Raw genomic sequence first — 143365 nt, forward strand, 5'->3', positions numbered from 1 at the left:
GTGAGAGGGAGGACCCAAGCGAGAGCTGCCACCTCCTAGTCTTCTGGAAGACGGGAGTTTGGGCTTCAGTGCCGAAGTCTAGTTACACTTTTTCCAGAGCCAATAGCGTTTTTCTTTCTTAAATACACACCCACACAGAGTGGGGGGAGCACTAACATTAGAACTCAAAAAGAGGGCAAGACTACAATTTTGATATATCCTTGAAAGAAAAGTGTATTGCATTTTGTATTTGCTAAATTTCATTTAATTTACATTAATTAATTAAATTTAATTAATTGCAGCGATTTCTGAAAGAATGGAAATAACACCAAAGCTGAACGGCAGCCCTGTTCTACAGAAGGCGACAACTGAATTTCCCTGACCTCGCTCTACTCCAGTTGTCACTCTGACCACACCCTGTCCTCATTGGCTGTGGCCACGCCCAGGCAGCTGTCACTCTGACCACACCCAGTCCTCATTGGTTGTGACCACGCCCCAAGGCAGCTGTCACTCTGATCACGCCCAGTCCTCATTGGCTGTGGCCACGCCCAGGCAGCTGTCACTCTGACCACGCCTCGTCCTCATTGGTTGTGACAGCGCCCAAGGCAGCTGTCACTCTGACCACGCCCAGTCCTCGAGGGCCCCGGCCACGCCCCTGCTTCCTTCTTTCCCAACAAATACACAGGCCTGCCATTTTGCTGACTGGCAAGGACTGCTTGGTTCCTGGCCTTGGGCTCCCCTGTGACACAACAGGGGTGTAGCCCAGATAAGTGTGCACATTAGCATGCTGGTTGACCTCCAGGGAGAACAGGCCTCCAGGAACCCCTGCTGCTCCCTCTCTGACCCACTCCTGGCCCTTAAGTCGCCTGAGCAGAAAGGCCTCCTCCATCTAGGAGCCAGCCTGGGTGTCCCTAGACATGGAGGTCGTGTAGACGTGCTTATGGGTCAACCTCTGGGCTGGAGTGCACACGTGTTTATCTCTGCACCCTTCTCACGTCCCACCAAAGTGGCAGAAAAGGCAGGAGAACCAAGAAGTGTCTCCCAAGGACAAAAAGGTCAGGAGAAGAAGCTTCAGAAGAGAAGAATTCATGAGGTGAATACTGACTGGACAGTTGGTACCTGACTTAGCAGGAGGGAGAAAGAGGGACCCTACCCGCAGGAGGGAGGTGGGGGGAGGGTCGTCGTAAGAGACAAAATGATCCCTGCAGAGCTGTGGATAGGCTCAGGACTTGGGGGAGGCAGTTACTTAGAAGGCGAGGGTGCCGTGCCACGCTGGAAACCCGAGGACTGGTTGAAATACTGTGCCGGAGTGGTGGGGCCGCAGGCCCTCTCCTCCAGTGCATGTTTGTGGTTCTGCACCCGAATGGCCCACTACCCAGCCTGTCTCAGAATGTCTGCTCTCTGCCCACCCCTTCAGGATACTATAAGTTTCCTCTGTGGCTGGTTGAACCAGAGACTCAGAGCACCAGACTCAGTGGAGGGCTAGCACATTCACCCCACCTAATGGCATCACAAAGTGTGGGGTAGCCCTGAGGGGAAGTCCTTCCTGAACTGGTAGGGTGGCATCCACAGTTTGGTCCCTTTCAAAACTGGTGAGCTGGGATTTCCCTGGCAGTCCAGCTGTTAAGACTCCAAGCTTCCATTGAATAATGTGCAGGTTCCATCCCTGGTCAGAAACTAAGATCCCACATGTCATGGGGTGCAGCCAAAAAAAAAGACAAAAATAAAACAAAATTGCTGAGCTGACTGCTTTCTCACCTGGATCCCCACATGTTAACATGCATGAGAACTTTTAGCCTCTGGGAGTGGAGGAGTTTTGTGTAGGGGTTTTCAGGAGAGAGGAACACAAGAAGGGTGAGAAAAGTGGAGGATCCAGCTGAGAACTACCTCTCCCTGTCTTCTGAGCTGATGTGTGTGTCAGCAGAGAGTTGTGTTGAGACCCAGCCTGGGTAACGTGGCTTCAAAGCCCCATTGTGGGGCTTCCCTAGTGTTCTAGTGGCTAAGAATACACCTGCCAAGGCAGGGAACATAGGTTCAATCCCTGACCCAGGAAGATACCATGTAGTTAAAGGCAGCTAAGCACAGGCTTCTCATTGTGGTGGCTTCTCTTGTTGCAGAGCACAGGCTCTAGGGCACTCGGGCTTCAGTAGTTGTGGTTCCCAGGCTCTAGATCACAGGCTCAATAGTTGTGGCACATAAGCTAAGTTGCCCTGTGGCATGTAGGATCTTCTTGGGCCATGGATGGAGTCCATGTCTCCTGCATTTGCAGGCAGACTCTTTACCACTAAGCCACCAGGGAAGCCCATGGCCAAATTTTTTTGCCCAGAATTACCAGATTGGCTAAAATTTAAAGGACTGACAGTGTCGAGTGTTGCCAAAGAATGGAGCAACTAGAACTCTCACATCGCTAGTGGGAGATATAAAATGTTACAACCATGTTGGAAAACGTGTGGCAGTATTTACTAAACTAAACCTACAGGCTCTATGTCCCAGCAGATCCACTCTTGGACATATACCCAAGGATGCAGGTACTTGGGTTCACAAAACATGCACAAAAAGGTTCATAGCAGCTTTATTCACAATAGCCCAAGGCAGGAAACAATCCAAATGCCACTTAGAGTTGAAATGAATTTTTTATTTATCTGATATTTATACAACAGAATGCTGGGAAAAATTGAAGGCAAAAGGAGAAAAGGGCAGCAGGGGATGAGATGGTTAGATATCATTACTGACTCCTTGGACATGAATTTGAGCAAACTCCAGAAGATAGTGAAGGACAGGGAAGCCTGGCGTGCTACAGTCCACAGGGTCACAAAGAGTCAGACCCAACTTAGCAACCGAACAACAAAAACTAGCAAACTATTTCTAAAGGCAGAAAATCTCACAAGCATAATGTTGAACAAAAGAAGTCATACCCTAAAGAGTACACAGTGTGAGACTCCATCTATGTGAAATTTAAGGACGGGCAAAGCAGATCTACAGTGAGAAGAGCAGTTACTTTTCAGGATGGTTTGAGAATGGCATGGGTGAGTGAGCCTGCTGGGGAGTTAGGTATGCTCTATAGTTTGATCTGAGTGGTGTTTACAGATAGATATACAAATAGAGATAGTGGTCAAGTTGTTTGCTTAACATTAGTGTACTTTATGTAATTTAAACCTCAATAAAAAATGGAGGGGAGATTGCTCAGGCATCTCTTGTCTGGTTTGGGTTCTTCTGGAGGCAGATCCTGAGACTGAGATTGGAAGCATGTGGCTTATTATTTCAGAGGTAGAAGAACAGTTGTGAGATAGTAGAAAATATGTGTATTGGTCTCTCCCCTCCATTCCTGGCCCAGAGCTCCTGAAACCCTTGTAATTTCCTGGGTGATGGGAATGTCTTTTGTTCTAAGTGGGTGGACTCCTGGATGAGGGCTGGTTACAGAAAGAACAAATCATGGTTAGAAGCTTGGGATGGTCAGCCCTGCCCCCAGTCTCTTGAGAAGGGAGAAGGGCTATAAATGGAGTTAAAGATTGATCATGCCCATATGATGACGACTCCATAAAGATCCCCAAATCCCAAAAGTACAGGGTTTGGAGAGCTTCCAGGCTGATGAACACGTGACGTGAAAGCTCTGCCCCTTCCCACTTGCCTCAAGCCTGCGTATCTCTTCATCTGGCTGTTCATCTGTATCCTTCATCATGTCTTTTAACACACTGGCAAATTTAAGTTAGTGTTTCCCTGAGTTCTATGAGTCACTCTAGCAGATTAATCAGACTGGCACGGGGGTGTCATGGGTACCTCTGATCTGTAGCCAAATCAGACAGCAGTTGTAGGTAACCTGGGGTCCCACCACTTACAACTGGTCTCTGATGTAGCATGGGAGCAGTCTCGTGGGACTGAGCCTTAGCCTGTGGAATCTGATATTATCTAGGCAGATAGTTGGAGAAGAAAATGGCAACCCACTCCAGTACTCTTGCCTGGACAATCCCATGGACAGAGGAGCCTGGTGGGCTACAGTCCATGGGGTTGCAAAGAGTCGGACACGACTGAGCACACAGCACAGGCAGATAGTGTTAGAATAGGTTGTAGGACATCCAGCTGGGTTAGCAGAGAATTGCTTGGTGGTGAGGAAACTACCTCCCTGACACTGTGTAACTGACTCTTAGAATCATTTTAGCACAGGTAGCAAGTAAAGGAGTTACAGGAATGATACAAGGTGAACTGTGGAACCAGCTCTCATGGTTGGTAATTGGGCTTCCTCAAAGAAACTTGGAGGAACTTGCAGAACAGACACAGAATTATCCCACCTAAGCGGGGAGGGAGCTGGGGTATTTATACACCTACTCCATAGAGTTAGAACTTAAGGGCAACCAGGGACAGGTGCAATGTCCTGGCACTTCTGGCCTGAAGGCTGGTGGGGCGGGTGAGCCCTCAGGCCGAAGGAAGTCAGACAGAGCACAAAGAGGGACAAAGATGAGGCCCTGACAGCATCTGTCACACTCTCATGTGATACAAGTCATGCTAATAGTGCCCGAAGAGAATTTATATGTGTGTGTGTGTGTGTGTGTGTGTGCGCTCAGTTGTGTTTGACCCTTTGTGACCCCTGGACTGTAGTCTACCAGGCTTTTCTGTCCATGGGATTCTCCAGACAAGAACACTGGAGTGTGCTCCCATTTCCTACTCCAGAGGATCTTCCCAACCCAGGGATCGAACCTGCGTCTCCTGCATTGACAAGCGGATTCTTTACCATTGTGCCACCTGGGAAGAGAATTTACCATGACAAAAAATAAACTCTGAATTCCCAGAGGATCTTGAAATAAATGTGTATGTAAGTCCACCACATTTGCAACATTGCAAAGGCAGAGGTACTAATGTGTTTGTGAGACACATCATTCTTGAAATCTCAGGGCCTCCTGGAGGGTCTCAGGCCCCCAGTAGTCAATGTATCAGCCAACCAGTGCTCTTTCTGTTATGAAATAAGCCAATTGCCCCCCTCCAGGCCAGAGGTGTTAGGGCCAGGGAATTGGGAAGGGAGGCATCTTGATGGCTTGATGACTTGAAGATAAAGTCACATTTTGGTATTAACAAAGTCTGAATTAAATGGGTACCCCCCCCAAAAAATGGGTACCCCAAATGATTATTGGAGCTTTCCTGGTGACTCAAGACAGTAAAGAATCTGCCTGCAATGCAGGAGACCCAGGTTCAATCCCTGGGTTGGGAAGATCCCCTGGAGAAGGGAATGGCTACCCACTCTAGTATTCTTGTCTAGAGAATCCCACAAACAGAGGAGCCTGGTGGGCTACAATCCATGGGGTTGCAAAGGGTCGGACACCACTGAGGTAGTCGCCATTTAAAACACAGTCATGGGCTTCCCTGGTGGTTGAGTTGTGAAGAATCCTCCCGCCAAGGCAGAGGACACAGGTTCGATCTCTGGTCCAGGAAGATCTCACATGCTGCGGGGCAACTAAGCCTGTGCACCACAACTGCTGAGCTCGTGAGCCCTAGAGCCTGGGCTCTGCAACCAGAGAAGCCACCAAAACGAGAAGCCGGCACACCACAAGGGGAGAGGAGTCCCTGCTCGCCACAACTAGAGAAAGCCCACTCACTGCAATGAAGACCCAGTGCAGTCAAAAATAAACTAATTAAAAAAAAAAAAAAACACAGTTCACTTTGAAGAATCTCCTCAGATAAGTCAGGGTTGGTCCTCAGGTCAATTCCACACTTGAGTCTTAGATGGCCCCAGGGGCTTCTGCTCCCTGTCTGCCCACTCTGGTTGCTCCTTTTCCCGGTGTAAGTGAAGCCTTGGCAACGATTCCACCACTGTTCCATCCAGTCTGGTTCCCAGTCCTGTGACCTCCATCTACACAGTCGCCTCCCCATAGGGACCGGTGCCCAGCACTGAACAACACCCCCCCACTCCAACAGACACAGAAATATTCACCCCTCACCCATTCCCCATTGGGCTGCAAGAGGGGACGTCTAGGGCTCCCTCCGGGGCTGGGTGCACGGTCACCTTCTCTCTTCCCACCCCCACATGCTACAGGCTTCAGTGTTTTGTCTACACAAAGAAGCCATTCTCTCCCATCTGGGTTGTGGACCAAATTCGAGACCCCAGGAGGGGCCCCACTGCTTGACTATACATGTGGGTTACATACACGCATGACCTCGATCCATTCCTCTTCCAGCAAAATTCGATTTGACAACAGCCCAAGGTCTCTTCTCTCTAATGAGTCTTTTCTTCCGCTGGTCACGTCCAAAGAGAGCAGCATCCCCCGGTGCCTGTTTTGTTTGTTAAAGAATCTTTTTCTCCTTCCCAATTCTCTATTAATGCACTGCAAACCTAAAGGGAATTTCTCTTTATGATGTCTAATCAAATGCAGAAATAGAAGAGAAATCGTGAACCTGCAGAGAGCAGGGTTGGATACGCAATGAAACAGGATGGGAGAGACCATCTATGCAGACAAAGGGACAAGAGGAAAACAGAAAAAGGATGAGCACTCAGGGGTGACAAGCCGAGGAGGCAAAGCAAGAATGACGTGAGTGGGACACTGATGGTAACCATCTAAGTAGCATCCCCGGCGCCCGAGTTGTAGCAGCAGGGACCTGGGCAGGGTGCATATAAGCGTTTCAGTTCAGTCGCTCAGTCGTGTCCAACTCTGCGACCCCATGGACTGCAGCACGCCAGGCCTCCCTGTCCATCACCAACTCCTGGAGTTTACCCAAACTCATGTCCATTGAGTAGGTGATGCCATCCAACCACCTCATCCTCTATCATCCCCTTCTCCTCCCGCCTTCAATCTTTCCCAGCATCAGGGTCTTTTCCAATGAGTCGGTTCTTCGCAGCAGGTGTCCAAAGTATTGGAGTTTCAGCTTCAACATCAGTCCTTCCAGTGAATATTCAGGGTATTTAGCTGTCCCCTGCCATTTCTGAAAGTCCATAAAGCAAGAGGACTCTGACGCTGGACACCAGCCCAGAACCTCTGTGATGCCTGACTCAGTTTATGTGGCCCCCTGATCTGCCCAGCCCTGCCAGCCTCTTGGACCGCACTCCCAGCTGGAATGGCCCTGGAGAGGTCTCATACCACTCCCACCATCAAGTTCTCTTAGCAGTGCCACCCGCCCCCCACCAGCGGTGAGACCTTAGCACAGCCTCCATCGTGCCTCCCCAGGGAGGAGCTGCAGCAGCTGTGGCACCCAGGTCTGGCCTGACCCATCCCACGAAGTTGGTATCAATTACTGAGAACTGCCATCTAGAAGCATGCAGAGGCAGTGGAAGGAACCAGTGGATAAATCGCTTGCCCTTCCTAGTCCCTCCCACTGCCCCATCCCCAACTACCCTGTTTGTTCCAAGTTGTTTCACTGTTGTTTAGTCGCTAAGGTGTGTCCAACCCTTTGCGACCCTGTGGACCTATTGCCCGCCAGGCTCCTCTGTCCCTGGGGATTCTCCAGGCAAGAGAACTGGAGTGGGTTGCCATTCCCTTTCCAGGGGATCTTCCCGAGCCAGGGATCAAACCCAGGTCTCCTGAGTTGGCAGGCAGATTCTTTACCATCTGAGCCACCAGGGAAGCCCTTGTTCCCAGGAGCAGTGGTTAAATACAACTTCAAGCTGTGGCCAGCTGGGTAATGACCCACCTGTGCTTCTCCTCTCCCTTTTGGCCTCACTCCCCTTCTCCTTCACTATGGCTTCCCTGGGATTGTACTACCATCCCTACTTCCCCAGAAAAGTATTCACACACAAGCTTTGCTGCAGGCTCTGTTTTCTAGGGCACCAGGACAAGGCTTGCCCCAGCAAACCAGCACCCCTCAGCACAGCGGTGAGGAGCTGTACCCTGGGATATAAACTACACCAACCCAGTTTGACCTGGGTTTGATCCCTGGCTGGGGAAGATCCCCAGAGGAGGAAATGGCAACCCACTCCAGTTCTCTTGCCTGGAGAATCCCCAGGGACAGAGGAGCCTGGCGGGCTACATTCCATGGGGTAGCAAAGATTGGGACACGACTTAGCGACCAAACAACAATGAAAACAACTTGGAACAAACTGGGTAGATGTTTGTTTATATCCTGATCTCATCCGTTTCCGGAACTGGGTGTTTGAGGCATAGTTATCTATATCCGTTTCCTAGGATGTGACAAATTGTAACAAAGGACCACACACTGAATGGCTTCAAACAACCAAAATTTATTCGCTCACAGTTCTGGAGACCAGAGGTCAGAGGTCAAGGCCCTGGCAGGGTTGTGCTCCCTCCCAGGATCCCCAGGGAGAAGCTCTCCTCCTCTTCAAGCCTCCAGTGAGGACTGGCCCTCCTCGGCCTCCTTGGCTGTGGACGCATCCCTCTGTCTATGCCCCCATCTTCCCATCATCGCTCCCTCTGTGCATATGCCTGCCCCCTCTGCCTCTATCCCATAAGGACCCTCGTGATGGCATTTAGGGGCCACCTGGATGATCACTGCAGATGGTGACTGCAGCCGTGAAATTAAAAGATGCTTACTCCTTGGAAGGAAAGTTATGACCAACCTAGTCAGCATATTAAAAAGCAGAGACATTACTTTGCCAACAAAGGCTTGTCTAGTCAAGGCTATGGTCTTTCCATTGGTCATTTATGGATGTGAGATTTGGACCATAAAGAAAGCTGAGTGCAGAAGAATTGATGCTTTTGAACTGTGGTGTTGGAGAAGACTCTTGAGAGTCCCTTGGACTGCAAGGAGATCCAACCAGTCCATCCTAAAGGAGATCAGTTCTGGATGTTCATTGGAAGGACTGATGCTGAAACTAAGGCTCCAATACTCTGGTCGCCTAATGCAAAGAGTCGACTCATTTGAAAAGACCCTGACGCTGGGAAAGATTGAAGACAGGAGGAGAAAGGGATGATTTGTCCCAGAGGATGAGGTGGGTGGATGGCATCACCGACTCAATGGACATGAGTTTGAGTAAACTCTGGGAGTTGGTGATGGACAGGGAGGCCTGGCGTGCTGCAGTCCATGGGGTCACAAAGAGTTGGGCACGACTGAGGGACTGAACTGAACTGAACTGAACTGGATGATCCAGGATGATGGTCTCCTCTCAAGATGCTCAACTTACACCTGCAAAGTCCTTTTACCAAACACGGTCTCATTCACAGGTTCAAGGGACTAAGATGTCAACATATCTTGAGGCGGGTGGCATTTTCCAATCGCCCGAAGAATTGATGCTTTTGAACTGTGGCGTTGGAGAAGACTCTTGAGAGTCCCTTGGACTGCAAGGAGATCCAACCAGTCCATCCTAAAGGGAATCAGCATCCTACCGCTGCTGGCTGGAATACACAATAAAGAGAAAGAAATTTTAAAAATCCAATGAAATGCTAACCTTATCACCAAACAGTTCTAGGGAGAAGAAGCGTAAGCAGGAAAGAAGTGTGAATGTTTCCATTTCTGGGGCCATCTGGGGCACAGGAGAGACCCCACTTTCAATCTTCATGTCAACATGTGTTATTTCTTCCTCGAGAGAAACAAAATGGAATAATCCAGCATCGCCGGGTAGAAGAGCTCACCAAGCGCAAGAGCCAGGGCTGGCTGCCTGCCCCTGGCCCTTGGTGATGGGATCCGCCCACCTACCCCCCCTTCCCCTGCCTCCCACCAGCTCATTTCAGCTCCTCTGGGCCTGAAATACCCCAGCCCTGCCATAGCTGGAGTGGAACTGTCAGTCCCCCCATTTAAAACCCATCTGTGAAAGGCTCATAAATCACACCCTCGGAAAACTCACTCCTCATTATAACTCAGCAGAGAACAGCTCTGTTCAGAGATTTAAATAAATATGAGCACATAGTAAGTTGGTTGTTTTTTCAGCGGGAGGTTCTACGTAAGGGGATTTTTGCATCATATTCTTTCAGCTGTTCATGTTAATAGAGCCAGGAATAATGACAGGCCTGTCTCCACATGCAGCCATCCCTATTGTCAGATTAAGCAAATGGCCATTGAATATTTAATGCAATTTCAGGGGAGCCAAAAAGGTTCCCCAATAACTCTCCCTTCTGACCTTGCAAAACAACTCTGTCAATGTCCCAGATTCTATAGTCAGAGCTTCCTTACTTTGGGCTTCCCTTGTGGCTCAACTGGTAAAGAATCCGCCTGCAGTGTGCGAGACCTGGGTTCCATCCCTGGGTTGGGAAGATCCCCCGGAGAAGGGAAAGGCTACCCACTCCAGTATTCTGGCCTGGAGAATTCCATGGACTGTATAGACCATGGGGTCGCAAAGAGCCAGACACGACTGAGCAACTTTCACTTTCACTTTTCTTTGGACCCGCCCCTGGTCAAAACTGATACCACAGGACTTCCCTGATGGTCCAGGGGTTAAGATTCTGCCCCTCCAACGCAGTGGCTGCAGATTTGATCCCTGGTTGGGAAACTAAGGTCGTGTGGCATGAACAAATTAAAAAAAAAAAAACAAAAAACACTGGTATGACTAGAAGGGGCCATATGCTTTTTATTTGGCTGCACCAGCTATTAATTGCAGCATGTGGGCTCTAGTTCCCTGACCAAGCATTGAACCTAGGCTCCCTGCATTAGGAGCTCAGAGTCTTAGCCACTGGACCACCAGGGGAATCCCCGGGGCCACCTTATTTAGCAGGGTTCACATACACATTTATCCTAGCATTTTCTCAGAGCAAGGGTTATGGTGGCCATGCAGGATAATCCACTGGGTGGACAGGGAGCCACGATGGAGGGGAAGGTGAAGAATTAAATGCAAGGCTGAATCCCGGAGGAGGTCCCTGTGATTCTAATTTCATACTTGAATGTATGAAGTACCTACCTTTTGTCCAGGGAGATGTTCCATCCTCATGACCACCTGTGGGGTAGAGACCAAGGCTCTTCCATTTATGAGAAGCGTGGGGTGTAAGTCCATGCTTTCCCACCTAAAGTGACACCCAACAAGTTACCAAGGTGTATATTCCTTGGTAAGGTAAGTTCTACAACAGTCTCCACACCCTGAGCAAGTAGGTGCTTTGGGGCTGACCTGCTTCACAAGATCTATTCATAAAACAGACAGATGCACACACAAAGGAACGCTGAATCTAAGAGGGGGCAGGGAAGAAAAGAGGGAACTGGGGGTCTCCAGTTTTCCGTGACCAGAAGCTGAGCAGGAATCACCAAGAACGAGGACAGGATTGGGCAGGAGCTGGCTGGAAGTCCAGGAGGGAGACAGGGCTGGTGTAACCAGGAGTCTGAGTGGTGGAAACTGGCCTGAACCACGGCAACAGGGAGTGGGTGGGGCTGTCCTGAGGTAGGGGTGTGTGTGTGTGTGTGTGTGTGTGTGTGTGTGTGTGTGTGTGTGTGTGTGTGTGTGTGTGTGTATGTGTGTGTGTGTGTGTGTGTGTGTGTGTGTTCAGTCAGGTCCAACTCTTTGCGACCCCATGAACAGTAGCCCACCAGGCTCCTCCGTCCATGGGATCTTCCAGGTAAGAATACTGAAGCAGGTTGCCATCTCCTTCTCCAGGGGATCTTCCCAACCCAAGGATCAAACCAGCATCTCCTGCATTGGCAGGCAGATTCTTTACCACTCAACCACCTGGGAAGCCCCAGAGAGGGACCCAAATCTGAGATTCTCACCCCCAAAAAACTTAATAATCCCAAGGTGAACTGTATGGACAAGTGGGGGCTTCCCCATCTATTGGTAAAAGCAGGTGTAGATCCTCTTTGGAGGGAAGGCTTCTCAGGTTAGTTTACAGGAATCCTACAAATTAAAATTCAGCACAAACAAAATCACAAATATTTGCAAAGGCAAGTCACTATGAACAAAAGCTAACAGAAACAAGAAACAACAGCTGTAGGTCCCCAAGGACTACAGATGTTTCTATTGTAGCAACAGCATGCAGAATTGTGAAATACAAAACATCTAAAGAAAGGATACACTTATAATTTATGAATAAACAGGAAAACATTAGATATCAACTGATAGAATAGGAGAAAAACACACAGTACTTTTCAAATTAATAACATAACTGCTGGATAAAAAACTAAACTCAGTGGGTGTGTTAAATGGTAGATCACACTGTTAAAGAGAGAATTCATGAATTGGATAATATATCTGAATAAAATTTCTAGAATACAGCAGAGACAAAGGGATAAAGATATGAAAAAGTATAAAAGAGATAGAAAAAGAACAAGATCTAGCACAGAGCTTGGCACACTATGGCCTGTGTGTCAAATCCAGCTGGCCACCTGTTTTTGTTTTTGTTTTTTTGGCCACCTGTTTTTAATAAATAAAGTTTTAATGGCACCACCACACTCATTTGATTGTGTGTTGCCTATGGCTTTTTTCACAATACAATAGAGCTGTGTATTGGAGACAAAGATCATATGGCCTCCAAAGCCTAAAATATTTACTCAATGGCCTTTTACAGAAAAAAATTTACCCCTGGACTAGTACATACATGACTGGGAACCCAGGAGGAAAATATAAAGAAGAAGGAAGAGAGGTAAAATTTTTAAATATAATGACTACATTTTCCAGAACTGTTTAAAACATGTAGCCACATCACCAGAAAGTACAATATATTCCAAGTAGGATAATTAAAAAAGACTCATGTTAGCAGGATGGATTGAACTGTGTCCCTCAAAGATTCATCCAAGTCTTCAACCTCAATACCTGTGAACGTGACCTTATTTGGAAACGGGGTCTCTGCAAATGCAGTCAAGTTAAGGATCTTGAATGACATCATCCTGAATTTGAGATGGGTGCTAAATTCAATTGCTAAGTGTCCTTTTACAAGGAAAAAGGAGAAAGAGAGAGAAGGGAAGGGTACCAGGTGGCTCAGTGGTAAAGAGTCCATCTGGAATACAGGAGATGCAGGAGATGTGAGTTCGATCCCTGGGTTGAGGAGATCCCCTGGGGGAGGAAATGGCAACCCACTCCAGTATTCTTGCCTGGAAAATCCCATGGACAGAGGAGCCTGGTGGGTTACAGCCCATGGAATCACAGAGTCAGACACAACTGAACACACAGACACACACACACACACACAAGCACTGATACAGATGCCGGGAAGGCCGTGTGAAGACAGAGGCAGAGACTAGAATGATGCAGCCACAAGCCAAGGGATGCCTGGAGCCATCTGAAGCTGGACAGAACAAGGGAAGATCCCTCTCTAGAGCCTTTGGAGGGAGTGCAGCTCTGCCCACACCTTGATTTTGGATTCCGTCCTTCAGAACTATGAGAAAATAAATTTTTGTTGTTTCAAGCCACCAAGTTTCTGGTCATTTGTTACGGCAGTCCCTGGCAACTTACACAGATTTTGTTTAGTGTGGAAGAATAAAGATGACTCCAAGTTGTTTGGCATTCTCCACACCAAGAGATATTTATTTCCCCTCTTCTTGAATCTGTGCATTGGCCTGTGACTATCTTAACCAAAAGACTATGGCAGGAGACTTCAGAAACCCTGACAGATTTTGCTTTTATGCTTCTGGGAGCCTTGAGCTGCGTCATGAGAAGTGCAGCCACCTGCTGAGAAGAGCCCATGAAGAAGCCAGAGGAGAGAGAAGGGGACCCTGGGACTTGACAGAGAAAGAAAGAAAGGCCCTGCTCTCCAGCATTCCAGCCAGCCCAGCTGTCTAGACGTCCCTGCCACCCAACACTTTGGAGATGGCTTCTTGCTTTCCCTCCCTCCTGTCCCCTTCCACAAGCCTGGTTCTCAGACTGAGAGCCTCTCATGCCTTCTCAACCCCAAGGAACTTCCCCAGAGAAAGTCCTGCCCAGGGGATCCTGTCACAGGTAAATGAGACGTCTCGGTTGTCCCAGCGCAGTCGAGCCCCAAGAGGACTGCAGTCCTGGACAGCAGAAGAACCACCCAGCTGATCCCAGTCACTTCGCAGAGTCACAAGCAGATGAGGCATTGACAAACTTGAGAAAGAGATGTCCCTACAGATACAGGCACTGCAGGCAAAACAAAGCAGAGATGAATGGCTGGTTCTTCATTCCTATTCTCAGTAGATGAACTTATAATAATAAACTCTTAGACATGCATGAGTAGGAAATTTACAGGCAAAGCTAACTCTTGGGTCTTAGGATCGTATGATTCTAGTCTTGTTAACCATACACAAGGAGTGTTTTATTATCATTCACCTCTTTTTTACCTATGTAGATAAAACTACTAATTAAATAAAACTAAACCAACCCAGACAGCATATTAAAAAGCAGAGACATTACTTTGTCAACAAAGGTCCATCTAGTCAAGGCTATGGTTTTTCCAGTGGTCATGTATGGATGTGAAAGTTAGATTATAAAGAAAACTGAGTGCCGAAGAATTGATGCTTTTGAACTGTGGTGTTGGGAAGACTCTTGAGAGTCCCTTGGACTGCAAGGAGATCAAACCAGTCCATCCTAAGGGAGATCAGCCCTGGGTGTTCATTGGAAGGACTGAAGCTGAAGCTGAAGCTCCAATACTTTGGCCACCTGATGCGAAGAACTGACTCATTGGAAAAGACCCTGATGCTGGAAAAGACTGAAGGCGGGAGAAGGGGATGACAGAGGATGAGATGTTTGGATGGCATCACTGGCTCAATGGACATGACTGTGAGCAAGCTCTGGGAGTTGGTGATGGATAGGGAAGCCCAGCATGCTTCAGTCCATGGAGTCGCAAAGAGTTGGATGCAACTGAACTAAATGAAACACCAAATGAATAAATACTGAATTTAAAAAAATTAGTAAAACAAACTCACGTGGTTAAGTATGTGCCTCAGGGCCAGAAACCTGACCACCAGGTGGAACTGTAGAAGCAAAATGGCATCTCACTTTGGGTAATCATACACACTTCATCTCATAGTCAGAAAGGAAAAAACACATTGTACCTGTGACAAACAAACAAAACAGGATCAGGAAAATAAAAGAAATCTTGAGCCTTTCCTGTAAGTTACTAGCTCCCTAGCAAAAGCAACTTTCTCCCAGACTTCTGCAATCCTGCTGCTTGGAGATTTGTCAGGACCTTTGTGAATATGACAACCATGTGATAAATTTGCTATTTTTCTGCCATGCACAGACCAACTGTAATCTCAGTAACCTTGGTAATTTTGAGAATTTTTTTACCTTTAGATACCTGTATTCTTTTTTTTTTTTTGATGATCTAATCCTTCTAGCCCATGAAGATTCTTAACAGATTTTTTTCAAGTACACTTCTTTTCTAAATACTTTTGTCTCCAAATCTTCCATTTGTGGAGTCCCCAGACTCAGGCAAAGCAGGCAGAGCAGAAGGTGAGAGCAGAAACCTGGATGGAAAATAGAAGAATTAAGTGAACTTCTCTATGTTGAACAGCTGTCTCTCCCACTTAAGTTCCCAGAATACTGGAATGAGGTGTATTTTCCCCAGGTAAGAAATGGGAGGATTTGACCAAAAAAGAAACTAAATGGCCCCAGTTAGAACAATTTGGGGCCTTCCCTGGTAGCTCAGCTGGTAAAGAATCCGCCTGCAATGCAGGAGACCCCGGTTTGATTCCTGAGTTGGGAAGACCCCCTGGAGAAGGGTTAGGCTACCCACTCCAGTATTCTTGGGCTTCCCTGGTAGCTCAGCTGGTAAAGAATCTGCCCACAGTGCAGGAGACCTGGGTTCAATCCCTGGGTTGGGAAGATCCCCTGGAGGAGGGAATGGCAACCTAGTCCAGTGTTCTTGCCTGGAGAATCCCATGGACAGGGCAGCCTGGTGGGCTACAGTCTGTGGGGTCACACAGAGTCAAACACAACTGCACGACTAATGCACATGCACACAAAACAATTATAGATTCTCATAGCTTGGGCCCCGCAGTGAAAAAACTGAATAGCTTCTCAATCACCCCACATGGAAGCCCAGCTGCCCACATGTCCTTCCAAACAGCTTAGAACTTTCAATCAGACCCGTTATCTGATCTGGCCAAGATCTCTTCCTTTTCTTTGTTTGTTTGCTTTCTGTTTTTGTTGTATGTTCCATCTTTGTTTTATCATTGACACTGTCCACTAACATCATGTTACAGAATTTTTTTTTCTAGCATTCTAACGTGACATAGCCTCTAACGTGATAGGTAGAAAACAAATGAACCGGGGTGGGGGTGGGGGGAAGAGATATATGTGGGCAGCACACTCAGAGCAGTAAGCAGTGTACCCCCAAATTCCAAGAACTTCAGTGAGTGACCTTACCTGGACATGTAAATAGTTAGTTTATCTTGAGATGAAATTATCCTGATTCAGTGTTAGTGTTAGTCACTCAGTTGTGTGTGACTCTTTGTGACTCCGCGGACTGTAGCCCACCAGGCTCCTCTGTCCACAGGATTCCCCAGGCAAGAATACTGGAGTGGGTAGCCATTCCCTTCTCCAGGGGATCTTCCCGACCCAGGGATCGAACCCAGGTCTCCGGCACTGCAAGCAGATTCTTTACTTCCTGAGCTACCAGGGAAGCCCATTCTGATTCAGAGTGGGCCCTAAATTCCATGATTGGCCTCCTTATAGGAAGAGAGGAGGACACAGAGACACACAGGAAGAGACCCTGTGAGAATGGAACCAGAGATCAGAGTGTTGCAGCTACAAACCCAGGAATGCTCGGGGCCACCAGAAGATGGAAGAGGCATGGAAGGATTCTTCCTGAGAGCTTTCAGAGGGAGCATGGCCCTCATGACACCTTGATTCCTGATCTCCAGAACTGTGGGGGAACACATTTCTATCGTTTTTAAGCCACCAAGTTTGTGGTAATTTGTTACAGCAATGCTAGGAAACTAATGCAAACCATGCTACTAGAGATGCAAAAAATTAGAATCCCAGGCCTGCCAGAGAGGAGGAGCCTTGAGGCTTTCTGAGGCTCAGGATTGATAAAAGCTTTCAACAGAGACCTCAGGTCTATACCCTGAGAGAAAGGGAAATCAGATTTAATCTGAACACTGGACCAAATCGCAAGCATGAACAATGCAAAAAAAGGTGCATATGAAACATGTGGAGCTCACTGTAAAGATCTAACATAGGTATAACTGGAGTGGGGACAAGATGATGGAGAGGATAAAGAGAAGTGATATTTGAAGATAGACTACTGAGAATTTTCTAAAATGACAAGAGACATCAAACCACAGAGTCAAGCACGATAAATAACTACAACAAAAAAAGTATTTCTAGGCAAATCAGTAAAATGAATGGAAACCAAAGACAATGCCTTCTATTAGCCGTTGATGATGAGGTGACCTTTGATGAAATCCATAATTTCATCAGAGGTTTACCACATGACGTATCCTAATTCTATCCTGCCTTCTTTTATAGACAGTATAGTCAAATACTTTTACAGAGAGACAGATGTCCCCCTGTTACCTGTTTGCTTACCTCAGATGTATTTATATTGTTGTATTTCGGCACCTCATCCGTGTCCTTTATTATCATTTTTTTCCTTCACGATTGGGTCCACAGTTGGGCAGTTTGATTTCTTGGAGTATCTGGTTGAATCTAAAGACCCACACTTTCACAGCATCTAATGATTCCTTTCTAATACATTGCATTCATGAAGTCTATGATTCTCTTTCTCCATTTTCTGCTGACTTTCCAAAATTAATTAGGGAGGGATGTAATAAAATACTCAAAGAATTCGACAAAGCCCACTGAACAAGCAAGGAACACAACCCGCTGAAGCTATTCTGCGGATCAGCAGGGACCACCACCAGGCAAAAGCTCAGAAAGCTCTTTCATCAGCTGATGCACCTGAGGCCCGGTATGACGGGTTACATACAGTGTGGAAGTAGACGGTGCACAAAGTCAAATGCATGAATCTGTGCTCAGCTAGAGAGTCCTATCCCCAGTGACCCCAGGACCGCTGCAATTGGGAGCTGAGATATTATTTCTCCAGAAGCACAAGCCTCTCTCCTCAATATGAAAGTCCTCATTTCCCACCAGGACTCAAGTAGTAAAATGGGGCAGACACAGAAACCCCTGCGGATATTCACTTCCTCGTTCCAAGTAATTGACATTCAACCTATGTATCTTTCAACTCAGAGTATGTAGGGACATGCGAGCATTTTATTTTATGGTTATATCTATAGCCTTTTAGCATCTGACACTGTGAGTTGAACTCATGTTTAATGCACAAACTCAAGGAAGATCTAATTGATAGGATAGATTGCTAATAGATTTAAGGAATCGTTTATAGTTATCAGGCTAGACTCAAAAGAGCGGAAACTCTCTCCAAATAAATGAATAAGTAGCAAGTCCTTTACAAACTGAATAACTCAGCAAGTACTCGACAGGAAAGGAAAGCTCTCCGAGTGAGTAATCTTGGCTTTCGCTCATGCTCCTCCTGACCCATTAAATTATACAAGGGCATCAGTCATTGAAAGCTAAAATTAACACCTACGGGTCCTGCCAGAGAGCTCTGATATCTCCAGTGGGAACTTTCCATGCGCTTGTGACAGACCAACAGCCATTGGTGTTGCCATGGGGAAAAAAATAAGAATTGAGTTTCCTGCCTTGGTTTTTCCAGCAACTGCCAAGTGGGCAGTCTGCTTGGCCTTCGGCAATAACTCTGCTCCGGTAACACTGACTCAACAGGTATTTACTGGCCGTCTACTGCAAAACCAGTACAACACTGGGGGCCAGGGTTAAAGAGGGGCGCAGGACGGACAGAGCATTCACCCCAGGTCCAGGAGACCTGAGCCCCTCGACCAGCCCCAGTACTCATTCGCCACACAGTTCAGGCAGATCCTAGGCACTGGAAGAGTTCCCAGTGAAAGTCACACTCCACACCGAGTGAGTAAGAGCTGGACTAAACCCCAGCTCTGTCCCTGACCAGCTGTGTGGCCTGTCTCTGTGGTCATTTAGAAACAGCCAGAAAGGCAGAAGTAGTTAGGATGGCTGAGTTAAAAGGGTGATCTGATTATAATTTCTGCCTGCTTATAATTTCTCTTCTTCTTTAAACAGAGAGTAATTTTCATATAGCTAAATATTATATGCAAGTTTTAAGTACACAGCTTGATGAATTTTTCACATGAATCTCATGTAACCACCACCCAGATCAAGATACAGAGCCTTCCCAATGCCCAGGAGATAAAATTTCTAAAGGGAAAATGCCAAAAGTCAAATCTCAGGACCTCTGTTACATCACCACAATCAGTGCTACCAACCACAGGGCTGTTTTCTGACTAGTTGTTGTTTGGCCACTCAGTCAAGTCCAATTCTTTTGCAGTCCCACGGACTGTAGCCTGACTATGGGATTTCCCAGGCAAGAACAGAGATGAGCTTATAGTCTTATCTTCCTGGTGACCAAGAGCACGAATTATAAACTAGTCTGCTGGACATAAGGGTACAGATGAAACCTATAAATGTGTCTTGGAACAGTTTGAATGTGTACTGACCTAACTGGCCAATACAAGGATGAAATCTGTAATCTTGCCTTTTCCTTAAAACCAAACTCAAATGTAGCAGTTACCCAGGCCAGATTCTCCTTGCTATAAAATTTACAAAATATTGCTTCCCTCACAGCTCAGTTGGTAAAGAATCCACCTGCAATGCAGAAGACCCCAGTTCAATTCCTGAGTCGAGAAGATCCACTGGAGAAGGGACAGGCTACCCACTCCAGTATTCTTGGACTTCCCTTGTGGCTCAGTTGGTAAAGAATCCTTCTGCAATGTGGGAGGCCTGGGTTGGATCCATGGGTTGGGAAGATCCCCTGGAGAAGGGAAAGCTACCCACTCCAGTATTCTGCCCTGGAAAATTCCATGGACTCTATAGTTCACCGCATCACAAAGAGTCAGACACGACTGAGCAGCTTTCACTTTCAAAATTGTTACAGGAACAAAGTAAAAGTTGGAGGGATATTATTCATCATGGCCAAAAGGTGGAAACAAAACACATGATCATCAACAAGCAGATAAAGAAAATGTGGACTTCCCGGGCAGTCCAGTGGCTAAGACTCCATGCTCCCATGCAGGGGGCCTGAGTTTGATCCCTGGTCAGGGAACTAGATCCCATGTGCTGCAACTAAGAGTTCGGATGCTGCAACTAATAGAGTCTGCATGCCACAACTTCAGATCCCACATGCTGCAACAAAGACTGAAGATTCCAAGGGCCGAAAATAAGACCTGGTACAGTCAAATAAATAAAATATTTTTAAAAAAGAAAATGTGTTCCCCATCCATGGCTGATTCATGTCAATGTATGGCAAAAACCACTACAATATTATAAAGTAATTAGCCTCCAACTAATAAAAATAAATGGAAAAAACAAATTTTAAAAAATAAATTAAAAAAAAAAGAAAATGTGGTATATCCACACAATGGAATATTATTTGGCCATAAAAAAGGAATGAAGTCCTGATACATGCTACAACATAGATGACCTGTGAAAACATCATGCTAAGTGGAAGAAGCCGAACACATAAGACCACATACTGTAGAATTCTATTCATGTGGAAGTCTAGAATAGGGAAATGCAGAGACAGAAAGTAGATTAGTGGTTGCTTTGGGCTAGTGGTATGGGTGGGAGGATTGGGAGTTAATAGCTAGGGAGGTTTCTTTTGGAGGTGATAAAAATGTTCTAAAACTGACTTCTGAGGATGATTGCACATATATGTGGATATATACTAGAAAACATTGAATTGTACACTTCAAATGGGTGAATCATATGGTTTTGCTGTTGTTCAGTCACTAAGTCAAGTCGTGTCCAGTTCTTTGTGACTCCAAGGACTGCAGCACACCAGTCTCCTCTGTCCTCCACTCTCTCCCAGAGTTTGCTCAAATTCATGTCCATTGAGTTGGTGATGCTAACTAACCATCTCATCCTCGGTCACCCCCTTCTCCTTTTGCCTTCGCTCTTTCCCAGCATCAGGGTCTTTTCCAATAAGTTGGCTTTTCCTATCGGGTGGCCAAAGCATTGGAGCTTCAGCTTCAGCATCAGTCCTTCCAATTCAAGGTTGAGATGGGCTTCCCTGTTGGCTCAGATGGAAAAGAATCTGCCTGTAATGCAGGAGACCTAGGTTTAATACCTGGGTTGGGAAGATCCCCCAGAGAAGGAAATGGCAACCCACTCTAGTATACTTGCCTGGAGAATCCCATGGGCAGAGGAGCCTGGCAGGCTACAGTCCAAGGGGTCACAAAGAGTCAGACATGACTGAGTGACTACACGTTCACTTTCTTTTTCCTTTAGGGTTGACTGGTTTGAATTATATGGTACCAGATTTTAGTTAAAAATCACAACCCTCTTAAGAGGTAGCTATTATCCCCATTGTACAGATCACAAAACCAAGGCTTAGACAGAAACCAAACTAGATGTGACACCAAAGCTTGCATTCTTAACCATTATGCAAGAACTCATTTAAAGAAAAACTTTATAAGAAAGGCTTTTGTCATATTGGAAATCATTTCCATTCGACAAATGACGAGAAACAGAAGTACTAGCTCAAAAGCTGTGAACATTTCCAAGGCCCTTGATACACATTAGCAGGCCAGATTCTCGCAGGCAGGCAGGATGGACTGACTCCACAGCAGGGACACTTATCACGAGAATGCGTGGCTGGGTGCCTGGCACACTGTGGCCCCCCAGGAATGTCTCCCAAATGAGTAACAGCCTGTTTGCAAGCAGGAGAGAGGGAGAACTCCCCAATTCAAAGAACTACATTCCTTCTGAAACATAATGTACAAGCTACTCCTAAGTGAGGCCAGCTCTAGACTACATATGAATAACCAGTGCCTGGAATATGCAGCCAACCTATCTGTTGTAGCCACCTTCACACACCAGGTGACTCATCACATAGGCTCCTGGTTTAGCTGACTGCAAAGAGGTAAAAAATGACCTAATAAAGTATGCCACGGTGCATCTGGGTGACCACGAACAGGCTTGCCAACTGCACCCATTCTTTTAGGGAGTAGTTCAGGGAGCAGTTTTTAGTGAGTGCAAGGGCTTCTGTCTGGATTATTTCATAAGTCCACTGCCCTAGTAAATGCTGCTTCTCCACATAAATATTAGCAGCTGACATACTGTCACAGTCCACTAGAGCCCAAGATAAGTCAGACTGTAAATCCGATGCCTTCGGAAGCTACATTAGCCAGTGTAGGCTGCTACACAGCTTGACAAGCCCTGCCCTACAAACCTTGGGACCTCAATGAACTGCTCTTTCCTGCAGAGCCAAGTTTGGTAGCAACAGAGTCTGTCTTGAGAATTTCACCACCAAGATACCAACCTGTGGCACATCATCTGACTGTGGGTCTATGCTCCAAAGGGTTCATTCAATCTTTCAGACTCTATCACATGGGATTTTTCACCATCTTTATTCCCCCTTTAAAAAAAAAGAAAAAGCCCAAACCCTACGGGTATTAAAGATGCCCCCTTTTAGTGCTACTTTATGCACCTCTTGGATTACACTTTGGAGGAGTCTTAAAAGGATGGAAATATAATTTATATTTTCAATACAGGAAATATCTAGGGAAAACGGAGGTCCCCTTCAGCTCATACTCCACAGGTTGCTCTCACATCCATGAAGCTCTATCAGATCCTCCTGGCATGGTCAAAGGAAGGCAGGGAGGCAGTCTTACCCAACCAGACCTTAATGATTTTATTTATTCCACATGGTCGAAAAACATGTTTGAACATAACTTGCCATAATTTTTCTGGTGATTTCTATGCATCATTTTTTAATTATGAATAATGTTTTCAGAGACACTCCTGAGAAATTTTACCCAAGGTTCCCTTGACAACCACCTCATAAAGTATCGAAAGTGAAGCTGCTTCCATGACCAACACGGAACATCAACTTTAAAGCATGGATTCCTCAAAGATCCATTACTCATCTTTGCTGTGAGTGAATCTCAGATTCACACGTGCAAAGGGTCTCAGAGAAATTCAGATCCACCCACATAACTAACAAAATACATTTACTGTCAAAAAAGGTTCAAAAGATTTTTGTACAAAAATAAATTTCCTAACTTTTACTTGGAGCATTTTTTTCTTTTTTTTTCTAGCAAGGGATTTTCTCTGTGTGTCTAAATTATTGCCTTTCTATCCTCCACTGAAAGTTGTCAGTTTTTACAGGATCTGCTGTGGCTATGGCAGGAAGAATCCTTTCCTCTTGACTCAATCCAGGCCACTCAGAAATTTAAATGTTTGTGCATGTTAATGAGCACGAATTTCCCTTTCTGGGTTTTACTTAGGAAAACCCAAGTAACTGCTGGATTTCAAACGACTAAGTAAGAAAGGTCCAAGTACAGGTAAAGGACAGTGAGGTGGGGCTGGACTGAGAATTCCAGCACTTTCTGCAGGTGCAGCTTCCCTGGCTTCCACTTTCCTTCCTTTGTCAGAGTTGACAGCTTTTGCAAAAAGAACGATGTAGACATCAAGCTAAACTGAAACATAAATAGGTCAATTAGCTTTCAATGGAGCACTCTTTATGTGGCTTAGACAGGGAGGTATTTTCTGGTCAATTACTTTAAGTAGATATCAATAAACACTAAAATTATTTGTGCACCGGGAGTCACGGCGCTGGGCTTTTTCCTCCCCGGTCCTCAACTCTCCAGGAAGTAAAGCAGATTCGTATAGGAGCTTTGCAGTGCTCACTGCCGATATTTAAGGCGTTCAACAAGTGTTTTCGGCTATCACTTTTGGTCTAGACCGTGCAGAGAGCCCCCCGAAAGACGTGGAACCTGGCGCCTGTTGTCTCGCCAGGTCGCCAGACGACGCTCCAACGACGGCGTTCACCACCGCGCATTTCTCTCCCCACGCCTGCTCGTATTTATTCAAAAGTTAGATTTCGCAATAAACTTTCCTCGCCCCTCCCCACCCCATGCCAGCCCGTGGCTTAGTAATTGGTGGGAACTCTCCAAAATGAAATGCAAGATTGAAACTAAGTCTCACACCACTGGAAGAAAAGTGTAATTAGCTTCGATCTTTGGAGCGGAGTAGCATTTGCACAACTCCACGAAGCCACTGCGCACACTCACACCCTGATCGCCCCTGCTGTCAGGGGGAAAGCGACAACAAAGTACCCTTGAACTTGAAAATCCGCCGGGTGCCGGAGGGCTCACCTGGTTCAAAAGCTTCTCGGAGATAAAAACTGAGAATTTCGTAGTCAGATTAAATAATGTCTTTGCACCCGTTCGTCGAAAAGAACGTTGGTGCTGTAACCAAGGTGTTTTTTTGTTTCTGCCCTCTAAAAAATGAAGACGGTGCTGGAGTTGGGGCCAAAAATAGTCCTAAACCGCACAGTTTGAATTCACCCTGGAGTTTATCAGCTAACCGATACTTTTGCCAGGGAAAATACTCTTGAACTGAGAAAAAGTGTTATACGAAAAAGTCCCCATTTACGCGAAAACGTGCTCCTCCTCCTGGGTATTTGTTCTGGCAACTAAAAGGAATTCTGTCTTGGGGCAGTTAAGAGGGGGCGAGGGACGGCGTAGGGGAATCGCACCTCCCTCCTCAATCAGGGTACCACGCCGGATCTCCCTCCCAGAAGGCGGAACCACCAGCCTGAGAACCCGACTCCGGATCCGGGCTGCGGGCAAGCGCGCGAGCTGGGGACGGCTCAGGGATCTTTGGCGAAGCCGAGATGAAAGTACGGGTCTCTCCTTTTCCACCAGACTTCCATCCATCAACACGCGCCGGCTCTCACCCTCTCCCCAGACCTCTCGCGGACCCCAGGCCCCTCCTTTCCACGACGAAAGGATCTGGGGAGGGGGCAGACCGCGTACCGGGAGGATGAGAGACGGGCACGCGCGGGACAACGCCCGCACCCCTCACAAACGCCTGCGAGCGTCCCGCACACCTCCCAGCGCGCACAGCCTCACGCGCTCCAGCTCCGCGCAGGCTTCTCTCCTTGCAAACGCGGGCCCTGCCGGGGTGTACTCTGCGCCCCCGCGGTGAGCGCAGCGCGCACGCTTGCTCCAGAGCTTCCTTCCCCGTGCACTGCGCCCCCAGCCCCCTGCCCAAGTGTACTGACACCCCCTCCCCGTGCGCGCGGGTCTGCCACTGTTCCGAGAGCCCTGTACCCTCCGCGTAGACTCAGCCTCTCCTGCGGCCGTGCGCATTGCGCCCCCTTCTGCCAACCTGCCCACTCCCGGGTTTCTAACCACGCGGGCGGTCCCGAGGCTCTGAGCCCGCAAACGGCGGGAACCCCATCGCAAAGTCCGGCCGCAAGGATCTCTTTCTGGGCCCGCACCCAGAGTAGAAGTCCCGAGTCCCTTCTGCGGAATTCAGATGACCTCTGGCCACAGGCATGCCTGAAGCTCGGCCCGTGGCTTGAAGGGGAACAGCAACTTCCAAAACCAGATTTCCTCCCAGGAAAGAGAAGGCCTACCAGGGGGCTCCCGCCGCCGCCTGCGTGCCCTGCGAGATGGGGTGCGGTACCCAACCGGGTGCCCACCACCCAGCCTTTCTGAAGTCCGGCTTTAGCGTCCGAAAGCTCAGACGCGGGATGGCTCTCTGCTTTGGGCGTCGCCACCTTCTCCTCCTGGGATGGAAGAGTGTGTTCCTGGACACACACACCTCTCAGAAAACCCGCCTTCCATGCTAGCCCTTAAAACGAAAGAAAAAAAATAAAAATCTTCGCGAAGCAGGAAGACGATCACGCCCCGGGTTGGGGCGGCCGCGCGCGCCCAGGCCAGGCTGCAGGGAGCGGGTTCTGCCTGCCCGGCCGCCCGCTGGCCCTGTGTAACTACTAAACCACGAATGAATGAGCGTACCTCTTCCTACAGATTTGTTTAGGCCAGGGCGGTTTCCCTCCATGTTCGCTTCGCTGTGCATATAGTCCCTTATGTTACTTAAATATTAATAAAACGAGTTTGTGTCCTCAAAGTATTTTAAGAGCCCTATATTATAGTCAGGCTTACGTTAAAGGTTGGCGATTACTATTACTACCCGTGAGGAAAAAAAAAAACAAAACTGTGCTTTCTTCGATATGCAAAAATTGTCTCTGGTGGGGAGATTCGGGTTTGCTTTTGGTTTTTTGTTAAGGAAAAGTTTTGGTTGATGTTTTTGAAAGGAGGTTTCAGCGCCCTCGTCAATAAACTGGTTTTCAGATTTCAAGGAGGTCTGTAACTGGTATAACCACTGAGGAATTTCAGCTTACACCGGACTGGTAAGACTCCTCCAGCACAAGGGTTTCCAGACGCGATCGCGGGCTCGCTGGAGGCAAAAAGCGACGTTTTGCCCGGGAGTCGATGGGCCGCCTCTCCCCGAACCAGAGTTTTGAGGCGACGTTTCTGTTAAGCCGGGGCGAGAGCACGCTGGGAGTGTGTTTCAGAGGCTTCCGTGACGCTGGGCCGTGGAAGGCTGGGAGGAGGCCAGGGCCGGACACTCAGCGCCCCTCTTCTTCGGCCGGGATGCCTGGCGGGTGGCTGAGCGCCGCGTGCGCTCCCACAGGACCCTCGCGCTCTCCCGAGGACACTGGATGTCTGTGTGCACTGTGAGGGTGCCAAAGCGCCGGGCACCTTCTCAGAGATGGGGCAGAAATCGGGGCTAGGTCTGGGATACAGGGAAGGAATGCAGAAGCAAGGGCTGCCCCTCACCATCCCACCCCCACCCCCAGGTAAAACTAGAAGCCTGTGTCTCCAAACCTGGCCGCGGCTTCCGTGGCTCTCCGCGGCCCTCGCTGGGGACTGTGCTAATCACTATAATTACCAGAGGCACTGATTTTGATCCCTAAATGTCTTCGCCTTGAGGGAGGGAGAGAAAACAGGCGGCAGCTACTCTCTTCCTTGGATAGGTGGTCCCCTCTAGCATGGAATCCCAGAACCAAGTCCAAGAAGGACCGCGCTCTTTTCGGAATTCCAGGACGCAGAGTAAGCCTTGAGCAGGCGGGGATAGGCGACTGGGAGGTGGGAATAATCCCCCGCTGGGTGGTGCCTCCTTCCCTCCCCCTCCCACCCAGGAGAGCCACTTGGGACACTCTGCGGGGGACTCAAGCATCAAGGGACCCCAGGACCCCGTGCAGGAGGGCGGATCTGTCCTGGTTACTGCGACTCCTAATCAGATAATCAGAAAGAAGCCTACCAACCCCAAAGCAAACACTTTCTCCTACGGGGTAGCTACCAGTGACATAAGGTATTAAAAGCAAAACAAAACAAAAAAGAAACTTCTCTCCTTTCACTACTTGGGAGTGAGTGAGCAGAGAGAGTTACTGTCTGGGCTTCTCGAAGAATGGATACCATTAGGAAATTGCTCTGGATACCTCTTATTACTTTTATACGAAGGGGAATAACATTGTAATGGTTGTCCGATCCTCTCTGGGAGGAGCAATGAGCCCAGGAAAAGTTGGTGACATCTCCATTGGTCTTCCACCGAGAAAGGAGTGAAAAATCGAAGTACTTTTTTTGGATAGCTCAGGCCAAAAACACCTGGCAGCCATGAAATAGTTGGATATGTGAGGGCGAACCCGAGCTGGATTTTCTGGAGTAACAGCATCGTACTAATCGCCTGTGTAGACAAAGGCTTTATAAACCGAAGAGGTTCACACCTCAGTCGTCCCGGGTTTTCTGCTGGCTAAGCTTGTTGAGCGGTTGGCGTTCTCCCTAAACACCTCTTCAGAGATTTCAACTCCCTCCAAATCGAGTGCGAGGCCTGCGAGAAGTCCTCTCCTCCCCGCCTCCTTAAGGACAAAGTCTTTGATCCCCTTCTGCCCCCGCAGCAGCCCATCCCTGGTGGAAAGTCTGCGCGTTTCCGCCTTGATCTCACGCGAAAGTCGGTTTCCGCGGGGGATGGGCCTCAGGTAGGCGCCGGGCGCGGCCTGGAGGAGAAACAGTTGCGGAGCATCTGAAGCGGAAAATCCAAGCAGATGTGGGTCGGCGGGGCCCCTCCCCCTTCCTCTCCGGGCCTCAATTTCTTCCAGATCAGTTTCCTAATGGAAAATTTCTAAGAGGTGTTGCGGGGGGGCGGGGGGGGGCGGGGGGGGTGCGGCGCGTGCATAGGCGTGCTGGTGCGCCTCAAGCTCTGGAAGCAGGACGGGTGGAGGCTGATGGCGCCCCACAAGCAGGCCCCCCGCAAGCGCGGAGAAGCTTTTTGGACTTGAGGTGTCCCACCTGCCCTCTTCCGGGCCCCCAGCCTCCACGCATTCCAGATTCTGCCCACTCCTTCCGGGCCAGGAGGACTGTTTCTGGGTGATGCCCGCGACGGTGGGGTCTTTCTTTGCTCCCTGCGAGCCCGTCTCTGTGCTCTGGACGACGCGATCGGCTCTCAAAACAGACTAGGAGGGAATCCCTGCCCCTCAGGAACCGTGGAGCAGGGAATACACACGAGTTGTCCCCGCCGGCGGCCGCTGGCTAACATTTCAGTTAATGCTTTTCCCGATTTACACAGAGCTTCTATCCTGTGGGTGCTGTCCCAAGTGTCCCCTGGGCCCCAGGTTTTTCCCTTCGGTGGGGAGTGCCTGGGGACCACCTCAGCTAGGCTCAGGGGTCCCTCCTTCGCCATTCCATGCAGACAGCTCTAGGCTTCCCTCCTGGGGAAACCCGGAGGTCGCGCCCAGGTACTTTCAGTTATTTCGGGGCTGCTGTGTCCAGGCTCGTCACCGCGCATTGTGTGTGTGTGTTGAACGAATATATTGCGGGTGGGGTGGGGGTGATAGAATGCCCTCTTGGACGTTTGCTGGGGCAGACTGTGGTCCCGGACAGGACCCCATGTGCGAATCTTGGGTTGTGACCCCCCCATGTGCGAATCTTCAGACGCCCCAGAATGCTACGTCTGATACCACACGATGCGAACTGTCTCACCGGCGCCCACTGTGCAGACCGGGTATCGACATCTCGAGTCCCGTTTCCCGTAAAATCCGGGAACGTTTTTCAGGAACGTTTCTGTTCCTGTTAACTTGTCGACTTTCTCCCACTTCCACTTAGCCATGTTTCTGCGATCCGGGTAATCCCTTTCAAGCTCAGGAGGAATTCTCCCGGGTCCTTAATTGAGGATCGGAAATCGTGGGGGTGATGCGAAGCCTTAAATCTCCCCCCGAAGCCAGGAAGGTGCCTGAGCGCACTCGGGGGCAGGCCTGTGAGAGGGCGGCGGGGCCCAGCGGGCAGTCCGTCCCCTCCTGGAGCCCCTTCTCCCGGAAGGCGGGAGACCACCGCTGTCCGCGCAGCCGGGTGCGGGCTTCCCGGCCCAGAAGCGGGCCCGGAGGTGCCTTGCGTTTGGGCACTGCCTAGCCGCGCCGCTCGCGCGCCGGCCCGACCCTCTGCGCGCACGGCTGGGAACAGGAAAGCGCTCCTGGATCCGAGACTCCAAGGAACAGGGCTAGTTCCTTCGTGCGCTGGGCATTTATTTGGTAGGGGGCCACCAACTCCGAAGCTCCCTAGGCTCGATGGTTTCGAGTAAGACCGCGGCTGTGGGTTCCGCGGGACGCTGGGGCAGGCGGGGGCCACGACAGGGTCTGCGCACCCTGTCCCGCCCACCGAGGGAGCTACGACGCCTCCAACGCCATCGAACTTCTGACCTTCAAAGGGGTCCCTGGAAAAGGTCAGGGGCGCCTGCAGCCGACGAGGTGGCCGAAGGCCCTGTCCTCCAGACGCCGGGGAGGGAGGCGAGTTCCAGGTCACTGTACGGCAGTGGGCGCGCTGAGTAGCAGGCTCCTCCCGGGCCAGGGGAGAGGAGCCACCTAGGACGGAGATCCTAGAGCCTGGCCCCGCGGCTCCGGAGCTGACCTCTAGATGTCCATCTAGATCTAGATGACCTCTAGATCGGAGGGCCCCTTACAGCCCCAAGCCCACAGCCTCAGCACGTGGCCGAGGGACCCCTGGATCCGTTGCCCTGCGTCCACTGCGGCTGCCCTCTGACCCCGCGCGCCGGGAAGAGTCCTCCCAGTGCCTGCGTCCACACCACGTCCAGAAGATTCAAGCTTCTGGAAGGGATGGGGGGGGGGGTGTGCGACCTTCGCGACCGGGGTACTTAGGAGGACCCCCGGGGTTGCAGGCAGGGGGTTGGGATGGGAGGGGATACGAGAGGAGGTCCAGGCTGGCCCTGAGGGAAAGCGCCCAGAAGTCCTACGCCCTGCGGCCGGCCGCGTCTCCAAGGGCGCCTCCCTACTCCGCCTGCCTCTTGCCCGCATCACCTCGGTCCCAGCAACGCTCGTCCGATGCGCCTCCCTCGGAGCCCGTCGCCCCCGCAGCACCGGCTCCAGCCGCGCTTCCCTGAAACTCCTGCTGCCCTGGGTCGGGCTTCGGGAGCGGGTACCGGTGAACCCCGTTCTCTCCGCCACCCAGAGCAAGGCCTCAGCGGTAGGTTCGACTCCCCCCCCCCCCCCCCCCCCCCCCCCCCCCCCCCCCCCCCGCCACCCAACCCCCGGCCCCTCTCTCCGTGCGATCCGCGCGTCCCCGCGGCCTCTAACTCCTCTAGGGCAGGCGCTAATCTTTGGCTCTCGCGTTTCGAGGAGAGAAAGGGCAGAAGGGTCACTTCCGAGCCTCATTCGTGCCGTTTCCTGAGACGGGGGGCGCTGGGGGGGGCGCTTTTCTTCCCTCACTGGCCTCCCCGCCGTACTTTCGGCTCTCCCTGCCAACTGGGGAGAAGCGGGGGTCCCGCGCGGGCTCGGGGACTCATCCTCCACCGCGGGGCACTCGGGCCGCGCCGCCCTTTAGCTGCCCGGGAGCCATCGAGAAGGTCCCGGCACCCCTTCCCCCCTCCTTCGCCCTCCAGCGCCCCCCCAACCCCCCGCCCCGCGCCCAGGTCCCGCAACCAGCTCGCCCGAGCCCGTCCCCGCCGCGCGCCCCGGGCACTCACCGCCACTTCCTCGAGGCCCGGAGCGCGCGGGTCTCTCCCGGGAGAGTCCCTGGAGGCGGAGGCGCGCCTGTGACTCCGGGGCCGCGGCGGGGTCTGGAGGCGAGGTTGGCCGCCCCCGCCCCCGCCGCGGTCCCTCCTCCCCGCCTCTTTCCGCCCCCCCTCCCCACTTCCCCGGGCCGCGGCGCCCGAGCGCTCCGCCCGAAGGCGGGTCCGCCATAAACAAACGCGTCTCGGCCGCACGTGGACCGCGGAACTTCTGCGCCTGGCGGCAGATCGCGGGCTCCGGGCGCCGCAGCTGCGGGCACAGGGCACCGCCAGGGAGAGCAGGCGAGCGCTCCCGGGCCGGGCCCAGCCGCCTCCGCTCCCCCTCCGCCCCATGGCTCCTCGGCCGCCGCCGCCCGTGCCGCCCTCCAGAACGGAGGGGCCTCGCGGCAGCGGGTACGAACACTCGGTCAAGGACTAAAAACACAGCACCGCCGCCTCCTCGCCGGCCACTCTCCAGCCCTGGAAGGGAAGCCCGCGGCCCGGGGAGACGAGAAGGAAGGAAGGCAGAGTGCGGCCGAAGCGAGCGGGGAGCCGGGGCTCCAGTTCGCCGCGGGACAGTTCGGCCCGGGGGAGGCTGTGCCCCGGGGCAGCAGCGGCGGCGGGCGGAGCGCAGGGCGGCGCCGCCGGGTTGCCCCGACCTCCCGGCCCGCGCGGCTGCAGAGAGGCACCCCGGTGTCCCCCGGTCGGCCCCCGCGCACCTGCTCGCGCGGGCGGCGCCCCACACCCCCCGACCCCCACCGCCAGGTATCCCGCGCCCCTTTCCCCATCGCCGCCGCTGCAGCCGGAGCGCGGCTCAGGGGGCCTGGAGCACCGCCGGGTCTAATATGCCCGGAGCCGAGGCGCGATGAAGGAGAAGTCCAAGAATGCGGCCAAGACCAGGAGGGAGAAGGAAAATGGCGAGTTTTATGAGCTGGCCAAGCTGCTCCCGCTGCCCTCGGCCATCACCTCGCAGCTGGACAAGGCGTCCATCATCCGACTCACCACGAGCTACCTGAAGATGCGCGCCGTCTTTCCCGAAGGTGAGAGGCCCGCAGGTGGGCGGCCGGGAGCGCTGGGAGGCCCAAGCCGGAGCCAGAGCTCTCCCGGAGGGGCGGCTTGAGCCTTTCGGGCCGCTGCCGGAACATCTGGCGGAGGTCGCCGCGGAGAACTTCGGCTCCTCCTGGAGTTGAGGGGCCAGGGGCCTGGTGCCCAGACGATCAGACCATCCTCTGGGCCAAGGCTGGAGAGGGACGAACCAGAAATCGTTGCATGAGTGTGCGAGTCCAGCCTGGCCTTTCCTTTCCTCTTTCCTTTCTTCATTTCTTTAACTCCCCTTTTATTCTTTCCTTCTTACATCTCTTTGCATGAAGGAGTAGGGCAGTGTTCCTCGGCGGGAACTGAAGGGTGCTTGCTGGTCGCAGCTGGGAGAGGCTGGAGTACACACTGGGAGGCTCGGGCCCTGCAGGCCGAGCTCCCAGCAGAGCACCTGGGGAGCCTGGGCCTCAGACTGGGGCCTCCCGGTTGTCTGCTCTCTGCTCAGCTTTCTCGGGGCTGGGATTCCAGAGATCAGGGTGGGAAGAGACCCAGGTCAGGGTGGGAGAGACTCGGCTCAAGGAGGTGAAGCCAGATGAGGCAGGAGAGGCAGAGGGAGGCGGTTCGTTTGGAAGTGGCAGGCAGGCCTGAGCAGAGTCACCTTTTCTAGATTGGAATTACAAGCCTGGGAGGGGCAGATGCCCTGGTGGTCAAGGGTCACCAGGACCCTCCGAGGTCCTGGCAGTCTCTCCGTGATCAGAAATGGTGGCCGACTGGGCACGGCACTCCCTGCCCCGACCCGGCCTGTGGGTGCCTCGCGGGCACCTCTGGGCTGCAAGAGGCCTGATCACCGCAGCGGTCCTTTTGGCATCCCTGGGACTCTGAACCGATGCCTTTCCGGTGTCTCTGCACCCAGTCACAGGGGCTGCGGCCTGGCAGGAGGGATTAGGACCCTTCTCTGAGACGCTCTGCTCTGGGCCTGAGGGGCACAACCCCACGGAGACCTGCAGGCGACAGAGTCCCAAGAGCTGCGCCGGGACTAGGGAGATGCCTTCGGCCACAGGGCAGAGGGAAGGGTCGCCGCAGCGTCATGACAGGTGTCCCTGCAGCAAAGAGCACCTCCGTTAAGGCGGTTCCAAGCCGGGCGATCGACCTGAAGTCCGTAAACCCGACCTTTGTATGGTGGGCGCCCCTGAACCTGGTGTTTGGCATCATCTCTGGGTCTTAAGCCGACTTTCACACCGCCTCCCAGATGGAGTGTGGAGGGCCTGTCCTCCCGCTCCGCAGCGGGCAGCTTGGAGCCCAGCACCGCGCAGGACGCAGAGCCCAGAGGACTGGAAGCGGTGGCCTGTCCCCGCCGGTGCCCTGCGCCTTCCAGCTGCGCCGTGCAGCCGGCTGTAGCGTTTCCCCCGCGAGCAGGAGCCCGTGACCTGACCGCCAGAGCCCCGAGTTCTTAGAAGGGAAAGTTCTTTTCCTTTCCCACCCCCCATCTGGTGCCCCCAACTCGACTGGACTCCTCCCGTTGGGAGCTGCGGTGGCGGGAGGGCGGTAGTGACTTATCTTGTCGACCTTCCACCGAAGTAGAGATGATTCCTCTCCTGCTGAAGTGTCAGTGAAAGTTAGGGGAGAATTAGGTTTTGTAAAAGCTGAGTCTCTTTCCAACCCAGGGAGGAGGGATGGCAACTGGTTTGCCATAGTGAGCCGGTCAGTAATCGGCATGCTACAAAGCAGGTGCGGAGTCCAGATGGGACGGAAGCCTCCTTTCCCGTCCCAAGGTTAAATGATTTTTAAGCAAGTCAGAACTGAGTTAGAAGTCTGGAGAAAGGGGCTAACTTGCAGGCCATTCGTTGTTTGGCGATTTCCAGGAAAGCAGCTTACAAATTGGGAACTGGTGGGTGGACTGCTGCTGCAAGTACTTCAGCTGAGGCTGCAGGTTCCAGCTCTGGGAAGCGAGTCTCCAGGCCTTGAGGCCCAGAATTTCTTGGCCCTGAGGCTCAGCGAGATAAAGAACCCACCTGCCAATGCAGGAGACTGGGGTTTGATCCCTTAGGTTGGGAAGATCCCCTGGAGGAGAGCATGGAAACCCACTCCAGCATTCTTGCCGGGGAAAATCCTATGGACAGAGGAGCCTGGCGGGCTGCAGTCCATAGGGTCACAGAAGAGTCGGACAGGACTGTGATGACTGGCTGCAGGGGTGGGCGGGCTGCGGTCTGCAGCCTGAGCACCGGCCCGGTGTTTCGCTCCTAGCGATCTGTCCGTCTCCTGTGGGGGCGACCATCCAGATTGGAACTCCAGGAGGGGTCGGGGATTGCAGTTTGGTCCTAGAGTTTGGTAAATAGTCCTGGACCTATGGGGTCCCAGTTCATCCAAAATGGGGAGCAGAAGGTGGTCTACCCCAGTGCTCCAGCGGTGCTGATGCCGGGGGTCCTGGTGAGCTGCAGCCTGGGGGACTCCTCCCTGGGCTCAGGGACCTGGGCCCTGCTGCTCTGGTGGCGACACTACCCCCCATTCCAACCCCAAGTGAGTCTGGGACTGGAGAGGTGCCCGGGGCAGAGAAAAGGATGAGTTTAGAAAGACCTCAATTGTGCAAAATGAGTAGTTCCCTTCTCTGGTAGCTCAGAAGGGCTGGGAGTTCGGAAGTAGCACCCGAAATCAATTTAACCTGTTCGGGAGGGACCACCGGGAGGTGGTACGGGGTTGGGGTGGAGGCTGGTGGAACCGCGAGGGGTCTCTCGAGGCGGGCTTCAGTGAGGTTTCAGGACCACCCCAGTCCTGCGACGCGGTGAGAGCTCCAGGATCTGCTCCAGGTCTCAGGGCAAAAGGAAAGATAAGGAAACACCCTCGCCGTTGGGTGGCCCAGGAGCCGGCGGGACCCCTGGGTGAAGAAGAATCTAGAGGCCACATTAGGACCAAGGGAGTTAACACATGAATAGTACAGGCTGAAGAAACCACGGGGATCCTCAGACTAACGCTTTGCATTTGAGGAAATTGAGGCCAGAGCGGGGCGGGCCGTTCCCCAGGTCCCCTCTCACCTGGCGAGGACCAGGCAGGCAGTGCCGCCGCGGGCAGGGAGGCCAGTGCTGGAGAGGCCGCCGGGCCTCACCTCTGTTCATCCTGAGACCGCCGGGAGGAAGGAGAGGAGGAGGAGACACCCCAGCGTGGGGACAGGGAGAGGCGACTGGAGCCAGGTGGACACTCCAGGCGGAGGCCAGTCTTCAAGCTGGACGGCGCTGGCAGCCCAGACAGCCGGTCCAAGGCTCGGCACTGGCAGGCTGGCCCGCTGGGCCTTGGTCTTCTTGTCTGTAAAATGGGCCCATTAGCAGCTCCATGGCTGCGCAAGGTTCCTGGGATGGGGTGTGAGGAGGCAGGCCAGAGCAGGTGGATATCGACCTCCTCCAGTCTGCGTCCTTCCCGTGAGCTCGCTGCTTTCCCCCCGCCCCGGCCAGGTGCAGCTTGAATGCTGCCGGCCCCACTGGGCAGACTTCTGGGACCCACCATCTGGAGTTGGAAGACGAGCTGTTTTCGGGGTCCCCACCAGTTCTTCCCCTTTAACTTCGAGCTGAGAAGTCGAGAGGTAGATGGGCAGTCAAGAGGGCAAGGGAGCCAGGCCAGCTTTGTCAGGGACTCAGAATCGAAAGCTTAGTGGGTTAACGTGGGTGGGAAGGCCGGGTGTTCCCAGGGCGCAGGGTCTACCTGACCTCTTGGCACTGTGGCCTTCTCTTCAGGGGAAGGGAGGCGGCTTTGGAAACCCAGAAAGCGCCTAGGGTGGGCCATCGCTGCGTGTGACCACGCCAGGCAGGACGTAGCGCAAAATTATTCCGCCATCTGATGATCTGTGCTGGGCCTGGGGAGGCTGGGGTCGGAGCTGGGAGAGCTCAGGGTGGCCAGTCACTGGGGTTAGGCCCCCTTCCTAGGAGTCGGGGTTCCCAGAAGGTGGCCTCCTTCTAGACACTTGTCCAGAAAGCTCTTGCGGAAGAGACTGGCTTCACGTCCCCAGCTGAGGAGCAGGAGCAGAGAGAGGAAATAGGCTGGTTATGGGGAGAGAACAAAGCCCCTCCTTTCTACCACCCGCCCCCCCCCCCCCCGCCAAGACCCCAGACAGGTGTGGGCATGCAAGAGAGGCAGGGACCACAACACACGTGACAACCTTTTACTCCAGAGAAGCGAGCTTGTCACACACACAGTTACGTGGGGTTGGAGGCCTGCGTAATTCCAGTGGCCGGATTTGTCTGGGTTTGGGTTCAGGCAGAACCTTTCCCGCCCGCCCCGCCCCAACACACCTGAGTGCCAGGAGGAGGGCTGGGGTGGGGGCCGCCCTAGAAACAGTCGCTGGGGATGGAAATGCTTTGATTTAGAGTAAGGAGATTTAGAGTAAGTAAGGAGAAATGCGCCCTAAACCGACTTGGGGTCACAGATCCAAGGCCTTTCTCTACTGCAGCCCGAAATAATGTAGGCTGTTTTTTTTTTTAAGTAGACATATTTTTTTAGACGAAAGTGGGTTTTTACAATCCTCTCTCTCGATCTCTACTTGGAAGTCTGCCAGGCTGTGCGCCAGGTCTGGGGGAGGACGCTCACAGAGGCAGAGCAGGAGACTCCGGCGGGCAGCCGTGATGGGAACTCCAGATCTGCGGGGCCCTGGTGGTTGGGGGCGCTCAGATTCACCTCTGGGGGGTTGACCAGCGCTCTAGACCGGCTGGGAGTGCTTGGGGGCGCACACCCGGAAGCCTGGCGGGGCACTTGCTGGCCATGAGGCCTCACCCCCATCCTTCAAGGTGAAAGCGTCAGACAACAAGGTCCAAGGTCGCTGGTCGCTTCCAGTTGCCTGTAGTCTGAACGTGGTACCACACTGACTCTTGGCCAAGTAGGACAGGCTGGAACCTCCCCCCCTTCCCCTGCCCCTACCCAGAGCCAGGCTCCCTTGGGACGCGTCTACCAATCACTCCCCTCAATACCCATTCTCCGGGCTGTGCAGCTGTTGGTTTGGAAGAGAGTTCTAGGGCCAGGATTTTCAGGGAGCCCAGTGATAACGAACCACTCCAAGGCTGGGAAAGGACTGAATTACCCCCATTTTCCGTACCCAAGCTTGCACTGGGGGAACTGTGAGAATCACCGTCAGTCCAGGAAGTTCTTATCCAAGTCTAGACCCATTCATTGGTCACTGGATACAGTGGGTTCAGCTCCTGGGTCCAGAGGAGCAAACCCAACTGCCTCCTTTGGGTCTCCACGTGTGTGTTGCTTCATCTGAGAGGGTGAGACCCGATCTCACAGCAAGGGAACCCCTCCAGTTTCCCGCCTCACTGAAGAACAGACTTATTTATGTGATCTGATGTTTATGGCCTGTGACCTGCACCCAGGCACAGCCGGTGCTCTTTCAAAAGCTGTATATTGACCGACTACCTGAGCACCCAGAAAGGAGAGACTATATTTAGGTAGCATCTGCAGCGGGCTTCCCAAGTGGCTCAGATGGTGTAAAAAAAAAAAAAAATCTGCCTGCAATGCAGAAGACCCGGGTTCGACCCCTGGATCGGGAAGATCCCGGGAGAAGGAAATAGCAACCCACTTTAGTATTCTTGCCTGGGAAATCCCATGGACAGAGAAGCCTGGCGGGCTGCAGTCCATGGGGTCACAAAGAGTCACAGAAGACTGAGCGACTAATGACTAACACTGGCAGGCTGGGCCTGGCAGGGTTGAAACCAAATAGCCCGCTGAGTGCGTGTACAAGGTCACCCACAAACCCTTGGAGGCAGGGGGAGAAAGGGGATACCTGTCTCCCTTTCCCTGTGACCTCGTGGCTGACCCCCGCAAATGGCCTAGCCATCTAGATTCCCAGCATCAGACACTGCACCCCGCTGCTGACACATGTAGGTCATGCAGGACCCCAGACCCTGGCTGGAAACCACAGGCCAGGTTGGGAACCCCATTTGCTCCATCCAGTCATTGGTATGGTGCAGGAGTTTCCCAGAATCAGGCAATACAGACCCGTCAACGACATAATCCTGGAGGAGCTCAACCCAGCCTTTTCTTACACTCTTCCCTCATTTTTCTAACAAATGAAGCTTTTTGTCAGGCCCAAATAAGGACCGTGTATCCAGCACCTCACTTTTTCAGGAGTATATATGGCTTTATGGTAACAAGATGGTTTTTTTTTTTTTTTTGGTTACAAACCTTACCTTCTTTAGTCTCTGCATCCAGCCCAAAGTAGATTTTTATGGGCCCAGGGAAAAGGCCTTGCGCACAGCGGTTTCTAATGGAAGAGCTGGCAGCCCCATCACCCTGTGAGGGGGCCTGGGGGCAGGGAAGTTCGAGGAGAGCCTCCCACCACCCATCCCCGTCACGCCAGGTCCAAATCTCCGCTGGCAGAGCGGAGGCGTGGAGAAACCGTCATGTCAGATCTTTATAATAAGAGGACAGGCCCTCTTGATGTATCCCGCTATTTGAATTACACAGAAAGCTGGCCTGTGTAGCCCAGTGCACTTTGGTGTGTGAGGCTGGAAGGCTTTGGGGAGACCCGGAGAGTCTGGTGTCGGGGAGAGGTCATTCCCAAAGATGCCAATTTCCCCAGGTCTCTAAGACCCAGGCCTTAGGAGGAGTGAGGGCCACGGGCTGTGCCCACTGTCCAGAGAAAGCCAGGCAAAGGTGGCCTGGCCCGGACCAGGGGACGGGACCAGGAGTAGGCTGAAGGACCGTTAACCAGCTGCGTTTGTCCACTGACGGACATCAGAATTCCTGGACCCTTATTACACTTTTTCTTCATTCACGCCCCCGAGGACTTTAAATGTTGGTTCTTTCCATTCTGGTTAAGTGGAGTAAATGCCAACACCAGCCGGCTCTCGGGTGCTGGGAAGGAAGGACCTTCCGATGGCCCTGTACCGTGGTCATCCTTGGGGGTGCGGGTGAACGGTGGTTTCCTGAGGTTAAAGAGACACCTCCGTTCCATTCTGAGGTGGGGTCTGGGGAGTGGGGTGGGAGTTGTGATGGTATTTGGGAAATCAGGCTATGTGGAAATTAGCCAATTCCTTATGGGGAGACCAGGATAAACCTCTAGGGAGACATAAAGGCCACCCCTTTCTTAGTTGCTTAGTAGAATTGGCCGGTAGAGGGGTCTCCAAGGTCTCTGGGGGGCCCTGGGCCTGGAGGTGCTCTGGGCCCTGTGGCTCCCTGGCACGGGGGTGGTGGGGGATGCATTTTCTGCCTGCCTGCGGGGATTGAAAATTCCAGAAGCCGTGGTGCTCCAGTAGCCCCGCAGGGAGAGTGGGGAGACCCAGGTGCCTGCACGCCACTCGGGGGGACTGTCCTGGGAGCGGTCCTCGGATTCGCTCTGGCCCCGGGTCGGGCCCCACACTCCCAGGAGCTTCGGCCAGGGGGCCGGTCTGCCCTAGAGGAGGGGGATGCCAACTGGGAGGCAAGACTCTCAGCTCACCCTGTACGTAGGGTTGCAGCCCGGATGGGAGGGAGCAGGGTGCTAAGACAGCAGCGACCTGCCTTTGCCACGTCGCACCGGCCTCGGTGCTCGCTGGAGGGTTTCGGGCCAGGCTGCTGACAGGAAGGACTCCAGAGTGCGGGCTGGGGGTCCCTCTGAGCTGGTGTTTAGCACTGCAATCTCACCGGGCATTCCTGCTTCCTGCAGAGAAAGCCTGGGCGCCCCTGGGGTCTCAGCGGCTGAGCTGAGGGCACTTGAGAGGGATATTCTGCTGAGCAGGGCTACCTTTGCCCTGGTGCACTTTCTGCAACACCAGTGGCCTTCCTGGAGGTGGTGGGGAGCCACCAGAGGCTTTGGGGGACGGTTAAGAAGCAGAGGGGCTGCAAGACCCCGATTGTGTGATAACAAACACTTCCCAGTTACCATCTAGTATATACACTGCTCTCCCAGCCCACGGTCCATCCCCCTGCCTGCTGTTGCTAAGTTAGGAGTTCACCTTGGGGAAACCCCCAGGGAACCCCTTTCCAGGTTGGGGCTCCTGAATTGGAAGAAGGTCGGTGCTTCTGGGGTGCATGAGGAGGGTGCTGAAAAGTCAGGGAGTTGGGAGGATTCCAGGAGGTTGAAAAAGGTTTTTTAAAAAAAGCCAGAAAAGCTGCCTCTAAGATGGCCAGGACTCTTAAGTTTGGGCCGCTCTGTCTTTGAGAAAATACATAGGTGCCAGCTTCGCAGGGTAGGGAGAGAGGAGGTACCTTTGGGGGGAATGTTACTGGTCTAATCCGTATTCCCGTTTGGATACGAGGATGGCCGATTTCAAAGCAGATTAGATTACCTTGTGGCATGTCAAATGAAACGGCAATTTCAGAGCGGTGAGCCCGTGGGCGACCCAGAGGAGCTACCTACGGGGCCAGGCGGCCTTCGACCTGGAGGCCTCCGTGGGAATTTCTCCTCTGCCTTTTTTTTTTATTTTGCCAAGGAAGGCCAAGGAAGGGGTGATGCGGGTGGGCCGTGGGGGCGGAGGTCGCTGGCTGGGTGCTGCCGTTTACCGGTTTGCTTTGGTTCCCGTCCAGGTTTAGGAGACGCGTGGGGACAGCCCAGCCGCGCGGGGCCCCTGGACACTGTCGCCAAGGAGCTGGGATCACACTTGCTGCAGGTAGTGGGGTTGCCACGCAAGGGGCGGGGGAGGAGAAGCGCTGTGCCACCCAAGGCCCTGGCCTGTGCCCCCCAAGGCCCTGGCCTGTGCCCCATGGGGCCTCCCTTCCGACCTGCCACGCCAGTCTTCAGGGGAGGCCCCTTCTCACGGAGCCTCTGGAGGGTCCATTGACCAACCCCCAGGCTGCAAAGGTCAACAGCGATCAGACTTCGGGCCAACAGACTCCCCACAACTCCTCTTCTTGGGGGGGCAGTGCTGGGGCCCCATGTGGATTCTGCACAACCAGTACAACCTCGGTCAGCCCCCCACGAACCCAACACCTAGCCTCCTTTCAACTCCTGCCCCCAGGACTCTCTAGCCCTTGAGACCTAGGGGAAGGGCGAAGTCCTCTCCAATCTGACTTTCCTCAGCACACTGTTTCGGAGCGCTTGCTCTGTGCCTGACACCGTGCCAGGTGCTGGAGCCAGAGAAGGAAGGCCCAAGGACACTCCAAGCCAGAGAGAGGGAGCAATCAAGTGCTTGATGCTTGGGTGTGTGTTTGGAGAAGTTGCAGTCGAGACAGCATCCATAACTGAATCTCAGCAGTTGAGGTGGACGGCGGGTTCAGTGCCGGCCAGATTCTATTCTAAATCTACTATATCATCTCTTCGCTTAGAAGTGTGTTCTATTTTTAGCTGCATTTTTTTCAGAGGAAGAAGTCGAGGCACAGAAAGGTTAAGCCGCACGCCTGAGGTCACAGCACGCGGGGCGGAGCCTTGGTCCACCGGAGTGGTCCAGCTCTTACCTGGGGGCAGCACGGGACATGGTGTGCGCTCCTGGCTCACCGAGGAAGCCCTGGCTTGGTCTGTGGTCCGCCGCTTAGCGCCCCCAGCCCGCAGCCATTCAGCCCGGTGCTGTTAAACCGCCCTGACCTCGGGTTCCCCCCCCCGCGGTGTCTGGGGCCGGGGCAGAGTGAACGGGCGCACGACCGGCCACTTCCAAGTACGGGGCTGGCGCTAGGTGGGGACAGCAAGTCCCGGTGTCTCGGAGTCTTTCAAATGCCCTTTACAGAGCCTCATCAACGACCCGATTCATTCCCCCCTCCCTTCATTTGTCTCTGCCACCGAAAAATGCCTACCGAGAGTTATTTTGCATTTCCTCTATTTTGTGTTTTCTTTTAAAAAAAAAAAAAGTTGGCTTCGAAACTCGGGGACTTGGGTCCGCGCTACGAAAAAGCAGATCTGTTCAAAACTCTTTTGCCCCCAGATGCCCGAGTGTGATTTTTTTTTTTTTTTTTTTTTTTTTTTACTGCACGCGCTGGGGAAGAGAAGCTCCGGGGATGTTTGAAACCCGAGGCTTTTCCAGCAGAGCGAGCGGTGCGCTAGTCGGCCCGGGAATGGCGCTGTTGGAGCCCTTCCCGCGCCCCGCGCGCTGCCCCCAAGCTCACGTCCAGCGCCGCGCGCGGTATTTTGCATGCCTGATGCGCCTTCATATTACAAGTGACACTAATATCACAGACAACTCAGTGCCAAGGAGCGCCACTGAAAACCTGGAGGCAAAGTCAACGCCCCCAAGTCTCTCCACTGTACGTTTATTTAATTCCGGAGTGTCTGTGGATGGGCGGCTTTGCAGTTAATATACATGCAAGCGCATTAGGTCATTTGCAGCTCTGAAGGCAGAACCAACATTTTCCATTAAGAGTATTATTTTTTAAGCTACTACTGGCAACGTTCAGAATTTAATTATGATACAACTTTTTCTCTTTTCCTCATACAGCCGCTATTATTTCATTTCATGTATTTCTTTCATGATTTTGGAGTTAAGCTTGCAAAATGGGCCACCATGGTGATAACTTTAGAAATCGCTAGTTCATATGTTTGAAAAGGAGTTTAGTTGGTAAAATATTTCGTAGCTGAATTAGAAACATGAAAGTCGGGCTCCTGATCAAGGTGTTGATTTCAACCTCAACACAAGAAAAGTTCATGATGGCAGAGAAGTTTTTGCAGCAAAACTGTATTTGAGACAGCAGAATGGAAGGATATCTTTCAAGTTTCACTTCTACATTCTTTTTTAGGCACCCCCCCTCCAAAGAGGGGGTGGATTTAGAAAAACCAAAGGTAATCTGGTTTCAATTACATGCTGTAAAAATAGAATTTGTGGCCAGAAATTAATTTGGAATATTTTTTATGGGGGCGACGTTGTGGGTTGTATGGGTCTTTCACCAGCTTTATTGCTTTTCTTTGGTTCTGGATCTAAAATATGAATGGGTAAATAAAATGCAGTTTCCTTTTTCAAAAATAATTTAGTCCCTTTATCCTTGCCACACATAAATGCAATCATTACCTTTCATTTAACTTAATTATGTCTTATAATTTTACTTTATTTTTTTCAGGGCTAGCCAGCTTTGGCAAAAATCAGAATATCCTTTGGGTGGTTTTAATTGTTCAGAAATTGATGCTTCTTCTCCCTGAATTTTGCAAAGGTCGTTTGATCTCTTGCAAATTCTGAATAATTAATTCTGTAGACATAGTCTGTTAAAAAATAACTGGGTATTTTCTTTTATTTTCTGGGGAGTGGGAGTGTTCAGAATTTATTATTCAAATGGTACTTAGGGATAACTAGAAAACTGTGGCAAATAAAGCATATGTTCTAGTGGTTTAAACGGCTGCCAATTATGACATAAAATGGTCTATACAGTGGTAGATTTTCCCCTAAGTACCATAGGACTCCGGATTTGTGCTAAGTGCTAAAATAACCCCAACAATAAAGCTACTACGTTTAAACTGAGCTTGATAGGAATTCTCAAATGTTTTGCATGATTTTTGTGATGTAGATGTAAGACTGTTTTTAAAGTCCTTTTAAAGTATTTGAGAGCCTGGCTGGGGAACGAAACATAACGTCTGTCTCACGGCTCCAGGGCTCCATTTTTACATTTAACCATATACGTTGATTATAATATTTTACACATTGCTCCATCCCACTGACCGTATGATGACCAGCTTTAACTCTAACATTTATCGTCTCTTACCCTGCTGCTTTTTCTTTTACAGACTTTGGATGGATTTGTTTTTGTGGTAGCATCTGATGGCAAAATCATGTATATTTCGGAAACAGCTTCTGTACATTTAGGCTTGTCCCAGGTGGGTATCATCTAATTTTATGTACAATTAAAATAATAAATTAAGCGTTGGCGGATCTTGACAGCCTTACCCAACTTGAAAATGAGTCTGTCCAAGAGTCTGCTTTTGTGTATGAACCTAATCCAAAATTGCAAAATCGTTTTCTTTTTTTTTTTTTTCCCGCCGGCAGGCTAGGTTTTTCTTCTCCGTGTTACGTTTCACTTTTCCACTTTCTTTTTCCTTTGGGGCTAATGCCTAGTAATATCTTTGCAACAGTCAGCTTTGTCTGTTAGCCTGGACTCTGCTCATACTGTAAAGCTCTCTGCCCCTAAGAAGAACTTCACAAAGGGAGATTTTTCAGTGCACGCTCGATGGTCTACATGTGGTATTGTGAGTTGCTATGAAAGAGAGAGGCAAGCTGATGTAGAACATGGATTTTATGCAGAATGTGCTTTGGGGAGAGAGAAAAGGGGGGTAGATTTATGAGTGTTCACGTGGAATTCAGGGTAATTTTTCCTGAGTTTTTCCAGCTCAGTGGTCGTTTCAGTAAAGCATTTTATATGCTTGTGATAGAAACTCATAAAACTCAGTTTACTACTATTTTTTTGCACAGCGAAGTCCTGGTTTCTTTAGAACATTTGAATATTACCTATTTTTCTGGAACCGTCTTCTAAAAAGGAGGTCATTCCCTAGAGGAGAGAGGGGCACTCGATTTTATCTGTCCTGTCAAGCCAAGGGTTTGGTGGAGGATTTGGCTGCTGTCTGGGCTGTGGCCAGTCTGGATGGCGGGGGAGTCTACTGATGGTTGCCCATCCACATTTCTGATTTAACAAGCCTGGATCATGGTTCTAAGAGTCACACTGTTTAATACATGTAGGGGCTAAATGTTTCTTTACATTGTGAGTGATCGGAGTGCTTTTTTTCATTACAACTGAAGACACACTAGAATTAATTAGATACAGGAAATGGGCTCCCAGGAGGCGTATGAATAATCTGTGTTGCACCACTCTCCTCCTGTAGTTAAGCCAAAGTAAAACATGCCAATTAAAGTGGCTTGAGTTTTCTCATTGAAAAACAGAATTACCAATTTGGAAACCTGCATCTGGTGTTGTATTTTTTTTTTTTTTCTTCTGCCAAGATGTTTCTTAAACTTTCCATTTGTTTACAGCCTTCTTTCCCAGTGGATGGACATCCTTACCCAGGTCCAAGGGGGTTTCTGTACCTGTGTATTTCTTCTGCAGAGTCTTCTAAAATGAATCACATATTAAAATTGTTCAGCATTTTCTGTTTTCTTCCTCTTCTCTTCTTTTATGATAGCAGGCCTCCCAGATAAGATTTAATAAGGCTTGACTCTTTCACCTATGTGACTCGTGGGATTAGTGTACTTGTAGAATGGGAAACACTATCGGAAATATGAAGTTTTCTCTTTTTATCTTTTCCAGGGTTGTTATTCTCTGAATTTGCACCTTATTAATCTCTGAATGGTTAGAATTATTTAAGACCCTTTAGTTGGACCCAGCCTGGCTTCTACTTCTGACTTGATCTGTGGCTGAGTGCCTGTGATCAGATTTCTTAACATTTTAAATGTAACTTAATAATAACTTATGATTAGCCTTATAATAATGTCACAAACAAGACAAAACATTTCACATACTTTTTTAAAATTTTATTTTTAATTGGAGAATAATTGCTTTACAGTATTGTGCTGATTTTTGCCATATAACGTGAATCAGCAATAAGTATACATGTCACCTCCCTCTTGAACCTCCTTCCCACCCCCACCCATTTCACATACTTTAAAAATGACTGGCCAAATATACTTTAAAGTGGATAGAGTCATTTTTACTGAATATTAAATTCAGATCTGAGCTCCCTAGCAGCCAAAGCAAAAAGGAAATGCGTTTAGTTATATGGTTTTCTTTGTCTGACAAGGGTTGGCAGTTGACCTCTCTGAACCATAACTTAAATAAGAAAGTAACGCCTATTGTACCGCTTCTCTAGGATCATGGTGAAAATCATACCAAAGGCCCGCCTTGTGTGATTTATAAACTATAGGGAGCTACACAGAAGCCAGGCGGTATCACAGCTAGAACTGCACTTCAATTAGCACCCTTTGGTGGGCACATATTAGGGATACTTAGTCATGGGAAGTGTCCTGACACATCATAAGGCTGTATGTACATACCGCAGGGCATTCCAGTTCATTCCATCAGGCTGTTCTGTCTGGCATCCTATATCCCTCTGTCATTTTTCTCTTTTCACGTGGGAAATAAAAATGATCGTTTTTGAACACGATAATTAAAAATGACCAAAATATTGGCTAGGTAACAAACACAGCTCGTGTTCATGATAAACGCCACAAATGGAAATCTAATCAGAATCACAATTTAAACTATATTTCCTCTCAGTCATAATGCAGATGTAAAAGTTTGTATATCATAATTTTGAAAGGGGAGGGAGTTAGATACTACCATTTTCCAAGAAAACTGTAGAGATGCCTTTTGTCTGTATGTTGCCTAGAGAAGCGTCCATTTCAAGTAAGTCAAACTGACCGTCTCTGAGACTGGCTGATTTTTTTCTGGTCTCCTGGCGGGACTATCCCAGTGTCAGCCTCCAGCTACAAAAACACTTTCCCGGCGACGTCTGGGGAGTGTTTCATGGTGAACTGTTTAAATAAGCAACAACAAACTCCCCTCAAATCTACCTCCTGTTCACGATTAACTCTGCAGAAGGAAATCTAGGCCAAATCACAAAGTGTATTTTTTTCTGTCTTCTTAAATAGTAAAATAAGGTACTGAAAAGAATGTCAAACACCCAACTTCTCTTAAAAAAATGTTTGCACCTTTTGGATTGTTTTATTAGTGGTAACAAATCAGACAAGTATATCAAACATGAAAACTTAAATTAAAATAGGCCTCAAGATTTTTTAAATCACCAGAGATAAAAGTGTTGATAAAATTTTACCCACTAGTCGAGAGTAACCTTTTAAAAAGGTTTTCTGATGAATAAGGGTGATAATAGCTTATATTTACACTACGCCCTCTGTGTTCCCAGAAGTTTCAGTTATTCTCAATAATAATCTCTCTTTAAGTAAGGACATCTTTCACCTTAATTCGGGGGTTAAAGTCTATGTTAGCAGCTTCTAGGAAACATAAACTCCTAGGTTTGCCATAATAGTGTGATAATTTGTAGCAAAGTGGTTTTTTTTTAATCTACACTATCTAAATAACTCTGAATTATCTGAGAGTATAAAAATGATGATGTGTTAATAAACCCATCCCAGTTCAAAGCCTTTTATTGAACTTTTTAAAAAGCACATACTGGAATAAGTCTACTTCATTTGGCAGAGTTTATTCATTTATTTTTGCTTTGGAATTAGTAAATGTGGCCATCCTTGCTGTCAGACTTTGGTACCAAAAAAATGACAGAGAGAACCCCAAAATTCAAATTGTCTCCTCAGCCCATAATTCAAGTGTTGGGGGGAAAAAGTCAGGCTTCGACTTGTAAGTTCTGTTTGGTATATGCCACACTCATAATCCAAAATAATTCGTGAAGACAAAATTACATCTGCTTGGAAGAGGTAGAGTTGAGGAAGCACTCTTTATCCGCCAAGTTTATTAAATGATTTAGTTTCACGGCTTTTTGATTAATTAACTTACATTTGAAGCAGGAAAAAAGCCTTGCATACCTGCTGTGTATTTCTTCAAACATTTTAAAGTATCCTTGTGGTTTAAATTTCCTTACCAAAGTTGCATATGGTATATAACATCTAGGTAACTAACATGCATTCTCACATAATATAGATACATATGAAATAGCTGTTCATGAGCTACATAAAGGAAAATGTAGTATTTGAGAGTGTGGCCGGAAGCACAACTGTAAAAATAACCATGGTGTTGTTTGGAGCCGTAAGACTTAATCCTTTCACTTTTGAAATAAAGAGAAAGAACAGCGTTTAATGTTTGTTGACATAACTTGAACTCTGAAACCCAAACCATTTTATTTTAAAATGCTTAATTTACCATAGTTAGCAAAACACCCAAAGCAGAGTAATGTGTATTTCCAGAGTACTGGGTGAGTTTCCCCTCCAACCCCAGAATATATCCATTTAGTGCTGTATTTATCATATGTAGTTCTCTTGGCAGGAAGAAAAGCTATTCAGCAAAACATAAAAAAGCTCTTAGTAGGAAAGCAATTCATTTTGTAGTTAGCTGGGTTTTACAAATACTAAAATATCACATTGAGGGTCTGTTTTAATAAGGTTGATGTATGAGAGCTGGGAGTTTTATAAAGACAACCATAATTTTGTTTTCTTTTTTCTGGTGAGGTAGTCACATTTCTTTCAACATTCAAAAGCACGAATAGATATCTCAATACAGGAAACACCGTGTCAACCATAATTTTGATTCAAGGTCAGCACTGTTTTATCATTCCCAAATTTGTTCTTTAAAAACATTTCCTTGATTTGAAGACTGTTTTACTTCCTAGACAGCCTTAGAGGTTTTATCACGAACCTGAGTGTACAGAAAACCAAGTTTTTTCATTCATGGACTGCACTCTTCTCATTCTCTAAAGGCATGTGATGAGAACAGGCTCTTTGGGAACAGATGAAGCTACTTCAGGGATTAAAACACAAATCAAATCCCTATGAGCCCAGATGCAAGTCTTTTTACAAATGTATGATGTTTCTCTACCAAGGCATCAGTTACTTTTTTCTAAAAACAAACTCTGAACAAACCAGAGTTGTCATTTTTCTCTTAAAAACCCAGGTTAAGGGGAAAATGATAGGCTAACACACACACACACATTCTACTTATTTTTTCATTTTTAAAAATAAGCCACTGGAATTGTGAATCCGTTAAAGAAAAAAAAATAGTTTTCTTATTGATTAGCCTCCATTTTTCTCCACCTGACAGGATCTCTACGGCCGCCCTCAGGAAACAACTGACTTGAGTGTTGCTAGGTTGTTTAAACTTTTTTAAAGATTAACAGGACTGACTTAAAAGAAGGCTATTTCATTTTTACTCTTTTATTTTTAATGAAATCATGTACTAACTTTTTAAAATAAAACTTGGCACAGAGTAGGTTCTTGTCTTTTTTAAATATCTGTGGCTGCGCTGGGTCTTAGTTGCGGCATGCAGGATCTTTAGTTGAAGCATGTGGGATCTAGCTCCCCATCAGGAAATCAGATCCAGTCCCCCTGCACTGGGAGTTAGGGGTCTTAGCCACTGGACCACCAGGAAACCCCTGACAGGGTAACATAGGCAAATATCCTTTTGGGTCATCAGGAAGGTGCCAGGTTGGGGAGGTCGAGAGGGAGGGTTTCTGTAAGCAGATTCTCTCCGTTGCTGTGTATAATATTGGGGAAAACATTCCATGAATGATGCAGAAAATAGAACTGAGAAAACCATTTTTTTAGGGAACAAGATTACTTGGGAGGCCAGAAACATAATTTGTTCTGAATAAAAAAACAACTCTTAAACATCTCAACACATTGGAGAAAGTGGATGGGAAGAGTGGGATGAACCCCTTCACCTCTCCGTGGCCCCCTAGTCTGATGATGGCCTTGACCCTGATTTGGAACAGTAACTCCCAGGAGAACCTCTCCATTAAACCACTTGCTGGGGCTGCCCGAAGGGGCACCGTCGGGGCTCCCCCTTTTCAGAAGGTCTCTGCTCTGATTAAGAACAGCCACAAAGGGGTGGTTAGGACAAGCCTGCCTTTGCTCTCGGATGGCGCCCTCTCCCCTGGGGGCAGGGCTGAGAAGGTTCCTCAGACCCACCCAAGGTTCTGTGCCACCCAAAGGCAGTTGCTCACCGCTCAGCATCTTCCCGCACTGGGCTGGGGGGCTCCCACCGGCTGTAGTAGAAGTACCACCACCACCCCAGGGGCCCTGACCGATACCAGGTATATTGATTCACTAACCTGGCCTGCACTGTCAATCTCTGAAAGAGGATCCACCACCACTGCTTGGAAGGCTGCACTGTTGGTGCTAGCTTCTGGAACATTCTATGCTATGGCCCATCTTCTGATGGGGGAGAGGGCACAGGTCCTGAGGATCTCTGTCATCCCCTATTGTGACACTTGTGTTTGGGAGAACAATCCAGAAGTTCTCAAGGTTAGGACTTCTGAGTCATCTCCAGGGACGTCTGTGGAAAGATGGTGACTGTGATACTTTCCTGCGGAGGCCCATGCCTAAACGCAAAGCTGAGTCTGATCCAGCAGGGACATGGCCTCCAGACCTGTGTGGGCTCCTCCGTGGGGTGTGTCTGGAAGTAGGTGGTGTGTGAATATCAGGGGAGCAGCCCTCAGGTCACATGGCTCACTGGAGTGGTCCACACCCTCCCAGAGGTCACTCGGCCAGCCAGCCACACCCACAAGTGGGAGCCATGGGGTTAACACAATGACCCTGGACCAGACACATTTCTGGCCATGTGAAAGAGGCCATGTGAAAGAGGTGGTCCCAGGGGAAGGATCTTGTTGGGGGCAGTTGTCCTTAATCAAAGGGAGCCCCCAAGTTTCCCCTCTCAGTCCCTGAGGGCAGGAGCTGTCTGCTCTGGACGTCTCCTGGCCACCCATCCCCGAGGGCAGCAGGTCAAGGATGGGCCTGGCTCTGGTCTGATTTTTCTTTTTTTTCATGATTTATTTATTTATTTAATGCTGGGTTTTCATTGCTGTGTGCAGGCTTCTTGCTGCAGTAGCTTCTCTTGCTGTGGAGAATAGGCTTAGTTGCTCTGAGGCATGTGGGATCTTCCCAGACCAGGGATCAAACCTGTGTCCTCAGCATTGGCAAACAGGTTCTTAACCTCTGGACCACCAGGGAAGCCCCTCCAGTCTGATTTAAGGCACTTCCCATGTGAAGGATACTGCCCAGGCCAAGAGGGTCCCCCGATCCATGGCGCACCTTTTCCATCCTTCCCTCCACTTCCTCCTGCTCAGGACTCTCCTGGCCTTGTTGGGAGACGGTTGAGCGCTGATTGAGAATAGGCAAATGTTTCTGTCGGGGTGGGGGGCGGGGGGGTGGTTAGGGAGGGCGTGGGTTGTAAGCTGAGATAAGGTCCTGTTTCTCCCTGAAGGGTGCACACCTCTGATACAACTTCACCTCCTCCCTCCCCACCTCCCCAAAGTCCTAGAGAAGATTCCTGACTCTTCCCCCCTTCCTTTCCATGGCAGGTGGAGCTCACGGGCAACAGCATTTATGAGTATATCCATCCTTCGGACCATGATGAGATGACGGCTGTCCTGGCAGCCCACCAGCCTCTTCACCATCACTTGCTCCAAGGTATTTCCTCCAGACGAAAAGAAACCAGAATGAACGCCAGACGATGCTCTTTGTCATGACCTACAGGCTTTGTTTCCCACACTGCCTATCCGGGGTCCCTCCAGCAAACACGCAGTGTCCTCTGAGTAGGAGTTTGCTTTTATGCCTCTGTCCTTTAAAGCAGTACTGCTGATCCCCTTTCATGTGCTGGAGGCTGTGAGAGGTGCAGAGTAGGAGACAGAGAAAAGTGGTCCAAACCTTCCCTCCTAAGGTGCTCCTGGTTTAGAATGCCGACGACCCAGGTCTAGATCTGGGCTTCTTAACCACAGGGTCTGAGGATAAAACTCAGGGAGACCATGAAATTGCATGAGATAATTACATCTTTATTCCCTCTTTAGTTGAGATCTAGTGTTTCCTTGCCTGTAGACTAGACAGCAAGCCATCTTACTATCACTAGTACCTGTGGCTCTGACTACAACAGAAATCACAGGTATTTTCATTTCACGTTGTAGTTGTTGCAGGTATTCAAACATATCGGTTATGCTCACCACTGCTTTGAAATTTCAGGAGTTGAGTCTGTTGCAGGATCTTGTTATTTTATGTGTTACTAAAGTAGCACGTTTATAGTCCACTGTGGTAAGCACCCTTAGAATAGATGTGGTGTGGCTATACCATGGACAATGTGGAACCAGTCTTCACACAAAGGACTCCTTAATTTACAACTGCTCTGAGTGCTAGGAAGACACAGAAAGACATAATCCAAGAGCCCTGGCCTTGTAATTCCCTCCCATGGCCCAATGAGACCAGCCAGTATGCTGACCAATATGTCACTTGTCTGCTTTGGGCTATCGAATTCCAACGCAGCCAAAATTCCACAGTGAGATAAAATGCCAAAGAAGTGGTGTCAAATGTGATGAGAATGGGGTAGCCAGCCACAGCGGGGAAAAAAATGGGTTCCATTCTTATTGCTTCCTCCTGTGCTGGGTCCTTCTAAGGCTAGGAGGAGAGAACACAGACTAGCACTCTCAGTTTTAAAACCGCTTGCAGATCCAGCTCTGCGGCCCTCCTGTTTTAGCCCCAGAAATAGTCACCATGAGTCTACCAAGGATGGACACTGGTAAGCTGGTTTCTGAGATGAGATGGGGGCTTAATTGTAGCTGTGACCTCTGGTGCTTAAGTCCTTGGAGATGGTCTGGCTGCATAGATGAATAGGAATATGACTCTAAAGAAGTAATTTCTAACAAAATGAGAGCTAGAAGAGCACATTGCTCCTGACTCTAGTGCTTTCACTGTGGAGTTTGTTTAAAGTTGGACAATGACCAATGGAACCTTAAGAGAATCTCTCAGAACGATATGTTGTGTTTGTTTGTTTGTTTTAACTGAAGTATAGCTGGCTCACAATGTTGTATTAGTTTCAGGTGATAGAGTGATTCGGTTTTATATATATTCTTTGTCAGATTCTTTTTCACTACAGGCTTTTACAAGATATTGGATGTGTTATTGTTTTAACAACCACAGTGTGTTGATTGCAGGGAAGTGGGCTTTCTGCCATTAGCTCTGGTTTCATTTTACCTTCCATGCTTTTAAAAAGTGTTTGGACAATGACAGTAAATGGGAGTTGGGATTATGGCGAGACACATCCAGTTGCCCCGTGGGGTTCACGTCTGAAATGAGCCAACAACACAGGAGGAGCGGGTCTGGGAGAGGTGGGGTCTGTGTGGGACTCATTTCCACAGCCAACCAAGTGTTCAAGCTTTGAGGTTCACAAGCAGTTAGTTTTCTCCCCGATTTCTCATCTTTAGAGTTTTCTTTTGCGTCTGAACTGGCTTCATTGTTTTATGGTAATTGTGTGAGACGTGGGGCTCTCCCCAAAACTGTATAATTACTGGGGGTGATGGTCTTTGGACCTGAGCGTGGAAACATGACAGACTGGCTGCCATGTTAAAGGGAAGCTCCCCGGCCCCAGCCTGGGCGGAGGAATTATGGGTAAACGTGAAAGCCCCGCCCACTGGGGGAGTCGGGGGCCTCTGAGGCGACAGGGAGGGGCACAAGGCCTTCCATTCCCCGTGGTAACCTTTCTTTAAAAATTAATTTATTAACCACCACCAAATGGCTGTTTATTTAGAGTGGAATGACCTCGCTCTCACCCGGGGCGAGGACGCTCTGCCGTCCGTGCCCAGAGAGCTGATGTCCGCTCAGTAAGGCGGAGGGTGTTTCCTCAGGTTGTTTAGTCACCTCAGTCGTGTCCGACTGTTTGCGACCCCATGGACTGTGTAGCCCGCCAGGTTCCTCTGTCCATGAAGTTCTCTAGGCAGGATCCTTCTCCAAGGGATCTTCCCAACCCAGGGATCGAACCTGGTTCTGTCTCATTGCAGGTGGATTCTTTACCGTCTGAGCCACCACTTAGGGCCTGGTCACCAGCAAAAGCGCTCTGGCTGGGGGTCTGAGCGGTCCCGGGCTGAGGACTCTAGCTGCTGGATCCGGCCCTGAGGGTTTATTGAGAGCCTGGGGATGAAGTCAGGGAAAGCATTGTGGGACAGTTTGCCAATCTAACTTCCTGCCTGCTTTCAGAGTATGAGATCGAGAGGTCCTTCTTCCTTCGAATGAAGTGTGTCTTGGCGAAAAGAAACGCTGGCCTGACGTGCAGTGGATACAAGGTACCCAGCCTCGGGGCTCATAGGAGGGAAGGAGGCGGCCGCGGGTCTTCACTGTGCTCTGCGTTTCGCTTCACATTCAGGAATATCTGCAGACAGGAAGGTGTGGGGACCCGAGGGTTCTATACCGCCTAATGTAGAACTTTCTAGGGACACCACTCATAGCAAATGTGAAAGCTGGCGTCTTACGAGGACATCCCAGGCAGGCTGGATTGGGTTGTCTGAGACCAGGAATACGTGGGGCTAAGGGTAGAATTTGACTTTGGCACCTGCAGGTTCTACTCTGCACACAGGGCAGTCCCTCTAGAGTAGCCGCACCTAGTCTTTCTCCAGCCGCAGAGAAAAGGATCCTAAGCCCATCACTCTGGAGCGAAAGGTTGACAGGAGCCTTTTAATTTTTTCAGGCTTTTCATTTTGTATTGGGGTGTAGCCGATTAACAATGTTAGGATAGTTTCAGGTGAACCAGAGAACTGACTCTGCCATTCATATACATGTGTCCCTTCTCCCCCAGACTCCCCTCCCATCCAGGCTGCCACATAACATTGAGCAGAGTTCTTCGTGCTGTACAGTAGGACCTTATTGATTATCCATTTTAAATATGGCAGTGTGTACATGTCCATCCCAAACTCCCTAACTATCCTTTCAGAAAGGAGCCTTTTTGCAGGAGAATTTGTATAAAAGGAGGGAGGGGTGAAGTGAAAAGAGAGGGAATGGTTTTGTGCTTTTGTCCCCTCTTTCTGGAATACCCTTCTCCCCTCCTCCCCATCCCATGGTCTGTTTTTCCCCAGCCTCTCCTCAGCCCACTCCTTTGAGCCTCACTCCTAGCTTCTTCCTTTGACCTTCACCTTATTCTTATTTCATAGTCTGGGCAATGAGTTTCTTATTTGCTGTCCCAGACCCTCAGCCTCAGAGATGGGAGCCTCCAGCACTGCCCTACACACAGAAGCTATACTTCTGGAGACTTGGGCCCTGTGTTGTTTCTGACACTTATTACCATCCGACTGGCTGATCTTAAGTAAAACCCATCACACACCTTGTCCTCAATTTCCTCATCAGTAAAATGGGAGAATAGATTCCATGGGTAATGTTTGTTCCAGCTCCAAAGACTGAGTGCATTTGGGAATACTGGAGGAAAGTTTTTGAAAAGAGAATATTTTAGCTGCTCATCACTACTGTTAGGATGATCTTGAGCCTTTCAAGATTTTACTGACTGTAACTTATGTAAATGCTTCCAATATTGAGGTTTAAAGCTGTACACATGTTTCTGTTTGACATCTGCAACTCTATAAACACTTTCTTCTATACGGTTCTTGGCTGGAACAGTTGTTAATAGAAGGGTTTCTATATAGCCACTCTGAATTTTTGCTTATTGTTGTTGTTGTGCAGTTGCTCAATCTTGTCTGACTCTCTGCAACCCTGTGGACTGCAGCATGCCAAGCTTCCCTGTCCTTCATTATCTCCTGGAGTTTGCTCAGACTCATGTCCATTGAGTTGGTGATGCCATCCAACCATCTTCCTCTGTCACACCCTTCTCCTCCTGCCCTCTATCTTTCCCAGCATCAGGGTATTTTCCAATGAGTTGGCTCTTCGCATCAGGTGCCCAAAGTATTGGAACTTCAGCTTCAGCATCAATCCTTCCAATGAATATTTGGTGTTGATTTCCTTTAGGATTGACTGGTTTGATCTCCTTGCTGTCCAAGGGACTCTCAAGAGTCTTCTCCAGTACCACAGTTCTAAAGCATCAATTCTTTGGCACTCTTTATGATCCAACTCTCACATCTGTACATGACTACTTGGAAAACTATAACTTTGACTATATGGATCTTTGTCAGCAAAGTTGTGTCTCTGGTTCTTAATATGTTGTCTAGGTTTGTCATAGCTTTTCTTCCAAGAAACAAGCATCTTTTAATTTTGCTTATTATGAGTAGAGAAAACCTTAAAGTATAAATAAAGTAAATAGGGACTTCCTTGGTGGTCCAGTAGTTAAGAATCCATCTTCCAGTGCAGGCGATGCAGGTTTGATTCCTGGTCAGGAAACTAAGATGTCACATGCTGCGGGGCAACTAAAGCCACATGCCACAACTAAGACCCAACACAACCAAATAAATAAATATTTCCAAAATATAAAATAACTAAGGTAAAATTTTAAATGAGGGCTTTTTGCACTGAAAGAATTCTTCATTTACTAGAGTGATATAGTGTGTCAAATGATATCAATGTCAAGTTAACAGTTGCCAAGTTCATCCTCATCAGGGGGTGATAAGCATTAAGAATCATTACTGAAGTGAACATTATGGAACAAAAAGTTCAGTTCAGTTCAGTCACTCAGTCATGTCCGACTCTTTGTGACCTCATGGCCAGGCCTCCCTGTCCATCACCAACTTCCAGAGCTTGCTCAAACTCATTGAGTCGATGATGCCATCCAACCATTTCATCCTCTGTCATCCCCTTCTCCTCCTGCCTTCAATCTTTCCCAGCACCAGCATATTTTCCAGTGAGTCAGTTCTTCTCATCAGGTGGTCAAAATGTTGGAGCTTCAGCATCAGTCCTTCCAATGAATATTCAGAACTGAGTTCCTTTAGGATTGACTAGTTGGATCTCCTTGCAGTCCAAGGGACTCAAGAGTCTTCTCCAACACCATAGTTTCAAAAGCATCAATACTTCGGCGCTCAGCTTTCTTTATAGTCCAACTTTCACATCCATACAGGACTACTGGAGAAGCCATAGCTTCCCAAAATGTCTTTGTTGTGCCATCTAATTGCAACTTGGCCCTGAGTTAGTGAAAGTGCTAGACAGTCGTGTCTGACTCTGCAACTCCATGGACTGTAGTCTGCCAGGCTCCTTTGTTCATGGACTTCTCCAGCCAAGAATACTGGAGTGGGTTGCCATTTCCTTCTCCAGGAGATCTTCCCAACCCATGGGTCAAACCCGAGTCTTCTCCATTGCAGGTGGATTCTTTACCATCTGAGCCACGAGGGAAGCCTGTTAATTATGCTTAAATCCATTCTGTGGTATGTTAAAGTCCCCTCTTATGGAGTTAACCTGAGCATAGTCAATTGCATAAGACAACCCTTATATTTAATTATGATACTGTCTCCTAAGAAAGAAGCAGAGTTCATTTCTTCCAAGCAGTGAATCGGGCATCTGTCAGCATGTTGGCCGCGGGGCTGGATTTGGGGATACTCCAGCTCGCTCCTGAAAGCGAGCAGGCCCAGAGTCAGGAAGAATGGGTATGAGGCTGACCCTGCCTCTGTTTCCCAGGTCATCCATTGCAGCGGCTACTTGAAGATCAGGCAGTATATGCTGGACATGTCCCTGTACGACTCGTGCTACCAGATTGTGGGGCTGGTGGCTGTGGGCCAGTCGCTGCCGCCCAGCGCCATCACTGAGATCAAGCTTCACAGCAACATGTTCATGTTCAGGGCCAGCCTCGACCTGAAGCTGATATTCCTGGATTCCAGGTGAGTCTGGCACCTGCTGCAGCAGAGTTCTGGAAGATTCTGACAGTGGAAACCAGACCCTGGAAGCTACACTATTAAACCAGAATGTAACAAGCAATAAGCCATACTAAGAATGTGTATTAGAAAGAGATTTCGTGAATCGAAGTCAAGAATTGAAAGAATTAGTATCGACCTTAATATTCAGGGGTGACTGGCTTCTCCAGCTTATAGATACTTGTTTTGTTTATATTTTCATTATCTCACCAGAGTTTGAACTGGAAGTATGTGTTGTGGGCAGCAGCCTTTTTTTGCAGGCCCATGATGTCAGGATTCTGCCTCATATCTCCGTCAAGTTGGTAGGACGTTAAAACAGAAAGTTTCCATTCTGAGTGGTGTGTGTTGTGGGAGGCCTTCCAGCTCCATCTGGCGGGAAGCCAGGCTCTGACGGTCACCACAGAACTGGGGCAGCAGGCAGAGAGGTGGCCTTTGCCGGGGGAGAGCTGTGGTCTCAGCTTCACAGGCACCTTTCGGGGTCTGGGCTGGGAGGTCACCTCCAGTGGATGGGGACGGGGGAGCTGTAGTGCCCCCAGACTGTTTCCCACTGGGCAAAGCCCAGCAATTTGAGAATCTCTTCTCAGAGAGAGGAGGGAAGATGGACGGGGCAGAGGCACTGACCTGTTGTTTTGCTCGGCCTGGGGGAGCCCACTGGCAGGGGGAGGCCTGAGGGGGGCACTCCCTGGGCTACCGTTTTCTTCATTCACTCGGCTGCCCACATGGCTGTTAGGAAAGACGAAACTAGATGGTAGATGGGAAGTGTTTGTAAAAGGAAAAAACCTGATATACCTGCAAGGTGAGTCATCTTGCTTCCTGGCCTTTTAGATACCTCGGCTGTACAGACAGAAACAAATGGTCAGAGACCCCACTCCTGACTTTTGGTGCATGTAGCTGAGCTTTCTTGGAGAAAAGTTAATATATATATATATATGCACATATGGCACTAGTGTGTGTATATATATATGTACATATGGTAATAGTGGTGAAGAGCCCACCTGCCAGTGCAGGAGACATAAGAGATGTGGGTTCGATTCCTGGGTCATGAAGATCCTTGGAGGAGGGCATGGCAACCCACTCCAGTATTCTTGTCTGGGGAATCCCGTGGACAGAGAAGCCTGGCAGGCAACAGTCCACGGGGTTGCAGAGTCAGACCCAACTGAAGTGACTTAGCAAGCAGGCATGTGCATATATGTATGTATATATAAATACACATATGTATAGCACATTTTTCCTGTATGTCTTGAAGCTAGGATTTATTGATTCTTTTTCCCACTTCTTTTCTTAAAAGATTTGTTAAAATTTACAATAGTTATAGTGCATGGGCTTAGTAACGCTGAGACGTGTGGGATCTTCCCAAACCATGGATTGAACCCATGTCCCCTGCATTGGCAGGCAGATTCTTAACCACTGGACCACCAGGGAAGTCTTTTTTCCACTTTTAAAACATTGCAGTAAAATATACATAACGTAAACTTGATAATTTTACCCATTCATGGAATAAAAGTAAACTTACTTGGTCAAGGATGGGAGATGAAGACATTAATTAGTTTAGTTCATCGTAAATGCATCTCAGAACCATTCGGAGGTAGAGACATGGCAAGGCATGGCCTTACAGAGTCGTCATCATGCTCCCAGAAACTCTAAGCCTAAGAGGAAACATAACTCCTTGGGGGAAGGATGCCCGCCCTGCTTGGGAGGGCCAGACGCTGCCCGGGGACGTTTTCCTGCAGTAAAGATGGGAGCGCTGCAGGGGAGGAGCCAGGCATGGGGTAGACAGCATGACCGGCGGGGACAGAGCAGCTCTCTCCAGACTTAGGAACCACTTCTAAAAGGGACTTCCTTCCCCGGTGGTCAGGTGATTAAGATTCCACACTCCCAATGCAGGGGGCATGGATTCGATTCCTGGTTGGAGAACTAATATCCCCTCATGCTGCAAAACATAGCCAAAAAAAGACCCCAAAAAAAGTGTACTGCAAGAAAATCCACTGGCCGTGTTTATTATTGTAGAAATTTGGGAGAATACGACAGGTTTCTCCTTTGTTTTATCTCCCACTTTTTCTTCAGTCGTCCTGGGGAAAGCCTCTGAAGCTCAGTGAATTCTCTAGAAGAAGAAAGAGGGGTGTTTCCCCAGAGAAGAGAGTACGGGGTCTTCTGGAGCTGTTCCATCCGTACAGCTCTGACACATGAGGGACAAAGGGAAGGCTTTACAGAAGAGGGTGTGCGACCTTAGCTTAGAGGCCAGCTTCCTCCTGAAGGGACCTCAGATTTTCCTCTGCGGGTTTTCCTCGGCTTCGGGGTGTGAGGGCCAGGCCCGAGTGGGTTGAAAGCAAGGTGGTCATGCCGAGGAAGACCTCCTGTCTCTGCAGGAGCCCAGGAAGCTCTTCTTGCCAAGTACAAGGAAGCTTCAACAAAGTCTTGAGGTGCTTCTGAACCCCAGCCACCCAGGAGGTCCTTAAGATGGTCAGAAACTTGCTGGGAAATTCTTCACACTCTGGCCTTCAGGCGGTTGTAGCAGCTGAAAGGCCACTGGGCTGGGGGACAGAGGAGCCGGCCCAGTGCTGGGTGGGCAGCAGAATGGCCTGGTGGGGTGACGTCAGTTCCTACATCCAAACCCCAGAAGCCACAGAGTGGGGTTGGCCTGAAGCCCAGCAGCTCCAAAGTCACAAGGGCCAGAGTGGTGGGCCTGGTGGAGGGGGCCCGGCCCCCACCCCCCCACCCACCATAATCCCAGACAAAACTGAACTCGACGTAACCTGAAATTTGGTTCATAGGGGTTTTGTGGTATTTCACTTTGAAACTGTAGCTGGTGCTTTTGCTAAGGATGGGTGAACCCGACGATGTTTGGGGTTTGGCAAATCCCTCTGACAGGTCTTCAGACACTAGAGGGTTGGAAAAAACCAAGAAGGCATGCTGCCAAAGCCTTCCCTTTCCTTTAATTTTTAAAGCCAGTGTGTACTTTGATGAGAAACTTAATACATGTGTTTCTGATTCATTTACACGTTTGGGGCCGTTGTTCTGAAACTTTACGTCTAACGGGTCTGGGAAGCCTCTTTCATCCCCACACGGTAGAGATGCCTGGTTTTCTTCTGGGGGGGAGCCAGACGTCTCAATTTTCCTGCCACACAGAGGCAGACTCCGGTGGGACCTGAAGTTCTAGGTGGCCCTCGGACAGGTCCCCCGGGCCCTGAGAGGCTCTGGTCTGTGCAAATTCCCTTTCTACCCACCTTGAGCCCCATCTCCTTCCTGCCCTGGAGGAACACCATGGAAATGTGTACACCAAATAGTGAATGATTCCAGGGAAATATGAGGCTCACAGAGATTTATGACCCGAAGCCCGTGCAGAGCTCAACAGAAAGGGGAGTGGGTTAGGGAATGAAAGTGAGGTCAAATTTCCCCGTTTAATTTACAGCTAGCGTTTCAGATCCGGGCCAGCAGGGCCCCCGGTCCCTGCCACCCTCAGTCCCCACTGACTCTCATGGTGGCCTCACTGCCCTTGGAATCTCCTCTCATCCCCTTCTTTCATCTGTTCTTGAATAGCTGTCACCAAGATGTTGGGGCCACCTGCTCTGGGGACGTGGTTCCCAATACAGTTGCCCAAGGCCTGGGAGTCAGTATCACGGCCACATGCAGTTTTTACCTGCAGGTGGAGCAATCCATGTGCTAGTGATGATGCCACCGTGGGTGCTGGGAGCTACTCTTCTTCAAAGAGCTAAAGTGGGAAAGCTATATGCCTGAGGCTTGATGAAAATAAGAACAAGATAGGGGCCTATAAGCACTGGGAGAGTGTCTCCATTTCCACAGTGAGTTTAAGGCTTGCTTTCAGTCACAACAGTTTGGGATGTTGTTTTACTATTTCTGGGGGCTCTAAGACAGTCCTCCATTGATAAAGAGGCTTCATTGTCTTCATTATTCTCTATATCTCATCTATAGGAATCACCCCATCATAGCATCATCACCCTGAGACCAGCTGTGCCAGTTAACAGTGTCCAGTGTGGACGGGAGGGTTACAAGTTTGCACATGCAATAGGCGAGATGTGAAATCAACCCAAGTGTCCATCATTAGCTGAAAGGATAAACAAAATGTAGTGTCTACATAAAATAGAATATTATGCAACCATAAAAAGGAATGACATTCTGGTAGATGGTACGAATGAACCGTGGCATGAATGAACCGTGAAAGCATGTTAAGTGAAAGAGAAGCCAGACATGAAAGATCAAATATTATATCCCTCCTCTTAAATGAAATTTCTAGAGTAGACAAATTCACAGAGATAGAAAGTAGACTTGCCAGGGACTTGGGGAGGGAAAGTGGGGAATTATTGTTTGATGGATACAGTTTCTGTTCTGGGTGATGAAAAGTTCTAGAAGTGGAAGTGGTGATGGTTATTGTGAATTGTACCCTTTAATATGGTTAAAATGGTAAATTTTATGTTGTGCACATTTTAACTATGATGATTTTTAAAAGATTCACAGTAATTTTTAAAAGGTTCTCTTTCCCAAAAGCCCCAGCGAGTGGGCTCTTTCTCACCTTGGCAGCTTCTCCTGATATTAGTAACAAGTTCACTGTTTTTTTAAAAATACATAATGTATATTTATTTATTAATGTATTTATCCATTTGGCTGCACCGGGTCTTAGTTGTAGCACATGGGATCTTTAGTTGCGGCATGTGGCATCTAGTTCTCTGACCGTGGATGGAACCCAGACCCCCTGCATTGGGAGTGCAGAATCTTTAGCTACTGGACCACGAGGGAAGTCCCAACAAGTTGACTCTTAAATGTCCTCTGATAAGCTTCACCTTGAAAAGGGATACAGTTCTAAGTCATTCCAAATCTTTTTAAGTTTTTAAATTTTTTTTAGCACCTTCTGCAGTTGCTTGCTTAAGGCTATTATTGGAACTCTTAAATATCCCACAGATTTCAGAAAATAACTCCTTTTTATAATTTTATTTATTTTTATTTTTGTCTGCTCTGGGTCTTTGTTGCTGCATGGGCTTTTCTCTACTGGCAAGTGGGAGCTACTCTTAATTGCAGTGAGTGGGCTTCTCATTGCGGGGGCTTATCTTGGTGTGGAGCATGGGCTCTGGGTGTGTGGGCTTCAGACTCTAGTGCACAAGCTTAGTCACTCCGAGACATGTGGGACCTTCCACAGGGGACCAGGGAATGAACCCATGTCTCCTACATTTGGCAGACAGATTCCTATCCACTGAGCCAGCAGCGAAACCCCCAAACCTTCTTCTAACTAGTGGTTTCAGAAGGACATTCCTGCTCACGAAGAGTGTGGCGTCCTGCACCAGGCTGGGGTTCATAGACTTTCTTCTTGTAAAAAAGATCATTCTTAGTTTCCAACATCAACAACTCCACCAAGCCGTTTCTCATCTGATTCGTTGGCAAAACCGACGTTAGTGTAAATGAAAGGCAATCTCAGGGCTGTGAACCTCACGGGACCTGCCATCCTCCCCCAGGGTGACCGAGCTGACTGGGTACGAGCCGCAGGACCTGATCGAGAAGACCCTGTACCATCATGTGCACGGCTGTGACGTCTTCCACCTCCGCTACGCGCACCACCTCCGTGAGTACCGCGTCACCCTGGCGGGAGCCCTGGCCAACAACCCAGGCAGCCAGGAGCGGGCGCCACAGAGTGGGGACGGAGCCCTGGTTTGGTGCGGGGACTGCCTGTCTCGTGCACACGTATCTGAGGCCTCAGATCTGTCTCCAGGCAGCCCTGATTTCAGCTCCGCCCTTGTCAGTTCTCAGACATCTCAGGAAACCCCGGCAGGTGTGGGATGGTTACTGGAGTCTAGATTATGGATGTGGAACCTCAATTTTTCTGTGCCATCTGGATGCCAGTTACGGATAACAACCAAAGCAGAAGAACTGATCACTTACAGGGAACTTACTACCATCCAGCTCTAGTTTAAGGGATTAAATACGGTTACCAAGCCAGTGAGGGAGGTTCTCATGCGCATGGTCCTCCTTTTACTGTTGAGAATGCAGAGGTTCAGAGAGGTTAAGCTCCTTGCCCATGGTCACACAGCAAGGAGGTGGCAGAGCTGGGCGGTGAATCCAGCGAATTTGGTCTCCAATGGCTGGGAAGCTCAGGGAGACCACAGGTTTCTAGGATGGGAGAAGTCCACATGGAAAGAGAAAATAAACAGTACTCCATTTGCAAATGGAGGCAGTTTGAGAAACATACAATGGGAGGGTGGGGGTGCTAGTCACTGAAGTGTCTAGACCGTTTTCTTTTCTAGAATCCAAATTGAGGCAGCAAATAACTGGGATGGAGTAGAATACCTCATCCTCTCAGCGTCTAGCCCTGCCATGCTGATGGCCGGTTCAGGGGTGCTTGTTCGTGGGGTGCAGAGGGCTGGGGAAGCCAGAGCTTCTGTGACGTGGCCCTGATGGCACGTCCTGCTTCTTGCTGTGTGAGGAGGACTGAGAGGCATCAGAGGACAGGTTGTGGGGCTGGTTGGAGGCAGACGGTGGGTCTAGGGGCTGCCTGGCCATTTGGTGACAACTGGGACCCGGTCAGCCTGGGAGTTACCAGGGTGTCGCTGTTCTTGCGTCCTGAGTCACTCAGGGCAGAGACCCGTGACGACTGGGATGTTGGCCGGGCGGACCTGGTGGCTTCTTCCTGTTCCTTGTAAGTCACGTGGAAAGAACTCTCCCTGCTCAGAAGCACGGAACTGTGTGCAGCCTTTTCTTTCTTTTCATACAGATGGCCAGTCATGCTCTCATATAAACATCCCTGACCTTCTTAAAGCCCGGCTTGGTAGGAAGCAGCTGCTTAATGTTGGGGTGGGTTTTTAGGTTAGAGTCACAGATACTGGAGTTTGAAGGCTTCCTTGTGCAAACAGGGTGGGAAGTGTCCATTATAGAATGAGATCTTTGAGGGCCTGAACGGGCAGGCGGTAGAGGGGAGCAGTGGGGAGCACGTGCTATGGAGTAAGGAGAGTGGACTGGGATGTGGAAGATGGTGTGCACCACGGAACAGTCTAGAAGGGAGGACAGGCTGGGGGCAGGGGACCAAACGGGAGCATTCACACCCACCACTGTCGGGGTATCCAAGGGGAAGCCCCAGCCCTAGGGGGTCCCGGCCCCATCCCTCCGAGACAGGAGGGCTTGGGAGCCTCTCTCTGCAGCACAGGAGTTAACAGTAAATCCTTGAATTACATAGAGGGAGAGTTGTTCCCCAAAGAGTGGAAGCAGCTTGGGAAATCTGACCTGGAAATGCAGGGAAAGGAAGCTAACAGAATTAAAAGTCTTTGTTTTAAATATCATGTTTTAATATCTCTCACACTGCCTAGCTAGCCAAAGGGAGCAGGGGATTTTTCAGGCAGAATAAATTCAACTCGGGCTTTGGAAACTGGCCATGGTGGTGGCCAGTGGGAAGCTCCCGGGTTCCCCGATGTGGCTGAATGCTTTTCACCTATCGAACCTGAGGGCGGGTGGGCCGGGAGGTGGAGAGGCCTGTCGGTGGGACTGGTCTCCCGGCCTGCTGGGCACTCAGGTCTTCAGTGGTTCTGACCACTTGATGGGTCTCCAGCGTGTCCACCAGGAGCCCCTGGTCTTCCCCAGCTCATGTGACTTCCCAGACCCGCAAGGGGGTGTGTTTGTGAGGTCTCCTGCGATTCACGTGATGAATTCACTTTCCTTCATTTGGAATGGGGATTTCCAGACCTTGCGGTTATCAAAAAGACCCTGAGGGGGAAGGTGAACCCAGGCTTCTAAGAGACACGCAGGAAAGGTGGAGGGTTTATCAGAGAGAGCATGGCTTTCTTTGCCAAATGAGCTGTAGGATTGGTCAGTCGAAGAAGATGGAGAACAGCGGTATTGCCAGTGATTGCTGTGTGACTCTGACCTTCACTGTGGCCAATAAACCGCTGCAGAGGCAGGAGGCCCAGAGTGGAGGGCAGCCTGCTCCGGGGAGGATGGCTGTGGCCTCAGATCCAACCCAGCTCCCCTCCGCCAGCTTCCCCACGCCCCACATCAGTGTTTCAGCAAAGTGACAGCCCAGGCTCCTGCCCACACATCGGGTGGAGGTGGGTCTCAGCCTTGGGACCTGCCCCCTCCAGACGCCCCCTCAGAGCAGCCAAGACACCACCCTGAAGGTCACTGACCCTCAGAGCTGGAGCTTCTGATGAGGAAAGCGACGATGGTCCTCAACCAGGGCAGGTGCTTGGAGGCGGGTCTTCGCAGCGTGAAGCTCGGGCGATGCTGAACGTGTGGTCCCCGAGGCCTCGCTCTTGGAGTTTTGGCGTCACCTTAACTTCCTTAAACTCCAGAAGCTGAGTCAGGTCCAAGGGCAGCAGATTATCTGGTCGCTGAAGCAGGGTAATGAGTGGGAAGGACCGTGGAAGGGAGGGAGATCCTGAGGGAGGGAGCACGTCAGCCGGCGCAGCAGACGGGCCCTCCATCCCCCGGGGACCCTGGGAGCCGGGCAGGACCCCTGTCCCTGGTGGGTGCTGAGGGGGTGAGGGTACTTACACCCCTCTGGGCATTGGCCGAGGCTGCCCTTGGGGTATCGCGTCCCCCTGCTTATCCATCCTCTGTCAGCACAGTGGGGCCCCTGGGGAGGAAGGGGGGCCTCTGGGAGTTTCTGGTGCGTCGGCCCACGTGACAATCCACTCTCCACAGCGTCTGCTCAGCTTCCCCACAAGCTGCCCTCGCTTCCTGCCTGGGCCGGTCTCCTCTCTCCGTGGGGGCCTTTTGCCCTCACCACCCCAGGTCCCTGTCAGGCAGGGAAGTGTTCTCCACACGCGAGTTCCCGAGGCGAGTCGGAGGCACGCCGCCCCTGGGCCGGGCTGTGTCTGGACGGCTTGCCCTCCTCTCAGCTCCCGCGTGGACCGCAAGAGTCAGCTCAGCCGCCTTGACAGAATGCAGCGGACTGGGGTGGGAGCCGCACAAGTGTGTTTTCTCGCTGACCTAGAGGCCGGAAGCCAAGGTCGGGGGTCACGGGGCTGCATTCTCTCCTCTCTCCTTGGCGTGTGGACGCCCAGCAGTCTTCTCACGTGCTCTCCATCCTGCATCTGGGCCTTCTTTTCTCCTGTCTTTCTTTCTGAGGACCTGTTCACACGGGGTCAGGGTCACCCACATGACTTCATGTTATCCGATCACCTCTTTAAAGGCCCCGTCTCTAGACCCAGTCATGTTGTGTGATGCTGGGGTTGGGACGTCGACATGTGAACTTGTTGGCAGGGGGAAACAGTTCAGCCCATGAAAAGGGCTTCTTTTCAGTGTCTGTATCCTCGCCCGGCGGGTGAGCACAGTCCCGTTCCCGCTGGACACCCTGGCTTGGGGAGGACGGGTGAGGAGACGGAGAAGGTGGGACGCATCCCTTCACCACGTGACTTTTCGGTCCTGTCTCTGGCTGCCCTGGTGGCTCAGGGGCCCGGCCGAGCCTCCCACCATGCAGGGTCCCCACGAGTCTCCATGATGGCCCCCGGCGACGGGGCTTCGGATCCTTCAGTCCAGCCACACCAGAGCTGCCCTGGGGGCTGCCTGAGACCTGGGCGCCCACTCAGCCTTGGCTGCTTCTCCTCCAGCCGCCGCAGTTGAACGTGGCCACGGTGGCCTTCTCGCTGGGCCCCTCAGGCCTCCAAGGCCCCCGGGGGAGCCGCCTCCTTGTGAGACGCACGGACCTTCTGTCTTGGCAGTTCATGAGGTAACTCAGCTCGAGAAGAAAACTACCAGCTGTGGACACCCAGGACCAAAGGGAGGTCACCCTCTGGTTCTCCCAGGCCAAGCTGTCTTCTCCATACCACAATCCGGAACCCAGGAGCCAGGCGCAGGGCTCTGCTAGAGGCCTGATCAGACGTCACAAAGGGAGGCTCTGGAGGACCATGGTCAGCCATACGGTTTTCACACATTCTTCAAAATATTATCTTAACCGGGAGCAGGAGTCCACAGAGTCTGAAAAAGCACAGCCCCTAAAGACAGAATCAATGCCTTCCAGAAACACAGCCTTGTGAGGAGTAGCAGGGCTGGCCAGCGTGGTCCTGGGGAGCTGAGGTTTCCAGAGGCCACGAGACCAGGGGGCAGGGGTGGCCCCGGCACCTCACGGCACCTCGGTCTGTGGCCAGCATAGTCCTGGGCATGCCTAGCTGAGCTTTCCAAGGGGGACTGTGCCAGGGCTCCCCCCAGAACATTCTGTAAGGGGGTCCTCTAGGGCAGGGGTCCCCAACCTCTGAGATCTAATGCCTGATGGTCTGAGGTGGAGCTGATGTAATAATAATAGAAATGAAGTGCACAATAAATGTAATATACTTGAATCATCACAAAATCATCCCCCCCACTCCACCTCAGTTTGTGGAAAAACTGTCTTCTACAAAACCAGTCCCTGATGCCCAAAGTTTGGGGACTGCTGTTCCAGGGGCTTCTCTGGAAAATGTCTTTGGCCCTCCTGACTCATTCCCCTCACTGCCTCCTGGTGGCTGAGGGGTGGTCCTGCAGCCCCATCACAGGGCCTTGGGGACAGGCTCCCCGGCTGGAGCCTGCCTCCTTGCTCCCTTCGTGAAGGGTTTGGGGACTGTTTCTTGTATGTGGGTGGGGGGCCTGACCTGCAGGTCCTGGGGGTGGGCAAGGGGCAGCCTGGTGCACAGGTGGGGTGGGGACCAATACTGATAAACCCGAAAGTGTGTGTCTGGACACTGAGCAGATTTCTTGTGGACACAGTGTTTTGGAAGAACCTAATGTCTGCGTGGCTGTTCATCCAAAGTAATGGAGAATCTCATCTAGTTCTCCAGGGTGGCCCCTGTCCAGAGTGGGCCAGGCCCCAATGCCAAAGAGAACACAGGCTGTGTCCAACTATCAAAACACTTCAGTGTTCCAGAAAGGCTTTGAAGCCTGAACACGTGGAACATATTTCAAGCAACAACTGTCATAACAAAATTATAAAGCCTTTGACTGTGTGGATCACAACAAACTGTGGAAAATTCTTCAAGAGATGGGAATACCAGACCACCTGACCTGCCTCCTGAGAAATCTGTATGCAGGTCAAGAAGCAACAGTTAGAACTGGACATGGAACAACAAACTGGTTCCAAATCTGGAAAGGAGTATGTCAAGGCTGAATATTGTCACCCTGCTTATTTAACTTATATGCAGAGTACATCATGAGAAATGCTGGGCAGGATGAAGCACAAGCTGGAATCAAGATTGCCAGGAGAAATATCATAACCTCAGGTACGCAGATGACAACACCCTTATGGCAGTAAGCGAAGAATTAAAGAGTTTTTTGATGAAAGTGAAAGAGGAGAGTGAAAAAGTTGGCTTAAAACTCAATATTCAGAAAACAAAGATCATGGCATCTGGTCCCATCACTTCATGGCAAATAGATGGGGAAACAGTGGAAACAGTGACAGACTTTATTTCTTGGGGCTCCAAAATCACTGCAGATGGTAACTGCAGCCATGAAATTAAAAGACTCTTGCTCCTTGGAAGAAAAGCTATGACCAGCATAGACAGCTTATTAAAAAGCAGAGACATTACTTTACCAACAAAGGGCCATCTAGTCAAAGCTATATTTTTTCCAGTAGTCATGTAGGGATGTGCGAGTTGGACTATAAAGAAAGCTGAGCCCCAAAGAATTGATGCTTTTGAACTGTGGTGTTGGAGAAGACTCTTGAGAGTCCCTTGGAGTGCAAGGAGATCCAACCAGTCCATCATAAAGAAAATCGGTCCTGAATATTCATTGGAAGGACTGATGCTGAAGCTGAAACTCCAATCCTTTGGCCACCTGATGCAAAGAACTGACTCCTTGGAAAAGACCCTGATGCTGGGAAAGATTGAAGGAAGGAGGAGAAGGGGGCGACAGAGGATGAGATGGTTGGATGGCATCACTGACTCGATGGACATGAGTTTGAGTGAGCTCCGGAAGTTGGTGATGGACAGGGAGGCCTGGCGTCCTGCAGTCCATGGGGTCGCAAAGGGTCAGACACGACTGAGCAACTGAACTGAGATAGGGCAACTGGTGTAGACCCATGGAGAACACACTCTAAATGACACATAATAGTCATAGACTCAAATGCTTATGGGGCCAGTCATGTAACATGAATGTATGAACGGGCTCAGGGCAAGAGAGTGGTGGAGCTTATGGTCAGCTGGAGAACACATGACCCATCCAAGGGCATTCTGGTGGTAACGGCAACTCTATGCCACCAACACAGCATGTCTGTGGACACATGTCCATGGAATGTCAGCTGGTCTTCAGATAGAAGATACACTTGAGGGCTTCCCTGGTGGCTCAGTGGTAAAGAATCCCATCTGCCAGTGCAGGAGACACAGGTTCGATCCCTGATCTGGAAAGATCCCTTAATTGCTGTGGAGCAATTAAGCCTGTGTGCCACACCTTCTGAGCCTGTCCCCTGGAGCTTGGAAGCTGTAACTACTGAAGCTCTCGAGCCCTAGAGCCCATGCTCTGCAACAAGAGAAGCCACTGCAGTGAGAGGCCTGCACGCCATTACCAGAGAGTAGCCCCCATTTGCCACAACTAGAGAAAAGCCTATACTGCCACAAAGATTCAGCACAGCCAAAAAATACATAAATAAAAATGGTTTTCTTAAAAAAGATACACTTTAAAGGAGTTTTCCTATTTTCAGTGAGGACTTTTGATTGACGTTCCAGGGAGATTGGCTTCTGCTGCTGGCTTCTCTGGCCTCTGGACTGAAACGGACGATGGAGCTTAACTCACACACAGATCCCTTCCAGATGCTGCCCTCCAAGCAGAGTCTGGAGGTTGAAGCAGCTCTGCTTTGCTGACAAAGGTGTGGGGAGCCCATGCCTTAAGTGGAAGCTATGAGCCAGGAAACAGGAAGTAATCTAGAAAGTACAGTGCTCCCTGCTCCCTGGGAGCAGTTTCCGGCGTTTACAGGTGTGACCCGATGGGTCTGCGGAACCTGTCCTCTGTGCTGTGTCACCGTGCAGACGTTGCATGGTGCGGCCTTCTGGAAGTTCTTCCTCCCCACCCCCTGGGCTTCCAGATCTTCTTACCAACCAGACCGCCTCCAGCAGCAGGTGTAGAGCAGTGGGGTTGCTGGGGGGGCATGCAGGCACACTGAGACCCACTCCCCTAAGGACCGTATGGCTTGTCTTCAGTCTCGCCAGCTGAGCTCTCCCTGGGGCCCATTGGCAGCCAGAGACAGAGACGTGAGTCCAGAGGAACACGGGGACCACATTTACATCTTCCCCACGGGGGTGGTTTAGTCTCCTGTGGCAGCCGTCAGAAGTGAAAGTGGTAGTCACTCAGTCGTGTCTGACTCTTTGTGACCCCATGGACTGGGGCCTGCCAGGCTCCTCTGTCCATGGGATTTCCCAGACAAGAATACTGGGGTGGATTGCCATTCTTTCTCCAAGGGATCTCCCCACCCAGGGATCAAAGCTGAGTCTACCACACTGCGGCCGTAACCAAATACCAAAACTGGGCGGCAATGAAATAACAGAAATGTCTTGTCTCACAGTCCCGAGGCCAGAAGTCCCACATCAAGGCGTCGGCAGGGCCCGGTTTCCTCTGGAGCTTCTGGGGTCAGAGCCTTCCCGCCTCCTGCAGGTCTTGGTGGCTGCTGGCACCCCTGGCCTGTGGCCTCCTACTCCATTCTCTGCTTCGTCTCCCTGTGTGTCTGTGTCTTCTCCTTTCTGTCTCCTACAGGGACACGTTATTAAATTTACCGCCCTCCCTAATCCAGAAGGCTAACATCCTTGAGATCCTTAATTACATCTACAAAGACCCTTTTCCCAGGTATGGTCACATTCACAGGTTCTTGAATTTAGAATGTAGAACATATCTTTTGAGGGGATGCTCTTCAACCCGTGACAGGCGTTGAAATGAAGTGAAAGTCCCACTCAGTCGTGTCTGACTCTTCGCAACCCTATGGACTGTAGTCCACCAGGCTCCTCTGTCCATGGAATTCTCCAGGCCGGAATACGGGAGTGGGTAGCTGTTCCCTTCTCCAGCGGATCTTCCCAACCCAGGAATTGAACTGGGTTCAATTGAACTGGGTCTCCTGTGTTGCAGGCAGATTCTTTACCAGCTGAGCTACCAGGGAATCCAACAGGTGTCATTGGCATCCTTTTAGCTCTTAAAATTCAAAACAGAAATGGAACTTATGCTTGTGGCCAAAGTTTACTTTCCTTCCAGAGGCCAGCTCATTGACCTGGCTCTGCCTGCAGGAAAAAATCTGGAAGCAGGAGGAATTCTGGAGGAACCAGGAAGGCTATCTTTCTGGACAGTGCATTTGTGGAACCTAAAGTTCTATTCCTACGTGGCCTCAGAAAACCGTGACCATTGGCTCTCACCTGGGCATGGGTCCCCTGATGTGGGAGACGCTGCAGCCCAGACGGAGGGGCAGCTGAAGGCTTAGGGGACATCTCCCCCCAACCCCCACGAACCACCACAGTTAGCTGGGCTTTGCGTCCTAGCACTCACCTGGGATCCTGTCAGACAGCTGATTCAGTTCAACAGATTGGATGAGGAGCTCCAACAAACCAAATAATATTGTGACTAAGTATCTAGGATTTCAACTTATATCAATGTATTGATTATCAGCATGAGTCACAGAGCAGGAAAAAAAATTTTTTTTTAACATATACCTATGTTTGTTTGGTCTCTGTACCTAAGTTTAATCTTGGCAGAATCAGGAAGGGTCAGAGCTAATAAAATAGCTGCAAGTTCTGCCATCTGAATCCTCATCTAAAACAGTTAGGATAAATACTCCAATATTCATTGTATCTAGCTTAAGGTTATTATGAGGAGATTTTAGGAATAGTGTAAGGAATAAGGGGAACCCTAAGGTATAAGATAAGAAAAAGGAAAAGTATACTGTCATAGTCCCAGGGGCTTTACAGATACTGCAAGGAATAGATTTCAAAGCCAAAGAGATTAATGAGCGTTTCAGTTGAAGAAAGAATGACATCTCAGGAAATCCACAGGGCCTCAGTTTGACCCTGTGGCCTCTCTTTGGGGGCCATGAGCAAATTGTAAACTGAGTTTCCCCTGTACGTTGGCTCACACCCATCCCCGTAAGTAGCTTTGCAGAACCTTCAAAGGGCCGCTGCCCCACCCTGCCTCAGCAGGCCTGGAGAAATGAGAGTCAGAGCACCTGGCTTGGGCCCCAGCATGCCCTCAAGCTGTGTTAGCCCTGGTTTCCTGGTGGTGTCCACCCGCCATGGGTGTAGGGGGATAAATGAGGCAGTGCATGCGAAAATGAACTGGAACTAGAAACCTTGTATTTTGTTGTTCAAATAGCAGCCATTGGGACTTGCCTGGAGGTCCAGTGGTTAAGACTCCACACTTCCCCTGCAGGGGGCATAGGTTCGATCCCTGATTCGGGAACTAAGATTCCCTGCGCACAGCCCCAAAATAAAAGCATAAAACAGCGATCCTCAGAAAGAAGCGCTGGAAAGGCTCTCTTCTTCCCTACTACCTTGGGCTACACTCTTTAGCGTGGGATCTTGTTCCTGCGCAGTGAGCCCACTGAGGTGCAGACATTAAGCCCAGGAAGGAAAGAGCTGGTCTCTGTGCTGTTCCAGAGCTCGGCCTCAGCTTCTGGGCCAGACAGTGGTTACTCATTTGTCCCTGGCTTCATCCCTAAGGAGTGGGGATACTCATAGACCTTGTATTTTCATGTCCCACCCCCACACAGACTGTTTGCCTACGTGAAAAATAAATTTTCCTTCTGTTTTTAAAACTTAACACCCCCTGCTTGTTGGAAATTTAGAGAATCAGGAAGAGAAAATGAAAACTACCTGTAATTGTGTCAGTCTGACAAGTGCGAGCTGGTATGTATGGAGCCCTTCACGCACGTCTGCCGTGGTCCTAAATCTTCACATAGGTGCTCTAACCCTCACAGCACCTGATGGGGCAGGAACTATGACTGTCCTCCTGTTAATAACCAGGGTAACTCAGGGGGTTAGTAACTTGTCCTGGATCATACAGTTAGCTGTGTGTGTGTGTGTGTGTACGTGCACACACTTTTTCATAATTAGGATTATACTGGATGCAGTTGAGTCTTGTCTTTTCTTCATTTAACATTAGATCAGACATACTCCCCATCATATGATAAATTCTTATGCATCATCATTTGGCTGCATCATTGGGTCTCTGTTGCAGTGCACGGGCTTAGTTGCCCCAGGGCATGTGGGGTCTTAGTTCCCCAACCAGGGATCGAACCCATAATCTGCTGCATTGGAAGGCAAATTGTTAACCACTGAACCACCAGGGAAGTTCCCTCAATCATCATTTTAATGGCTGCTTGGCACTCCACAATTTATTTATCCTCCTCCCTGTTATCAGAGAGTTACCTCTCCCTCACTTCTCTCCTGTATTCTACGCAGGACTACAAGGAATCTCTGGGCCCTTGAGTCTTTGCCACAAGGACCTCACCGATTCCCCTCCCCCCGCAACCCCCGCAGCCCGCCTCCCTCCGCCCCCGAAGGCCCTGAGGGGAACCAATGTGGTATAGGAGTCCCTGGAGGCTTGAGAAGTGGTTCTCCAGCAGTCCAGAGTCTGCAGCCTTGCAGAGAAGATGGGTCCACAGGCCCAGTTTTCAGCAACTTTCAGCCATGTAGAGGTCACTCCTACCTGAGCAACATGGGAAATTCATGGGCCGAGGGAGAACTAGGGTTACTAGGATCAATGTGCATGCTTGCTCAGTCGTGTCCCACTCTTTACAACCCCGTGGACTGTAGCCCGACAGGCTCCTGTCTCCGGGATTTCCCAGGCGGGAATACTGGAAAGAAGTATAAATGGCAGTAAGTAACAGATGGAGGACACGCTGTGCACACACACACATTCTGGGGAATAGCAAAGATCAGGAACCATTCAACAATTAATTGAATGCAGTTAATTTGCTACTGTGTTTAAGTAACTACATCGCTCCCCATTCCTTATACCTCTTAAGAGTTCCAGGATTTTAGCATAATTATGGCATCTTGGAAACTAAAAAGCAAAACCAGCTTTATCCCTCTGCCAGGTGCGTGTTGTTTGGGGACTAATGCTTCTCCCAGTGAAAGCAGTTAAATTAGAGTTCTTCACATGGGAGGGGAGAGACTGCTCCGTGGGCCCCATAAAATTGGAAGCAAAAACCCTGCGTGTGTGTATGTGCACGCACACACACATGCATCTTCCTTCAGAGAAAGCTCACACCCTTTGTCAAGTTCTCAAAGGTGTCCTCGGCCCCAGAAAGGTCCAAAACCAGGGCTGTAGGTCATTCCGCGGGGGGCAGCTTCTGCACAGGCGGGTCCGGCTAACCGTCCCTCGGGATTCCTGTCCCCTTGTGCTTGCAGTGCTGGTGAAGGGCCAGGTCACCACCAAGTACTACCGGCTGCTGTCCAAGCTGGGCGGCTGGGTGTGGGTGCAGAGCTACGCCACCGTCGTGCACAACAGCCGCTCGTCCCGGCCGCACTGCATCGTGAGTGTCAATTATGTCCTCACGTAAGTCAGACATATTTGTTTCTCTCCTTGCTCTCTCCTCCCCCTGCCCCCCGCCACCCCATCCCGCATCCGATCGGTCCCTTAAGCACCATGTCTCGCTCCCTGTCTCTTTCTGGAACTGTTCATTTGTCTCCTGTTCTGTTTCATTGGACAGTCTGGTTGTCTGGGAGGTTCTGAACGATTTCTGTATCAGCATCGAGGGCAGCGGTGGGAACGCGGTCCTGCCCCGGGCACAGCGGCCCGGGTGAGGGGCTATGGGCGGCAGAGGGAGAGCGGGCGATGCCCCCCTATTCTTGAACACGACAGAAAGGGGGTGCACGTCCCAGACTGAGAACACAAACATATACTCTGTGGGCCCACTGACACTCAGGCCATCCTGCTCGCACCTCCCATTTTTTCCATGTCTGCCTATATAGCCGGTTGTAAATTATAATGAATATTTACTGCCTTTAAGGCCTCAGAAGTTCAGTTCAGTGGCAGTTAAGACCGTTAGAAGCCACAGGACACAAGTCTACCTGGAATCAAATACGACTCTCTGCCCACCATGCTGTTATGTGCTGTATGTTGTACCCAGCTCTGACCTTGAACTCCACACCTTGCAGTTCCCCCAGACACACCCTGCACGGGCCCTGTCTCTCGTGCCTTCTGTCTAACACAGTGAGGTTTGAGGCTCTCTGTTCTTTCGCAGAATGATTGTCAGGTTGCCTGGGGTTTGGGCAGGGGGAGTGTTGGGAGGTGAGTGTTTGGTTTTTTTGTTTGTTTTTTCAAGGTAGAGTGATTTTAGCAGAACTGTAGGGGAGAAAGCGTTTTGGTCCTGCAGTGATTCTTCCTGAGCCAATTTGCATGGGCTGGGGCCGGTACGTGGGACAGCTCCCCTCCCACGAGTGTGCCAGTGCCCAGCTGGCTCTTCAGGGCAGGAATGGGCCCCAAGTGTGGAAGTGGACAAGGCTGGAAGCCAGGCTCCGTGACCCTCAAAGGGACCCCACTCACCCTCCCTGGTGCTAAACAGGGAAGCAGCCAGGCCACAGACACTCAGCTGATCACGAGCAGTTCCTGCCTCTTCCTTGTTGCCCTGACATCCTGCCTCGTGGCACATGGTGTCCCCAGGAAACGTGTCTGGGGGCCCTGTTAGGTGGGAGAGCACTACCCCACGCTCCCTGACTTCCTGCCACGGAACATCGGGCTCCCTCAGCATCTCCCGGGGTCTCCAAGCCCGAGGCTGCAGGTGGCTTTTACAACGGGGTACGGGGGCCACTCCTCAAAGCCTAGCGCATCCGCTTAGTGCAGTGACATGGAGGAGCTTCTCAGATGAACTCAGCCCAGGAACGGGCCTGGGAGGGCATCCCTCCTCGCGGCCCTTGGACATGACCTGTCCCGCTCTGGCTCCTCAGGGACATCGAGTACAAGGAACTGCAGTTGTCTCTGGACCAGGTGTCCACGTCCAAGTCCCAGGACTCCTGGAGGACCGCCTTGCCTACCTCACAAGAAACTAGGAAGTTAGCTAAGCCCAAAAACACGAAGATGAAGACGAAGCTGAGAGCAAACCCCTACCCCGCACAGGTAACACCCGCCGGGGCTCGGGGCACCTGAGGGAAGGGCGAGCCTCCGGCCGCATTCAGGGGTCTCCCTGCGGGGCGTTTCCCAGGGAGGCAAAGTCCCTCTGGCCATCCTGCCCCCAGGGTAGAGACTCGGCCTGGGGGAGACAGGCCCACCCGACCGCCAGGTGGGTGAGTCAGGTCTCAGAGACAGAGGACTCACTCCGGGAAGCTGATCAGAGCTCATGTAGTCAGGGCTCAGGACTCTGGGGCCCCATGTTTCCAGAGCGTTTTTTGTCTGGAATGGAAACACTTCCGTCTCTCTTTTTTTTTAAGTCTTTTGCAAGCTCTCGAAGGTGCATGTGGCTTGTGTTGTCACTTGGGGGTGAGGCGATCTCTTTCCACGCAGGGGGAGGGTCCCCGGAGGGCTGTCAGCCGGCCACCTGTCCCCGGCGGGACCGCGCTGGTGGCCCCGGGACACGGGCAGCCACCGCGGGGTGAGTAGGCAGCTTGCCGCCAGCGCCCCCGCCCCCGGCGGGCCCTTCATCCGTCTTCTTTGCTCCGCAGCAGTACGGCTCGTTCCAAATGGACAAACTGGAGTGCGGCCAGCTCGGAAGCTGGAGGGCCAGCCCCCCTGCCCACGGCCCGGCTCCCCCAGAACAGCAGCTCCATTCAGAAGGCAGCGACCTTCTGTACGCCCCGTCCTACGGCCTGCCCTTCTCCTACCACTATGGACCCTTCCCTCTGGACTCTCACGTCTTCAGCGGCAAGAAGCCCGTGCTGCCGGCCAAGTTCGGGCAGCCCCAGGGACCCCCGTGTGAGGTGGCACGCTTTCTGCTGAGCGCCCTGCCAGCCGGCGGCGAGTGCCAGTGGCATTACGCCAGCCCCCTAGTGCCGGGCAGCCCGTCTCCGGCTAAGAGCCTTTCCGAGCCGCCGGTGAACCCTGCTCGGCACAGCCTGATGCCAAGCTACGAAGGTGGGTCCTGTTTACACGAGGGGTGCGGGCAGGACGGTGGACGGCGGTGGCGGTGGGTGGCAGATGGAGAAAGGATGCCCAGGCTCTGGGCAAACACGCCGCTCCTTCTGCCTCTGAGCGGGAGTGACCATGCCTTCCTGCCCTCACTGCAAGCGCTTCCCGAGGCTGCGACTGCGCCCATGTGCCTTGTGGGCACCAGGGACGGTGGAGACGGGCTGTTGGGCCCCCCTCCATAAAAGTCCTGGACCCCCTCTGCTCCCTAAAAGGGAGGCAACGTGATTTTTCTATATGGCTTCCCAGGTGGTGCTAGTGGTAAAAAAAAAATCTGCCTGCCAAGGCAGGAGACACAAGAGATGCAGGTTCAATCCCTGGGTCGGGAAGATTCCCCTGGAGAAGGAAATGGCAACCCACTCCAGTATTCTCACCCAGGAAATCCCGTGGACAGAGGAGCCTGGCGGGGTATGGTCCATGGGGCTGCAGAGAGTCGGACATGACCGAACAGCACAGCACATGGGTCCCGAGAACCCCCAGCTGTATTTATTTCATGATTACTTTCTACTCCACCCCAAAATGAGCACGAGACACTGCTGGTTTTCTTCTCATGCCAGTTTTCGAAACGCAGGAAGCAGTGGTGGAAAATCATGGGCTCGGGGACAGAAATGCCGATGCCCACCCTAAGGCAAATAGCACAGGTCTTCCAGGACTGTTTCTTCATCTGTAAAATGGGAGCACAAGCCACGTGGATCATAGCTACCACAGGGCTTGGCAGGCAGACATGATTGGCCGTCCAGCGAGCAGCCAGACAGATGTCCTCTGTGGAGGGTTCACCAGCTGCCCCCAGGCCCAGACAGACCCCTGCTTCCTCCCCGGGACAACCCCAGGCAGAGGGTAGGAGGAGGGGATTGAGGGTTAGCTGCCCCCCAGACCTAACCACTGTTGAGACTGTAGACCAGGTTTGTGCAAGAGTCCTGCGGGACCGCTGAAGGCTGGGTGGACGTTACAAGCCCCCGACGAGTGACCTGCCTGGCGTCCCCTCCTCTCCTTCGCTCTTTGGAGGCAGGTCGGGCCCTGCGGCTCTTCCGGCTGCTGAGCAAACTTCCTGCTGTGTGCTGCACCCCAGTCTTCACAAGCCTTTGAGAAACAGAAGAAGAGGGCCAGATCCAGGAGAAATCTGACATTCTCGGAGATTACTGGGACATGTTTTTCAGAAGTAGCCAGTTCAGAAAACAACATGCCAGCAACCAGGGCGGTTCAGGCCTGAGATGTGCATTCCCAGTACCCATCAGTGCCCTGGGTCCCCCACAGGACCACAGCAGGGATTTCCTTGGCACAGCAGGGGAAGGAAAAAGCAAAGGGATTGTCCTAACAGCTGGAACTGTTACCCACTGGAGACGGGACTTGAAAGAATTACTTTTTTGTGTGTGGGGGGCGTTGACCAATGAGATAACACAGTATTTGATTTTTTTTTTTTAATTGCTATTTTGGAAGTGAAAGAGGTTAATAACCACTTCATTTGTCAGACACTTGGTAAAAACTGGACCAAAGGTGCTAATTGGGGCAATTTGTAATTGATTTCCTAGTCTTTTTGATATTAAAGGAAGACAAAGGATGTTTGAAGGTTTAAAAGAGGGGAGGGGAGCTAACTGATTCCAGACATCTAATTAGTGATGCTGGTTATGACATTAATTAGGGCAGTACTAAAAGGAGCAGGGTGATTACCACTCCACCCTCCCCACTGAGGGAAAAGCAAAAAAAAAAAAAAAACAACAGATCGTGGCAGCCTGGGGCCACGTAGGAGAAGGGCCGGGATAGGGAAGCCTCTAGGCCAACGCTGTCCAGCATGGTGGCCACCAGCCCAGGGTGGCCAGTGGTGAGAGGTGGTCCGAGCGTCTGCCCCACATTTGGAAGGCAGAGGCGAAGACCGCCTTATCTGCTTTGTATACTGTTCACACACTGAACTAATCTTCCGGCTCTGGGGCATTAAATCAAGGCTCTTACTAACATTACGGCCACCTGTTTCTCTTCACTGCTTCCTGCGGCTCCTAGAACAGGCCACTTGCATCTTGCGATTGGACTTGGCGGGCGCGGGCGGTCGAGCGGGCGGGTGGCGGCCCCAGGCCCCCCGGGGGGGTGTCGCTTGGGGCGGGCCCCCCTTCCCCCGGCGCGGGCGTCTAACGTGTCGCCTGTCCCCGCAGCGCCCGCCGCCGCGCGCAGGTTCGGCGAAGACACCGCGCCGCCGCCGCCGCCGCCGAGCTTCCCGAGCTGCGGCCACTACCGCGAGGAGCCGGCGCCGGGCCCGGCCAAGGCCGCCCGGCAGGCCGCCCGGGACGGGGCGCGGCTGGCGCTGGGCCGCGCGCCCCCCGAGTGCTGCGCGCCGCCGGCCCCGGCGCCCCCGGGCGCGCCCCCGCAGCTGCCGCTGGTGCTGCTCAACTACCACCGCGTGCTGGCGCGGCGCGGGCCGCTGGGGGGCGCGGCGCCCGGCGCCCCCGGCCTGGCCTGCGGCCCCGGCGCCCCCGAGGCGGCGGGCGGCGCCCTGCGAGCCCGGGCCCCCGGCCCCACCGGCCCCGCCGCCGCCCCGCCGCCCGGCGCGCCGCGGCCGCACTACCTGGGCGCCTCGGTCATCATCACCAACGGCAGGTGACCCGCCCGGGCCGGCCGCCCGCGCGGAGAAGCCATAGGCCGGCCTCCTGGGCTCCCCGCCTCACCGAGTCCACGGTGCCGAGCTGTGTATGCACGGTTTAAATTAATTTATACAGAGACGACTATTTTACTAGAATTCCGCCGCCGACTTCTAGATTTTTTTTTTTTTTTTTAACTGTAGATGCCATAAACGCCCGTGTAGGGGACAGAAGCGGCGACGTCGGGGACACCCTGACCGCCCGACCTTTTGTTCTCCGAGAGCTGGATTTTCTGAAAAAGCGAGCGCCCAGGGGTGGCCCCAACGACTCCGTCCTTGGGGGGGACTTGGTTTCCTCGCCTTGAAATCAGGCCTGCGTGCCCCTGACGCTCAGTAACAGACCCGCTTTTTTGGAGGGGAGGGGGAGCAGTTGTAACTTTGCGGAGATCACCCCACCCGAAGATGGTCAGATAGATGGGCCAGCCCGGGAAGCCTCCTGTGTTCATTGCCCTTTTTAGGTTCTTAAGGCAGAATTGATGATTTAAGTTCCCTGAATGGACAACTCCACAGTCTTCAAGTCATTCATGAGTCTCATGAAACGTTGTTGTTTTCATTTAACCCTTGAACACAAACATCGACAAGCCGAGACCAAGGGGGTGAATGTGGGTGTGCTTCTCAAGTGCATTCACAAAGTTTTTATTTCCTGCTAACCCCGTGAACTCTTGAGAATAGCACCTTCAGAATATATTGAATAGGCATTAAATGCAAAAAAAATATATATATAGCCAGATATTTTATGAGAGTGACAGGTGGATGATTTCCGTGCCCAATGGATTGGCTACCCCTGTCCAGTATGATGACAAGCAAAGTCCCTCTGGCCCACACAGACCTGTAATTCCCTAGGCTCGTGTTTGCTACCAGTAGTGCTAATAAAGTTAGTTAAATTGCATGTGCAATATGGAAACTTGTCAATGGACTGCGCCTCGTGGAAGAAAACATGCTAAAGGGATGTAATGAAAATGATGTACACGTCTTCAGCATTTTCTGCATTTTCTACAGAGTAAGAAAACTCCATATGAACATGTCATGTGTAACAGGTAAACAGGAATCTTTTTATAAAGCACCAGCAGTGTTTTTAAAATAAACTCCTATTAATTTTTATTTTTATACTTTTGCTTCAAGATTTCACTTTTAAAAATCCTGTCATGGCTCTGAAGTGGATCAGTGCATTGAACCACACTTTTTCAATCTGCTCCTCACTATAAACACTCCCTCATTTTGCTGCTTTTTCAAAGATGGTTTACTTTTAGGAAACTGTGTCCACCTTTCAGAGTGGAAAGGTTGTTCCCCAATGTCTTCAACTCACTGTTCTTAGAATCAGAGTGCACCTACATGTACCGTTGTCAAAATGTGAAAGGACCTGCCGCCCAGCCCGTGTCACTCTGAGGACCTGTCTGCTTCCCTGGGATGGTTCAGTTGCCTTATGGTACAGTTTGCAAATTTAGGAACATGTGTTTTGCAGTGAAGAGGCGAGGTCAGAAGAATCCAGTGCGTACACCTCTACACTGCGCTTAGCCATACCTTATGAGCAGCTTGCTCTGAGTGTAGACACAAAATAAGCCTGGGGTACTGTTTTTATGCTGTCAAGACCCGTAATTAAACCCGTGATTCCTGGAAGGTGCAGGTTTGATGAGCAGGAGATTTCATTTGACATTTTTCAATAAAGTACCGTAAAATGCGTTTGTGTCTATCTTGTTATTAATCATTGGGGGCTATATAAATACAACTGTGAGGACTTCTGGAGCAGTTTAAGACCAAATGTTACTGTCAGAAAAGAAAAGCGTTATAGATTTATAAACCTTAACATAAATAGGCTTAATGATGAGGGTATGTGTATTTGAAAAATGAAATGTGTACTAGGAAAAACTTCCTTGCCTAAACAAACACTGCAGTTTTCATAATCTAGAACATGAAGGAAGATTCCCATGCAAGCTGGCTTCCAGGCGGACAGCAACTCTGCCAAGTTAGCAGGGCAGTTACTACGGCAACCTGACATTGTTACCTCCATCTTTTAGTCTGCACATTTAAGCTTGGGGATGTTGTTTCTCGACTTCTGTGAGGCTCTGGAAGAGAAAGCGTGTTAATAAATACACATGTCTTTCACAAAAATAGAAAAATGTAGTGATTCCTAATATGTTGACAAAAAAATGCCAGATGAAATGGATTTCAAAAATAAGCCCAGTTCAAGACTGGTTTGGCCTTCCCCACTGGGCCTCCAAGGGAAAGGAATTCCTTTATGTTCTTGGAAGCCCTTTCTAGAAAAGCCATTCCATTCATACCTTTGTAGAGAAGTGAACAGGGTGTTAAGTGCTGCTCTGAAGATTACCCCTACCCCTTTGATCATATTAAGTCCAATGGCCATGCCTTCCTCCCTTGGATCCTAAGGATGGGAGAGGTTTACTCCATCAATGAATCCTGTATAAAGTCTGCTGTAGTTTATGATGGCTCAGACGGTAAAGAATCTACCTACAATGCAGGAGACCGGGGTTTGATCCCTGGGTCAGGAAGATTCCCTGGAGAAAGGAATGGCTACCCACTCCAGCATTCTTGGCCTGGAGAATTCCATGGGCAGAGGAGCCTGGTGGGCTCATGGGGTCGCAAAGAGTTGGACACAGCTGAGCGACTAACACTTTCAAGATGGTTAAGGTAGACTGTGGAGCGGGGGGGGCTGCTACCGATAAAAGAAAATTTCAAATAAATTCCATAAAATTGCTGTGGAAATTTTAGTGAATTGTAGCCCTTGAGTTATCGAAGATGCATTATTCAAGTTATTCCTAAACTTAAGTATGATAAATAAGGTTGAAATCTTGGGGAAGAACTGTGGAGACAAAAGTCAAGTAGTTCTCACAAAAGAGGAAGAACAAGTGAACAAGAACAGAACATGTTCTTATATTTGTTGTTAAAATTTTTAAACTAAAAAATTTACATTATTAAATGTATTTCTCACTTTAGTTAAATTTTTTTGAACTTTTGGGGTTTGCTGACTTTCATTCTTTGGAGTAATATGACTTCTCTTTTGTATGATACATAACACATTTTTCACAACTACATTTTTAAAAAAGCAACCAGCTTCTTAATACTTACACATACCTATTCCTTATGATGTAAAACTATTTATTTTTTAAAATGTTTAAATATGAATAAAAAATATTGTAACCAAAAGGAATTGTTTATTTTGACATATGAAACATGGTAAAAATAAAAAATAAGCGGAAACTACAGAGAAAGTCTCAAAGTTTATTTTGGTAGACTTGCTTTTTATAGGCATCGGTTTAAAGTAATTACGTTTCAGAGATGAGTCTTTGAAAAACTAAAAATGCAGAGGTTTAATGCTTTATTTCAAATATGCATAGTAGTTAGGAATACCGGTTTCTCCATTCTTTGTCCATTAAGACCAAACAGATCTACAGAATGTAAGCCTAAAACATCTCCTTTATGCATTCTGAAACGGTCAGCTGAGGCTGGCTTCTCTCCTGGTTCCCAGATTCGAGGGTGAGGGGTGCCCACATAGTCTTCCCTGTGTGTGGAGGTGGTGGGGGTGGGGTAGGGTTGGAGGTGCGTGGTACCCCACGTGTGGGCCTGTGGACCCACCCCTCCTTCGACATGCTCCCACATCAGGCAGTCACCGTGCTGTAGCAGAGAGCCCCTGGGGGACACAAATCCTTCCAACTGTGCCCCAGCACTGTACATGCTGCCAGGATGACCAGTGCCAAGGAATGCTGTGGGGGCGGGGGAGGGGGGCACAGGAAGCCCAGCCATTGCTGGGTCCTATTTTAGAGTTCCTCTGAAATTTGCTACCAGCCCCAAGGGGTTGATGTCCTTCCTGCCTTTCACGTAACCTGGTAGATGCTCAATGCGCAGCCTCTACACAAGGGCACAATTTAAATATCCCCAAAGCACATGCCAATCCTGAGTTTAGGTGCTGTGTTTTAAAGTTTAAGAGGAAAACGCAAAGTTTCTCGTTAAGACTTTAAAGCTCCTTGAGATCCTAGATCACTGGGTGCATAAACTGCACCCAAGTTGATGAGTGCGGTGTAGCAAGTTTTCCTAATGCTAACAGCGGTAAGCAAAATAGCTTTATTCTGCTGTTCTATAGGAAGCAGAATTTCAAAAGTCTTTGGTTCATCTGAGGCAAAGTCAGGTTTATGCAAAACGCAGCATCTGCTCCAAGTCTATTCGCCTCCCTCAAGACAACTGGGTGTCGGCACAAGTAAGAAATAAGAACAGTCTTGAAAGCACAGGGGCAAAGCGATACGCCCAGAGCATCTCCATCTGCTGTGACATGGCCACACTTCATTAGTTTTAATTTACCAGAAGGAAATTAAATGATAACATTATTTTTTCCCTAAAGCAGACTGTCTAGAGTAGGACTTCAGCTTAAAACAAATCATAGCATGTTTTTCATTAAATAACCCCCCAAAGAAATGCAAAAAGTTAACGATGGCAGCTCTGAGAGATGGCGTGCCTTATATTAGAGTTTGAGAAGTCAAACTTGCAACATTAGCCTGAGAACTTTCTTCTTAATGATATTTTGCAGATGCCCTCTCCAGGGTGAGTCCATTTGGTAAATTTGGGGTGCTGTGGACTTCAAACTTTTATTTAGACTTGGGCATTTAGGAGAGAGTGTTTTGTTAAGAAAAATAATTCTAGTTGAAGCCTTATTTGCAAAAAATGACTTCTGAAATCTTTTCAAGTTACATTTCCAAAACACACATATTGGGTTAGTGTACTTGACTAAACATGTTATTTTTTTCCTTCTGTGGGGTTGCCTGTGCCTGGCTAAAGGTAGATAGATTTTTATACTGAAAACCACAAACTTTCTGGAGTTAGCCTGACCGGGTAAAGCTGGAGAAAGACAGTGCTAGGACACAATAAAGGGGTTCTGTTCAAAGCTGAGAGCCTCATCAGCTTTTCTTTCCACTAATTTCAGTTGGGATTGGCAGGAAGAGAGAAAAGCGGACAAAAAGTGGCCTCTTCAGGCTGAAAAGTAATGTGTATGAGTCTCAACTTCAGTGGAGATAGGAGTTACATGGAAAAAAGCATGGAATACATCTGGAAATAGCAAATGCATATCAAAAGGCTTCCTTTCTTTTGTTCTTTCACGGAGACTCATAGGGCATCAGATTTTGAACATCTTCTTTTAAGACCTCACACACACGCACACACACACACATGCTCTTAACTGACGGTATACAATAGCAATAACTCTTTTTTGGCAATGTGAAAAGGGGGCAAAAAACTGTGACTCACAAATGAAATGCCTTGTACGTCTATACTGTGCGCACTGCACAGTCCTGCAGGAGTGCTCTCTATTTCAAAGCAAGCCCGAAGCTGGCCTAAAGCTCCAAATCCTCCTCTGCGTGTGGTATGAGAGCGAGACTTCACCTCCAGCTGTTGGAGCCAAATCTCCCACCCTCACGTCCAAGCAATTACCTAATCAATGCTTTAAGGATCTTGAACTTGATCCCATCACGGCAGAATATTCAGTCAATTTAAACTTAGGAAAGCTCATTAATTAATGTCAAAGTAATTAGCTGATTCCTTCTACAAGGTCATTACAACCAGAGCAGCTAGGGGTGCCTCTGTAGCCATGTAGACATTGCTATTGGACCACAAACCACCAGGCTGAGAATAAGGCTTAGAAATCTACCTTCTCTTTTCTCCACTAAATAAACAAACAAACAAAAAATGATGACTAAGTACCAGTGTATGTTCCTATAGGAAAACACCTCCCTAGGTTCTTGTAAACAGTGTTACCATACTCCTAACTCACCAATGACCAGGGCCTAAAAGCTTTTTAAAAAAATTTTTTAATAGTCTAGGGATAAAGATCTTCACTGGGCTTCCCAGGTGGCGAGTGGTAAAGAATCCACCTGCCACTGCAGGAGATGCAAGAGAGGCAATACCTGGGCTGGGAAGATCCCCTGGAGGAGGGCATGGCAACCCACTCCAGTATCCTTGTCTGGAGAATCCCATGGACAGAAGAGCCTGGTGGGCTACAGTCCATGGGGTTGCAAAGAGTCGGACTTGACTGAGCACGCACAAAGATCTCCACTACTGGGAAAATGTGAATTATTCCATTGCTGTTTCCATGTAAAAACATTTTTTTTTTTTTTTTTTTGCCAATTAACACATCCAATTTCAAGAGGGGAGAACGAATTTCACATCTATGGCAGGTCTTTACCTGAACTAAATCTTTCCAGTGATCGGCCCTCTACCCCGAACAAAATTTAAGAATGAACAGGTTAATTGGAGGGAGAAAAAAAATCGTCAACAACTCTGATTTAGTCTTCCGGCTCCACGGGCTAGGACAGGCGGCAGAAATCCAAGGGGAAGTCTCCCGCCTCGCTTCTGCCCTTCAGTCTGTCTGTCAGTCCCTAGCAGGGACTACCGCTGTTTGGGGACAATGAGGTTTTTCAGCATGTCAAAGGAGTTACCGTCAGGATGCACCGTCACCACATCACCATTTTCCTGGTGGACCAGAAGGAACCCGGAGTCATCCAGGCCAACTATCCACACCTTTGGTCCCTCGGCACTTCCCAGGCGGACTTGCTGAGCGCTGAAAAGGAAGAACAGCCCTTGTTCACTGGGATGCCGTGAGAAGCAGCAGCGGCTTGAGACGATTAGTTAAGTAATCATCCGTTATGGGAAAGGACTCGGGGCTGGTGGGAGAGAGGAGGCTGGGCTGCACGAAGTGAAAATGCATCTGGGTCTGAGCGCTGCCTTTTGCTGGTCCCGCCTGAACGGTCTTGGTGAGTACCAGAATAACCAAGTCCAACAGGGAGTTAGGAATTGCTTCTCTTGCAAACATGGTCACTCCTAATTCTGAATGTCTGGGAGGATTTTTTTGCGCCACTTCCTTCACCCTCTAGCACTTTAAAGAAACACTGTGACCCTCCAGGCTTTTTGGCTGAGATGAGATTGGCCTCTTTCTGGCTGTTCTGCAAAGAGGACTTTTATCAAGTTGGGGTGCATCGATTATAAGTTAAACGAATGCTAATTCTACTTGTTTTCAATATTTTTCCAAATGCACCTACTGAGTTATAGCCTTCTTAACAGTTTTAAAAGTATAGAATCTGTACCTCCCCATGTTTATTTTGAAGAATTTCAGACCTACAGAAAAGGGGGAACATAGTACAACAAACCTCATATGCCCTCTTCACTTATACTAATTGATAACATTTTCCATATTTGCGATTTTTCCTCTGTGTGTGTGTGCACACAGTTTTGTGGCGGGTGGGGGGGGGGTTCCCTGATATTTAAAAATAAATTGTAGGCATCATGGCACTTTAAATATTTCAGCATGTATAAGAATAAGAATGATCTTCTTCTTAAATCCAGAATATCATTATCACTCTCAAGAAATGTGATCTTGATACATTATTGAATATCTGTCCCTGTGCAGATGTCCCCATCATCCCATTAATGTCTTTTGTGGGTACTCCCTCCCTTCCAGGATCTGATTATGAATCTCGTATTGCATTCAGCTGTCATGCCTCGTGAGTCTTCTTTAATCTCAAAAATCTCCCACCTTCTCTTTGTTTCTAAGACCTTGACATTGCTAAAAGGTAGAGGCCCCTGTTGGTCAACATCAATGCTTTTCAAACTAAAGTGCCTGAGAGCTTGCTGGAGCCTTTGGTAAAACAGGAGTGCTGGGCCCCAGCCTCAGGGGCAGAGTCAAGAATTTGCATTTCTACATGTACATTACCATATGCAAAATAGACCGCTAGTGGGAAACTGCTGTATAACACGGAGCTCAACCCGGTGCTCAACCCGCTGCTGGGCGACAACCCGATGTCGTATGACATCACGGATGTCGTATGGGGGGACCAACACAACCCAGTGTGGGCGACAACCTGAGGGCAGGCGTAGGGGGAGGCTCATGAGGGAGGGGACGCATGCACACCCGTGGAGTACACAGGTGTGCACACAACCCGGTGCTGGGCGACAACCTGATGTCGTATGACATCATGGATGTCGTATGGGGGCGACCAACACAACCCGGTGCTGGGCGACAACCCAAGGGCGGGCGTTGGGGGAGGCCCACAAGGGAGGGGACGCGTGCACACCCGTGGGATACACAGATGTGCACACAACACGGATGTCGTATGGGAAGGACCAACACAACACTGCAAAGCAATTATCCTCCAAACAAAAAAATCTTAATAAAAGAAACAGAAGTCAGCAAAGGAGAAAAATGGAATTTGAACACGGGGGAAGAAAAACAGAATTTGTGTTTCTAACAAAGTTCCCAGGTAAGGCTGAGGCTGGGAGGTCTCCCTTTGAAAATGATAGTTACAATGAGAATGTTCCACAGTTTTAAGATCTGCCTGTTGCCTCACAATCAGACTCGGTTTAAACACACATTGGGGAAGGAAAGTCTTCAGTGATGTGGTGTCTTTCCCAGCGCATCCCCCCAGGAGGCACGGGATTGCCCTGGTCCCCATTCCTGGCGATGCTCACTCGCTCAAGGTGGTATCCCCCAGGTTTATCCATCAGTCAAAGAGTATTACCCAGACCCGGGTTTAGTTTCTCGCTTTAAGATGTTAAACTACTGCCTTAGCAAAGGGATTTTAAGAGGATGCAGACAAGCCAGCACTGACCTGTGTACCCAGTATTTATAGTAGAGAGGAAGAATGCCATTGGGCCCCTGGTCCTGAAACGTGTCGATCAGCTTCTCCAGCACGGTCGCCATTCGGGCGATGAGACAGTCGGCTCTCAAGGGCTGTAACTCTGCCCCGTGTTCCTTATTGTATTCTGTGATGAGATCGTTGATGCATATGGTAGGGTTGCTGTTCGTCACGTTAAATCCACAGCCTAGACGGAAACAAACGATTGACAAGGTGAGCAGTTCAATCTACTGACGGCATCACATGTCTCTCTCGACCACCTAGAGAAAGTTACAGCTTTTATGCTCAACTTGCTGCTTCCTTGTCCTCATTTTGAGTTTTTTCCTTGTCTCTGGCCAGTAGTTAGAGAAGGACTTACATCTCGGAGTCCATCTTCCTTTTTTATCCTTCCCTTACTATCCTCATCAAATCAGAGTCATTCCAAATGTATTACACATTAGTTGGGGGAAAAAAAAAAAAAAGCAAGTCACATTGGATTCAACTGAGCAGAAAGGGATGAACAGGACAAAACAGAGTTGCTTCTGAAATGATACCTCCTGTGGTCTAGCCAAGAATTGGAGCTCAGCGCTGAACCCGATGTAAAATAGAATCTCTTGTTTCTTTTTCTACTTGAATAACAGAACACATGCTTGAAAATAAAGAATTTTATTCAGGTCTTAAGGAGTAAACTCTGGATTCAGAGACTTCCAACCTCGATCATGGCATAACCCCAAACACATCTTTTAATGCTTTATCCTTGCAAGTCTTTGGTGCTAGGGTTACACTGTTGGCAGAGGGCCAACCCATGTTCAGTGGCTCTTTCACAGGCCCCTAAACCAAGGCTTCAGGAGAGAGTTACCGGCTTATCTCTTTCGTTACTTAACACCGCTGTGCTCTGTCGGGTGGGGCTGAGGGGGTTCTTTGGAAAAGCTGAGACTCAATTTTCAGCAGGGCCCTGAATCAACCTCAAAGAGGGCTTCAATAAGAAGTGAAATACTGCAAGAACTAGGCAGTGAGCCCACCATTTTTCCAGGGCCTCTGAGAAGAAAAGTTCCCCAAATACTTGTCTTAGATGGAACAATGACATTCACAGTAACAGTACTTTTTGGTAAATGTTCTGAGCTGTTTTCGGTATGAAGGGAAGGCTTGTCTGACCCCAGATTATTATTATTATTTTTAAAACATATACTGGCTACTAAAATACAAACCAATGTAAATGACACCTGGGAAAAAACAAACAACTACAAAAGCAGGGAAGAATTTGCAGTTGTTCATTCGTTTGTGCTTTTATCGACAACATACACAACAGCAGAAGTACCTGTGCCGGTATAAGGCATTCAACTATGCATATACAGCACCGAAAAATCTCTCCTGTACCCAGAAAATGCACGGTCCTGGGAAAAGAGCCACATGGACTGCTGTCAACTTAGGCTGTGTCTTTCTAAGGACCAGCAGGTGCCACTGATGGTGACTTTTTGAATCTTTCCCCAAAGATGCCCTCTGTGCCCCCTGCCCACCTCCCTCGGCCTTAAGACGTCCATAAAAGCTACGGATTCTCTCAGAAAAAAGTTTCGTTTCCCCCTCACTGACAGAGAATTCCTCAGCTCCCTGAAGCCATCATTTGTCCCCATTCGGAACCTCTGTATCCAGCCCAGTTACTCATTTACACATGGGAGACAGAGCTTGGAGGGGAGGAAATAACTTCCCTAGAATAACACTGCCAGTTGGCAGCGGCGCTGGAAACACACGCCGTGTCTTTTCTGGCTGGCACTTCCCACACACCATCACACGCTTTCTGTCCACTGCTGATTTCTGAACCCCACTCCAGTTCCTCTGGGCATTAGGGAGAAGGTGATGCTTGGATGACCAGGGACACCTAGGAACTTCTCGAATGGCTTCTAAATCCATCTCCTTGCCTGATGAGGATGTGCTGAGGTGAAACGGGGAATCTTTACCTCACCCTGACCATTCTGGAGTGTCTTCTGAAGGTCAAAAAGAAGGCAACTTTTCCATGGCCTGGGAAGGTCAGATTAAGAATGCAAGGACACCTATCCTTGAAACTAACTTTCCTTTTCTTATTACCAAGTAACGAAGTGGATATTTTCATCATTTCTAATTCAACAGGAAGCAGGAGTGTAGAGAGGTGTAAGAAAATGCCTGTTTGATAAAACACCCATGTGGTGGTTTCCATGGCCAGAGGTACAAACGCTAAACCTTCTGAAAGGCTTTCTACCCACCTGGCCTGTTCTGTACACATACTGTGTTCTATAAGTCAAAGCTCAAAGAAAAAGAAATCCCAAATGATAATCCACTCCCCTCAATGGAGCCATGTGTGAGCCATTTTATTTCTATTAATCTAAAAATTCTGGGGGTAAGGGCTTTAAAAACTTACCAATAAGTATATAAAATGTTTCTCCCATAAGTGTTGAGTTAACCAAAACTCCACCAAGCTTCATGAGGTCACTGTAATAAATATCATTGGGCCACTTCACTCGCAAATTGATATCCTAAAAGGAAAATCTGTGTATTAATCAAGCAGTCTCAAGACACAAAGGGACCAGGAAAGGTTGTCCAACTTAGAAAACATAAAGAAGAGCAGAATATTCTAGAAACGGACAGAATAGGGAGTCTCATGCTCTCTTCTTTTTCAGACAGCCGATCACCTCTTTGGAGCAATACTTGGAGTATTAAAGTGCCCCATGGAACTAGAGGAAGGAGACCTAAAGAACACAGGAATTTCAGTCTCCTCTCCCTCATCACTTTGTACCATCATCAGAAACACTCTGAAGACTCCCATCTTGGGAATTAAATTGATTATCCCAAGATCAATAACCACAGCACAGGGGACCATCATATCCTAGGGAGGAGGGTGGAGAGGTGGGGGTGAATACTCTCAGGGCTCTTTCTCCTTAAGGAGCTCCTGCTCCAGAGTGAAGGATGGTCCTGAACTAACCAGAGTCAGGCAGAAATGTCTTGAGTAGAACACTATGGAGATACACAGGAGCAATTCATTTTACTGAGTCATATTACATCATGTATGGATGTGAGAGCTGGACTATAAAGAAAGCTGAGTGCCGAAGAATTAATGCTTTTGAACTGTGGTGTTGGAGAAGACTCTTGAGAGTCCCTTGGACTGCAAGGAGATCCAACCAGTCCATCCTAACGGAGATCAATCCTGAGTGTTCACTGGAAGGACTGATGCTGAAGCTGAAACTCCAATACTTTGGCCACCTGATGTGAAGAGCTGACTCACTGGAAAAGACCCTGATGCTGGGAAAGATTGAGAGCAGGAGGAGAAGGGGATGACAGGATGAGCTGGTTGGATGGCATCACCGATTCAATGGGCATGAGTTTGGGTAAACTCCAGGAGTTGGTGATGGACAGGGAGGCCTGGCATGCTACGGACCATGGGGTTGCAGAGAGTCGGACACGACTGAGCGACTGAACTGAACTGACTGATTAGAGGATACTGAGTTTATTAGTCTCCATGAAGTACCAACGGTCAACCTGGGTAACAGAAATAGAACGGTCCAGTGGCCTACTGCTTCTCCATCCGGAGGGACATGGCCTGGGCAAGGCTGCCTGTGCCCTCCAGGGAATGACCTGAGAGCAGACACTGCCTTGAACTGGGCCACCTGGAACCCACCTCCTGCCATGACTATGAAGTTAAGGCACACAGACTGGGTGCCCGAGGTTTGTTTAGGCCCCTTTTCACCAGAAAACACCACAGATAAATAGACTCATCCAGTCCAATGTGCTTCAATCAAAAAGAAAGAAAAGGAAAAGAAAGGCATGCCTTTACTAGGACATCGGACACATCTCTCAATAGCACAGAAGGGAAATTCTGGGAAATGAACACATTCCAGCAGGCCTGAAGCAGCTATCATCCTGACAGCGCTTTTAAAACTCCAGCAGCTCTCTGCTGCCAGTTTTACAAAAAGCAGGCTGAGGCTCTGCGCACAGCAACCATTCAGACACACACACGCTACCAACACGCCTAAACGGAGATGCGCATACGTGGCAGGGATGTATCAGTGAGGAGCTGCACATACCTGGTACCCGGGGATGGATCTCACCGCTTCTACGACGGCCAGGGACATCAGATGCTGGACAAACGGAATCCTCTGCCCCAGCGGGGATCTCACTGGGATGCAGACCAGCAGGGTGGAAAGGGCGCATCCCAAGGGGCTCAGCCAAGCGTTCTTTCCCCGCCCTGGAACACAAGCTACGTCAGGAAACCGGCCAGCCTGCCCTGTGAGCGGACTAAGATGCACATAATGCCGGGAAATATGTGGAGGGCTCACAAACACAAACGGAGGATCTGTCCAGCTGAAACAAACCGGGATTGATGAAAATGCTTGGAGATTCTGGGGTTAACTCAACAATAGAGAAGCTCTTTAAAATCTGAAGCTCTGTGGCTGAGCAAGTTTCCGATAATTAGCATAATGTTCTGCCTCATATCATCCATGCTTTGATGATTCAAAGTCTTATACAGTGTCTGAACATCACTCTTGGTTTAATTCTCACCATATGGCAATGCAGGCAGAAACAGAGACAGTGGGGAAACTGGACCGAACCTACACTGATCCAGGAGAGGCCACTTTTTTAGAAGTGATCCCAATTGTGATGGTCTCATAAAAACCATAGAATTGTACACTTTAAGTGGGGGGACTGGATGGTATATGACTTATAGCTGGCTGTTATTTATTTTTTTTAAAAGGAAGCTGAATTTGAAAAATGATTCCTGATATTAACTCTGAGTTATTTTTCTTAAAAAAGTTGTTGAGGAAATAAAATAATCAAAATGAGAGGTATAATGTAATTTCTTCCCTGGCTCTTTTTTTTTCAAACTACCTTATTGAGCACCACAGCCTTGAATAAAAAAATTTTTTTTTTCTTTCTTTGAGTTATGTTCAAAAGACATGCTCAGGAGAAAGAAGTGGAAACAGTGGATTTCTCATTTCATTGCTTCTTCTGGGAAAGGCATAAGAGCCTCTGAGAGTTAAAAGTTGGGGGTCTGCCTGGTACCTGCTGGGGGCGGGGAGAGGCAGGGGACAGTGGCCCACGTATGACTCCTGAGAAGGAATAATCCGCTTGCGGCTGGACCCCAGGTGGATCCTGGAAGGGTGTGGGCTCCTGCCTTTGAAGGTCAGCAGGGGGTGGAAGTGCTGGACAGCCCTTTGCTCCTTGGCGATCACTCTGTGAACATGCACTGAGCACCGATCGAGGGCCCCGTCCATGCAAACTCCATGCCAGCCAGGGTGGGGGCTGGCAGATGAGAGACCCTTCCATGTGACGCTTGGTCTAGACACGGAAGTCACCTCCCCGAGAACCTTCAGGAAAATGTCTGTCTAACATAGTTATTATTCACATGCGGCAACGCCTAGAATGTGTCAGGAAGAGGAATTTATAAGATGTAGGTAAAAGAACGTGAAAACCATCACAGGCGGATGTCAAGTGGTTTAATAAACATCTTGGTTTGAGGGAACACTTGAATTCTACTGGAGTTCAGTCTTCTAATCAATTTCCCTTCCTCTTCCTCCATTTTAGGGCAACGTGAAAACAAACAACTTCTAACTTCAGTCATCTCGATGATCAGCACATGCAATCAATTGGCTCTCTGGCCACAAGAGTCACAGATTTTAGAAAACAAAAACAACAGAAGCAGTAATGAAAGATGACTGACCTTTGCCCTGTGTCTGGCGGACTGCAATGGCTATTAAACCCATTTCCTGCGGCATCTCAAACATCAACCTGTAAACGATGGGAAAGACCGGTCAGCCAGAACTGGGACAGGACATGGGAACCTGCGGCTCAACGTGGGGGACGCTGTTTGCTTTCACTTGCGAACGCGTTAGTAAGGAAGGGCCGTCTTCCGGGTTTCAAGGGATACTGAGCCCGTTCCCAGCTTCTGGAGTGAGAATGATGGAAAAGGGATGCAGGAAACACCATTTACTAAGAAAAAAAGGTGGACTGGGGGGTGGGGCACGTGTACCTGCCCAAGCTATCATTCAGTTTATTCAAGACATTGTTAGGTTATATTTCTTCGGAATATCCTATCAAATTCCTCCCTCCCCCGCTGAGGTGGTGTCCCCTTCTGCGAGTGACAACTAGCAATTCCTGACATTTGTTTCTACTTACGGCGCGTTTCTGTCTGCACACTGGAACATAATCATAACAGAAGTTTCTGATTATTCAGAAAACTAATATGGTGGCAATAAAGCCGTTTAAAAGACACACTATCCCCCGAGAACTAATTATGTTTTAACTATAGTAAATAAATCTACACCTTCTGAGAACTCAGGAGAACCTTGGATCCTTTTAGGCTTGAGTTCTGCTTTTAAAATGGTTTTTATTTAAAAGAATACAAACTTCCCTTTGGGGGAAGGGTAGAAATGTGCACTGTATCTCCAGCAAAAGAGTCAACATAAACCCCCCCCCCAAGAAAAGGGGGGAGAAAAAAACACAAAAACCCTCACTCTGAGAATTTCCTCCCCAGCTCCATTCTACGTATTCAATCACACTGGGAAGGTTTTCCTCTGCATTCCCAGCAAATGAGCAGGCACAGCTCTCGGTGCGTGCTAAGTCGCTTCAGTCCTGTCTGCCTCTTTGCGACCCCACGGACTGTAGCCCGCCAGGCTCCTCTGTCCCTGGGATTCTCCAGGCAAGAGCACTGGAGTGGGTAGCTGTGCCCTTCTCTAGGGGATCTTCCCGACCCAGGGATTGAACCTGTTGTCACTTCTGTCTTGCACTGGCCGGCGGGTTCTTTGCCACTAGTGCTACCTGGGAAGCCCCCTAGCTCTCAGTAGGACTTATTAAACAAAGTAAAACATCAGACCTGTCGGTGCAGCCGCCAGGATGTCTCTGAAATACTTTCTGGGGGTTGAGGGGAGCAGCAAGGGCAGGGGTGACGGCGACGTGGTACTCTTCCGAGGGTGGGCTCCAGAGCATCCCTGCGCTAAGAGGGACCACGCTCGGAAAGCGCTTCCTCCTCTCTGTCGGGCTTGGGGAATGGAGTGGAGCGTTAGACACAGGGAGGGAAGGAAAACCCTTAAAGGCCTAAACACCCAGAGCGCCCCTCTGTGACCCTGGCAGGCAGAGCCTCGTGGTGCCCCAGCACGGTGAGGGGGAGCCCTTGGCTGGCTGAGAAGAGCCCAGCCACCCGGGACAGGGGCCGGGCCGGGCCGACAGGCACAGGGCTTGCCAGAGAGCAGGCAGCCCCCTTGTCTGGGTGCCAAGCCCACTTCCATCTTGCATGAAATACAGTTCCAGAGGTATTTCTCTTGGACACCATGAATAACCCATTGAGATCGGCTCTGCTTATACGCCGCTGGGCTCCAAGAATAAAGCATCCTTTTCTTGCGTGGAAAATTCGAAGAAGGAAGCTTTGTCCACGCGGGGAGATAACATTGTCTTCTCTGGCTCAGCAGAGAGACCCAGCCACCTTCATCTGGGCTCCGAAGGCTGCCGGGTTCTGGGGTGGAGGAGGGGAACACCTAACGAAGTTTTCTATGCAAAGGGGATGGGGGGGGAGCAGTGATTTTGCACATGTGAGCAGACTGCAAAGGCTCTTTCCATCTCGGATGTTCTGTAAATAAACAGGTAGATGGAAGACCGTCATGTCTAGAGCCAGCCACGGTGATGGTGGAATTAGGCGTGGGGAGGTGGGAAGGTTCAAAAACCAAACACAGGCTTCCAGAACAAAGAAAAATGATGAAGGGAACATACGCACTAAGCTTGCTGGAAGCTTGGCAGCGGTGAACAGGGCATATTGATGAGAAGACTGAGCTTGGGAAGCTGAAGGCCAAGAGGAAATTCTGGGAGGAGGGAAACAATGAAGTGGGGGTGGGGGGGGATGGGTAATGCTTAGTTTGAGCCAGGTGAAGATCGCCAGGTTTATTTGTGCGACCTCAGACAGCTCTGGGGGCCAAACCACATGGCTCACGGTCCACAAAGAAGCATTTATGAACTTTGGCAAAATGGAAAATTTGCATCTCCGAAGGTGGAGTCACTAGGTTGCTTTAGCAGAAAGGAGACACCCTAAATGCATTTCTAACCCGAGCTGATGTCGTTCTGACAAAAGGAAATAGAAGAAAACGAAGGAAGGGGAGAGGGGAGGGGAGGAGGTTACATAACTACCTCCCTACCTCTGTGGTTTTTTTCTTTGTTGGAAAAGGCTGTTTAACAAACAGTTCCTGTGATCAGCAGCCAGGGGCAGGCACTGGTACCACCGGGACACGGGAGGAGACTGCTCTGTTTTGGCATACTTCCCTTCTAGCTCAGCAGTAGAGAATCCGCCTGCCAACTCAGAAGACGCAGGTTTGATCCCCGGGGCAGGAAGATCCCCGGGAGAAGGACATAGCAACCCACTCCAGTATGCTTGCCTAGGAGATCCCATGGGCAGAAGAGCCCGGTGGTTACCCTCCACAGGGTCACCAAAGAGTCGGACACAACTTAGAGAGTGTACAACAGCTTTGGGCTGAAATACGCAGAGCCCCAAGGCTCGCCTGGCAACCAGCACAGGCCCCGACCGCCTTGTTACTAAGGACATTGCAGCTCCCACTGCATGCTCTGCCAACCAGAGCACCCTAAATCTCACGTGGCTGTGGGAATTAAGTTTCAATAATTAAAACTAACCGAGAAGACAGACCAGTATTAGCTAGTGAAAATTCTGAGTGAACAGAAGTTTACATTCGGAGTCAAGTCAATCCACTCTGAGGACTGAATCTAAAGAAAGAGTCCACACTCACCACAGCGCTATAGAAGTGAAAATTTGGAAAAAGACATAAGAGTTCACTAGGGAAATGAGGCTGGTGGAATAATCTGCAGTCATCATAAATGATCATTATGAAGATTACATAACAACACAGAAGAAATGCTTGCAATAGAATTTTCAATTTTAAAAAACAGGATATGAAACCTACATATACTTTTAGCCCAACTTTGTAAAATTCACAGAAAAGCGAGGGAGGGAGATTTGACAAAACAAAAATTGTGGCTATATTAGGAAGATTTTATTTGTTAAACTTTAAGTTGACTGCTCATCTGTTTTTTAAAAAAGTTATTTTTAATTGGAGGATAATTGCTTTACAGTTGCTGTTGGTTTCTGCCATACAAGAACATGAATCAGCCACAGGCACACACCTGTCCCCTCCCTCTTGAACCTCCCTCCCACCCCATCCCACCTAAGTTGTCACCGAGCACCAGGCTGAGCTCCCTGTATTACACGCAACTTCCCACGAGCCATCTGTTTTCCATGTGGTAATGTATACATATATATCAACGCTCCCTTCTCAGTTCCTCCCACCCTCTCCTTCCCCACAGTGTCCACAAGTCTCTTCTCTGTGTCCCAGTCTCTATTCCTGCCCTGCAAATAGGTTCATCAATACCATTTTTCTAGATTCCATATATGTGTGTTAATATATGACATTTGTTTTTCTCATTCCACCTCAGTAGAACCGACTCAAATTCATTCCTTTTTATGGCTGAGTAACATTCCATTTTATACACACACACACACACACCCCCCACAACTTCTTTATCCATTGATGACTGCTTGTATTTACTTTGAAAATTATTTTGAAAAATTTGGGGGAAAGAAGCATGGTTTTTATATTTAGATATAATATTTGTTGGCAACCCACTCCAGTATTCTTGCCTGGAGATCCCACGGACAGAGGAGCCCCGAGGGCTACTGTCCACTGGGTCGCAAAGAGTCACACACAACTGAAGTGACTTAGTACACATGCATAATATTTGTAAATACGTCAACAAACAGGAGTAAAAGACCTGCTTTAAAAATAAGATAATAACAGTCACCTGTAGCATCCATTTTATTATAACCAATGAACAAGACCTTATTTAATTTGTAACTAATGAGCAGAAATTCTTAAAACCAGTCTGTTCATATGCAATGGAAGCCTTAAAATTTTTATATCTTCTCACCCAGTGACTATATCCCTAAGATTGGATTCTATGGAGTATTCAGACAGGAAAACAATAATTAAGGGACACAGCTATTTCATCACAGCATTGCACAGTAAAAAAAATCATTAACAGTACCAACAGTCCACAACAGAGGAAAGAAAAGAAATCATAGTATCCGCAACATGAAAAAATATCATAAAGCCATCAGTGATACAGGCAAATGTCTGCTGAACACCATTAGAAGATTTAAAGAGTGTGGAAATTCCAATATGCAGCATGATTGCACAGGTGCTTTAAAATACACTTTTAAAAATTATTAGGAAATATACCAAAATATTAGCTGTGGTTACTTTTAAGTTACGAGTGTAGTTACGGAAAAACACAGGAAAGTACAAAGCAGAAAAGTCATACAAAGAAGTCCTTCTTAGAAATGTATATTCTTCTATACTTTTCCTCTTAAAAAATACAAGATACACACACATACACACACACAATATGTTATACAAAATATTTTCTGATGATTGGAAGGATTGCTCATTTTGGATCTTCTTTCTTTCTCTCTCTCTTTTTGGCTGCGCCAACCAGGGAACTCATGCCCCCTGCAGTGAAAGCACGGAGTTTTATCCAATGGACCACTAGGGAAGTCCCCAAACTCTTAAAATGAAATAGATATTTAGTTACGGACATTTTTATTTTGTTGACAATAAAAAACAAAAAAGGCATTAAAAACAACATCATGATATGATCCCACCTATGTAAGCTATGTATTCCTATGTGCATTCATAGACAAATACAGGACACCCATTAACAGTGGCTGCCTCCAGAAGGCGGAGATAGAATTATATCATGGTTTTAGCTTCTTCATTGTGCTCTTCTATGTAATCTCTGGGAGTTAAGATTCCAAATGGTTTTTAGTTTCATTATATTTGTCCGCATTTTCCACCGTTTCTATACTTGCAGTGCATTCATTTCATCATCAGGAAAAAAAAAATGGTTTTTCAAATGTAGTACATTGGGAACACCAACCATTATATCTGAGGATCACTGTTTTTAAAAAAAAAGTTAAGAGCTAAAATTTAAGGATTTTTTTAAAAAACAGTTCACTCTAACAGTACAATCAGTTTTTTAAAAAGTTGCCTTCTATGCAAGAATGCACAGTATTGCTTTTGGAAAGAAAATGAGTAGTGTTTTCTGCTCCCAAGAACACGTATACTGGAGCAAGGAGGGTGGTAGGGCTCTGCCATGCACAGGGAGATGGTCTAGGGTGAAAGGTGCTGGACCCTGGACCAGAAATTTCAGAACAGAGAGGTAGGCATTTGGGGGCAAAGCTGAGACCAACAGTCCTAGAGGAGGACAGTGTTATCCAGAGACCAGGGGTTACTGCTCCTGGAGGGAAAGGAAAGGTTCCTGGGGAACTTGAGAAATGTCACGGCAGAGGTGACTCAGGAAATGGGACAGATTCGGATTCAAAACCCAGTGTTGACTTGAACTAACATTGAGTGACGGGCTCCTCGTCTCCCCATCTCTCAGTCGCCTAGGAAACGGAACACGTGGTGTGGTCTCAGGCTCCGCAAGAACGAAGGGTGAAGGAATACACAAGATGCTCGGTCACAGGGTCAGTGCTTAAAAGCATCACTTTCTCTTGGTTGTAGATGCCAGAACTCCTTACTTCAACAGACAGGAAGGCCTCGCATTTCCTCCTCTTGGGGATAAGGAGGGTGGTCAGGGAGAAGAAAGGGAGGAGAAGAAGGGGAGGAACACGTGTATTCTAGGACCTTTCACAGAGTCTAGGGGGTAATGTCTCTTCCCCGAACCTCTCGCCCCCTCTCCCATCTCTCTTACACACACATACTAACCTGACCTGAAGTCAGGCTAAAAAGTGTTTAGATTAACACTTAAAATTGGGTTCCACCCTCTTACACTGTTGGTGGGAATGCAAACTAGTACAGCCACTATGGAAAACAGTGTGGAGATTCCTTAAAAAACTGGAAATAGAACTGCCATATGACCCAGCAATCCCACTTCTGGGCATACACACTGAGGAAACCAGATCTGAAAGAGACACGTGCACCCCAATGTTCATCGCAGCACTGTTTATAATAGCCAGGACATGGAAGCAACCTAGATGCCCATCAGCAGATGAATGGATAAGGAAGCTGTGGTACATATACACCATGGAATATTACTCAGCCGTCAAAAAGAATTCATTTGAACCAGTCCTAACGAGATGGATGAAACTGGAGCCCCTTATACAGAGTGAAGTAAGCCAGAAAGATAAAGAACATTACAGCATACTAACACATATATATGGAATTTAGAAAGATGGTAATGATAACCCTATATGCAAAACAGAAAAAGAGACAAAGAAATACAGAACAGACTTTTGAACTCTGTGGGAGAATGTGAGGGTGGGATATTTCAAAAGAACAGCATGTATACTATCTATGGTGAAACAGATCACCAGCCCAGGTGGGATGCATGAGACAAGTGCTCGGGCCTGGTACACTGGGAAGACCCAGAGGAATCGGGTGGAGAGGGAGGTGGGAGAGGGGATCGGGATGGGGAATAAGTGTAAATCTATGGCTGATTCATATCAATGTATGACAAAACCCACTGAAATGTTGTGAAGTAATTAGCCTCCAACTAATAAAAAAATTAAAAAAAAAAAAATTGGGTTCCAAAATCTTCATTTTCAGTTTGAGGGTCTCCAAACTCACTTATCAAAGGTATAAATGGCTGGTTGAACTAGCTATTTGACTTTTTAAAGATAATACGTTTTTAGGTTATTGCTTTTAGAGATAACACATTTTGTATGTTACTGCTTACAAATAATTTTGGCCAGTGATACACACAGGCACAACAGTTTCACTACTATAGTTCTTCTGTTATCTTCTGGATTTGACATTTAAAGCTACCCATCATCAATCTACCTTTCTGGAATGCTGTCAAATAAGTAAGCTCTAGATCATATTCCCTTAGGCGTGGTTTGGTGTATAATATTACAGGAGGAGCACTTATTTCAGTTAGAGGCAAAGTGGGAATGTGGACTGCCCAAGAGTAGAACCGTCACAGCCTCCCCCTGGGTGCGCCCCAGAAGCAGAGGCCCCACCTGTCCTCCTGTTGAAGGATGTCTGGGGTCAGCTGCTCTGTCAGGGTTCCATATCTCCTAGCATCCCAATCATTCATAGGTTTTTATCTAATCTTCCCCATTTCCAGCCTCATACAGAGCCGCATCTACTCTGCCAAATCACTTAACTGCTCACGGGGAGGGCATCCTGTGGACTCAGCTTTCAGACTGAGGCACGTTCCTAGTCCATCAAGCTTTTATTGCTTTTGGTCTGTATTACTCAAGAAAAACTCAAACCATTGTTTCTTACCCCTGACATTGAGCCATAAATACTGGATGTCTGAGCATCACCTCCATGGACAGAGGAGCCTGGCGCGCTTCAGTCCACAGGGTCAAGAAGAGATAGACATGATTTAGTGACTAAACAGCAAGAGTAACAAGCCTCACCTGCAACCTTAGACCAGTGCTGTTATAGAATTCACAGGGGCATCACTGGTGGCTCAGTGGCAAAGAATCTGCCTGCAATGCAGGAGACACGAGTTTGATCCCTGGGAGGGGAACATCCCCTGGAGAAGGAAATGGCAACCCACTCTAGTATTCTTGCCTGGGAAATCCCATGGACGGAGAAGCCCGATGGGCTATAGTCCATGAGGTCACAAAAGAGTCGAACATGACTTCATGACTAACAGCAACAATTCCTCTCAGGCCAAGCCTCCAAGGCAGTCCTGATCCTAGATCCTCGGCATAAACTTGCCACCACACATGCGAACTCAGACCATGCCCTAACCCCTCCACTAGGAGTCCCCAGATCACAGCAAGCATCTTCTCAATGCTCCTCTCCGGCTGATCAGAGTCCATCATCTTCAACTGGAACCATCATCGTGGCTCGTTTACCCCAACAGAGGGCCTTCTGTTTGGAAACGCGGCTGCCATTTCAGAAGACAGACGCTGACTCATCTTGACCATAAGGAAAGCAGACATCTGGGAATCATTTTCCTGAAGGCACTGTAGACCTTTCAGCTCGGTCACCTGGAATCAATGCTGATTGTCGGCACTAAAAGTCACCCTTTACAGGCATTATCTCATCCATGCTTTACAAGTCAGATGAGGACACAGTCTTGGAAAGGTGAAATCACTTCTCTGAGGCCACGGAGCCAGCCAATCAGGAATTCAAGTTCTGGTTGGTTCTAAGGCCCATGATCTTTTGTTCTTCATTTTGTTTTCAACCTTTTGCTTTGAAATAATACCAGACATAACAGAAAACTTGTGAGGATACAGTATGAAGAATTCCTATCTGCCCTTCACCCAGCATCACCGAATCGATGGACATGAGTTTGAGTAAATTCCAGGAGTTGGTGATGGACAGAGAAGCCTGATGTGCTGCATGCAGTCCATGAGGTCGCAAAGAGTCAGACTGAGCAACTGAACTGAGCTGAACTGAACTTCACCCAGCACCCAGATTTCCCAGATGCTGACCTTTTTTACCACATAGATACTCCATATTTGTTAGTCTGTCCATAATTTTTTTTCTAAACTATGTGAAAATAAGTTGCAGCCATAATGTCTCTTTATCCCTATATTCTTCAGTGTATCTTTCCAAAAAAGTAAGGATATGATTTAACATTAATCAACATACAATGACCAAAATCAAGAACTTAACATTGATACAACCCTGTTATCGAACCCGGGGATCAGCAAACTTTTTTCTGTAAAGATGAGATAGTAATACACCTGGCTGTGTTTCAATGAAATTTTACAGGCACAGATATCTGAATTTCATATAATGCTCATGTGTCACAATCTAGAATTTATTTTAATTAACAGACTTTGTTTTTTGAGTGGCTTTAGGTGTATTTAAAAAACAAACAAACAAAAAAAACTAAAACCATCAGGGACTTCCCTGGTGGTCCAGTAGTTAGGACTCCGAGCTCCCACTGCAAGGGACACGGGTTCAATCCCCGGTTGGGGAACTAAGATCCTGCACACCACGCAGTGTGACCAAAACAAGAAGAAGACCCTAAAGAATGAAAGAAAGATTGAGCGGAATGCACAGGGCTCCCACATACTCCCTCAACCTCACCCCAAGCAGCTTCCCTGTAATTGACATCTTGTATCAGCACGGTACGTCTACTATCACTGTGGTTGTTGTTCACTCAGTCGTGTCCGACTCTTTGCAACCAGATGGACTGCAGCACATCAGGCTCCCCGTCCTTCACTATCTCCTGGCGTTTGCCCAAATTCATGTCTTGGGTCGATGATGCCATCTCGTCCTCTGGCACCTCCTTCCCCTCTTGCCCTCAATCTCTTCCAGCACCAGGATCTTAGCAACTAAACAACAACCACCTTCTCAATGCCCCGTGTCAGGAAGCATCTGGTGTTGCTGGTCCCAGGACAGGTGCGTTAACCCACTTGGGTGGGTAAGGTGGGGTGGGCTAGGGTTTTCCACTGTCAGATGCTAGCTTCCCACTGTAGTTAATTAAGTACTTGTGAGCAGACAAATATCCCATTTCCCATGAAATTTAACCTACTAGTCTTGGCATCCATAGATGATTTTACTCACATCAATTATTTATTTGGTGCTTGCTACAGAGTGGTTTGACTCCAACATTTCCTCCATGTGTACTTGTTGCAATGCTACCATAAGGAAGAGCTTTTTCTTCTCCTTGCACATGCTTTTCTTTCTTCCTTTCTTTCTAGCAGAATGAACTTGGGGAGTCTTCTTTATTCCGTAGATTTTTCCTATCATTGTTTATTTTGATGCTCATGTCATCCCAGATTTGGCAAGTAGAAGCTTCTTCAAGCTGATGTCTGTCTCCTGCTGACAAGGCCCTGTCATCTTTCAGCACTTCCTTACTTTTTGGCAATAAGAAGAGGTTCCACACCCATCCTAAACTTTCCCAGGACCAGCCCTGGAATTGGCCTTTTCTCCAAGGAGCTATGGTTCCTTTTAGAGCAGAATGGTGTTTAAAAAACAAATCTGGGTGTTAGGAAAGAACAAAAAAGTACATGTGTTTCCTTCCTTTTTTTCCATCCGTCCGGCCATCTTAAAACCAATGAATTAAAAAAAAAAACCCAACACCATGAATTAATTGAAAATTTCCAGTTCCAACCCAACAGCATTAGGTCCATTTTACTCTCCTTTATTTTATTATTTTGTATCATTTCATTTTGCCACGCTGAGGAGCACGTGGGATCTTAGTTCCCCAACCAGGGATGGAAACTGTAGCCCCTGTTTTGGAAGCATGGAGTCTGAACCACTGGATTTCCAGGGCAGTCCGTCTTCTCCCCCTTTCTGTATTTGTAACTTCCTTCTCAAATAATGAGAAATCTGGCTCCCATTATCTCAAATATATCTACTTATTTGCTCAACACTCTGACACACAGAAAGTGGTTTCAGAATTGCTGACCTGTGCTACTGTGAAAAACAAATTTACTAACTAGGGTTCAGCGTTTATCTCCAGTTCTTCTTGCCTTTAGCCTAAGGGTATATAGTCAGATACTGTGTTTTCAAGTTCTTAGGGTTTGTTCTTTTTCTCTTTTACTTGAGCGTAGCTACGTTAGCCTTCAGAAATAAGGTGAGGTTGAACTGTACTTTTGTGTTCCATTACAGGGTCACCCTGCCATTCTTGTTTCTTTATTCTTTAACTTGATTCCAAGAGTTAAAACTGTACAGAAAAGCAAACTCTGAGAAGTGTTACTTTCCTCCCACTCATCCCTTCTGTTTAAGTCTTGCCATCAAACTTCTTTCTACAATTAACAATTCAACTAGTCTTAGTTTCTGGTTTATTGTTCTCGTAATTCTTTCTGAACACAGGAACAGATAACTGCATATTTTTCTTTCTCGTGCTTCCTTACAGAAAGTCACCATTTTGTCAGTGTTTATTTTGTTTTGTTTGGCCATGCGGAATTGGATTTTAGTTCCCTGATCAGGGACTGAGCCTGCGCCCTTGGACAGAACTGACATCTTTGGGGTGTTGAGTTGTCCTGTCTAGGAGCAAGGAATGGCTTATATCTGTTCATAGGTATACTTTTTCTGAAAAGTTATGAAAATTTATACTCAAGAGTAAAATCAAAATGGGGTCCTTTTTAAAGAATGGAAATAGTGTCGTCCTAAATGTTTAAAAACCAAACACTACCACACTTGCTCCAAAGTCCATTACATCTGCAGCGCATGTCCGCAGAGGTATTCTCCCCTGCTCTATACACGTTCAGTCTCAAACATGCTGTTCTTTCCTAACCAGATTTACATAAAATACTGTAATAAGCAGTTTCCTTGCCTGCAGAGCCAAGTGGCTGCTGAAACATCTGGGCAGACAAAGCAACGTGAAGGTAATGAATTTCTTCCTCTAGAAAGGGAGGTTCCACCCTGCCACTTAAAGGCCCTTCCTGGGCACTGGTTTTTCCACCCCAAGATGGTTGCCATTTCAAGGGTAATTACAAGGAAGAAACCTCCGCCCCTGCCAGCTGGCCCCACACCGCTGGCCCTTTCACCACCCTGCTGCCCTAGAGCCACCCTTCTCCCCTCTCACGCTCAGACCTCTCTGGAGCCTCTCGCGCACCCCGCCCTGCAGAGAGCAAGCAGCGTGCCAGAGCTCGCTCGACCAGGAAGCTTAGCACCAGCTTAACTCTTCACTCAGTGGGACAAGGGGCCTCTTTCTTTAATGCAGGGCTTTGCTCCATGATAGGCTGGGTGCATAGCCCCCACAAACTAAACCTGGTGCAGAATCCAATTCTAGAACAGATTTTCCTTCAAATGGTCATTTTCCAGCCCCCTGCCCCCCCGGTCCCATTTTCTAGCCAACTCTGTTGACCCCTGAGAGTGGTTTCTGCTTGGGCTCCTTGCTAGTAGAACATTTTATGGCCTGCTCCCTTCCTGAATTCTTAGTTTTAACACTGATTCTCTAAGGTTTCCCAGGTATGCTATCATATCAACTGCAAGTAGAGATAATTTTACTTCTCTCTCCATTTTGGTGGTTGTTATTTTCTCATAAAGTCATATCGGACTCTTTTACGACCCCTTGACTATAGCCCGCCAGGCTCCTCTGTCCATGGGATTTTCCAGGCAAGAATACTAGAGTGGGTTGCCATTTCCTCCTCCAGGGGATCTTCCCAACCCAGGGATTGAACCAGCGGCTCCTGCTTTGGCAGGCAGATTCCTTACCACTGAGCCACCAGAGAGGCCCTTTCTCAGTTTGTATGCTTCTAATTGACTACTCTTGTCTGTCTGAATTGGCCAACATTTCTAGGATGATGTTAAACAGAAGTGCAGGTTGTTGACTAGAACTGCCCTAGTTCCTGTCTCATTGAGTAGGACACTAGCTTTAGGTCTCAGAGCATCTCACTCACTCTTTCCCAGCGCTGGGACTCAGTCTCTACTTGCACAGATTCTCCAGGGAGCTCAGGGAGATACTGTTTCCTCCCATGTCCCTTCAGGCCCAGGGGTGACAGGGGTTCCCTCTGCAGCATCTCTGAAGACCCTCCACACATAAAGCCTATCACCCTGCCTCACCTCCACAAGCTTTTCCATCTCCTCAGCGGGATTCTGCCTGTGGTCCTGGTGACTGCCAGCCCCTACCACATGCCCACTGCAGTGGAGGTACGGTATTCTCAACCCTAAGTCATCAGGACAGTTGTGCGTGGAGAGAAGAAGGCACACAGATGAAACGTCAGCCTTTCCTGGGGTTTGTCCTGAAAACACTCCTCTCCTGGTATCCTGGTCTTCATCCCCTGCCTCTTAAGAAGGAAGCGGTTTCTCAGGCTTCCCTGGTGGTCCCGTGGTTAGCAAGCTGCCTTGCAATGCAGAGGACAGCGGTTCGATCCCTGGTCCGGCAGAATCCCGCCTGTCGCGGGGCAACTGAGCCCGTGAGCCACGGCTGCTATGGAGCAACAGGCTTGATAACAAGAGACACCACCGCAGTGAGAAGCCCGCGTGCTGCAACTAGAGAGGAGTTGCTGCTCATCCCAACCGGAGAAAGCCCACATCCAGCAATTAAGACCCAACGCAACTAAAAATAAATATTAAAAAAAAGAAGAAGAAAAGAATTTCCTTGCTTTAAAAATAAAGTGCTTCTCATTTGATAACTTTTGAGTTTTGCTGTCCTTTTATTTTGCTGGACATTTCAGAATCAATCTTCTGTATATGTTTATATATGCTTTTCTATTTAAACTTTTTTTTTTTAAATCTAAAAAACATAGTACCATACCGCCGAAGGTGTTAGGAAACATGCTCAAATAAGGACGGGCTCCAAAGACTGCTCTGCCAACAAAATGCCAGTAAAATCTGAAACCCAGGTTCAGACACACTGGGAGCGTTCCAAAATTCAAAACTTAAAGAACTTCTTTATTCCAGTAAATCAGCTTCCCTGTGAATACCATCAAAATCCTACGCTTTAATGAGTGAGGGAATATCAGAGGAAGGGGTGGAGAAGGAAAGGATTTGGACGAGTATGAAATTTAATTTAAAAACTATTATGAGGAGTTTAATTTCCCCCTCCCCCAACTAAATACATAAATCTTTCCCATGCGTTTTTCTTTGTTTCCTTTTCCTTTAAAAAAAACTTTTTTTTTAAAGGCATCCTGAACCATCTGAAACAATAAGAGAGTACGTCCAACGGGGGTGGAGTTTTTAATAATAAATACACAGTTACTGGATTCCTATTAATTAAAATGCCATGTTAGATATATGGAAGATATATGCGAAGAAACATTACATACTGGTGCATTCTCATTGAATGTTTAATCAAACCAGGGAGAAAAAGACCTCGGCAGTAAGGATAGCAACACAAGGCCATGTGGGCCGCCTAAGTCCTAGGGACAATAAGAGGCATCAAGGGTAAGGGGGAGATGGCTCACTGCATGACGGGCAGAGTCAGGGAGAGAGGACAAGGCTCAGAAAACCCTGAATTGCATTCAAAGATGTGAACACGTGTGGAACGTTAAGCTGGCCTTGGTTGGTGAGCACTAGGGCACGGTCACTTCTGCGCCACGTCCTGGTGTGACTCGGGATGCTCCTCTAAGGGCGTCCCCCAGGACCAGGTGGGATGGAGCACCAATGTCAATGAGTTCAGTCGCTCAGTCGTGTCCGACTCTCTGCAACCCCATGGACTGCAGCACGCCAGGCCTCCCTGTCCATCACCAACTCCTAGAGTTTACTCAAACTCATGTCCATTGAGTCGGTGATGCCATCCAACCATCTCGTCCTGTCGTCCCCTTCTCCCATCTTCAATCTTTCCCAGCATCAGGGTCTTTTCCAATGAGTCAGTTGTTCGCATCAGGTGGCCAAAGTGTAGTTTCAGCCAATACTTTTCAGCCAATACCATTGTCATCTTAGCAGAAAATTGGCAATGGAGTGTCTACCTTTGGGAGAGTGCCAGACCATTCCAGCTCCAGCACAACCACCATTCAGGGGGCGCTTGGTTCGACCAGACTGAGGGGCTGCTGAAGCAGGGATCCTCTACCACAGTGGGGGTGTCACAGAAAACCCAACGGAGGTACTTTTGCTTGGGGGGGGTGGGCCCATCTCTGGTGGGTCACCTATCTATGCCAAGTCCCTGTCTCCCTACACATATAACTGGGGTTTATCCCTTAACTTCAGAGGAAGGAACAGGTCGCCCTGCATGGGCACCCTGCCCAGAGTACTGAGCACACTGCAGTCTTTAGTTAACTCACTGGGGTAAGAGATGCACCGCTCCCCCGCGGTGAGCCCTCAAGGAGAGCTGGCAACTCGAGTGTTCCGGACTAACACAGAGCATTCTCCACCCAAGGTGCTCAATCATAAGGACATTCTGGAAAAAAAGGAATCATCTGATGTCTACATCTTACATCCCTGACTGTAAAGAAGATTAAGAGAAAAGACCCTGCAAACACCTGATAAAGCCATCCAGGGCTGCCTAACGCTGGTGTTCATCATCCCCAGGCCGATCAAGGCTGAGAGCACCTGTGCTAAAGACAAGACCAGAAACCAATTCTGCTGTTTTCTAGTTAACGCAGTTCAGTCGCTCAGTCGCGTCCGACTCTTTGCGACCTCACGGACTGCAGCACGCCAGGCCTCCCTGTCCATCACCAACTCCTGGAGTTTACTCAAACTCATGACCACTGAGTCGGTGATGCCATCCAACTGTCTCATCCTCTATCGTCCCCTTCTCCCCCAGCCTTCAATCTGTCTCAGCATCAGGGTCTTTTCCAATGAGTCAGCTCTTTGCATTAGGTGGCCAAAGTACTGGAGTTTCAGCTTCAGTATCAGTCCTTCCAATGAATATTCAGGACTGATTTCCTTTAGGATGGACTGGTTGGATCTTTTTGAAGTCCAGGGGACTCTCAAGAGTTATCTAGTTAATGCTGTCATTAACTAGAGGGTTGTCAGGGCTCCTGGCGGATCGTAGCGGCCCAGTGCTTGTTTCTTTGACTGTTACACCTCGGCTTGCCTGGAGTTGGGGCACAGGTTTTTCTGTTTCGGTTCTGTTGCATGCACTCAACTCCCTGTAGTGAGCTGTTTGGTGACCACACCCCATCAGACCGCGGCATTTCTTAGCGATGGCACTTGGTCTTCCTGAAGCGGTACTGTGCACACGATCTGGGTACTGAGTACCCAGAGGGTACAGCCCCTCTGCACCCATCGTAAATGCCTGCACAATGCACCGCGAGGGGCACACACAGTCGGCTAATCTGCAAGGTACCTCAGACGACGACCCACCACACTCAGTGACGTGGGTCCTCGTGCTGCTGGGCCGCGCACGCACAGAGCAAAGCAGCGGGGCACCAGGGACCAGAGTTGGTTCTGCCGCAGATCGCGGATACCGACAGAACCTCCGACCACTGCTCACGCTGCTCCAGCGAATGGCCCTTGGAGAGCCAAGAGCCATGAGCAGAACTTGGCATCCTAATGAAATGGAGATTGCCGTTGTGCCTCCATGTAATGAAGCTGCCTGGAACGTCTCAGACGCTTTTTACGATAAGCATTAAAAGGCAATGAGAACGATAAAGTTCCCCCTGTAGACCCTGTCTGTAACGGGGGGCCGAGGAGGGCTTCAGGGCGGGGTCTGGGAGAGAGGTTTATGGACTGGGTTACTAACAGTCAGAGGTCATTACAGAAAAGGAGTGTGTTATTAAAAGTATCCTGAAGTTATAAAAACTCAGAGGATTTTTAGCGAGGATGAATACCGTCTTTGGTAAAGATGAAGTCACGGTCCTCTGGAGCAGGGACGGGAGCTCTGACTGCAGTCACCCCTTTTCCTATAAACTGGGGTGCAGCCGTACACAGTTCTTCCAGGCAGTTGGATTTTGTTGTTTTTGCAGGGCGGTGTAAGGAATATATTCTTTGAAAAAGAAAATTCTAGTGGGTATAAGAGAGTCCCTCCAGTTAGCAAATGAATGCATCGATTGTCCTATTAGAAAAGGGCAACAAAACAGTCCATTTCCTACAGCCATGCATGCCACCTGACACGACCTGCTTTTCCTTCTTAAACACTTACACACCACCTCCTCCAGTAATTGTCAAAAAGAGAATGAAATCGTTGAGTCAGACAATGGTAGCCTGGTGTGGTGGGAAAAAAAGTCTTCTAATACAGTTCTACTTCTTACAAATGCATTCAGTTAACTAAAGTATGCTTAAAAAAAAAAAATGACTGGGCTTAAACTAAGAAAGTAGTTTAAATATTTTGCCTATAATTTTGTCTGTTCCCATCAACAGAGGAAATTCCAATTTAACCTCTGTCCAGATAGTAATTGTAAATTCTAAATTCATGGCAGCTAAATTAATATTTTCCCTTAACCATGGTTAGAAGTATGCAGGATTTTTAATTTATGAAAGTAATCATACTATATAGGTAGTTTGGAAAACAGAAATGAAAGCTTTAATTATTCATCCTAACAACTATTATTACTTTCCCATATTTTCTAGTCCTTTCTCGCATGTACATTTTAAAGGTTTTAATCTACTAACTATAATTTATTTTAACTGCTCAGGCCATTTCTCTTTGTTGTTAGTCTTTCTGTTGATGGATACCATTCCCAGTGATTGTGTACTATTTATTTAATTATAAATTAAATTACTGATTGTGTACTATTCATATTTGATCACAAATCTTCCAGAGTATGGATTTTCGCATATATCTGACTATTTCTAGATTACTAGAAGTAGGATTATTGGGTCAAAGAGTATGATCTTTGATTACTGATGCCTACTTCCAAATTGCTTTTCAAAAGGATTTTCCAATTTACATGCCCACCAAGATTTAAAACAAGATTTGAGTATCCATATCTGTTTTATTATATCTTTGCCCATCTTGGATAACATTGAAAAACATGAGTTTTTGTTTGGGTTCTGTGTTTTGTTTTTCTTTTTTTTTGGTGGCTAATTTAGTGGGTGAAAAATGAAGTTCAATGAATTGTGAAGTAGGGCCCTATGATGTCATCTTGGCTCCTATATTCAGAGTAAAGACAAAAATAATCGCAGTGACATAGTCCGTGTTTGGCTGCTTTTCTCTGAGTCTTATGTTTCTACTCATCCACAAAGAAAGATCCAGAAGGCAGCAGGAATATTCCAATCTGGTCTGTCAAGACTCAGACAAGCAAGGGGGGCTGTCTGCACTGGAACGAGGGTCAGGCGATGCTGTATAACCCTCTGGCAAGCCATCAATTCCTCGGCCTGCAGAACGCTTGAGTTTCCAGAAGCACAAGATGGTAATTCTGGTGTTCTCTCCATTTAAAAACAATTATGGAGTCAGCAGAATTGTTGAATTGGCACTGGCGGGGCTTCTGGGTTTTTTTTTTTTAAAGCAATGAATTCAGGTGTTGGACAGTGTGCTTTGTAAATAGAATAAAATGAAGTAATAAATTAAGGTGTGCCTTTGTTTGAGCTTGCTTATATTTACAGTGGGTTAAATATAACTTCTTGGAGATCTTCTGGAACATGAATCATAGTAGAAGAGATTTCATACTGGGAAAAAATAGCAAGGTATGGGCTTGTCCAAAACAAAATCCATACATTCCTTGCTGTGCCTTGGGTAACTCTTAAAAAACACTCTTGATTATAAATAAATTTCAGACATAGAGCAACTAGCAAAAATTGTGTAAGAAGCCCCCACACCACACTATCAGTGTCAACAACTGCTAAGCCCTTTAACTCTTGCAGACTGGAATGGCACGCCCAGCCCTCCCCAGCCCACCTCCCGGCCAGGCACCCAGTCCCCCCGCCCGTAGCCAGTGACTCTCAGCGAGGCAGCTTTGAGCGTTTGCGAGAAGCATCGCCTTCAGCTGCCAAATTCCTGCTGGGTCGGCCAAGAGGTATGAACCAAAAATGAAAAAAACATGAAGGATTTGTTTTTTAAAAGCAATACATCAAACATAAAAAGAGCTCTTTTGTAGGAGAATTTTCGGTGTGGGAGCCAGAGGGGAGACGATCGTTTGCCCTCCCAGGAGGAAGCAGTCTGACCTCACCTGCGACTTTTCTCTTCCAGTGTGGATTTTTCTCACCCCATTAGATGTAACCTATTCTAGGTGGGTTTGCACCGCATGAGAGAAATAGAGAGTGACGGGGAAACCGCCAACGGGCAGGCTGGGGCTCAGACCAGCATCACCGGGGCACGCTGGAAGGCAGGCCCTCCCGGGGCCACGTGAGCAGGGCGCTATGGGGCCACGTGGAGTGCGGCTGCGTCACAGGGGCCTGTTTGCAAGAAGCACAAGGATTCAGTTTCCGTGGCTTCAGAAACCTTGTGGGGAGCCCTCCCCCCCAAAAAACCATCTTAGAAAAAGGAAGAGAAAAAAGGAAAGAGGGGGACAGGAATAAAAAAAAGAAGAAGAAGAAGAAGAAGAAAAATGCCAGGTTAGAAATGGGTGCCCTCACATCACTTAGAAAGGGCCACTTGGAATGGATGGAGCAGGTTTCCGCGGTGACCCCCCCCCCCCCCCCCCCCCCCCCCCCCCCCCCCCCCGCCTCCAGAGGAAAAGCGGCAAAATAACCGCAGTGTCCAGGAAGGCACGGAGCAGCCGTGGAAGGGGAGGAGCGTCCGCCTTGACACCCAGGCTGCCTGTGGCCGAGGCACGCAGGACTGTGCTGCGCGGAGCAGGAAAAGGCAGTCTTGCTGCCGGGTCCCTAAATCCCCATCCCATTAGCCAGGTGCCAAGAGTGAAACCTGCAAAAGGACCCTGGTTAAATCACCGGGCGGCCACTCCACGGGCGCCCAGTGCTAGTCCCTGGGGACGGGCAGCCTTTTTTTCTTTTTTTTTGTCACACAGCAGGAAGACGAAGCTCACTCTGGGACCAGCTGCCACCTGCTGACCAACAGCTTGTTGTTATAGGGTCTGAGCAGAAGGATTGGGTGGGGCCACAAGAAATCACTGCCATTCCACTGTTTTCAACAGACCTGCAATAGTGACACTTTGCTGGGTTTCCCGCCTAAGAGAAGCCTCATCTGTAACTGGTTTCATTCCATCAGCCTAGGTGAGCCCCTGCTGGTGATCTTATTCAGTCCTCAGGACAGGGCTTCATGTTGGGGAACAGTATTGATCTTAATGCAACCCCACTTGCAGATGAAGAAGCTGAAGTGACTCATTCAGAGGCACACAGCTAGCAAGAGGCATGCCTGGTATGTGACTGCCAGGTCGCTTCAGTCGTGTCTGATTCTTTGTGACCCCATGGACTGTAGACTGCCAGGCTCCTCTGTCCATGGGATTCTCCAGGCACGAATACTGGAGTGGGTTGCCATGCCCTCCTCAAGGGGATCTTCCCGGCCCAGGGACCAAAGCCAGGTCTCTTAAGTCTCCAGCATTGGCAGGCGGGTTCTTTACCACTAGCGCCACCTGGGAAAGCCTGGTACCCACAGCAAATAAATGCTCTCAAATAATGAAACCTACAGCTACTGTCTCATCTCAGAACCATGGCGCTATTAAGACATGTGGTGCTTCTTGGAACTACAGCCAGGGAGGGAAAAGGAAGATGGCGGAAAGCCTCTGGGAAGAGAAGCCTTCTCACAATGCCTTGGATGGAAAATGCTATCTACACCCTCACTATACTGGTAATTTCCTATGAAGTAACCTGCTAACCGACCTTATGGTAACTGCATCTAAGATTATCCAGAACCTGGGTCCGCTGACCAGTACTGGATATGGAGGGAAATGTGTAGTAATTCCTCTTCATCCCGTTGTTATTGCAAGCACTTTCCTATCTTTGTAGAAACGTTTACAATCAAACTTGAATCCTTAATGTGCTTTTATCTCTAATTAAATGACCTGTTCACAGGCTCAACTGATTTCTACAAAAAGGAGAGACCCTGACTTTATTTAGACAAAAAGTTAAATTTGTTGAGATCATTATGTATGCTAAGTCACTTATGTATGCTGTTTCCAACTCTTTGAGACCCCATGGACCATAGCCTGCCAGGCTATTCTGTGGGATTCTCCAGCAAGAATACTGGAGTGGGTTGCCATTTCCTCCTCCAGGGGATCCTCCTGGTTGAGTCTTTAAATTATCCTTCTGACCTAATATCAGGGCTTCCCTGATAGCTCAGTTGGTAAAGAATTCGCCTGTAATGCAGGAGACCCTGGTTCGATTCCTGAGTCGGGAAGAGCCGCTGGAGAAGGGATAGGCTACCCACTCCAGTGTTCCTGGGCTTCCCTTTTGGCTCAGCTGGTAAAGAATCTGCCTGCAATGTGGGAGACCTGGGTTCAACCCCTGGGTTGGGAAGATCCCCTGGAGAAGGGAGAGGCTACCCACTCCAGTATTCTGGCTGGGAGAATTCCATGGACTGTACAGTCCATGGGGTCGCAAAGAGTCAGACACGACAGAGTGACTTTCACTTCCCTTTGCCCTAATAAAAAGCTTTTGCACACAGCAAAGGAAACTACTGACAAAGTAAAAAAGACAGCCTAACTAAATGGGGGGAAATATTTGCAAGTGGAATGACTGATAAGGGGCTATTAGCCAAGCTGTTTATATATAACAGCTCATACAACTCAGCATCAACTGTACCTCAATTAGAAGATTTTTTTTTAAAATAAACCTTTCTAATATTTCATTCATTTCTGGACATTACCTTAGGAGTGAGAAGTGGAGATTTCCTGCCGTACCAATCAACAAGGATACCACAGCCATCATCAGTGCTTTCTGCCCTCCATATGTGAATTTCTGAGCCTGGAGGGCACCTGGGAAAAACCACCTGTGAACCAGTAGCCCTCAGGCTGCCACCTCTCCCTCCGGTGAGCAGAACCAAGGATGTGAGAAATCAAACTGCAGGATGCTGGGCCCAGATAGCTGAGATGCAAATAAAAGGAATGATTTCAATGAGTCCAGATGCTTGCATCTTCCCATACACAGAAAAGCCCTAAATTCCTTAACTCGAGATATCTGGTTTTCCTTGGCTAACAATTATCTTTTGATGTTCAGACTACCTGGCTCATGTTGCAAACTTCTATATAATCTGATTCCTCCCCACTACCTTTCCTCGGAACAGTTCTCTCAGGCCACCTGAGATGAAGTCCTAAAAATTCTCACCAAATAAAACATAACTCTCCACTTCTAGGTTGTGACTATTTTTTAAGTCAACGGGAATAATTACTTTCTGTAGGGCCCCTGCTTCTCACAATCTGTTAAGAACACCCCGAGGCTCGTGCCCATCAGAAGGTTCACAAAAACACAGAACAGGGGGTGCGTCCTCACTGTTCCATTATATTCACTCCAGGAAACAAAAATACTGAGTAAGCAAAGAGATAGGTTAAGATAGTATTTTTATATTGAAACAAATACACACCAGAATTACAGAGTAGAAATCAAGGAAAATTTGAGAAAATGTTGAACATAAATCAGACTCCAAAGAAATAGCCTGCAGTGAGAAAAGATACTGCTAGAACAAATGGTCGGTTTCTCTTGTCTCCTACATTTCCAGCCAAGAATCTTGGGCAATTCCATAACCTCTCTGAGACTCAGGTTCGTCAGCTATCAAATGGGGGTAATTGCCATCTCGTTCATAAGGTTGCTATGAGGGTCCGCTAAGTTAGGACCTACATGGACAGACGGCTGAAGCCCATGATGTGCCTATTGTAAAAAGCAGCTTGCTTCTCCATAGAATGTATTTTCCGACTCACCCTAGAATCTAAGCTTAGGCTAAAGACCAGATGGGGATGCAAACGGGGCCGCCCATCCTGGACTCCCTGGAACAACTTTTCCCAAGGAGCAAGTTCCTTAAGCTCCTTGGGTCACATCGGCCCAGATACGTCTAGTTCAGCAAATGCGGACTATGTGCCAGGCCCTCATCCAGGCTCTAGATGGGCTGTTACAGTGAAAATGTTGTCCTTGCTCCTGAGGAAGTACTCCTGTTGGGGGAGAGGGGTGGGCATGGCAGTGAGGGAGTGGTGTGCAAATTAACAGGTAAATACATAGATTGTCAATGTGGTTATAAAAAAAGAGTGATAGGGAAAGAAAGGGACAGGGGCAGCTGTTGTTTTTGTGTTGAAAGGGCAAGGAAGACCCTGCTGATCAGACGTTTGATCAGAGAGCAGAAGGGCAGTGAGAGAGTTTGCCGAGAAGGTATCTGAAAGAGGAGAGCTCCAGGCAGTGGGGACGGGAAGGCCAAAGGCGCAGAATGGTCAGAGGAAGAACAAAGTGACTGAGGTGCTAAGTGCGTTTTGCAGCGGAGGGAGGAAGGCATGTGCAGGTGGGGGGTGTGGAGAAAGCAGGTTTAGGGCTTTGTAGGTCTGGATTCTGGATTTTTATACTGAATAAAAGAAGCAGCAATTCTGAGGCCTTCTAAACAGAGAGATGATACAGTCTGACTTGTATTTTAAAAGGATTCATTCTGACTGGCGTGTAATGGTACCTCATTGGTGGGAATGCAAACTAGTACAGTCACTATGGAGAAGAGTGTGGAGATTCCTTAAAAAACTGGAAATAGAACTGCCATATGACCCAGCAATCCCGCTGCTGGGCATACACACTGAGGAAACCAGAATTGAAAGAGACACATGCACCCCAATGTTTATCGGAGCACTGTTTATAATAGCCAAGACATGGAGGCAACCTAGATGTCCATCGGCAGACAAATGGATAAGAAAGTTGTGGTACATATATACAATGGAATATTACTCAGTCATTAAAAAGAATGCATTTGAATCAGTTCTAATGAGGTGGATGAAACTGGAGCCCATTATACAGAGTGAAGTAAATCAGAAAGAAAAACACCAATACAATATACTAACGCATATATATGGAATAAAAGATGGTAACGATAACCCTGTATGCGAGACAGCAAGAGAGACACAGATGTACTGAACAGTCTTTTGGACTCTGTGGGAGAGGGCGAGGGCGGGATGATATGGGAGAATGGCATTGAAACATGTAAATTATCATCTGTGAAACAAATTGCCAGTCCAGTTTCGATTCATGATACAGGATGCTCAGGGCTGGTGCACTGGGATGACCCAGAGGGATGGGATGGGGAGGGAGGTGGGAGGGGGGTTCAGCATGGGGAACACATGTACACTCATGGCAGACTCAAGTCAATGTAGGGCAAAACCACTACATTGTTGTAAAGTAAAATAGATTAATTAATTAATTAAAAAAAAAAAAAAGGATTCACATGGCTGTCAGGCTTCCCAGGTGGAGCTAGTGGTAAAGAACCCACCTGCCAGTGAGGAGATTTAAGAGACCTGGGTTCGATCCCCTGGAGGAGGGGAGGGCAACCCACTCCAGTCTTCTTGCCTGGAGAATCTCATGGACCAAGGAGCCTGGTGGGCTACAGTCCTTGGGGTCTCAAAAAGTCAGGCACGGCTGAAGTGACAGCATGACTTAGCATGCACACACTCATTGGGAACCATTATCGTGGAGATGGTGCTTAGAGCCCTGAGACCAGACCATGAAAGGTCAGCAGGAGAATGAGTAAGTCTAGGGAAAGGAAGACATCTGGTTAAACTGACTTTGCTTCTCTGGCCGAGGCATCAGGCTAAGACTTTAGAAACCCCTGATATCTTTTCGAAAACCACAAAGCATGGTAACGGTGGGACGTCATCACACCTGGGCTGCAAACATGGAAAAAAAGGTAGAACTGCGTCTCCTGTTATGCTTAAGAGATGTGGATGGTGCTCAGTGACAGGCATCTGTGAGCTCGTGAGCAGAGCTGGGCTGGAAGGACATGGAAACATAGGGGTCTCCTCTGGAGCAGCTCATGCCTTCAAACACACTTTTAATATATTCAAAATGGGAGCAAATGATGACACTATGCAGATTCCAAAGTACTAACAACCTGGAACACAAATGACTGAAACCGACGGCATCCCGGGTGGCTCAGTGGTCAAGAATCTGCCTTCCGAGGCAGGAGGCACGGAAGGCACAAGCTGGATCCCTGGATCAGGAAGATCCCCTTGGCGGAGGAAATGACAACCCACTCCAGTATTTCTTGCATATAAAATCCCAAGGACAGAGAAGCCTGGCAGGCTATAGTCCATGGGGTTGCAAAGAGTCGGACACAACTGAGTGCACACGCACTGAAATCGACTTCACAGTTTCTATGCCACACACATTGCCAAGCATATAGTACATACTTCATACACATCTGATGAATGAATGACTATGTATGTTTCTAACTGAAGCTAGGAAATTTGGGACCGTGATTCCTTTATGGCTCAATAAACATACAAAATTATTATTTCATGAGAGACAAACGTCTGAAAGCCCCACATGGTTCAAGCCCTTTCTTTCACAGAAGGAGACATGCTGCCTTGGGTAGTAATAAATGGTGAGCGAACCCTGGAACAAATGAGGGCATGGTTCTCGCCCTTCATCTCTCCCCCAGTGCCTGGGATAATGCCCTGTGCAGAGCAAATACCTAATAAATCTAAATGCATGTCTAATGAATGAGTGGATAAATATTCATTAAAAATTAACTCAACAGTTAATTTAGGTCACTCACTGGAAAAAAGAAAAACAGGGAAACTAGAAAAGTATCTTTTTAATTTAAAAGGTTCATTAAGGACAAGGTTTTAGAAAATATTTTGGTGGCTTAAGTAAACCAAACACAACTGGGGTTCAAAACAGCTGCAATTAGTAACTCTGAAAACATTCCATTATGTTCCACAAATTAGAAAAGGGGGAAAAGCTGCCTGATTCGCTTCATGATTCTAGTCTAATTTCAATTCTAAGTAAGCAAGAAAACAAAATAAGAGGCCCTCTTCACTTATAAACATTGATGTGAAAATTCTAAATGAGATGGTGGCCAACGGAATTCAATGGTGCATCTTATGTATAATGCATCGTAATCAAGTAGTGTTCATTCTAGAAATGCAAGGATGGTTTAATGTCAGAAAAAAATGTATCAGTATAATTCATCACAGTGAGGAAAATCATGAGACACTCTCAATAGATACAGAAAAGACATGATAAACATCAACAGGTCTAGGTCAGTTCTCTAAATGACCTATTAGTCAGATGATCAATTTCCTGAATTTACAAAATTTTCTGGTAAAAGCATGTTTCTTTTTACTATTAAGATATGACAGCAATTTGATGACAATCTCTCTTAACACTATGCCTATGTAAATTAAGGCTGTGCCACTCAAAGACAGTATTTTGTGCTATGTCTAAAATCTTCTAATCTGGCGTAAAATAAATTTTCTGCAACAGAATGGGGGGATAATATCAGAAAACAGGGTTGGTTCCATGTCCACAGTTCTTTTAATAGCATGTAAATGACCAAAATTTTATAAATATTATGAAAACAGTTTTCTCCTAGTTTTGGCTTGTATATGTATATTTTTATAAATGGGGCAGTGGGATGAGGAAGCATACTAAAAGTCAGCATGCTGTTTCTCAGTCGCTCAGTCGTGTCTTGACTCTGCAACGCCATGAACTGTATAGCCTGGTAGGGTCCTCTGTTCATGGAATTTTCCAGGCAAGAATACTGGAATAAGTTGCCATTTCCTTCTCCTGGGGATCTTCCGGACCCAGGGATCAAACCGTCATCTCCTGCATTGGCAGGCGGATTCTTCACCACTGAGCCACCTGGGAAGTCCCAAATCAGTATGCTACACATCATTTAACGAGTTGCTTATGTAAAAAGCTTTATCTTAATACCACTGCAAAAATGTAAGGATTTCCCATTTTAACAAGAAATGCGGTATTAAAGGCACCTTCAGTCCTTCCTGGCATGCATTTCACCAGTTTCTCAAACCCAGACAGAGTCAGAGCCTGTCCAGGACATGAATGGATGAAAAGGCAAACAAAAGGAAAGCTGCTAACACGAGGCAATGGCATGTATCGTGACAGGTCACACAAAATCTCATCCAGTCCTTCTACCCACATTCTGAGCTGCGTTCCTTCATAGTCTTTACTTGGCAATTATTTATTGAGAATGTGTAAACATAACACTAGTTTCTAGGGGACGAGAAATACAACAGTAAGCAGAACAGGCTTAATTCTGGAAGGAGGCAGATATTAAACAAACATACAAATAAATACATTACGTATCAGGTAAGGAGGTAAGAGGAGTAGTGGATGCTGTCTTATGTTTTATAAAGGATGGACAGGAAAGGCCTCTCTCATAAGTTGATATGTGAGCAGAGACCTGAAGGAAACATGAGCACGCAAGGTATTTGGGAGAGGAATGGTCTAGGCAGAGGAGGACCTGGGTTAGGGAGTGTGCTTGCCATTTCTGAGACCTCACACCTATGTGTGCATATGTGTGTCTAGGAGAAAGGGATGTAAAACTTCTGAGCAGGTTAAGAACTATGGATTTTCACCAAGCATAGTATTTCTGAGATCCACGCATGTTGTTGCATGTACTAACAGTCTGCCCCTTTAACTTGCTGAGAAGTATCCCAGCAACTTGTCTATCAATTACAACTTAACAAATATTTGGGTTTCCTGTTTGGAGCTATTATGAATAAAGCTGCTACGAACAACCCTGTACAAGTCTTTGTGTGGACTGTTTTCATTTGTCTGGGGGTGAATCCCCAGGAGTAATGTTGCTGGGTCATACGGTGAGTGTATGTTTAACTTCATAAGATATTTCCAGAATGTTTTCAGAACTGGCTGTCTCATTTTGCATTCCTACCAGCAGGATATGAGAATTCCAATTTCTCTGCATCCCTGCCAACATGTAGTGTCAGTAGGTTAGCCTATAAATGGATGCATAATGCTATATTTCATTGTGATTTAACTTGTATTTCCCTGAATACCTCCTGATGTTGAGCATCTTCTCATGTGCTTCCCGGCATTTATACTTCTCTTATTTATTTATTTGGCTGTGCTGGGTGTTGGTTGCATCATGCAGGATCTTTCCTTGCAGCATGTGGATTCTCTAGTTGGGGCACATGGATCGAGTGACTCCACAGCTTCCCTGACCAGGAAACTAACCCACATCCCCTACATTGCAAAGTGGATTCTTAACCAATGAACCACCAGGCAAAGCCCTCATATGTTTTCTTTGCTGAAGTGGCTTTTCAAATCTTTTGCCTATAGGAAAACTGGATTGTCTTCTTAATTCTGAGTTATAAGTTTCTTTGGGGCTTCCCTGGTAGCTCAGCTGGTAAAGAATCTGCCTGCAATGCAGGAGACCCTGGTTCGATTCCTGGGTCGAACCCAGGAGAAGAGATAAGGCTAGAGAAGGCATAAGGCTACCCACTCCAGTATTCTTGGGCTTCCCCGGTGGCTCAAATGGTAAAGAATCCACCTGCAATGCGGAAGACCTGGGTTTGATCCCAGGGTTGGGAAGATCCCCTGGAGAAGGGAATGACTACCCACTCCAGTACTCTTGCCTAGAGAATCCCATGGACAGAGGAGCCTGGTGGGCTGCAGTCACTGGGGTCGCAATGAGTCAGACACGACTGGGTGACTAAGCACCTAAGTTTCTTCATATATTCTGGTGGCAAGTGCTTTCTCAGGTACATGTTTTGCGGATCTTTTCTCCCAGTCTGTGGCTTGCCTACTTTCTCAACTATGTCTTATAAAGAGCAAAAGGTGTTTGTTTTGTTTTAATAAAACCAAGTCCCTTTTAGTCACTTTTTTCTTTTACAATTCATGCCTTTTTAATGTCTTCTTTAATAAATCTTTCCCAACTCCAATGTCACAAAGTTTTTCTCCTATGTTTTCTTCTACGAGTTAGTAATTTTAGTTTTTGTAGCCATTTTGAGTTATTTCTTGATATCAGGTAAAGGTTGAGATTCATTTCTTTTTTTCCATACAGATATCCAATTGTTCGAGCATCATATATCTGAAAATTATCTTTTCTCCATTGAATGACCCTGGCACCTTTATCAAAAATCAGTTGGTCAAATATATGTAAGTCTATTTCTAGACTCTATGCCATTAATCTATACTTCCACCTTTATTATACAATTATCTTGACTACTGGAACAAATAATTTTGAGATGTCTCTTGGAAATGTAAAAATTAAATATCTAATTATAGTTTATTCATATATTTAGTCAATAAATAACTGTGAGAATCCAAAGGTCAGGTGACGTAAAGTTGAAAGCCATCAGTTGAGAGTTGATATTTAAAGCGTGGGACCACGGTACACACCCCAACGCTCATGCCCATTACCATTCTTTGGTCAGCTTGAGCAAAAAAAATACAGTCTCCCCAACCTCTCTGATCTGAAAGCAATTGGATTCCTATCCCTAGTGGTGCCCACAGGGTTCAATACAACTCTTATTTGGATCTGCCAGCTTTCCAAGGACCAAAAAACTGGACTTTATGAATCAGAGTCCCAGATTTAGCCCAGGAAGTCACTGCAGTTTCAAAGTCTCAGTTCTCAAATTTGAGAAGACGGCAACACAGTAATTAGCCCAAATTACAGGGTTGTGCAACTAATCACAGTAGAATGGTCAGGTAAGCAGTGGCTACGATTCCTTTACTTTGGGGTGTGGATTCTCTCCACCACTTTTGCGAGGACAGAACAATCTTGAAAGAAAGAGTCTAGATTCAAACCTTGAACTCACTTCATCGTGAAGCATTTGTAGCTGCTGTGGCCATATCATCAGTGGGAGCATTTGCCTCTGGGAATTTCTTTCGTGGCTGTAGTACTTGGATAGTTAATTCAGATTGATGAAGCTGGCAGGAAATGGTATTTGGCTGGACATATTCACATAGGAGAATTAGAGAACAGACTGGTAAGTCACTGTTAAACCATGAAAGCCTGAATAATCATTCATGTGATGCACGCCAGCCCAAACACCCAGTTCACAACAGAGACGCGTAATTTTTCAACCTGCAACAACCTATGAGGAATTGATTTCAGTAGTTGCTGCCCCTGAGTAGCTGACATCTCAGAAATCAGATTCTCATACATAATTAGGTCCCACGGCAATCATCTGAGCCATGTTCTATTGTAACAATGGGGAGGGGGTATGATAGTCCAGAAAAGGAAAAAACCAATTCAATCTTAACGATGAAAGTAATTTGAAAGAAAAGAAAAAAAGTTTCATTTCAAGGCACATTCCTTTTTTATCACATCTGCAAAGTTCTGACATTATATGCCTGCCATGTGGTAAAAGTGCTTAATCAATGGCACTTAATATTATTTTATTATTGTTAATGTTTCCAGCAGGAATTCACCCCTCACTGAGTCTATTAATTTCTCCTGTTGGTCAAGATATGCACAAAAATTTAGTAAAATTTAACATATGGACACAATGTTAAAATTTAACATTGTGAATAATTGTTTCCTATATTAAAAATTCCAAGTAGGTTGATTTTCACTTGTACTTTTTTACACTAATGTCACATATAGGGTATAAATGGCTTTCAACAACAGTATGTTATATTTATAATAGGTATAATGCAAAATACATAAAAATAAAATTATACATTAACGGTAGCAAATAATATTCTTTTCCAAAAATCATGATTCATCAGGGTATGCTAACATTAGCTCGAACAATTCCAAGTGCAACGCACAAGTCCAAGGCTAGTCAGGCAGCTGTCCTCCAAGTGGTGACTCAGGGGCAAGCCTTTCCCAACTTGTGACACCACCATTTTCCCACAGGACCTCCAAGATCACAGTGGAAAGGGAGAGTGGGAGACTCCTCCGGGCCAGGCCTGGAACATGCATTCTTCACATCCATCCTGAACCCTGGCCACCCACACAACACCAACCTGGCTGAGAGGAGGAGCGTGTGCCCAGGAGGGAAACGAAACACAGTTATAAGTCATGTAATATTTCCTCTGCCACAAATATTCTCCACATATACAACTGACATTTGCCTCGCATTTCACTCATGTTTACCTGGCATTTTTGAATGATGCCTTATTCACTCATGACTAGAAAAAGCTGATGAGTGGCCACTGTTACTGCCATCTTACAAATGAAGAAACTGAGGCTTGGAGAAGTCATTTAGTGTTAGTCAAATAGTGGTTGCCTATGGCTAGATTACTGTTCATGGGGTTCTCATCACCAACTTAGCATATTAAAATCTGTGTGCAGGTCAAGAAGCAACAGTTGGAACTGGACGGGGAACAACACACTGGTTCCAAATCTGGAAAGGAGTATGTCAAGGCTACACATTGTCACCCTGTTTATTTAACTTCTCTGCAGAGTACATCATGAGAAATGCTGGCCTGGATGAAGCACAAGCTGGAATCAAGATTGCCGGGAGAAATATTGATAACCTCAGATATGCAGATGACACCACACTTATGGCAGAAAGTAAAGAAGAACTAAAGAGCCTCTTGACGAAAGTGAAAGAGGAGAGTGAAAAAGTTGGCTTAAAGCTCAACATTCAGGAAACCAAGATCACGGCATCTGGTCCCATCACTTCATGGAAAATAGATGGGGAAACAGTGGAAACAGTGACAGACTTTTTTTTTGGGGGGGGGGGGTGCTCCAAAATCACTGCAGATGGTGACTGCAGCCATGAAATTAAAAGACACTTGCTCTTTGGAAGAAAAGCTATGATCAATCTAGACAACATATTAAAAAGCAGAGACATTACTTTGCCAACAAAGGTCCATCTAGTCAAAGCTACAGTTTTTCCAGTAGTCATGTATGGATGTGAGAGTTGGACCATAAAGAAAGCTGAGCACCAAAGAACTGATGCTTTTGAACTGTGGTGTTGAAGACTCTTGGACTGCAAGGAGATCCAACCAGTCCATCCTAAAGGAAATCAGTCCTGAATATTCATTGGAAGGACTGATGCTGAAGCTGAAACACTAATACTTTGGCCACCTGATGCGAAGAACTGACTCACTGGAAAAGACCCTGATGCTGGGAAAGATTGAAGGCAGAAGAAGGGGATGACAGAGGATGAGATGGTAGGATGGTATCACCGACTCTATGGACATGAATTTGAGTATGCTCTGGGAGTTGATGATGGAGAGGGAAGCCTGGAGTGCTGCAGTCCAAGGGGTCTCAGACACAACTAAGCGACTGAACTGAACTGAGGTTACCTTTTTATTTTCATCCCATAATTTCATAAAAGAGGTAGCATCGCTATGTAGTTCTTAAAGGTGGAATCACCTTTAGAAAAGAATCTCCAGTAGAACAGAGAAGCAAACCACATGTTACAAATAAACAGCCATATATTAGTTATTTCAGAGAGTGTTCAGAAAATAAAAAAGGAATATGGCAACAAACCCAAAATGTGACCTCTAATTCTTATTTTGGAGATGGAGACATAAGTACAGGTATGGGAAAGTATGACTGAATTGAAAATGAATGATATGAGAAAAGAACTCTGTACAGAGTCAAGTTCCTAACCTTATGAAAGTGAAGGTCACTCAATCATGACCGACTCTTTACGACTCTATGGACTATACAGTCCATGGAATTCTCCAGGCCAGAACACTGGATCAGGTAGACTTTCCCTTCTCCAGGGTATTCAACCCAACCCAGGGATCGAACCCAGGTCTCCCACATTGCAGGTGGATTCTTTACCAGCTGAGTCACAAGGGAAGCCATTATACATTGAACTAAAAGTGAATCCCACACCTAACATTGGTTGTCATGGTGACAATGAGCGGGATGGAACTTGAAGACAGGCCTGGACACACTGCTAGGAATTTAAAGGCCAAGGTACCCAGTGCTTGCCATAGGAGTAGCTATCCTGCACACCAGCCTCTAATGACAAGATGGTCTTCTTAGTGTAAAAGTTCAAAGCACCACCATAGAGAATGAGGTGCACACTGGTTGGCCAGAAGCCAGGCAGATAAACTGCCCACAGCTTCCTTCTCCATATTCTGTGTCTAGGCTAGCATCAATATTTCCACATTGAGGATGGAACAGATTTTCCTAGCATTTAACGTCATGCTTTCTCCTTTCAGAACAAGGAAGCATGTGTAGTATTAAATCTGGATTCCAGAAACCCTGGCATGGGGTGACCTAGTGTCCAGAAGTTTATTGCCAAGGTTCCAGTTTATGCCCACCAGGCCCAGAGCAAAGTTCCGGATGAGCCAGCAGCTTTTGGCTCCAGCGGGTTTTGGCCGCAGTAACGATCTGGTGACTGATTTACTCCACCCTTTCAGTTCTTTACTCTTCATCAAAATAATTCTGCCCAAATCATTTCCATGTTTCCAAAGCAAAAGTTTGGGGGAGAAAAACCACAAGTTAAAAAATAAAAGAGCCTGCAAAACAGGGAAGGCTTTTCTCTCCAACATTCATTTCAGGAAACCATCAGGTGGAATTAAGCGATGTAATGGGCAGTTTGGTCTTGACTTCCCATCAGAGACAAGGCCGCACATACACACAGACACACACGCCCACTGCCAGGCAACCCCCTGCAGCGGACCATGGGCTTCCGCTGAGACAGAATTCCTGTCGGGAGGGCAGTTTCCTTTTCGCTATACCAACATGATGCTTCATTTCACCAAGACACAGCACGCTCCAATCTTCCAGGTAAGTGAAGAAGGAAGCTTAAAATGTACAGTCACATTTAAAATGCTGAGCATTTCCACCTTAAGTGAACATGTGCTCTACCAAGCTCTTCCATGGCTAGGCTCCACAAGGCCCATTAGTTCCTCCTGGGCAGTCCCCCAGCTCAGCGCAATGCTCCCAGCAGGTGCGGTAACTGTCAACTCACCCATATGTGACATTTGGGGGCTTCCCTGGTGGCTCAGAATCCACAGGAGACCCAAGTTCAATCCCTGAGTCAGGAAGATCCCCTGAAGAAGGGAATGACAACCCACTCCAGTATTCTTGCCTGGAGAATTCCACGGACACAGGAGCCTGGCAGGCTACAGTCCATGGGGTCACAAAGAGTCAGATATGACTGAGCGACTAACACTTTAGCGTGACACTGCATCGCCAACAAGGGCGTGGGGAGCTGCCTCCACTTTTGCTGATCACCAGAAAGAATTTCAAGCCGCTTGAGGTAAGTAAATCCAGTTACTCACTGGAGTCAGCAAAGATGCCAGGTTTGTCATAAGACATCAGAGGCAAGGCTCACTCACCCAAAAGTAATCAAGGCAGCTTAAGGACTTCACAGTGGACCTTCCTTCTGAAATTACTGGCCCTGAACCATGGAACTGATGAAATGAAACAGCGCACACCCAGTTCCTCCAATTAAATGGGGCCTGGAAGGTCTCCTGACTAAGTGAGAAGTCACACTGAGCTAAGTTCCTTCCATACTGACCCCCTCTGTATACCATGGTCCTTAATGTGCATTACGGTCTCCTGGCCAGAATTTAAAAGAAGTACTTGTATTAAAGACGTACTTATATTCTACTTATTAAATGCTACAATATTAGATCACATTTCTAGGAAAATATTGGCTTGCCCAATATAAAATATCTACCAACCCCACCAGGCTTTAGTATGGGGACCATTGGCCTTCGCAGGTGGTACAATGGTAAAGAATCCGCCTGCTAATGCAAGAGACTTAAGAGACGCAGGTTGGGAAGGTCTCCTGAAACAGGAAATGGCAGCCCACTCCAGTACTCTTGCCTGGAAAATTCCAGGCACAGAGGAGCCTGGTGGGCTATAGTCCATGGGGTCGCAAAGAGTCAGACACGACTGAGCAACTGAGCACGAAGATCACAAGCACAAATGTGATCATCAAAATAAATACCGACCTTGGCTATAATGAATGAGTCAACTAAAAGCAACCCAATCCTGACGTTCAATAACATCACCTCAGATTTGAACAATACTTGACACTTTGCCAACGGTTTCTATATTAGATCTTCCCAACAGCTTGGCCGGGTAGGTGGGGCTGCAATCACCTCCATCTTGCAGTGGAACAAACTGCAGTGAGGAGAGACAGAAACAGGCCTCAAAGCCAGTGAGAAATCCTGACTTTGGCCACACAGTGCTGTCTCAGGGGCCACCGTTAGTCCTCAGCCATGCCGGGAACGGGGCAGCAAGAGATTGCTTTTAATACCAGAAAAAGTCAGTGTGATGGCCACTTGGGGAAATATGAAGTTGGGAAAAACAAAAAGATGCTTCCAAATTTTAAAGGAAGAAAAAAATCCAATCTCTCGATGAATCTTCACGATTCCATCATCAATAAAAGCAACACTCGGGGATCCCCCAGACCCGTGTCAGGCCCAGGTCTGTATCTGTCCTCATCCCAAGCCGTGCAGACATCTGGGCCCGGCTGCGGGTTCTGTTTACGGGAAGCGGGTGAGGACATGACCACCTAGGCCCCGTGGCGGGTTAAGCAGCCTGATTGAACGTCGCTGCTAATTAAGGGCCCCTGTCGTCTGGCAGGACCGCCAGGGTACCTTCTGCACTTGTTCATGACCACAGCACCTCACTCAGAAATTAACTCTTGATGAGTGCAGACAGGGGCCCAGCTGGTCCTCCGAGTCCTGCCAAGCAGATAAATGAAATGTAATCAGGATGCTGCTGACTGCCAAGAGAAGAGGGGCTCTCCGTGACCTCTTGGTGAAACCCAGAGTCTACTTTCACCGTGACTTAATTCTCTGCACTAGAGATACTTAATACAGCCAGGAATGGTGTGAATAAGCCCATGGCCACAGGGAGGGCACTGGGAAGTCCATCCTCGAATGTCCACTTTATTAAGTATAAGCTAAGAGAATAAAGAGGCAATGTGGGAGAATCTAATTTTCAATTGGCAGATACTTCCTCTAGGAGAGAGGTGTTCTTTTCCTCATGACTCTTCACAGGTCTGGGGACAATGGTGGCTTGTTATAGTTTGCAAATTGTAGAATCATTTTGCTCAGGTTTAAAATATCAAACACTCATTTTTCTAGCACTCCTGGAGGAACGCTTGCCCCTGCTGCTGCTAAGTCGCTTCAGTCATGTCCGACTCTGTGCGACCCCAGAGACGGCAGCCCACCAGGCTCCCCCATCCTTGGGATTCTCCAGGCAAGAACACTGGATTGGGTTGCCATTTCCTTCTCCAATGCATGAAAGTGAAAAGTGAAAGTGAAGTTGCTCAGTTGTGTCCTGACTCTGTGCGACCCCATGGACTACAGCCTACCAGGCTCCTCTGTCCATGGGATTTTCCAGGCAAGAGTACTGGAGTGAGTTGCCATTGCCTTCTCCATTTGATGCCCTGATAAAACATTTAAAAAAACTAAAAGGGTGTTGGGGAGAAACTGTAATAACTCCCAAAGGACTACAGCTGGAGGTGGGGGTAAGGTGGGAGGAGTCAGGGAAGGTACTCAATTGCTTGAGAGAGTGTTGTGGTTTCCTACTGTCGCACAGCAAAGTAACCCCAAGCTGAGCAGCTGAAGGGCTTCTCAGGTGGTGCTAGTGGTAAAGAACCGGTCTGCCAACGCAGGAGATAAGAGACGAGGGCTGGATCCCTGGGTCGGGAACATACTCTGGAGAAAGGCATGGCAACCCACTTCAGTATTCTTGCCATGGACAGAGAGGCCTGGTGAGCTACAGTTCACGGGGTTGCAAAGAGTCAATCGGATACAACTGAAGTGACTTAGTACACACGAGCAGCTTAAGACTACACACAGTAATCATCTCCTAGTTTCTGGGAATCAAGAGTCTGGGAGTGGCTCAGTTGACTACTTTTAGCTCAATAGCCCCAGGTGTTAGCTAGGGAATGGTCATCGCAAGGCTTGACTGGGGAGGGTTCCCTTCCAAGCTCACTTCCATGGGTGCCCCGAGGTCTCAGCTTCCCATGAAAGTGAACAATCTTTTTTTGCCACACAGGCCTCGACATCGGACTAGTCACTGCCCATCAGCTTGCTCCTCCCATAGTGACAACTCCAAAAGACAGAGAGGGTGAGAAAAAGCTAGCAGGACAGAAGTCACGGTCTTTTTTGTATGCTAACCTCAGAAGTGCCATGAAATTAAAAGACGCTTACTGCTTGGAAGGAAAGTTATGACCAACCTAGATAGCATATTAAAAAGCAGAGACATTACTTTGCCAACAAAGGTCCGTCCAATCAAGGCTATGGTTTTTCAAGTGGTCATGTATGGATGTGAGAGTTGGACTGTGAAGAAAGCTGAGCACCGAAGGATTGATGTTTTTGAACTGTGGTATTGGAAAAGACTCTTGAGAGTCCCTTGGACTGCAAGGAGATCCAACCAGTCCATCCTAAAGGCGATCAGTCCTGGGTGTTCATTGGAAGGACTGATGCTGAAGCTGAAACTCCAATACTTTGGCCACCTGATGTGAAGAGTTGACTCATTGGAAAAGACCCTGATGCTGGGAGGGATTGGGGGCACGAGGAGAAGGGGAAGACAGAGGATGAGATGGTTGGATGGCATCACCGACTCAATGGACATGAGTTTGGGTAAGTTCCGGGAGTTGATGATGAAAAGGGAGGTCTGGCGTGCTGCAGTCCATGGAGTCACAAAGAGTCGGACACAACTGAGCAACTGAACTGAACTGAACTAACCAGCATTATCATCTTCACATTCATAATTTACTCTCACACCGCAAGAACATCTTCAGTGAAGGTGTGGAGTTTTAAGTTTAAGGAAAATGGGGCACACAGGCCAGACTGGTGTTGCTATTTAAACACCGCTTCCCAGAACTGGCTGTCCAGAGTGCTGTCAGAGCCTCTTCCTTTCGTGTGATATGCCCACGGACTACAATGCCCACTGAGGGCTCAGCTCTGCGCCCTTCCAGAAGAAGAGTCTGTACCAAGAGACACACCCTCACAGTAACAACCACTAACATTTGCTGAGAGTGCATGATGGCCAAGTACAGAGTCAAGACTTTACAACCATCATCACCATTCACCCTCACAATGACCTTCTCTATAGATGAGAAAGTGAGATGTCAAGCAGGAGAATTTCCCATTGTTAGGAATCCATTAATTAGTGTAATTAGTGTTGAGTAGGTCCTGGGCAACTAATTACCTGTTGCGTTAAGGTAGACAGATGAGAAGAAACTGAATGACTGTATTATGTTCATATCACATGACCATATACTTTTAAAAATCAGTGAAAAACTATTAGAATAAAATTAAACTTAGTAAGTGAAGTGAAAGTCGCTCAGTCATGTCTGACTCTGCAACCCCATTGACTGGGGTCTGCCAGGGTGCTCTGTCCACGGAATTCTCCAGGTCAGAATACTGGAGTGGGTTGCCATTCCCTTCTCCAGAGGATCTTCCCAACCCAGGGATCAAACCCAGGTCTCCAACATCGAAGGCAGATTTTTACCATCTGAGCCACCGGGGAAGCCCAAACTTAGTCAAGTATTATATAAAATTAGACTACAGAGAAACTAAGTGTTCCTGTGTGACTGTGTACTAGCAGTAACTAAAAAACAGATTTTATGACAACCCATTGTAGAAAATATAGGAAATGTAAGAAAGTAAGATTAAGACATGAAGTCACTTGTGATTCTACCACCAAAAGGCATTTTGGAACACACCTTTTAGCCTTTTTTCTATATTTATGAAAGTGTGAATATATCATATCTTTTAAAAATTATTGTTGTACTATAGTGGCTGAATATACCACTTTTTCCATTTAATACAACATTGGGAGTGTTTTTCCTCTATTAATGATTTTCCAAAAAATACTCAGTTTTAAATGGCTACCATAATATTACTCTAATCTAATTTTTAAAAACAATTTCCTTTTACTCCTTTAATGGATCAAAACTGCCAGAACTACAGTCCTCTGTTTCTCATTTCCTGCCTTTTAAAAAATTATTTGAATATCCATTTTTAATTTTTTTCCTGACTTTTCAGCTATATTCTTTTACTTTTTGAAGTGGCTGCCCTGAGGATTATAATATATGCTATAATTTTTCATAGTCCACTTACAGTCAATATTGTACCATTTCCTGTAAAATATAGAAAACTTACAACAATAGGTCCATATCTACTTTTATGGTTGTTATATGTACCATATCTACAAATGTTATAAGCCCCACAACATATTTATAATTTTTGCTTTAAATAGTTAAATGGTTAATAAAGAAATTGAGGCAGAAAAGCACAAACAAAAAGACAGTATTTCGTATTTACCTCAATATTCATGATATCCAATGCTTTTAATTTTTCTGGAAGGAGCTGAGTTTCCACCTGGTGTCATGTTCCTTTGCCTTTAAGATCATGAAGTACAGTTCTGTTGGTGACAAATTGTCATGATTTTCTTTACATGAAAAGGTCCTATTTTCCCTTCATTCTTCTTTAAAAATTTTGTATTGTGGTGAAATACAAATGACAAAGAATTTACCACTTAATCCATTTTTAAAGGTATAATTCGGTGGCATTAAGCACATTCTTGTACAACAATCAGTACCTCCCACCTCTGAACTCTGTCATCATCCCAGTCTCTTCATTCTGGAAGAAAACTTTTACTGGATATAGAATTCTGCGATGAAAACAGTTTTCTTTCAGAACTTAAAAGATGCTCTTTGATGCTCCTCTCGCTTGCATGTCTTCTGAAGTCAGCCATTAATTGGACTGGGGTTCCCTTGTATTGTTTCCCTCTTGCTGCTTTCAAGGTTTGTGCTTTACCTTTGGTTTTCAAGAGGCTGAAAGAGTCAGCCTGGGCTTCTTTGATGTTCCTTCCCCACCTTGTATCTGTAAACTCCTATTCTGCATAGAATTTTGAGAAAGTTTAGCTTTGATTACTTCTAACATTGTTTTCTGATCTATCTTCACTGTCTCCTCTGTCATTTTGACTGTCAGTAAAGTCTACCCAGTATATTTTGAAATTCAGATATTGTATTGTCAGTTCTACTATTTCTACTTTTTTCTTAAGTCATTTCTATGTCACTAATTGTGAGCATGTACTCTTTTACGTCATTTAGCACAGTTATTCTTCTTGAAGTTGGATTAAGCTCATTTTCCTTTCTTGAGAGGGTGCTCTCCTTTCCTGGTTTGTCAATTGTTGAGTATTTTATCTTCATGTCCTAGACGTGATGAATGTTAAATTGATTCTGGATTTTGTTACCTTTCTTTGATTAGTGCTGTTTGGACTGGCAATTATCGAATTAATGATATAAGAAATAATGACATTGTGCTGATGTAGGAGAAAATCTTTATTGGTAAGAGAGGCATGTCGAAGTCTTTAGGAGTGACATGTAAAGATGTTTTAAGGACTTTCAAATGTTCTATACGAACAAAGACATAAAGAGGGCTTCCCTAGTGGCTCAGTGATAAAGAATCTGCCTGTCAATCCAGGAGACATGGGTTGGATCCCTGGTTCGGGAAGATCCCACATGCTATGGAGCAAGTAAGCCAGGGTACCACAATTATTGAGCCTGTGCTCTAGAACCCCGGAGCTGCAATGACTGAGCCGACCTGCTACAACTACTGAGGCCCATGCACACTAGAGCCCGTGCTCCACAACCAGAGAAGCTGAGAACTGCAATAAAGAGCAGCCCCTGCTCTACACAGTTATGTCAGGTGTTGGGTTAAGCACTGGGGATAAATTCCAGCCCTCAAGGAACTACAGTGTCATCAGAGAGAGAAGAAAAGAGGCCATGACAAGTAGTGGAATAAATAGGATGATTAGCCATGAAATTAAAAGACACTTGCTCCTTGGAAGAAAAGCTATGACAAACCTAGGCAGCATATTAAAAACCAGAGACATTACTTTGCCAACAAAGGTCCACAGAATCAAAGCTATGGTTTTTCTAGTAGTCATGTACGGATGTGAGAACTGGACCATAAGGAAGGCTGGGCACAGAAAAATTGATGCTTTCGAACTGTGGTGTTGGAGAAGACTCTCGAGAGTCCCTTGGACTGCAAGGAGAGCCAGCGAGGAAATCAACCCTGAATATTCATTGGAAGGACTGACACTTAAGCTGAAGCTCCAATACTTTAGCCACCTGATTCAAACGGCCGACTCACTGGGAAAGACCCTGATGCTGGGAAAGATTGAGGGCAAGAGAAGAGGACAACCGAGGATGAGATGGTTGGATGGCATCATTGACTCAATGGACATGAGTCTGAGAAAACTCCAGGAGTTGGTGATAGACAGGAAAGCCTGGTGTGCTGCAGTCCACGGGGTCTCAAAGAGTCGGACACGACTGAGCGACTGAACTGAACTGAACTGTACTAGAAGGGTGCCTCAGTCTGAAAGCTGAGTCCACAGGACACCCTCCCCGTGAGCAGCTAAGTGATTTGGCAGAGTAGATGCGGCTCTGTATGAGGTTGGAAATGGGGAAGATTAGATAAAAAAACCTATGAATGATTGGGATGCCAGGAGATATGGAACCCTGACAGAGCAGCTGACCCCAGACATCCTTCAACAGGAGGACAGGTGGGGCCTCAGCTTCTGGGGCGCACCCAGGGGGAGGCTGTGACGGTTCTACTCTTGGGCAGTCCACATTCCCACTTTGCCTCTAACTGAAATAAGCGCTCCTCCTGTTATATTATACACCAAACCACGCCTAAGGGAATATGATCTAGAGCTTACTTATTTGACAGCATTCCAAAGAGGTAGATTGATGATGGGAAGCTTTAAATGTCAAATCCAGAAGATAACAGAAGAACTATGGTAATAAAACTGTTGTGCCTGTAACACTGGCCAAAATCATTTGTAAGCAGTAACATACAAAATGTGTTACCTCTAAAAGCAATAACCTAAAAATGTATCATCTTTAAAAAGTCAAATAGCTAGTTCAACCAACTGTTTATAGCTTTGCTAACTGAAGAACAGGGAAGCCTGGCATGCTGCAGTTGCAATGAGTCAGACACCACTGAGCAACTGAACAACAAAGTTAATTGGAGAGCAAAACTAGAAGGAGTAAGAGGAAAGGAGAAAAAAAGAAGCAGCAGTAGCACTTGTGAAAGGGGAGTTACCACTCAGATCTGCAAGAAAATGCAGTTGACTGACAGCTTCCTGCCCCTCCCAGGATACAGTGCAGTTCTAGCCCCACATATTAGTTAAGCAGTCCGTGTTTAGTAAAAAAAAAAAATAATAATAATAGTAAATCTCCATCACCTATGCACTTCCTGGTCCCTACCAGTACTTTAGATAACTGTGACGCTCACCTAGGTCTCAGATCTGATTATCTAATATTAGATAACAAACCACCCCAACAGACAGGGGCTTAAACATCCCATCAATCAATGTGCTCACAGATCTGTGATCTGGGAAGACGTGAGCAGTAGTGTCATCTGGGGAGGCCACAGTGGACGTACAGGAAGAACGTGCAAGATGGCGCATGCACATGACTGGCTGGTTGGTGCTCGCTGAGAATTCGGCTGAAGCTGAACCAGGAACTTGGCTCTCCAGAGAGTGATGTGGGCTTTCTCACAGCATGATGACTGGGTTCAAGAGCAAGTGTTTTGAGAGATAAGAAGTGGAAGTCACCAATCTTCTGAAGCCTGGGCCCAGAAACCAGTACTGTGTCTCTTGTACCAGATTCTATTGGCCCAAGCAGTCAGAGCCCACCCACACCAGAGGAGAAGAGGTACAAACCCCACCTAGCAAAGGAGGACCTATCCTAGCCACATTCTCTTATTTTAGGCTACTTAGGAACTGAAAGGGTATATTTACCTCGAACCAGAGTATACACATACACATACACATCAATAGTCACTAAGTGTGGCATTTGTTACCTAGAGTTTGGTAACAAATCATGGACTCTCCTCACCAAGTCAAAGGCGGCTTTGGAAATGAATGTACCTTGTCTTCCAGTGTAAGAGCAAAACTGACAAAAGTCTCCTTAACTAAACCCACTGATATTCATTCATTCATTTAAAGAAATGACTACATGCTGTCTTAGGAAGTGTAGGGAAAACAGAGTTAACCAAATATGGTCATTATTTTCAAATTGGTCACAATATAGCAGGGAGCTAAATACACATACAATTAACTCTGGGCTTCCCTGGTGGCTCAGCAGTAAAGAATCTGTCTATAATTCAGGAACTGCATGAGACCTGGGTTTGATCCCTGGGTCAGGAACATTCCCTGGAGGAGGGCATGGCAACCCACTCCAGTATTCTTGCCTGGAGAATCCCACGGACAGAGGAGTCCAGCAAGTTGCAGTCTGTGGGGTCGCAAAGAGTCAGACTCAACTAAAGTGACTTAGCATGTACACACCCACAAGTCCCTCTGATGGGATGGAATTCACGGATGCCAAGAGTAAGCAAAGGCCAAGGGCCCAAGCAGAGAAAGTAGAGCGCGCGACCAACCCCCACATCCACCCAGAAGATGTCTACTCATGTCTCCATTTCTCTCTGTCATCTCCTCAAGGGCTGAAGGGCAGAAAAGGCTGAGCACCAGGACTTGGAAGCCACAGCAGCTAGTGTGGATTGGCCATTGGCCAGATGGCTGGAGAGAGATGACTACTCACCCCAGAGTCGTGGTTTCTTAACCTGTAAAACCAGAGGGTTGAGGAAGAGTTTGCGGAGGTCCCTTTTTTCTCTGAAGTGCTGTGATTTTTTTTACTGATCTTGAAATGACTGGGGTGCCGAGAGCACTGGACAGGTCCTTCCACCCTACTGTGGTCGCCCTGCAGAGTGAGTGGGAACCTGCCAGAGACACAAGCCAGCCTCAGGCACACAGGGACAGATGTCCCTAGACAAGGGACAAGGGGCCTCTATAGTCAGGTGAAGGTGAAAACTCCATCTTATACAATCAACCGGACCTAAAATCTATTTATTAGATGTTTCCTCCCTCTAACCTTTTTAGAGTCTGCTCATAATGTATTTCATACAGAGGGAAGAAAAGATCTACCTTCTATGGTATTATTTACAATTTTTATAACACATATACTGTGCTAACAACATTTTGCAGTTCAATATCTCTTATTTTATTCATGCTATATGTATGACTTTTGATCAATTATTAGTTACATAATTAGCATAATACTGAAATCTACCAAGTTACCTTATCATTTTAAATTTTAAAATAAGTTTTAAAATTGTGATGTGAGGGTTCATAAGCTCCCAAATGCATGTAACTCTCATTATTTTGACTTCAGTTGTTTGCTTAAATTGTTAGGAAAATTATTTTCTCAACAAACAAATACTATTTTTCAAATAAGTGAGTTGAAAATGAGAAATTATATGTGAAAGAGCAAGCAAAAGACCAGAAAAGATAGAAAAAGAAAATTATTTTAAAAAGATAAAGAAAACTATTCAAGTGTTCATTTCTGACTTTTCTTTCTCTCAAAAATAAAAACAAATCAAAACAAATCATGTACACAAAGAGTCTTGAATTTCCACTTTCAGGCAAAACTCAAATATATTTGCAAATACGTAAACTTGATGGGCGATTTTGCTGCAGCTAAGAATATTTCTTTACTGGATTATAAATTTAGTCAGAGTTCCAGGGTACAACCTACTTTATGATACTAAGCAACGCAAACACACTGCCAAACAACTGATGTTTTAATATTCTAACTTCCATTTTTTCCACAACATAATTTCCTGTAATAATCTCTCTCATGCCTGAGGTCCAAAGACATTCTTATTTATGATGTTCAGGTCAGTATGCCATTAGCAGGAAGATGTATTCTTCAAAGACTGGGCTTTTAGAATGAGTCCTGAAAGCATTTTACCATCACTGCTTTGTGGTAGAAAGTATTCTACCACACAGGGATAATGTAAAAAAGCAAAGAAAATGGTTGTAATGAGATTTTTAGTTAAAAGCATTGGGAGATCGAGTAATATGCCAATTTCTTTCAAATATCGCCAGCATTTGATGCCAACACAATTACAAGTTGGAAAAATGTGTAATGAATGAGGCAGCTCATAATTTCCCTTAGAATATGTATGCACAACACATTAAGTGGCATAAAAAGCAAAGAGTCATGGCAAATGTTGAAACCTTAAATCTGCGGATCATTGCCTTAGGGCATTTGAGTCAAACTCCATCATCTGGAAGTGGCTAACAATAAGAATATTAGGTCATGAACTGTTTTAGAAACACCTGCAAACCTTCACCTAATGAGGTGAATAAACAACAGCTTCATGTTCCTCATCAAATAAGAAAACTTAACAGGTTTAATAATATAATAGCATATTAAAGTTAATAATAAGCCCAAGTTGGAACCCTGAATAAATGAAAATACTCACATGGAGAGGGTTTCCTCTTCCAGATTCTGCTGCTCAGCTCTGCCAGCTCCCTCACCTAAAGCCACCTGGGAGAAGAATGTGCCCCCTATTCTAGGCTGGCATGAGTTTCTCTAGAGTATGGCTTATTTTGATAATCTCAGGAGGCTCAGAAAGAATAAAGTTTTCTTTGATGTCCCCCTTCCTCATCCGCCCCACCCCCCAGCACACCTCACACCCACAACCTAGGTCAGGAAAAAGATGCCACTGATAGCTCACTCAAAATCCCAATTTCCATCCCATCCAAAGTACCAACTCAGGCAAAGGTAGGAACATGAATGGATGACATACCAGGCTCCCCCTCTAAAATCAATTGTTTGAAAGGGAAAGAGGTAGTTGCTCAGTTGTGTCTGACTCTGTGACCCCATGGACTGTTGCCTGCTAGGCTCCTCTGTCCATGGAATCTTCCAGGCAAGAATACTGGAGTGGGTAGCCACTCCCTTCTCCAGGGGATCTTCCCAACCCAGGGATCAAATCCAGATCTCCTGCATTGCAGGCATATTCTTTACCATCTGAGTCACCAGTGAAGCCCAGATGTATACTAACACTTTCTCCCCAAAAGGGTTATACTTTCATTTTCTTCCAACTAGGGTTGCCAGAGTTTGCAAATAAAAATACAGAATGTCCATGCTCACTTCGGCAATACATATACTAAAAACACAGAATGTCTAGTTAAATATGAATTTCAGATAAACAATAGGTAAGTTATTAGTAAAGTATGTTCCAAATTTAAACTACTCAATTCATGGATGATCATGAATAGGATGTCTCTATTAGTTGTCTATTCAATTCAGGACACTTATCTGGTGTTTTAAGTTTTGGGCAAATTGTTTTTCCTTAACTCAGGGAGCTCACACATGCGATTGTCAAGACTATCAGAATTCACCTGCTGTGTGAAACCCTGGCTCCAGCGCTCACGGCTGGTACCCCAGGTCACATAACCACTCGTAGCCTGTTTCCACACCTGTAAAAAGGAGTGAATGACTCTGCATCTGTCATTGACTTGCTGTGAGGGATTACTGAAGAAACTGTCTCAAGTGCTCAGCACAGTATTTAGGAAGCATTTGATAGCCTCCATGTTAATATGTTCTCATTACTACTGTGATAGTCACTGTTATTTTGCTACTTTGCATGAAGCTCTGAGTTGTTCAATACCACCCTGAAACCACAGACTAGTCACTTAGATTACATTACCTCCCCCTATTTAGCCTGTCTAGAGATAAAGCCAAGGCTCTAGCTGGACCCAAGGATGTACAGTTTTACATGTGAGTTGATATGGCCAGCAGAATATGTTGACAGAGATAATAATCTATCTCAAATATTTATCTTGGAAATAGAACTATTAAAGCTTCCCAGGTGGTGCTAGTGGAAAAGAATCTGCTTGCCAAAGTGGAGACATAAGAGATGCTGGTTTGATCCCTAGGTCAGGAAGATCCCTTGGATGAGGGCATGGCAACCCACTCCAGTATTCTTGCCTGGAGAATCCCACAGACAGGGAAGCCTGTCAGGCTACATACAGTCCATGGGGTCACAAAGTGTGGGGCACAACTGAAGCGACTTAGCACACATGTACGGAGATATGAATACACAGCTCTGACTGGTACAGAGTGTCGACCCACTAAATCCTAAATGCATACAAATACATTTATTTAACAAAAGAGAACCTGTTTTCTACATTAGAGTTCAATGTTTCAGAACTAGTCGATGCTCCACCTGACAAATTTCAGAAACAGAGATGACAATGTCCGGGTCACAGACAGCTCTCTCACTAGCACGTAACAGATTATGTCCCAGGAAGAAGCTGAGAGGCACGATTCAACTTGCTTTATCAATAGCCACAACCACAAGCAAGAATAGCAAACTTCCTTTCTCCAGGCGCTATGCTGGTGTGAGGGATGGCCTGGCATCCGAGCAAGGCAGCAGGACCCGAGCTGACCCCAGAGGAGGGTCAGAACACGCCTGCAGTCTCACGTATCACAAGGATGTTGCCAACCGCAAGAAGGGCACAGCTGCCCATCATCTAAGCGCCCCCCACACCCCTGCTTTTTGCTTTATACCCACAGGTGTGGGAGAAATAGGTGTGAGAGAAAATGTTTCCTTTTCCATGATTAGTAACCTTTCTCAAAAAGTCAGAGGGTTACACTGATTACTCAAGCAAACAATCAGAGAAGTCAGCTGCTGCTACTGCTCAGATCTCGGTAAGACTTCCATTAGCGAAAATTATAGCTGGCTTTCCTCCTTCCTGGCAATCACTCAGAGCGACCTTGTTTGGCTGCTCTATGCCATGGCTGTCGTAGGAACTTTCCAGAGTGAAGAGTTAGCTTTTGATACAGATAAAGATTAGATTAAAATCAAAGAGCAAGCATTACATGAAAGGACACAGCACATACCGTATTATCTCCAAAATGAAAAGGACTACTAATTTGGAGTCCTTTGAAATAAAGGTAGATTATAAACATCTTTTTTTCCCCTAGCATTGAAATTACTCTGCTGGTCTTCGTGTTTGTGTCTTTGCTCAGTCTGGACTTAACTGGGGTTTCTATGCCCTTCCCTACAAGAACTGCATCTTTTCTCCCAATGACCCTGCATTTGCTTTAATCTGATCTTCTGGGTTTACGGTATTTTCATCTTCTAGAAACCATTGCTCGTGCCATAGTCGTGATCAGTTCTCCAACATTTGTCTGACTGTGGCTCGAGATTTTTAAATCTTAAAAATAAAGAAGAATTCAAACCTCTTCATTCTCAAAGGCTCACCTATTCTGCACCCACAGGGTCTTTCTCTCCCTCACCCTCCTCCACCTCCGTCCCCACCCACCTTCCTGGGGCTTCTTGTCTTTGACACCATACAATCCCCTGAATAAAGGAGATCGGAGTTTTGTTACCAGCGAAACGAACTTTACATGGAGACGTCCAAATTGTGTGGATTTGGTATAAGCTTCTTTGAAAAAGTACTCCTCCATTATGGGGAATGTTTATGCCTCAAAAGAAGATTCTGTGTTCTATTGTGTCAGAAGCTTTCAAAGTGCAATTGTTCAATTTGCAAACTGCAATTGGTTAACCAAGCTAAACTTAATTAGTCCAGCGATCCTCTGGCCCACATCAAACCCCGCTGTTTGATGTATTCTGCGAGGTGTCCGAGCCGCCTCCAGCTGTCTAAGTGCCACAATGAAAAGGCAGCTAGGCTTAGGTCTGGGAACTGAAATGAGCTGTTCTAAGTGGAGCTTTTCTTCCATTTTCTGAGGCTGCACTGCTCTGACCTTCTCCAAATCAATCCTTTGTGGATTAACATGTAAAGCAGTGTCGAATTAATTTCAGAAAGGGAATATGAGATCAGCCTAGGATCATACAAAACATCTAACTCCTAAATACACTAATGCTTCCAGCCATTCAATGAGAAGCTGTCAATAAAGGGAAAAAAGTCGGATGGGGTGGGGGTGGGGGGGGGCGGCCAAAAGGATTTGAAGGTTGGAGCAATCTATCAGACGAGTTAGCACATTGCCTACTTCTGTGGCATGGCTAATGCATTCCTCTAGAAGTTAATCCTATTTCTAAAGACCCTCCCGCTAGGAGCACATAGGCTGTGATGAATGAGAACTAAAATGCATTAAAATTCTCAACAACTTCACCAAAAGGCACACTATTAGATTCTGAGTGTCTACAATAAGATGGTTCATTAAAAGTGTTGGTCTCAAAGAACCCACTTTTGTTCCTACACACTACGTAGAGGGGGTCCAGCGTGTCACTTGTGACACCTGCAGCCAAAATATTTTTACATTAGGTTGTCTGAGTAATCACATGAGAACCACATGAAACGGCAAGGGAAGGCCCTTTTCCACGGGCTGGCTTAAATACCGTGATTATGTGCCTACACTCAGGAAGGATGCATGTTTCCATGGCATTAGCCACACAACGGTGTCACGAAACCCACTTTTAAAAAATCAGACATGAAAGAGCACTTATTCAATTTGCCTTGAAGAAGCCGCAGTGTTTGAACACTTCTCTTTTTCTCCCATTGTATTTTGCTTGTACTCAATTAAGAGATAATTAAGCCATTTATCACGATGTAGTCAAGGCTGAGCATTTATACAGACACTGAAAACAGCTTTTCTTACAGGACTAAAAATTACATCGGATGACTTAGTTTTTAGTCCCTGTCAACATATATAGGAAAAGGCTGGACTACCCTCTAGAATGACTGAAACAAATTACAAAGCAAAGCCTAACACCAGAAATGCCAAGAATGGAACACTTGAGATGCTAAGAAACTGAGCAGAAGCGGCAGGTGAGGAGGTTCTAAGCGACACCACCGAGGAGGGTGCATTGAGTGCAGGCTCGGTCGTGTCCGACTCCTCGTGTCCTCATGGACTGTGGGGCCCACCAGGCTTCTCTCTCCGTGGGCCTCTCCACGCCAGAATACTGGAGTGGGTTGCCATTTCCTCCTCCAGGGGATCTTCCCAACCCAAGGATCAAACCGTGTCTCCTGCATTGACAGGCGGATTCTTTACCACTGAGCCACCAGGGGAGCTCCACAGAGGAGACATTATAAAGCAATTACCATTTCCAAAAATAAAAACAGGACGGAAGCACACCTAGAAATGGGAGGGATTCCATGCAAAGTATTTGTTACACGAGTGAATGAATGAATGGAGTCGAACTCTGTTGTTAGGCTCAGTTCAGTTCAGTTCAGTCGCTCAGGCGTGTCCGACTCTTTGCACCCCATGAACTGCAGCATGCCAGGCCTTCCGGTTCATCACTAACTCCCGGAGTTTACCCAACTCACGTCCATTGATTCGGTGATGCCATCCAACCATCTCATCCTCTGTCATCCCCTTCTGCTCCTGCCTTCAATCTTTCCCACCATCAGGGTTTTTCCCAAGGAGCCAGTTGTTGGCATCAGATGGCCAACGTATTGGAGCTTCAGCTTCAGCATCAGTCCTTCCGATGAATGTTCAGGACTGATCTCCTTTAGGATGGACTGGCTGGTTCTCCTTGCAGCCCAAGGGACTCTCAAGAGTCTTCTCCAACACCACAGCT

The 143365-nt window shown here is 47.8% G+C and overlaps 2 protein-coding genes and 1 long non-coding RNA gene across 7 annotated transcripts; 1 reads left to right on the forward strand and 2 right to left on the reverse strand.

Annotated features, from left to right (window-relative positions):
• Window positions 1-8871: 8871 nt before the first annotated feature.
• Window positions 8872-30752, reverse strand: LOC122445471. Of its 4 annotated transcripts, none has more exons than XR_006270535.1 (5): window positions 30605-30752; window positions 15014-15192; window positions 14650-14778; window positions 10745-10847; window positions 8872-9248 (listed from the first exon to the last, which is right to left on the reverse strand). It is a non-coding gene; the product is annotated as an uncharacterized LOC122445471 (long non-coding RNA). The 4 variants fall into 4 exon arrangements; XR_006270538.1 differs by lacking the exon at window positions 30605-30752 and adding an exon at window positions 26525-26855; XR_006270536.1 differs by lacking the exon at window positions 30605-30752 and adding an exon at window positions 25203-25434.
• A 722-nt stretch (window positions 30753-31474) lies between these two features.
• On the forward strand, window positions 31475-81030 carry SIM2 (SIM bHLH transcription factor 2). Of its 2 annotated transcripts, XM_043474702.1 has the most exons (11): window positions 31475-31668; window positions 40148-40230; window positions 43260-43349; window positions 50502-50610; window positions 53161-53246; window positions 56506-56705; window positions 62201-62307; window positions 74015-74162; window positions 75554-75722; window positions 76265-76673; window positions 78869-81030. In XM_043474702.1, exons 1-11 carry the CDS (start codon window positions 31494-31496, stop codon window positions 79312-79314), a joined length of 2022 nt encoding a protein of 673 aa, XP_043330637.1. In that variant the 5' UTR covers window positions 31475-31493; the 3' UTR covers window positions 79315-81030. The 2 variants fall into 2 exon arrangements, with proteins under 2 accessions (XP_043330637.1, XP_043330638.1); XM_043474703.1 differs by lacking the exon at window positions 40148-40230 and having other exon boundaries at window positions 31540-31668.
• A 1543-nt stretch (window positions 81031-82573) lies between these two features.
• HLCS (holocarboxylase synthetase) lies at window positions 82574-94925 on the reverse strand. The gene is made up of 6 exons (XM_043474704.1): window positions 94798-94925; window positions 93646-93713; window positions 92012-92172; window positions 90352-90466; window positions 87954-88167; window positions 82574-85909 (listed from the first exon to the last, which is right to left on the reverse strand). The coding sequence occupies exons 1-6, from the start codon at window positions 94908-94910 to the stop codon at window positions 85738-85740; spliced, it is 843 nt and encodes a 280-aa protein (XP_043330639.1). The 5' UTR covers window positions 94911-94925; the 3' UTR covers window positions 82574-85737.
• Window positions 94926-143365: the final 48440 nt, after the last annotated feature.

This window comes from Cervus canadensis, chromosome 7 (assembly GCF_019320065.1).
Source record: "Cervus canadensis isolate Bull #8, Minnesota chromosome 7, ASM1932006v1, whole genome shotgun sequence".
NCBI lineage: Eukaryota > Metazoa > Chordata > Mammalia > Artiodactyla > Cervidae > Cervus > Cervus canadensis.

Bases quoted from the DNA above. Each gene is read 5' to 3' on its own strand.
- SIM2 (XM_043474702.1), top strand. From the start codon at position 31,494: ATGAAGGAGAAGTCCAAGAATGCGGCCAAGACCAGGAGGGAGAAGGAA. The intron at 31,669-40,147 runs GTGAGAGGCCCG...GTTCCCGTCCAG, and splicing joins GCGCGCCGTCTTTCCCGAAG to GTTTAGGAGACGCGTGGGGA. The intron at 53,247-56,505 runs GTACCCAGCCTC...TCTGTTTCCCAG, and splicing joins TGACGTGCAGTGGATACAAG to GTCATCCATTGCAGCGGCTA.
- HLCS (XM_043474704.1), bottom strand. From the start codon at position 94,910: ATGCTCTGGAGCCCACCCTCGGAAGAGTACCACGTCGCCGTCACCCCT. The intron at 90,467-92,011 runs GTATGTGCAGCT...TTTTCCTTTTAG, and splicing joins GATCCATCCCCGGGTACCAG to GATATCAATTTGCGAGTGAA. The intron at 88,168-90,351 runs GTAAGTTTTTAA...GTTTCCGTCTAG, and splicing joins AACATTTTATATACTTATTG to GCTGTGGATTTAACGTGACG.